Source organism: Prosopis cineraria, unplaced genomic scaffold (assembly GCF_029017545.1).
Source record: "Prosopis cineraria cultivar Desert tree isolate PC_DT_omini unplaced genomic scaffold, ASM2901754v1 PC8, whole genome shotgun sequence".
NCBI classification, from domain to species: domain Eukaryota; kingdom Viridiplantae; phylum Streptophyta; class Magnoliopsida; order Fabales; family Fabaceae; genus Prosopis; species Prosopis cineraria.
In genome coordinates this window covers 27,313,877-27,458,055 of record NW_026555339.1, presented here as the reverse complement: position 1 = coordinate 27,458,055, position 144,179 = coordinate 27,313,877, and the positions used below count along the sequence as shown (strand labels likewise).

The following is a 144,179-nucleotide window of genomic DNA, read 5'->3' as shown; positions in this document are numbered from 1 at the left end:
TTGCTACTTGCAACAAGTAATGCAATATTATATGGGCATCATGATTTTTATTAGAAATTTTTCCTTCATTGATTTGCACACATTGTGAAATGTTTGAGGCAATACCATCAAACAATTTCTCATCCTTTAAAACACCATAAAGTATGGATTTCTCCTTACTAGTCAGGAAGAAACATGCCCTTAGAAGCTTAGTTTTCTTACCATCACTTGTTGCCTTTAAATGAAGCTTCTTTCTTATCCTTATTTGCTACAGGTTTAATCGAGCTTTTGCATGATCTTTTTTCTTTCCTTCAATCTCTAAAAGAGTCCCAATTATATTGTCACATATATTCTTCTCTATGTGTATTACATCAAAATTATGACGTAAAGTATTATGCTTCTAATATAGTAACTCCCAAAATATAGATTTCTTTTTACATGGTCCATCCTTCCTTTTCTTTTCATTCTTCCCAAGGATAAATGAAATATTTTCTAGGTCTTCTAAAATTCTTGTTGCTTCTAATATTGGGGGTGGAGACCTATACTCGGTTTCTCCATTGAACGATGATGCATCTAATCTCCACTCTTGGTTTGGATCTAAAAAACTTGATGACCCATATAGCACATCTTCCAAATATGTTTTAAATAAGTTGAAGTTGTCCCATAATTAAAAGTAGGATAAGCAAATTTTCCTTTAGTGCTCTAACCAGATGACATTGCATATGTAGGGTAGTCACTCATAGTCTATAAAAGAGTTGCATGCATTTGAAAGGTTTGATTTTTGGAAACACCATAAGTTTTTACCCTAACATGCCACAATAGCTTTAGCTCATCAATTAATGGTTGTAGGTACATATCAATTGCATTTCTAAGAGATCATGGCTTAGGAATAAGCAAGGACATCATAAAATATTCAGGTTTCATGCAAAAGTTTAGAGAATAATTGTATATGGTTAGTACTACTGGCCAAGTACTATGAGATAAGCTCATAGTTCTAAATAGATTAAATCCATCACTAGCTAACCCAAGTCTTATATTACAAGGATCAAGAGAAAATTTTGGATGTTTGGCATCAAAGTCCTTCCATAATTAGCCATCAGCTGGATGCCTTAATTTACCATCTAATGAATGTCCTTCAACATGCCATCTTAAAGAATCAGCCATTTTTGAACACATGAGTAGCCTTTTCAATCTTGGGATTAAAGGAAAATGTCATAAAACTTTAGCTGAAGTTTTGCGAGCTTTCTTAGATTCCTCTATCTCAATATCTACCTTAGGATATTCAATCCATTGTGAAGCTCCACACAGATGACAAAATTCATCATCCTTATGTTCTTTCCAAAAGAGCATGAAATTATGGGGACATGTATCAATCTTTTTATAATCTAAACTCAAGTCCCTTATTATAGATTTTGTTTTATTAAAAGAGGTGAGAATATTCAAATCAAGGGGAGCCTCTTTTAATAACTCTAGAAGGGCAGCAAATGATGCATTACTCCATCCATATAGACATTTTAACAAATACATTTGGATGATAAATGATAAGGTGGAGAATCTCTTACAACCGAGATATAACTCTTGTTTCCCTTCCTCAACTAGTTTATAAAACTTTTTGCATCTTCATTAAGGCCTTCATAAAGTTCATATGCTTCTGCTACATTTCTAAATGTCTCAAACAATAGGCCATCTATGTCATCATGTGATTTACCTTCTCCACCAATGTCATTATCAAGATTCACACCACTTATCATTTCTCCATGATAAATCCAATCTATGTAACCTTTTATAAATCCCTTAGCTATTAAATGGTCAAACACTACATCTCTTTTTTTCTACCTACAGTTGCCACATGTAACACAAGGGCATAAAATTTCATTTTCTATCGAATTTCCATTATTACATGCAAAATCCAAAAGGTACTCAATACCTCTAATGTAATCAACACCATATTGAGGCTTATCAACTTATTAACCCAATCCTTCTCCAACATTATATGGTTTTAATGTAGTCCTCTAACTAATTCACTTTGCCTAATAAAATAAGGGTAACCCTTCAACTAAAGTTTTCATTATCACTATAAATGAAAACATTTCTTTTAATAAGAAAAGACCTACAAAATAAGAAAATGAAGATAATTATAGGACAAGAAGGGTTTGATGGAGGAAAGGGTATATAAAAAATAAAAAAATGAAGCCACAAAAAACTTAGACAATAAATAAATGATAGAATAGTGACTATATATCAATTGATTCAATTAAATCTTTCAAAAGCTCATATATTATGAAGAAATCATCATCTTATGTAAAAAAAATAACCAAAGGATAATTCATAAACTAGAGGCAAAAGAAAAAGAAAAGCAAATAGAGCATATAACTATTTATTTTGACATATATAAAAGAAAGGGAATACTAAAAAGATGTTGGTAAACAAAATTAAATGAGGAAATTTTTGGGCTCAAAATGTGGCCATCAATTAATGTAATGTGCAAGACCTTCACATTTCTTATTTATTTACACTAGGTCCACCTCACAACTCAAATAAAATAAAGATGACATGTAGGTTTGATTTATTTTAACAATTATTGGTAAGAACAAGATCTTTTTCAAGGCGACATCTAATATGAGTATGATTATCTTATCTTAAAATTCCTAGGATCATGATTCAAAAGTAGCATGATATAAAAAAAATTTAGGTGAGAGGTCAATGTAGCGGGACCATATATGAAGTGAAAAGGTGATGGGAATTAAACAATGATTTGCATATATTTAATTAGCTGTGGTGTTAATTATTGTATCATAAAATTTCCTCTATACCTATATGATAAGATGATAATGTGAAAATTATCTACAAATAAATAATGGAGGTGTACTATGATATTAAGGATCGGATTTACTACCTTACAAAACAAAAGAATCATAAGAACCTAATGGAAGCCTCTAAACCTTGGTGAATGAGTTCATATGAAACTAGTAGAATTATGGGCAGTAGCATATTATTATACTCATCATGTGAATAAGAAAGTGAAAAGAAGAAAAAGAAATTAAATAAGCTTATGAAACAGAGGGACACATAAGCTTTCAGTGATTTCCTCTTTTTCAAGTTCCTAACACTCTTATACATGTTCTTACTTTTTTCTTCATTCTATTCTCTCCAGCTTTTATATACTTGCCTAGTGTCTTCCTTCTATACCAGTAGCTCCCTTGACAATCTCATTTTCAAATGAAACGTATTTTCTTTTAAATGAAAATTTCATGTTATTTTGTATGGTCTTTTTTGGATTTGTTCAACTTAATAATAGGGTATCAAACTAGTTATTAATATTACCTAACAGGATATTCTAATTTAAAGAGGTAGCTTGAAAAATATCTACTAAATGATACTCTAATTTTCTGCACAATAAGAGTATACCTTCAACCTTCAAATGGTCAATCCATGGGTCAAAATAGGGTTTTCGGACAGGGTTTCAAACTCAACAATACATCAATAATTTTACATGAATTTGAGGGAGCTAAACACATATTTATGATGTATATGAAATTTCTAACTTGTGCATAGCATTAATTTGAAATAGAAGTAAGTAGAATCACAAACTAAAAGATAAAATTTTCACTCATGCTAGTTCGTTGGTTCAGTCAAGCAGTGAGTAACTTATTAGCACATAGATGAAGTAAAGATAGGTTAGATGGTGAAGAAGGAAAGATGACGTAGAGAATTTTGTGCAAACTTGGAAAGACAATGAAGGAAGAACAAACTTACAGGAGGAAGAAGGCAACACAGACACAACAATCATAAGGAGAAGTGACAGCAACCCATGGCAACCCCCACCACTAGAAGATGCTGCGACCTACAGAACCTATGACACCAAACCAGCATTTTAGAGAGCTTTAGGCTTGGGGTTTAGCTTCATCGATGGCAAGTAGCAACAAGAGAATTTCAAACAAGAGACGGAAGAATTTTGGCTTTGGACATGTGAGGTTTTGTGGAATTAATAGGCTCTTTTTTTTTTAAATTCAAATGCTCATATTTTAATATAAATTATAACTAAATAAATGATAAGAAATTTAAGAAGGGCACCAATATGAAAATCCTAGAGCCTTGTGCACCTAGATAAAAGCATTTAGGAAATTTTTTTTACCATAAAAAAAGGTAATAGGTTTTTTTTGGTTCTCTATTTAAAATATAATTTGTAATAGGTATTAAGTGTTGCCTATTTAATAATAGGCAATAGTTTTCACATGTTACTCCAAATGTATTGCATAAAGTGATAATCAAATGCTACGATCAAAAAATTATGCCTATTCTAATTATAGGAAACACTTTTGTGCCTATTGCAAATCTAACTGTTGCTACATCCATAAAATGTTATAGTAAGAGATTGTTTGTTTGTATGGTTTACCTAAGACTATTATGAGTGACAGGGATGTGAAGTTTCTTAGTCACTTCTGGCATATCCTATGGCATAAATTAGGGACTAAGTTACTTTTTTCCACTACTGCCTATCCACAAACTGATGGTCAAATTGAGTTAGTCAACAAAACTATAACTACACTGCTAAGAGTGATAATTTAGAAGAATTTGAAAAATTGGATGAATTATTTACCTCATATTGAATTTGCTTACAACAGGACTATTTATTCTTCTACTTCTTATTCTCTATTTGAAATTTTTTATGGTTTCAATCCATTGTCTCCTATTAATATTTTACCTTTGCCTTTTTTTGAGCGTGCTAACACTGATGGCAAGATAAAAGCTGAGTTTGAGCAGGACTTACATGCTAAGGTTAAATCAAATATAGAGTGAAAGAATGAGCAATATGCCAAGGAAGCTAATAAAGGCAGGAGATGTGTAATCTTTGAGCCCGAAAATTGGGTTTGGTTACATTTAAAGAAAAAGAGATTTCCTAATCAAATAAAATCTAAACTTCAAGCCCAACGAGATAGACCTTTTTAAGTTTTGGAAAAAATTAATGATAATGCTTACAAGATTTATTTTCCTAGCTGTTATGCTAATGTTAGTGCCACATTCAATATTTCTGATCTATCTTTATATGATTCTATAGATTCAAGGATGAATCCTTTCCAACTAGGAGGGAATGATAGACCCCATGGCACAGATGACATGAAATTAATGGCAATGAAGCTTGAGGATGGTAATCATGAGTATGGTGGCATGAAAGGAGCCTAAGACTTTCAATCCAATGTGCCTAAAGACCCTTTACAACATATTGGAGATCCAATGATAAGAGCCCAAACTAATACCATAAAGCAAGCTTTGTCCAGTCTTGTGAAAGAAGTTTAAGAGCTTAGAGAGCATTAAGGAACTCCTCTCAAGCTTAAAGGACAGCCTCTAAGCGTGTATAATGTGCTTAAAATTCAAATCCATGAAGAGTCAAACCCAAGAGGTGCAAACCCTAGCCCAATGCAAGAAACACTATAAGTGGAGCCTCTTGTAAACAAGGAGGCATAAAACCCTAGTGAATAAGTCAAGGGTGGCATTATTTTGCATCCTATATGATCCCTTAATTGTTTTTATTTTAGTGGTCTTTTGACTTGACTCCCTTTCTATTTTGAGTCTAGTTAAAGATGATGATTAATTATATTATTTTTTATTTTTAAGTTTTGTAATCCCATAATTTTAGAATCACATCTCCTAAATTATGTGGTTGAATATTTTTTCCTTTATTTTATATTATTTTCTTTCTCCTTTAGTATTAAGAAATTAGGGTTTTAATTTTAGGAAATAGTCTTCTTTATGAGCTTATATATATTAGGCATGCTCCCTTTTGTAAATAGAAGAGAAGTTGAATGAAATTATTCATTTTAGAGTTTATAACTCTTGTGAGCCTTAGTGCTTTATGGTGGCATCCCGTGTGAGAAACAGACATGATTAAGATCGTAATCAACTCTTGTGGTGTCTTTAAAGGTTAAGGTTCGTAGAGTTAGGTACTCTAGAAGATCTTATCATTGATCATTATCCCATTGTTTATTTCATATCTTTCTTTATTTTTGTCATAAATTTTGTCCTTCTTTTTGTTCTTGTGTTTTTGTTATGCTTCAGGGTTCTATCCTTAAACTAGCATGATTTTGCTTCTACGTTCTCTATCATATGCTGTCTATTGCATGAAACCATTTTAAACTAAGCATGTTTTATGAAATTGTGTGAATGTTGCATGAAAATGAACTTTGCTTAGATAAACAAGTGAAATGGTGTAATTTTATATATATAAGTACATATGCGTATAGTAGTGATTAGGAACCTATAAATGGTTCAAAAAGCATGATCATATGGGTAAGAGTTCACCCATATGGAGAGTAGAGAAAGATCATATGGCATTATTCTCCTTAATGCCCTGCAGGGTACAGTGTTAGAGAATTATATCTCCTTAATACCTTTTGAGGTGCAGTGTTAGAGATTATCTTCTTAGTGCCTATTGAGATGCGATGTTAGAGATTCAAACTCCTTAGTATTAATGTGATGCGGTGTTGGAGTCAATAACACCCCATTGTGTGTATTAAGGGAAACCATAATCTGAAAGTGTGATAAAACACCTTTGGTTGGGTGATTCTGCTACCAAAGGTGAGTTTAAGGCTAATAAGAGTGTATATTGGTCTGAGGTAAGCCTATGGCTTCAAGTCAAAGTAATTTAGAGGTTTGATTGGTAGTAATCATGCTAAATATGGAAAAGTGGTGAAAGGTGATAAATATAGTGGTAAAAATGGTAAAATTATTTATATAGATGAAATTTAAAGTGAATATATGATATATATTATGTTTAACTATATATCTACTATACTTTCATATAGTTGCATGTGATAGTCAATAGTAGAGATTTATTTTATTATTGATATTTTTATCTCACCCCATGGTTTCATTTTTATAGGTCTTAGTTGTGAGCCTGGCAAGGAAAAAGAGTCTAAATTGGCATAGTGGTGTTGTAGCTATGAAAACTTGGAGTTTGTATAATGAACTAGTTTAATGTGAATGTGTATATAAGTTGTTATAAGGATTGCATGCATAATTAAGGGGTGATTTGTAGAAAATTGTAGTGATTTTGTGAATCTTAGCCCATATGTGTGAATATATGATGAAATGATAAATTAGGGCTAAAATATAGTTGTAAATATGTTGTAAATGTGATAGTGGTGAGAATGAAGCAAATTTATGGTGAAATGGCCAAGCAAGCCAAATTATGCTAAGTTGTGAAATGTGAAAATGGGCCATTGAGTAGGCAATTTGTTATATATGTGTATATATGTGTTATAAGGTGGTCAATCAGGTGTAATAGGTCCTTTTGAACTTGGTTTAAGGCCTAATATGGTCTAATAAGGCAACGGGATCGATTTGAGCGCTTGGGTGGGCAAAATTTTTAGAAAAAGTAACTTTTTGCACCCATGCGTCTAAATTTTATTAGATCATTAGATCGTGTTCAAACTTATTTCATTAGTTAGTTTATGAGTTAAGCTACATATGGGTGGTTGAATCACTTTGAAAGGATGTTATATGTGAAAATAGAACACGCCAGAAGTTTGTTATTTATACTATCAAATGATAGTAGCAAATTAGACCTATGCATTATGACGTATGGTGTATTATGCCACGATGTATGACACAGAGAGGATAAGGGCATATAGCTCTGTACCACATGCCACGGCACATGTGTTGTCCACCACGACGCATTACCTATATTCTGACATGATTTTTTTTATTTAAAAGGCATATAACATTTGTTATGAGTACATATAATGTGTTTCCACTACGTATTGCTCGAATGTGTAATGATTTTGATGATTTTGCAAAACAAGTCTTAGGTCCAAGCTTTTCAAACAAAGTATTTGGTTACTATTTGGTATTTTAGAGTGGTGATTAGGTTAACCCTTCTTAATATCGACTGGATATTGGGAAAGGTTACAGATAGTCCTTACTACTTGGAATTGTTATTTATTTACTTTTAAGCTTAAGGAGAATAAGAAACTTAGAATTTTTCCATGTTTGTGGAAACTATAATTGATCTAATGATTTATACAAGTATGCTTATATGTAATCTTGTCTATTTGAGTATGATACTGTATATAGACTATATGATAAATTGTTGATAAATTTTAAAGGATGTGATTGTGTAGTTTAATAAGTTGTGTTAAACCTATCAGCCATGCTTGTGACTTGCTATGATGATGTGAGATACTATTTTTTTAAAAGCATGCTTGTTTGTATTATGATTGTTGGATATGCACGACTTGCATTAGTGATGGGCTGAGGAGATAATGATGTATATACATATATAATTAAGTGACCACATGGTTTACCTCTACTTCATGCAAAGTGTTTGGCCTTTTTTAGAGGCCAATTCCCTAATACTTACCTAGCTAGGTTTGTAAAAGGGAAACACGGGATAATGACACCTTCTAATTGGGTTCTTTAAGAAGGAGAGCTATAGTTTATGGCTTGGTCTCTATACCTTTGATCGGGTATATTTTAAACTTCAGAGATGCTTTAGTCAGTCCAACATGTGGGCCAAATTGTGGATAAGTTTATGATTCCAGTTAGCAATATAATGTTGGACGGAGCAATAAGAGGGGGTTACATGCCTTTCATATTATCACATGTTATATATAACTATTGTGAATAATGATAGAAATTATTATGCTCATAATAGAATAATATTGATAAAATTATATGTGTATCTAAAGTGTTATTTATGCGTGGTTGTTTGTTCACATATAGTAGAATTCTAAGTTACTGAAATGTTAGTGCTCACCCCTTTCTATAATATTTTTATATTAGCCTAAGTTTGAGGCTTAGCTTGAGTAACCCTAAGACCATTTATTTAGTATGAAGAATAATGTTATCAGCCAATTTAGGATTCATATTTATCATTATGATTTATTTTATATATTTAATTTTTTTGTTATGAGACCACGTTAAGTTGTTGATTTGAAAATAAATAATTGAGTAACTAATTGGAGTTATGACACGTGTGTCTAAGTTTGGCTAAACTCAAATTTTGTGAAATCAAATAATTATTTTCTAGTTCTTTTCTATCTATTATAGTAGGGCATTTGGTAGCTCTAAAATTTAATTTAACTTTTTTCTACTATGGTTACCTTTTAAAATAAAATTGTGAAAATTGGTTTTAAACTTTTTATACCATGTTAATTTTTAATTGGTTTAAACATTTTTATTACCATTATATTTGATTAATTGTATGGTTGGTAAATTAGGGTATTACAAAAATCATATTCAAATAATTCAAGCTAGATTTCAATTAACAACCAAATTATCTAAAAAAACTAGAACAAGAAATCATGAGGACGAGGATGAACACATCGAAAAAGATTTGTTGGATGTTATAAAATTTTCATGAGTATTTTAAAAGGAATTATTATAACCTAATTGATTACTATAACTCCCTCTTTAAATTTATTTATTTAGCCTCATTATTTTGTAACTAATTTTTAAATATGATTAAAGTAGTTTTATTGCCTAGTTTTTTTTTTTGAGGTCATTGCTTATAAAGACAGTACTTTTCACATGTTCAAGAAGAACCTTTGATTTTTCAGGCTTTCTCTCCTCTTCTATCATACTGCTTCATCTGTGTTGTTACTTAAATTTATTCTGTGAATTTTTGTTGTTCTATGTTTCTGCTTTTTGCAGGAAGAGTTTATTTAATCGTAGGGAGCTTCCGCGCGATCGATTCGGTGTGGCAAAATAGCTCTTAAGGATAGTGTCCTTAGGCACGACTCGGGCTATGATTTTACTCACTATTGCCAACAATCTTAAGAGCTACTTACACGTTGATCTTGTTTGATTATCTTGACATTCATCTTTTATGGGTAATTAGTTGTTTCCAGAGCATCAGCTCTAGACATACATTGATATGTAAGCATTTTCACAATGGCTTATAATAATCTACCAAGAGATGAGTTGCTAAAAGGATGTAATTCCCTTCTTAACATTACCGTTCAAGCTGCAAAAACACAAGCTAACAATTAAAAGTCTTTTAAGAAAGGTTGGGATCCCTAATTTGAGACATTTTAAAACCATTTCTAAAATACTTAAATTATAAAGTAGTACACAGTAGAAGCACTCGAATCATGTGGACAAAAACCTAAAAGAAAAATGACTCCAAACAACACAATTTAGGCAAAATATAAGCCATATACTGTGGCATATGGCATGTGGCACAGAGGTATTGGCGTTGGCTTTGTGTTATGCTACACACATATCAGATTTTACTATCAAAATAGCAATTCTAATGTGAAATTTAGACGTGCACCATTTTCACATTCGATGTCTAATTGGGGTGATTCAAGTTCCCATACAAAGCTTGTTTCAAAACCCAACCAATGGCACTAATTTCATTTAAATTTGACATCTCATTTAAAAGTTGGACACCCAAGTGCATTTTGATCATTTTAATTCAAATTCTTCCAGTTAAGCATTACCATTTGAAACCATAAGTCATTAGCTATTTCTAGGGCCTTGACTATGTCCAATGGGACAATTTACACCTAATTGACCATTCATATACACATTATCACACATATATCAATAAATTGCCCATTTCACATACATTTGGGCATGACTGTACTATTTCACATATTTTCACATGATTGGCCAAACTTTCTCATTCATCATACAATCATTCTATCCACATGAACTTGCAGCCAATTCCTAACCAACATCATTACCTTCACTTCAAACACATATATACACATATGATAGTGCTAGGATACAAATTTACACATGTAATTTCATTCATAAGATTATGCACAATAACATATTTCCTATGACAACTTATATACAATCACATAACTTATACAATACAAATTCATTACACCATTTTCTTGTAATAGGCAGTTAGAGAGATATATTCTCTAGTCTCGGTCCATATCTTTTCCTTTAGCACCACTAATATGAAAACCTGTAAAAATATAAATAACCATAGGTCAGATAACAATCTCAATAGCCAAAATAGTTAATTAAATGTTTATTAACACAAATAACCATATATAAGTAAATAAAACTAAAGTAATAATTATAATATAGAATATAGGCATAATCTTCACTTGTTAACAAATCTCTTCACGTAATCTCAACAATAGCATGATCATCTATTTACTAATCCTCCAAACTCCCAGACTTGAAGCCATAAACTCTAATGGATCAATCATGTATTGACCCAAGCACTCATTCAATGGTAGAAACACTCAACCAAATGTATTCTGTCCCACTTCTTGATTATGGTTTCCCCTTTTAGACACACTTGTAATAGGGGTGTCATTGGTTCCTAATTGCACCCTCACAAGCAATAGGGAGTTACCAAATTGTTTGGATGTCCAATGCTAACAGTCCTAATATAATGTTATATTAGATGTCTTATAATGCCAGCTCGATATAATTTGCTATACTGAATGTTCCATAGTGCCAGTCTGACCACATGGATTTATTTTCACACACACCCACATACACAAAGGGTGAACTTCCACCCCTTATGATCATGCTTTTCACATGCATACATTACTACTTATTATACTATATATATATATATATATATTTATCCATCTCATTTGAAAGCCATTCATAACTCATCAAGCATTTCCAAAATCCATTTAAATTCTAAAACCATGCATGTTGTAAAATATTTATTACAAAATTTCATAAATACCAAATCATCATTTGTATATTTACTCCTACACAATTATAATAATTAATAAATATAATAAGTTATATGGTTATCTTAACCCTTCTGTTCTTAATAAAGGTTACCCTTGGTACACTTCCTTCCACAAGTTAATTTTACTATTTAACATGTTACACACAATATCTTTACAATTAAGGACATTCAAAGTCAATTATCTCATTGACTAACAACATTACTTTCAACAATTAAATACCTATATGCTATCAACCTCCCTTATTTAAGTCCATTCACATATCCTATACCCAATTACCACTTATTGCAAGTACCAACATGCTCATTCCCAAATTTCACCTATTTTCTCTTTTTAAACTTAATCAATTTGAGCCTATAGTTTCAAAACTTTATTGTTAAAGTTCAAACAAATTGCAAAGCCCTAGTTTAGCTCCAAAGGGCCATTTTATTACTATAGGGTAAGAAATCAACTATTTAAAACTTCTGGATTCAATTTCTCAATAGTTTAAACTAAGAGAAAATAGTGTAGAATTGAAGGTTAAGGTAGTATGAGACTTACTTGACAAGTAAAAAGTCAGAAACGTCATCTTTGCTCCTAAAATTACTTGCCTTGGTAGAGGTCCTTCTCTTCTCCATTCTTCCATGCTCTTTTCCTCCTTTTCACCCATCTCTACAAGCTAATTCATGAGCATTTATGACATTTTTTGTGCCATGTACTATTGATGCACTTAGCATTAGCCCCTGCGCGTGACATAGTGAGAAAACTCCTCACCGTGCTTGCACATTCTGCTTCACAACGGCATTCTCCTACTCTAATTTATCCATGCAACATCCCAAAGGGTCAAAACCACATTCTAACCTTCAAAATCCTAAATAGATAAAATTACTAATTCACCCTTATTAGTAATTAATTCTAAAATTAGGAATTCGGGATGTTACAAATGAGATAAGTTATGTTCTCATAAAATATCTCTTATTTTATTACTCAACTGTGATGAAATATGGTTGCTTGAAAACACTACCATATACTACACCAGGCTTATGATGATAAAATAGCAAAAGTACTCATAGAGTGCTTTTAAATCAGATAGTAGATTATATAATATAAAATTGCATCATTTAGATCATTTTCTTATTTGTTTCCAACATGTGGTTTCATTATTCATTTATAATTGAACTCATCTTGACTCTTATAGTCTTATGCTTGGTCTTGTGATTATTAAAAAAAAACTTTTAATTTTAAGAATAAGTATCTCACCATTGCCACTATTAGTGTCATTGGTAGTGCTTGGACACGTTGATTTGTGTATTCCTTCATGTTCTTGCTTACTCCATCACTTGCTTTCTTCCCCAAATAATCATATTATAGCTTCTTACTATTAGTTACATATTTAGAGGATTGCTTTTGGATCTTATTGCATGCTAGAAACATTGTTTGATTGGAAACGACAAGTGTGAGGAATTGATGAACATTTTGTTCCTTGTTTATTATGTCATAATGTATATCTATGTCAGATATAGTTTAAAATATTGATTGAAATTATTATTTTCCATTTTGTAGCCTAAACATGTGTTAAACACATGGAAAATTTCCACTATATATATAATAACGTCTCTTGTTTTGATATTTGGAAAATTGATACATTGCATTTGGAAAATTGATACATTGCATTTGGAAAATTGATACCTAAATTACTCAATCAACATATTGCCGTTGTATTAGTAAGCACTAACTTTTGAATGGAATTAATATTTTAAGCTTATTATTATCCTAATTGATGTCTCTTAATGCATAATATAATATTTGTGTAACGGCCCTAGATATCCATGAAGATGAGGTCAAAGCTACTTAAGTGTAGGAATTATTTCTTATATAATGAGGCAATAAAAGATCATTAATTAGTAGCTGCAGACTTTTAATCTGATTTTGGACCATGGCTATGCTCAAATATTTATTATTTCATGTCCTATGAAGTTAATATTTGGGTTATAGTGATTAGCAAAAAGAAGGAGATGATGCATTGAAAAAAATTGTATAATGATGCTTCATTCATCTTTGAAATATTGCTGTCCATTATTTTGTGTGGTTGCTCTAAATAGATATGTAAATTTGATTCTACCATTGATATGAGTATTTTAACTTGAGAAATTCAAAATTTCAATGTATGTAACTGATTGTTTGAATGGAATTGATATGACTTCAATTCAAATATGTTTGCCATTAAATTTGTTGATATTATGTCACAGTGAATTCTCACAATAAAGTTAATTTGTTTGATTGGTGATGGCTATACAATATTTATTAGTTGAATGTATTACTACATTTGTTGAGATGAAATTGTTATATATATTAGTTGCCTAGCTTAATTATTTTAGTTAAGGCATGAGAATATATGTGAATTTAATTAATGGAGATTTGTTGAGTACATGAACATTAGTGTTGAAATATGTATATATACACATTGTTAATTTAATTGGGTTTTTTTTTTTTTGCTTTAATGTCAAATATGTGTGTGTATGTGTATGTGTTATTTACTTGCGCTGCTTTATGCATGCTATAGAGAATGATTGTTGATAATTCACATAATAATATCCATAATGTGGAACTATGTGCATGGATTAATATATTCATGGTGGATTTAAATTTTATGAGAAATTTTGATTTAATTAGAATGGGAGGAGAATATATGGAGGGATTCTAATTTAATTAGAATTATTATTAATAAGGTATGAAAATGTTTTTCATACATGTGGTTGAAATATTTAAAAGTATGGGGGGTATCTTGCAAAAACTATTACAAAAGGAGATATGTGTTATACTGAATTATTAGCCTCATTTTATAAACATCAAGATATTATTCTGTTGTAATTTAGAGAGAAAATTAATCAACTAGAGGATATTATTTACATAAGGGTGAAGTTTGTTAATTATGAAATTTTTGTGGCTTGAAACAAGCATTATGGTGATACAAAATTAATCATTTATCTAGTGCAGATAAATGTATTTTAAAATAGGTACATGGCCTATTATCTTAGCATAAATATTCATTATAGTGAATAATGGTTTTGATGGGCCCCATGGCACAGGTGACATAACATTAATGGCAACAAAGCCTGAGGATGGTAATCATGAGCATGGTGACATAGAAGGAGCCCAATACTTCCAATCCAACGTACCTAAAGACCCATTGCAACATATTGGAGGTCCAATGACAAGAGCCCGAACCAAAGCTATGAAGCAAGCCTTGTTCAGTCTTGTGCAAGAAGTTCAAGAGTTTGGAGAGCATTGGGGCACTCCCCTCAAGTCCAAAGGAGAGCATCTATATGTGTATAATGTATTTAAGATCCAAACTCATGAAGAGTCAAGCCCAAGAGATGCAGACCTTAGCCCAATGCAAGGAAGACTACAAGTTGAGCCTCTTGCATGCAAGGAGACATGAAACCCTAGTAAAGAAGTCAAGAGTGGCGTGATTTCAAATCCTTTATGATCCCTTGATTGTCTCCTAAATTATTTCCTATTTTAATGGTCCTTTGATTTGATTTTCTATTTTGAGTCTAGTCAAAGGTTAGAATTAATTATAATATTAATTTCTAAATTTTGTAATCCCATAATTTTAGGATCACATCTCCTAAATTATGTGGCTAAATATTTTATCATTATTTCTCCTTTTAGTATTAGGAAATTAGGGTTTTAATTTTAGGAAATATTTTTCTATAAGCCTATATAAATTAGGCATGCTCCCTATTGTAAACAACACAGAAGTTGAATGAAATTATTCATTTTAGAGTTTATAACTCTTGTGAGCCTTAGTGCTTTGTGGTGGTATCCCGTGTGAGAAACCGACGTGATCAAGAGCGTGATCAACTCTTGTGGTGTCTTCGAAGGTTGAGGTTCCTAGAGGCAGGTGCTCTAGAGGATCTTCTCCTTGATCATTATCCTATTGTTTACTTCATACCTTTCTTTATTTCCGTCATAAATTTCGTCCCTTTCTTTTTTTTGTTCTTGTGTTTTTGTTGTTTCAGGGTTCTGTCCCTAAACTAGCACGATTCTGCTTCCGCGTCCCTATCAGATTGGCATCAGAGCTTTGGTTGCTAGTTTTGGTTTAAATTCTTGTCCTTCCTTCTTCTTTTTCATCTTGAGTTATTTTTTTTTTGTGATCATCTCTTATCTACCCCATCTACTTCTATCTTTTGGTTTTTCTCTTCTTCATCTTTGTGACTTTTTATCTTATGTGAGTTTTCATTTTATTACCCTTCTAAAAAAAAAATACCTAGAAATTCGTGCAAAAAAAAGGCAAAAAAAAAGTGTTAGTGTGTTGAGAAAAAAAAAAGAGAAAAAAAAATCCGAAAATTCAAAAAAAAAATTTACAAAAAAATATATTGCTGTGAGTTATGACTGTAGAAAAAGGCTATTCTTGAACTCCAAGTCACCAAGAGGTTACTTAAAGAGAAAAGTCAACTTGGGTGATAAGAAAGTCTTTTACGTTGATCACTTTCTTATTTTTTTTTTTGGTAGCACTTTTCAAATTCTCTACTCTCTTATTTGCTATTTGTGCTACTCTCTTATTTTATTTAGTTTTTTTTACTTTTGTCTTTGAGTATTTGACTCTTTGACTTTTATTTCTTTCTTTCTTATTTTTTGTTGTCACGTGTGGTTTTTCCTTTAACAAGCTTAATTTTATTTGAAAATTTTGCTTTCCTATTTGTTTCAAAATTGCAAAAAAAAAAATCCTCTTTTCACCTTGTGCTTGTTTTCTAGTTTCCTTAATTTAGAAGATATTCACTTGATTGTTCCTTAGTTTCTTGATTTGTGGGTTTCACCATTGGATTCTATCCACAAGCTTAGTGAGTGGTAAAAGGCAAGTGTGTTTTTCATTATTAAAAAAAAAAAGAAAGCCATTACTTTTTTTTTTGTGAATCACGAGTGACTTTATCTTGAGAGTAAACACGTGAGTTTGTGTGTGTGAGGACCTATTTTTATCTTATATGGTTTCTAGTGCTTCTGTGAACATGAGTAACAAGGATGAATCCCCTAGTATTGATATGAACTCTGTTTTAGAACTTATCAAAACACAGTTGCAGCAGTTTCGCTTGGAACTTGATCATAGGTTCCATAAAGAGGATAAAGATGAGCCGGAGACTTCCTCTTCTAAAGGAAAGAAGCATAAGATCCCCAGCGATGATGAGGAGTATGAAGAACCCCCTTCTCCTAAGGGAAAGAAATCCTCAAAGCGTGGTGTTGACTTACCGGACCAAAAAGTAAAGTATCCTTCATTCAAGGGTAGTAACAATCCAGAAAAATACCTTGATTGGGAAATGAAGATGGACCAAATCTTCATGACTCTTGATTTGTCTGAGTCAAGGAAGGTAAAAACTGCTTCTTTGAATTTCACTGACTATGCTGTTTATTGGTGGCAAGATTTACAGTACAAAAGAAGCCAACTTGGGAAAAAGCCTATTAAAACGTGGGAGAAGCTTAAAAGGTACTTGAGAAAGGCTTATGTCCCCAGCTACTACTATACAGAGCTGAATAGAAAATTGAGAATGTTTTCTCAAGGATCTATGACAGTGGAGGAGTATGTGCATGAGTTGAATATCTTGAAGTTTCGTGCAAACATTCAAGAAAATGAACGTGAAGCAATGTCAAGAATTATGGATGGCTTGAGGCCAGAGTTGAGAGATAAGCTTGACTTGTACACTTTTGTGGACAAGGAAGAGCTCATACACAAGGCTATAAAGTTGGAGCAGAGAAATAAGAACAAACGTTCCAAGTCCTCTTGGAAAGACTCCAAGACAACTCCTAAATGGAAGGATTCCAAAGCCAAAGATACATCCCAGGCCAAGGAAGAAATAAAGACCAAGTATGAGGGTAAAACTTCTAACCCTAAACCTTCTTCTTATTCATCTAACACTTCTCCTATTAAGTGTTTCAAATGTCATGGTGTGGGCCACATGGCGAGAGATTGTAGCAATAAAAGGGTTATGATCTTGAGAGATGATGGTGGCTATGATAGTGTGCATGAAAGTGATAAAGATGATGCTGATAATGTTGATGATGATTCTACCTCCCATGAATCAAATGATGAGCTTGAATGCAATGGTGTAGTTGACTCTATCTTGGTGGCAAGAAGAGCTCTCAATATTCAACCAAAGGAGGATGATGAACATGAGCAACGCGAGCATATTTTTCACACTAGATGCTTCATCAAAGAGAAAGTGTGTAGCATGGTAATTGATGGTGGTAGTTGCACTAACGTCGCTAGCACTTTACTTGTAGATAAATTATCTTTACCTTTAATTCCACACCCTAAGCCCTACAAATTGCAATGGTTGAATGATTCTGCTGAAATTAGGGTTTCTAAGCAAGTGTTGATTACTTTCTCTGTTGGAGTTTATACTTGTGATGTATTATGTGATGTAGCCCCTATGCTTGCTGGACACTTGTTATTAGGTAGGCCTTGGCAGTTTGATAGTAAGGCTACTCATGATGGTTTTAGAAATTGTTACAAGGTGCCTTTTAAAGGCAAGACTGTTGTATTAAATCCTCTTAGACCCATCCAAGCCTATGAAGATCAACTAAAGATTACTCAAGATTACAAGCAAAGGAGAGATCTCCTTGATTGTGGCATGAGTGAGAGAGAAAAGAAAGAGAGTATTACTTTACTTGAAAATCAATCAAAAGAGAGGAAAAAGAGTGGTGAGAAGGTGAGAAAAGAAAAAAATAGAATGGTGGGAGTGAAGGAAAATAGTGAAAAAAAAATATTATTGTGTGGGAAAAGTAAGATTCAAGAGGCTTTGATGAGTGAGCAAGCTCTTATTGTAATTCCCAAGAATATTTATTTTTCTACTAATACTTTTGACCCCACTTTGCCTTCTAGTGTTGTCTCTTTGTTGCAGGATTATAGAGATCTATTCCCTGATGAAATTCCTGATGGACTTCCTCCCTTAAGAGGAATTGAGCATAGGATAGATTTCTTGCCTGGAGCTGCTATTCCAAACAAGCCTGCTTATAGGGCTAACCCTGAAGAGACTAAGGAGATCCAGCGCCAAGTAGAGGAATTGATGATGAAAGGCTTTGTGCGTGAGAGCCTTAGCCCTTGTGCTGTCCCTGTCATCTTGGTGCCAAAAAAAGACGGATCTTGGAGGATGTGTGTTGATTGTAGAGCAATCAACAAAATCACTGTAAAGTATCGTTACCCTATCCCTAGACTTGATGATATGCTTGATGAATTACATGGTGCTTCTATCTTTTCTAAAATTGATCTTAGAAGTGGTTATCATCAAATTCGTATGAAAGAGGGTGATGAATGGAAAACTGCCTTTAAAACTAAATTTGGATTATACGAATGGTTAGTTATGCCTTTTGGTTTGACTAATGCTCCTAGCACTTTTATGGCATTAATGAATCATGTTTTTAGAAAGTTTATAGGCAAGTTTGTTGTGGTTTACTTTGATGATATTTTGATTTATAGTAAATCTTTGACTGATCATATGAATCATCTTAAAAATGTGTTTGACATCTTGAGGGAATATAAATTATATGCTAATTTTCAAAAGTGTTTCTTTTGTATGGACTCTGTTATCTTTTTGGGATTTGTTGTTGGATCACAGGGAATTCGTGTAGATGAGGAGAAAGTTAAGGCTATTCGTGAATGGCCAACCCCTAAGAATGCAAGTGAAGTGAGAAGCTTCCATGGCTTAGCAAGCTTCTATAGGAGATTTGTTAGGGATTTCTCTAGCATTGCTGCCCCTCTTAATGAACTTGTTAAGAAGAATGCGACCTTTAAATGGGATAAAACACAAGAAAGGGCCTTCCAAACCCTAAAGGATAAATTGACTAATGCCCCTTTACTTGTTTTGCCTAATTTCTCTAAAGCATTTGAAATTCAATGTGATGCTTCTGGTATTGGTATAGGTGCTGTTTTAATGCAGGATTCTAAGCCCATAGCTTACTTCAGTGAAAAGCTTCACGGCGCAGCTTTGAATTATTCCACCTATGACAAAGAGCTTTATGCTCTAAAGAGGGCCTTAGAAACATGGCAACATTATTTATGGCCCAAGGAATTCATCATTCATTCTGATCATGAAAGTTTAAAATTTCTCAAGTCTCAAGGTAAGTTAAACAAGAGACATGCTCGCTGGATGGAATTTATTGAAACCTTTCCTTATGTGATTAAGCATAAGCAAGGTAAAGAAAATATCGTTGCTGATGCCTTATCTCGAAGGTATACATTACTTTCCTATGTGCATGCTCAATTGCTTGGTTTTGAGATTCTAAAAGATCTTTATAAAACTGATCCTGATTTTGAAAATATTTGGAAATCTTGTGAAAATCATGGATCTGGTGATTTCTTTAAATTTGATGGATTTCTTTTTAAGAAAAATAAATTATGCATTCCTATTTGTTCTATGCGTGAGTTGCTTACTAAGGAAGCACATAGTGGTGGTTTGATGGGACACTTTGGTGTAGATAAAACTTTGGCTATTTTGTCTGATCATTTCTTTTGGCCTCACATGCGGAAAGATGTCATATCTGTTTGTGATAAATGCATTAAATGTAGACAGGCAAAATCTAAGATCCAACCTCATGGACTTTACTCTCCTTTACCCGTCCCCTCTCACCCTTGGGAACATATCTCTATGGATTTTGTAATTGGATTGCCTAAATCTTCTGCAGGCAAAGATTCCATATTTGTTGTTGTTGATAGGTTCTCTAAGATGGCACACTTTATTGCTTGTGCTAAGACTAATGATGCTGTTAACATTGCTGACTTATTCTTTAAAGAGATTGTTCGTTTGCATGGTTTACCTAAGACTATTGTGAGTGACAGAGATGTGAAGTTTCTTAGTCATTTCTGGCGTACCCTATGGCATAAATTAGGGACTAAGTTACTTTTTTCCACTACTGCCCATCCACAAACTGATGGTCAAACTGAGGTAGTTAACAGAACTATGACTACATTATTAAGAGCAATAATTCAGAAGAATTTGAAGAATTGGGTGAATTGTTTACCTCATATTGAATTTGCTTACAACAGGGCTGTTCATTCTTCTACTTCTTATTCTCCATTTGAAATTGTTTATGGTTTCAATCCATTATCTCCTATTGATATTTTACCTTTGCCTTTCTCTGAGCATGCTAACACTGATGGCAAGGAAAAAGCTAAGTTTGTGCAGGACTTACATGCTAAGGTTAAAGCAAATATAGAGCGAAAGAATGAGCAATATGCCAAGCAAGCTAATAAAGGCAGGAGACGTGTGATCTTTGAGCCTGGAGATTGGGTTTGGTTACATTTAAGGAAAGAGAGATTTCCTAATCAAAGGAAGTCCAAACTTCAAGCTCGAGGAGATGGACCTTTTCAAGTTTTGGAAAGAATTAATGATAATGCTTACAAGATTGATTTGCCTAGCTCTTATGGCAATGTTAGTGCCACATTTAATGTTTCTGATTTATCTTTATATGATTCTGCAGATTCGAGGACGAATCCTTTCCAACTGGGAGGGAATGATGGGCCCCATGGCACAGGTGACATAACATTAATGGCAACGAAGCCTGAGGATGGTAATCATGAGCATGGTGACATAGAAGGAGCCCAATACTTCCAATCCAACGTACCTAAAGACCCATTGCAACATATTGGAGGTCCAATGACAAGAGCCCGAACCAAAGCTATGAAGCAAGCCTTGTTCAGTCTTGTGCAAGAAGTTCAAGAGCTTGGAGAGCATTGGGGCACTCCCCTCAAGTCCAAAGGAGAGCATCTATATGTGTATAATGTATTTAAGATCCAAACTCATGAAGAGTCAAGCCCAAGAGATGCAGACCTTAGCCCAATGCAAGGAAGACTACAAGTTGAGCCTCTTGCATGCAAGGAGACATGAAACCCTAGTAAAGAAGTCAAGAGTGGCGTGATTTCAAATCCTTTATGATCCCTTGATTGTCTCCTAAATTATTTCCTATTTTAATGGTCCTTTGATTTGATTTTCTATTTTGAGTCTAGTCAAAGGTTAGAATTAATTATAATATTAATTTCTAAATTTTGTAATCCCATAATTTTAGGATCACATCTCCTAAATTATGTGGCTAAATATTTTATCATTATTTCTCCTTTTAGTATTAGGAAATTAGGGTTTTAATTTTAGGAAATATTTTTCTATAAGCCTATATAAATTAGGCATGCTCCCTATTGTAAACAACACAGAAGTTGAATGAAATTATTCATTTTAGAGTTTATAACTCTTGTGAGCCTTAGTGCTTTGTGGTGGTATCCCGTGTGAGAAACCGACGTGATCAAGAGCGTGATCAACTCTTGTGGTGTCTTCGAAGGTTGAGGTTCCTAGAGGCAGGTGCTCTAGAGGATCTTCTCCTTGATCATTATCCTATTGTTTACTTCATACCTTTCTTTATTTCCGTCATAAATTTCGTCCCTTTCTTTTTTTTGTTCTTGTGTTTTTGTTGTTTCAGGGTTCTGTCCCTAAACTAGCACGATTCTGCTTCCGCGTCCCTATCAGGTTTGTTTATGTGTTATGGTTCCATGAGATAAATAAAATATTGAAAAGATGTTGTGAATTATGATATTGTGTATAGTGGATTCCCATTATATAAAATAGATAGATGTTGATTAAATTGTAAATTCATAGGTGAAAATCCACTAGAGCCAATCCACCTTTAGTAGAGATGAAAACAAATACAATGATAGGACCATAATAGAGTTAGAGTGCATTACTCTAGAATTGGACAATAATTGACACTTAGTGTTGATGAACATTCCCATGATGCTAACATGTTTTTTTTAAATGAAAATGGATGATTCTATTGCTCAATCTATATATGCTTGTGCAAATTTTAGAGAGTTTATTGTATTAATTAATGTTAATCCTATGATATAGTTATATTGCATGGAGATTGAGCATATCAAGTTCTCTCATAAGAGGATGAGACAAGTGAGTGTTTTGAGGGATACCATAAATGATGGCATCACATCTAATGAATTTTCATCGTATTAAAACAATACAATGATTGAATTTTATATTCAGATGAGGAAAAATCTATTAGTAGCTAAATAAAATATTATGTGAGCTAGAGTATATTACTCTGAAGTTAGTTAGTAATGATTCTAAGTAGTTGAGAAGCTTCTTAATGAAAAATACTATATTGAGAGTAAAACACATATTATGTTGATGATTTGTTTAATTGCCAAATGGTGATAGTCATTGAAAAGAGAACAATGGTCAAATGGTGATTGTCATTGTAAAGAGAACAATGGCATCGGTAGATATCATTTAAGATATAAGTAAGCATGCTAAAAGAGAGTTATTTCAATCGATTATGTGAGATTAAATGTAAATCTAACAAATCTATTAGCTAACCCTAGGGATGATTTTAATTATTAAAATATCAAGAGGAGTAGGACTTAAGTTTATTTGAAATTAACAGTGATAGAAACCCAATCTTTATGATTGGAGATCCCATAAAGAAGGTTCAATGGGTAAGAACAAGTCACTTGTGAGTTCTGCTAGCACTAAATTTTTTATCCCTTCCTATGCCTTGAGAAAGTGCTAAAATGCATTGATTAGAGGCTAAGCAAAAGCTCTTAATAATGTTCATGGTCCTTTTGGATGGTGTATTTATTGTAGATACACTTGATGAAATAACCTATATGAATGTGAAGTGAGGCCGCTCCTATGAGATCATGGCAAAATCTTAGAGTATTTGTTAAAACCAAGCACGTGCATGGTTGATAGCATGCAAAACCGTCCTTAACATCGAAAATTTTAGGGGTATAATCTGAGCAATAAGACCTCTAATACACAATCAACATTGATTTATTAGTCTAGGTTTAATTTAAGTCGAAAGACACTAAATTTAAAGCAATTATTTTTCATGTGAATAACTCGGATAATAGTGGTCCTTTTGACATACGTGGGGGATTGTTATGATTGTGTCAAGAAAAGGAAAGTTTTATATTGTTCAAATGAATGGAGGCCTTACTTTAGGGATAGCAAGATGTGAACTTGGGCTAGTAAATGGGTTTAGAGGAGAAATGAGCTCTCACATCTAATTGTGCACAAGTTAGACATGGGAATGGATAATTTTTCAAAATTTTAGAAACTATTTTGTAGAAATACAAAATTATTTGTATAAGATAGTTTTCTAAAAAATTTCCTTCCTTTTGAAATATGTGGGGGATTGTTGAATATTATAAAATTTTCATAGGTATTTCAAAAGGAATTATTATAATTTAATTGATTGTTATAACCCCTTACTTAAATCTATTTATTTAGCCTTATTATTTTTGTAATGGATTTTTAAATGTGATTAAGGTAGTTTTATTGCTCAGTTTTTTTAAGATCATTGCCTATAAAGGTAGTACTTGCCACAAGTTCAAGAAGAGCCTTTGAGTTTTCAAGCTTGCTCTCCTCTTTTATCATACCGCTTCATATGTGCTATTACCTGAGTTTGTTCTATGAATTTTTGTTGTTATGTGTCTCTGCTTTTTGCAAGAAGAGTCTATTTAATCCTGGAGAGCTGGTGTGGTGGAATAGCTCTTAAGGATAATGTCTTTACGCATGACTCATGCTATGATTTTACTTATTACTGCCAACAAGATTTACCCAAAAGCATGAATGCATCATATAAAGAAAAAATGATTATGGATGCATCAAGTAAACACATCAAATAAAGCAAAAATGATGATGATGATGAACACATAAGATAAATCAATTTTTAAAACCCATAATTTTTACAAGCATAAAGGAGATAAGATTAACCTAAAAGCATGAACCCAAATTGCAAAGGGAAGAGATACAATGCATTTCAACCTAAATCCACGAACCCAGATCATGCTTAAGCTCAATCTTCCTTCCCTTCCATACTTATGTCACTCTACATGCTTAAATAAAAAATGTTTTTCTCACCAAACTAAAGACAAATTTGATTAAAAATTGTTGTAATTTTATGGATGTGTGTGACAAAAGAAACCTTACATTACCCAAGATGAGGAAGCCTTAGTATATACATACTAAGATGAAAATTTGGGCAAGTGAGATGAATCAAGAAAAGAAGTGAAGGTGCTCATACATTGTATGTGAGTGAGATGTGATGTTGGGCTCTTTTATCGAAATATTTTGCAAACTTCAAAAATATTTTCAACGTTCAAACCTTTAGAGTTTTGAAGTAATTAATGATGAGTTACTTAAAACTCTAAACTTTCAAAATCTACAATATCCACGAATAAGTTTCTTAATATAAATTCATTGCTTAAGTGCTTAGAAACTCTAAAAGGTTTTAAAGGTGGTGTTTAATGGTGCCTAATATTCATGTACATCTATTGCCTATATAAGGCTTGCTTATGGAGTGTTTAGAACACACTACACTAGATCTTCTGAGCATTCTTCTTTCATCTCCTGAGTTCTTTCTAGTGTGTGTATTTTTGTTATTCTGGTACCTTATGTCTTGTAGAAAGGGTTTATTTAATCTTAGGCAGTTGTTGCATTCAACTTATGTGGTAGAATAACTCTAAAGGACAGTATCTTCGGGTATGACTCGAATCAAATTATCTATAAGGTGGTCCAATAATCTTAACAATTATATGGCACATTATGATCCTATTGTTCTTAAATGTGTTGCTGCTAGTATTAGCAGAGTTGATATATTCATTTTGACTATTGTTCCCCTTCTAAAGCCATTCTCAAATATATTAAAGATTGAGATGTTTGACGGCAATAAAGATGTAATATCTTATATTTTTTTAATATTTCAATTTAAGATATTAATATGGGAGATTAGGAATAAGTTAAGATTTTATTGGCCTAGTTTGGGATAGTTAAAATGGACTATTTATAACCCTCCCCTATTTTTGCTTGATATAGGAGAAGATTAACTAAATTACTACACCAATTATACCAAAAAATAATCAAGTACTTTATTTGAAAAGTTTGGGCTTAAGATTTGTTTTGTAAAATCATTAAACTCATATCAAATTAGAGTAACACATAGTAGAAAGAAAACAGTTGCATTCATAACATTCATCGCATACACTTAAAACAAAGAAACAAAGTCTGATTTTGGGTTATGTGTCATAATGGACATTACATACACCGCGACATGTGGCACAGAACCACACACCTTGTTCCTGTCTGTGTCATACACCGTGATGTGATACGTTATGTGTTGTGGTGCACAAGTCTGAATTTGCTTCTATCATTTGACAACACAAATGAAAAACTTCTGGCGTGCACCATTTTCAAATACGACGTTCGATGGGAGTGATTCAAGCACCCACATGTAGCTTATCTCATAAGCTAACTAATGAGATAGGTTTGGATATGATCTAATGTTCCAATCAAGATTTGGACACCTGGGTGCAAAAGGTTACTTTTTATCAAAATTTAACACACCCAAGCACTCAAATCGATCCTTTTGTCTCATTAGATCACAAAAGGCCTTGAACTAAGTCTAAAAGAACCTAACACATATAATTAACTACATTATACTGCATATATACCTATATATCACAAATTGGCCACTTAATGGAAAATTTTCATAAAACATAAACTTTCATAATTTGGCACAATTTAGCCCACTTGACCTTTTTCACCATAAAATCTCCACAAAATCACCACCACACATATTCACAACATACACACAACTAAATCTTAGCCCCTGATTTTCATTTCACCACATATTTACATATATGGGTTAAGATTTTACAAAATCACTACAATTTCTACCAATCACCACTTAATCATACATGCAATCCTTATGGAAACTTATTTACAAAATTTTCACTAAAGATTCAATTCATTAGACAAACTCAAACGTTTCACATAGCTTTAGAAACTATATAGTAGTCTAGACACTTTTCCTTTGCCTTCATCACTGCTATGTCGTGTAAAAAAATAACCATAAGGGTGAGATAAAAATCTCAATAACAAAATAATCACTACTATTGACTATCACATGTAACTATATGAAAGTAAATCATAATATATCTTTTAACAATATATATATTACATATTTCATTTCAAATCTCATCAGCATAACATATTTCACTACTTGTATAGCTTTTCACCATTTTTCTAATATAAGCATGATCACTACTGATTGAACCTCCAAATCACTCTGACTTAAAACCATAGGCTCATCTTAGACCAATATAAACTCCTATTGATCTTAAGCTTACCTTTAGTGGTAGAATCACCTAAGAAAATGTGTTCTATCTTATTTCTGGACTAGTTTTCCCTAATACACACAATGGGGTGTTGTTGACTCCAACACCATATCACACAAACACTAAGGAGTCCAAATCTTCAACACCGCACCTCAATAAGCACTAAGGAGATAATCTCCAATATTATACCTTGAAAGGCACTAAAGAGATAGAATTCTCTAACATTGCACCCCGTCAAGCACTAAGGAGAATATGCCATACGGTCTTATCACTACACTCCGCATGGGTGAACTCCTACCTCTATGATCACGCTTTCCGAACCATTCATAGGTTCCCATTCACCACTTTACTCATATATATACATATATATATATACATATATTTCCATTTCAAATTACACAATTTCATTACTTGTTTAACTAAAAATTCCTTTTTATCCAATAAACATTCAATGCTATAAAAGATTCTCAGTTCAAAACAATTTCACACACTACATAGTATACTCATACATGGTTATAATAAATAGTAAAACAGAAGAAGTTATTTAGCTATCTCAACTCTTCCCCATGGATTTTAACTACCACTATAGCTCATCACAAGCTTCCTTTCTCAACATACTCGCAAAATGCACCAATTTACACACAATTGACACAATCAATTAATTAGTCCAAATTGACCAAAACTACTTAATTATCAATTATAACCATAACTAGCGATTATTTTCTTTACACTTATCCATTTTAAGTTAGTTACCACACAATTACCACTTCTGTCACTTCAGATGATCTCATTTCTCTCAAACACAATTTTGACCTCAAATTCTCTCTAAATTAAGGCCAAATGGAGCATACGGGTTCAAAACTCTATTGTTCAGCTCTAAACTAGTCAAAAAGCTCTAATTTAACTCCTAAGAACCTTTTTATTACTATTAAGTGAGAATCAAACCCATTAAATTTCACTAATTCAATTTCTCTATAACTCATATTCAAAGAAATTTAGGTAGAATGGAAGGTAAGGGTTATATGTAGCTTACCCGATAAGTTACTAATCAAAAGTTCCTTCTAATGCTCTATAAATGCTTGCCATATCAGCTAAGCCCTTCTTCACTTCTCCCTTTCATGATTTCTAATTTTTTTCCTTTTAAAAATCATGAAATTTCATGACTTAAGAAAAGTAATACAAGGTTAAGTAATGCAACGAGGATATTTATGCACGAACCTAAATCAAGTACATTGTTTTGTGTTTTTGTCTTCATTTGTGCATGGATGAAATTATAAAACCCACGATCACATGCAGATGAAGCTCCAAAGACACATTATAAGGCCTGAAATCTATAGAAAAGCATAGAGGAAGAGTGAGGGTTTGAGAGGTCACTAGAGGCTTTCTTAAGGCAATAATTTCTTGCAATGTTAGGGCATTTTAGGCTACCAATCACTTAAGATAAGTTTCCACACAATTTCTCTTCCATGTGGGCTAATTTTTATGTTAGGGTTTCACTATTACTCAAATCCAAACCCTATGATGATTTTCAAACTTTGAATTGTTGTTAGATGAATTGATAGAGTTAATGAAAGTTATTATAGTTATTGCTATTTAAATTGTTGGGAATTAAATGAAGCTAATAGGAGCTTATAAATTCATTGGAATTAAAGTTATCCTTGTAGTTGGAATTAATGATATTTTAAAGTGGGTAATTGAGACTAGGAAGTTTTATATTTGTTGATTATTTAGTGATAATTATTGTTATGGATTTCAAAAGCCCTAAGTTGTGTCAATCTTTTTAAAGAAAAAACTAGAATGTAGAAGAGGGTATACCTTAGATCATTTTCATCCCATAGAAGCAAGCAATGGCAATCAAGATCAATTCATAGACCATAGCAAGTTAATGGAAGAGGAGAATTAGAGTGAGATTAAGAGTTTGAAGTGTTTATAATTTTAAATTTTTGACAAAGTGACAAAAGGAAAATGATGAAGGTTCAACCAAACATTTAAAGTAGCTCTCTAAGGAATGAATCCACCTACACCATCCTAATTTTTCTAGCTTGATTCAATTTAGTTCTTGCCCTTCAATTGACATATAAAGATGCCTAAATGACCTTTAGGACTAGGCACAAGTGATTAGACCAATTCACGAACACCTTGAGGACTTATGCTAATCTATGACTTAACTCTTGAATTTAACCCTACTCTTGCCTTGATCATGTTCAAGTACCTTAAACCAATCAAGGTCAAGTAATTAACTTGAGTTTGAGACCTAAATAAAATCTAATTGTCATGGATGAGCATAGCAAGATAAATCCATGATTCTATCTAAAGATAAATCTTGGTTTTAGTACTAGCACTTCATCTGTCATATTATAGCTTTGTATTTATCTTCATTTGAATGAAGTCTAAGAGCACTTCTTTGGTTTGATCAGTAAAATTCTTACATCCCCATACTTTTTGCTTTAAGACCAAGGATGTGTCCCAAACTCTTAGCAGTGAAATCCATGGGACATCCTATAATGTTTGCCTTGTATAGGTCTTCTTCTCTTTATCCCATCCAAAGCTAACATAGAAGGCTTTCACCATGTTTGCTAACTAGCTAAGATTGAGCTCTAATAAGCCTCTATAGTCACTTAAATATTCATCTATATCAAAGTTATGAGCTTTGATAAAAGAATCATATTTAGTATAGTGACCCGTTACCACTACTGTTGAGTAGAAGAATTGGGTGAAACTCATCAAATGCTCAGAGGTTAGAAGCTTGCCTTCTCAAATATTTGCCTCAGAAGTATCACTGGGAGGTACATTACTACTGTCCAAAGATAGTTCTCTACCAAGTCTGATTAGAGCCTCATCTTGTTGATCAGTTGAAGTAGGCTTGGATGTAGTTGTAGGCTCTTTCAATTTTCTTAGTGTCTTGATCCTTTTAGATGGTTGACCCGGTGATTTGCTACCTTCAACAATCATGGCCTTAGAGAACTTTCTTTTTCTGGTCACCACCTTACTTGGTTTCTTCCTAGTATCTTTCGTTCGAGTCATTTCAAAGTAAAAGGAAGAGATTTAGGTTGAAGATTAAGATGGAATTTGAGGGATATAAGGAATGAAGAAGCATTAAGAAGGTATGGCTATTAGAATTTGAGTGCTAAAATGGTCAGAAAGAATCAGGGAGGCAGTTAAGAGAAAGAAAAGGATTAATGGCTAGATATCTAAATGTTAGATCACACGTGAAATAAAAGGGCTGACTCACAAGATATATATAGGCAAGGCAGGATCATACGTGACGATCAATGTGTTCCATGCGTGGTTTTACTAGTTCTTTAGACTGAATGTTATTTCTTGCTTGTGCCTTGGCGTAATTCACACATGATTTAGCCATATATTTCAATTTTAGGTTTTATAATTTCAGTACTAGTAGAATCATGCATGGTCACAAGTGGTCTTCACACGAGAAGTGACCAAGTCAAAACAAAATGCTCTTGGGAGAACATTTTACGCAAGCAAAGCCTCCTTCTTCATGCTTGATATTGCATTACTTAGGAAGGATGATATCTTAAGTGCTATTTCACATAAGTGACTAGGAAGATCTCAGTGCCACATAAAAATTATTATAGAAAAATGCATTTTCACATAAGATATAGCATGTAAACTTGCAAGAAATGTACTAAAATAATGATAACCACTTTCTAAAGCAAATAATACCTAATCTCTTGACTTTTTCTTTTAAGATTCCTTCCAATTTAATTTAGAGGAGCCAAGATTCATGAATTAACCCTTGCAAAACAACTTAAAACTACTTTGAAACTTAAGTTAGTAGAAGATTCAAAAATATAATAGATTTATTTTAAATACTTACAAGTCTTTAGGACTTACCATTCCCAATGCCCTTCTTATAAAAGTGAATTATTTTTCAGCCAGAGGTTTGGTTAAAATGTCTACTAATTACTCAATAGTGGGTACAAATTCCAGCACAATATCCTTCTTTTGCACATGATCCCTTAGGAAATGGTGCCTTATATCAATATGCTTGGTTCTCAAATGTTGGATGGGATTTTTAACCAGATTGATGGTGCTACTGTTGTCACATCTAATTGGAATCTCCTTGAGATGAACCCCCAAATCTTCTAATTGTTGCTTTAACCATACAATTTGTGCACAACAACTTCCAACTACTAAGTATTCAGCTTCACAAGAAGATAAAGACATGCTATTCTCTTTCTTGTTGAACCATGATATTAGTGAGCCACCAAAGAGCTGACAAGTCCCACTTGTGCTCTTTCTATCTATCTTTTATATACCATGATTAGCATCTGAGTAGGTAATCAACTCAAGCTTTCCTCCTTTAGGGAACCAAAATCCCAGCCATAGTGTTCCATTCCAATATTTTAAAATCCTTTTCACAGTCTTTAAGTGAGACTCTCTTAGATCAATTTGAAATCTAACATACATACTAACACTGAACTTTATGTTAGGTTTACTGGCAGTTAAGTAAAGTAGTGATCCAATCATCTATCAAAATTTTGATTAATCTTCCTTCTTTCCTTTTTCATCCTTATCCATCTTGATTGATGCACTCATAGATATGTTGTTTGGATTTGAATTTTTGAATCCAAACTTCTTTAGTAGTTTATGAGTGTACTTGATTTGGCTTATGAAGATCCCATCTTTTATTTGCTTGATTTACAATCCAAGAAAGAAATTTAACTCTTCCATCATAGACATCTCGAATTCACCTTACATAATCTTAGCAAATTTCTCACAAAGAACTTCATTAGCAGCTCCAAAAATAATATCATCAACATAAATTTGAACTACAAGGATATTACCACCTTTAGTTCGATAGAATAGAGTTTTATCTACCATTCCTCTTTTGAATTTGTTATTCAATAAGAAGGTACTTATCGTATCATACCATGCTCTTAGTGCTTGCTTTGGTCCATACAATGCTTTTTTCAATTTGTAAACATGGTTAGGCATTGATGGATCCTTAAATCCTGGAGGTTATGCTACATAAACTTCTTTATTAATTAGTCCATTCAAGAAAGCACTTTTAACATCCATTTGATAAATTTTATAGTCCTTAATGCAGGAAAAAGAAAGTAAAAGTCTAATGGCCTCAAGTCTAGCAACAGGGGTAAAGGTTTCATCATAATCAATTTCTTTTTCTTGATTATAACCTTTAGCTACTAGCCTAGCTTTATGTCTTATCGCAATACCAGTTTTATCAAGCTTGTTTCTAAAGACCCATTTCGTTCCAATTACAGAATGATCACTTAGTCTAGGCACTAAGTTCCAAACTTGAATTCTCTCAAACTAGTTTAACTCTTCTTGCATTGTTATAAGCCAATATTCACTAGATAAGGCTTATTTAATGTCAAAAGGTTCAATATTAAAAAGAAATGCACTAAAATGGCATACTTCTCTAAGTGAACCTCTTGTTCTAACTTTATCACCAACTTCTCCAATGACTTGATCAATAAGATGTGGCTTGCTTTATCTCTAACTTTTTAGAAGATCATTTGTCTGTCTATTTTGATCGTTAGTCATGGTATCATTGTTAGTTTAATTTTTCTCCTTTTCATTCAGAGAGAGACCATTAAGAGGAAGATTTATGGTTTCCTCTTCCTTGTTCTCATCTTACAAGGATTCATCAAATCTAACATGAATTGACTCTTCAACAGATAAGGTTCTTTTATTAAAGACTCTAAAAGCTTTACTTTTATTAGAATAACCAAGAAATATAGCTTCATCACTTTTAGAATCAAACTTATCTAGATTACCCTTACCATTATTGAGTACAAAACACTTATAGCCAAATACGTGCAGATGTGAGATGTTAGGCTTTCTTCCCTTGTAGAGCTCATATGATGTTTTGTTAGGATTGGGTCAAATATATGCTCTATTTGTGATGTAGCAAGCTATACTCAGGGAATGTATCTAAAAGTATTTGGGAGTTTCTTTTCATTTAACATAGCCCTTGCTATTTCCTCTAAGGTTCTGTTCTTTCTTTCCACTACTCCATTTTGTTGAGGTGTTCCAGGAGCTGCGAATTCATGACTTATTCGCTATTCTTCACAAAACACAATGAAGTTCAAATTGTCAAATTCTTTACTATGGTCACTCTTTATCTTCATAATTTTTGAACTCTTTTCATTTTGTACCTTAGCTACAAATGCCACAAAGTAATCAAAAGGTTTGATCCTTGTGAGACATGAAGATAGTCCATGTGAACCTAGAATAATCATCAATAATAACAAAAGTATAGAGATTACCCCCTAAGCTTTTTACCCTTAAAGGACCAATTAAGTTTATATGAAGTAACTCAAGATGTCTTGAGGTGGATACCACATTTTGGCTATGAAATGTAATCTTAACTTGTTTTCCATCCAAACAAGCATCATATAGCTTATTAGCTTTAAATTTAATCTTAGGTAGTCCAACAACAAGATCTTTCTCTATAAGTTTGTCCAATTGCTTCATGTTGACATGAGCTAATCTCTTGTGCCATAACTAGCTTCATCATTCACTGAAATTAGGCATTTTGTATTTAATGAGTCATCATCATAGAGGTTGATTGGGTATGCATCATGAACTCTTTTCCCTTCTAAGATGGTTTTTCCTATTTGCTCATCTCCTAAAATACAACGCACAACATTAAATATAACCTCATAACCTTTGTCATTTAATTAACTTATGCTCAAGAGGTTATGTCCCAAACCATCAACTAAGTAAACATTATCAATGCATGGATAGTTGGAAGGGTTCTTACCAACCTTACCTATACCAAAAATTTTGCCCTTTTCATTATTTCTAAAAGTGACAGTCCCACCATCTTTGGTTTCTACTATATATAGAAATATAGAGCTATCACTAGTCATATGCTTGGAGTAGCCACTATCTAGATACCATTTTTGGTTTGTCGCTCTCCTTGTTACCTGCACAAAGATCATGTTTTCTTAGGTACCCAAATTTGTTTAGGTCTTGATGGGTTAGTAGACCCCTTTAGAACCTACTTCATATTTTTACTCAACCCTTACTTCCTATAAATACATAACTTAGACATGTGTCCTTTCTTATTGCAAGAAGAACAAGTGGATTTGGGTGAGTTAGTTATAGTTGCAAGTAAAAAAAGTTCCTATAATACTTTTGATTTTGATTAGGTTAATAGCCTATACCAACTTTATCAAAAATACTTCTTTGTTAGCTCAAAATTTTGTTTAGATTGTCTCTACCTCTAACAAATTTCGCAAGAGTATTTTTCAAATCCTCTTTTTCTGAATTGTAAAGAAAACAATCAACACACTGAGTTTCCTTTTCTAAAACAGAAACATTTTTTCTTCAAAGCTTCATTTTCAGTTTTAAAAATCATATTTTCTTTTTCAAAAATAGCAAGCTTCTTTTTGACTTGAGTAAAATTTTTCATAAGAAAAAATGATTCATTATGTAACTCTTTAAAAAAAATTTTAATTCCTCAAAAGTAAAATCAAATTCAAAGTATGAATCTGAATCTTTTACCTAATCAGGATTGCTTTAGGCCATCAAACAGAGGTCTGCCTCTTCTTCTTTTATGGATTGCTATCACCCTAAATTGAAGAGAGATATGCTTTGAACTTCTTATCATATTTATAGCTCTTACTCTCTTATTTTAAAGGATAGTTAGCCTCAACATGTCCTAGCATTTTGCATTTATAGCAGATAGTTTCCTTTTCTTTCTTTTTTGAGAACTTGCTACCAAATTTCTTCTTTCTAAAGAATTTTTCAAACTTCTTGATAAACATGGCCATTTCTTCATCTAAATCTTCACTATCACTGGTCTGAGGATCAGAATCTTCCTTTATCACTTTTAAAGCTAGTGATTTCTTTTGCTTTTTAGCATCATCTTTTAGCATAAATAGTCTTCTTTCATGCTCAGGAAGGCTTCCAAATAGTGCTGCCATAGATCTCATGGAATCACTTTTTGCTTCTTCAATGGCAGTAATTTTAAGTTGCCATTTAGCCGAAGGACCTCTCATAATTTTTTTGACTTGCTCCTTCTGAGTATAAGTCTTTCTAAGTGATACAAGTTCATTCATCATGTGTGTGTTCTCACTTACATTTCATTGGTACTTTCTTCAAGCTTCATGTTGAACAACTCATACTGATGAGTCAATGTGCTCATTTTGTTCTCTTTGACTCCTTCAGTGCCTTTATGAGCAATCTCTAAAGCATCTCACATTTCGTTTGCTGTTTTCTAGATTGCTGACATAGAAGTACTCTTACTGACTTAAGGCACTTGCAATGATTAATTTTACCTTGGAGTTGAACAGCATACGTTTCTCTTCTTTTTCTGTAAATTCACTTCTTTCTTTTCTTATAAGTTGACCTTTTACTATTTTATAAGGAATGTAAAGACCACTCTTAACAATCTTCCATAGATCAAGGTCTGAGGCCTCAAAAAACAATCTTATCTTGCTCTTCCAGAAGGTATAGATTTTACCATTAAATCTTAGTGGCCTATTAATCTCAACACCTTTTGGGTGAACACTGTCACTGAAACCAGCCATAGGATCCTCTTAGACTATTAAGTCTTTAATCAAGAGTGTCCAAGTTCTGATATCAATTGTAGGATAGGTTGGCACCTAGGGGGTAAATTAGGTGACACTTAAAAAATTTTAAAAATTTAAAAGAATGAAATGCTTTAATATAAAGGAAGAAGATGTGACATAAAAGATTTATACTAGTTCAGCCCCAAACTTGGCCTATGTCTAGTCCTCAAGATCACACTTGAGATTTCTAACTAAATTCACAAGCTTCAATGGGTGCTTGCCACCATAATTCAACTCACAAGACTTAATTTGTCTTGAATCAACTAACAAACCTTGCTACTATAAAGTCACCCTTACTAGTACATAATTAACTCCCAAAATTAAGGTAATCAAGGGAATAAGCCAAATGAATTACTAGCTTTGTAAAATTTTCATCAATAGGATCTTAAATTTTCAAAACTTAAAATGATATAAAATCATTTCATAAACTAAAATCAGAGCAAAACATATATAAGGAAGCATTGATATTATATAAGATAACATCAAATTGCGGTCAAAAGAGCAAAAATAAAGATTTTGCCAAAATACACTACAGCATAAAATTCATAAACTATAGGAACCCATGACAGTAACAAAAAGCTATCACAACAGACTTCCTGCTTGAATTTCCAACATGCACTAAATCTTCAACCAACATCCAATTGAGGTGATCTAGGTGTTCACAAAAAGCTCATTTAGTGAACTAAATAATGTCATTGGTCTCATTTACAAATTCTATCATATTAAAAATTTGGACACTCAAAACCAAAACTACTACTTTCTCACATTTCTCAACTTTTAAAGTGTCCAAAACCCAATCCAAGTGCCATTAGCCCATACAACCACCTAAACCATACTCAAGGGACTTAAGATGACCTGTGCAACATACCACAATACACATATATACCATAGATCATATTTTCACTTCTCAACCCCAAATTCATCAAAAGCAAAAAGGGAGGTCATCATCATTTAAATTATCCAATTACACATTTACAACCCTCAAAATAGCCTTAAACATACTTTTACAGCATTTTAGCCTTAAAGAAGCATGTTTAACTCCTACAAATTGACCAAGGGCATCAAAACACCAACTAACAATCGCATATAAATGCAATGGTGCAAGTAATCACATGGATATCCTAGTTGGCAATATCATGATAATTACATATTAGTCAAAAGTATTTGAAGCATTGCAGTAGAAAATCTAATTCCTAAACCTCATATGCTTTTCCCTTGTCTCGATTAGAGCTAGCCTTATAAAATGTTAAATGAGGGATGAGTACAACCACTCAGTAATAAGTTTCACCTAATTTATGTAGTTGCATATCAATAACAAACAGATACAATTTGGTAATAAACACACACATAAAGCATATATGACAACGTATTTCCTTAGCTACAATAATAACAATCATGTAACTGGGCTTCAAACACATAATCATATATATATATATATATATTAATAATGCATAACTTGGGGTCACAATAATATCAATCATACACCCTTAAACCGCACCGAACCACAATACTAACAACCATGTGGCCAAGACTAAATTCATGATCATATGCTAACCTTATATTTTTTTATTACCTCCAACATGAAATCGATGGTTATTCAATGGCTACATCCTTCATGAACTAACCCAGCCTTCTACTTGTGAGGAGCTACTGGGCTAGGGTTAACTCACTTACTTATGTAATCTGGTTTCCCTTAATACTAATAACGATGGGGTATTGTACCCCTAATCTAGCCTCCTCATGAACTAATAGAGACTAGTTAGGTTTGACTCCCTCATAGAATAAGTGGGATAGTCTTGAATCAATTGTGGGATAAGGACTACTTCCCAATTCCCATGGTCGATGCCAAGGCAAGCTTCCAATTCTAACGGTTGCTGCCAATACCATATGGGTTTAATCAACTACTCTTCTGCCTAGGCGAACTCTTACTAATGATCATGCTTTGCACGTATATCACATATGCATATGCATTCTAATCAACCATTCACATCATGAATCCACATATCCATACTCATACCCAATTCACTCCACACACCAACTAGCACATAATCACAATTTTTTATTCATCATCACTATTCACATGTAGATGAATATACATATAATTTGCAACAATAATACATCACCAACCATGCTAAATTTGCATTATGAGTTTAAAAAATATTAAACATGTTTCAAATCAACCATTTTAACAAATAATGAATTAATATTCAACTATGTAAGCTAGGTTTAACCCTCATTACCACTTGCTTTCGAGCTAAACTCAAGTTCTCTAGTGTTTCATGAGGTTAATCTATAATTATATTAACACCCATCACCAATAATCATTAAAATCACCACCTCCAACATCTAATTCCATAATTTAATAACCAAATTCTTAACTACAAGATCAACCTCACTTCTAATAAGTTCCTTAACTCCTATTAATTTCATTTAGCTCTCAACAACTTAAATAATCACTAATATATCATCTAACAACCCAAAATCATCATCAATGTCATAACTTACTCACTTCTAACTCTTAAATTTCAACACTTTAATAATCTAAAGCTCTTAATTATTGAGTTTAATCTCCATATTAGGTTTATTAATGTAACATCCTTGATTCTAAATTTGATTAATTAAGCTCAAATAGACTAATTAAGTGTATTAGTGAGGTGTGTGGCCAGAGAGGCTTAACGGGCATGTTTGGTCTCGACTTCAGCTCTAAACACGGGTCCGAAGGAGAATCGAGTCACCCAGGAATGGAAAAGGAAGAATTTTTGAAGAAAGTAATTCTGTGCCACGTGTTGCAGCTTGTGGACGAGCGACCGCAATGTATGTGTGACAACACGCCTGGAAGAGGCTCTCTATGCTATGTGTCGTGGCGCATTATGCGTTTGCCATAGTGCAAGATCAGATTTTTGCTATATTAAGTCACAAAACTAAAGTAAAAGAGAAGAGAAAAGTAAATGAGACTGAGAGAGAGACGAAAGAGCTAAGCTAGGGCTTAAAGAAATCAACTTATGGGAGTAAATTGGAGCTCATAAACACCAAAAATAAGCTTCCTTACTTAAATCTTTCTTTCTTCTTCTATTTTCTTGATAGTAGAAGTTAGGGTTTGATTGATAATGGTAATTTTTGATCTATAAAGGCTATAGGTCTGAACCCATTAACTTAAATCGAGTTAATGAAAGTAGATTGAGCTAAGTAAACTCAGTATTTATGATTTTATGATGATTGATAGTTGGAGGACATTAAATGTCTGAAATTCTCATAAATATGGTAGTTGGGAACAATGTGGTTCCATTAATGACCATTTAAGAGCTCAATGTTATTAATAAGGGTTAAAGGGAGCTAAGAAGTCTTATGGGTACTTTTACATGAGTCAAGAATAAATTTTGAGTATTAAGAAATGTTGAAGTGTTAGTAAAATAGCTCAAATATGGATATTGATGTTTTACATGGTAAATGCATGTAGAGTAACTACCATTAACACCATTCAAGCTTCTTGGAAGCTTTAGGAGTGAGTAATTAAGAAGTGAAACTTTTGACCTCTCAATGGTTTGAGGTAACCGGGAATATTCTAGTTTATGCTTTTATGTGTTTATTAGCTTATAGATTTATAATTGATTATTGAAATGTGAAAATTAAAATGAAATGCAAGTATAGCTTGATTTGTTAGAAAATCTACTAGATTGATTTTTGTGAGTTTTATGCCTTGTGATGTGAAATTCTTTGAGAACAATATTAGTGAATTTTCGTATTATGTTTATTGGGAGTTCAATGACTTTGTGATTTGAGAAGTAACATAAATTTTTGTTTATGAGAAGTTCAATGATGTTTAAAATAATGGAGTTCAATAATTTTGAAAGTGTGAAGTACAATGATTGTGAAATTGAGTTCAATGACTTATTTGGTTTGAAGTTCCATGAAAATAGGCTTAAGAAGTTCAATGATTTGTGTAATGATAGAATTTAATGAAATTGATAATGTGAAGTTCTATGAATTGTATAAAGTATGAATTATGGCATGAATATGCATTGCATGATCTTAAGAGGTAGGAGTTCACCTAAGAAGAGAAGTAGATGATAAAAATCCACGTGGTAGGGCCCCATTCAAGCAATGGTTTATCAGATTGATCATATTTATATTGTCCCACTTGTTCAATGAGAGACTATCCCACTGATTCAATGAGGGACTCAAACCTAGCTAACTATCCACTAGTTTAATGAGGAAGCTAGTCTAGGGTGTATGACACCCTATAGTATGAGAAATTAGGGAAAACATGTTCCAAAAGTAAGTTAGATGCGCCGTAATTGGGTAATTTCCTCACAAGTGTTTAGGTGAGGGAAGTCATAAAATATAAACTATCCCATTATGTTATAGCCCACGGTTTCATGTCAAAGGAATAAGGAGGATATAAAGGAGGTGTGATCATACATGTAGTGAGTAAGGGCCCATAGTTGCTATATTGTAACCCTAATAATAAAAATCATAAGTTGAGTCTTAATTACTTTCAATTACCTGTCAATGACTTGTGTGACCAACTCTTTTGATATGAAAATTGCTAAAAGCATTATTTTCCCAATTTGCTATTATGCTTGAAAATGCAGGTGTATATTTTTAAATGTTTTACTTGGTTTGAAGAATTATTTATGTGCCACTTGCATTTTAAACTAATTGAAATGCATTAATATGGGTTAGTCGGACCTTAGCTACTAAGTGTTGTACTCATCCCCTTATCTTTAATATTACAGGGAATAGCTCAAAAGGTGTAGATAGAGGAAATCACCTAGAGGCTTAGGATCAAGATCCTATTGTAGTAGGCCTCTTTATTTTGAGTATTTATATGTGTATGACAATTTCAATTGCAAAATTAGGAATTTTCATTTAATCCTTACTTGTATTATACAAATTGTAAATTGTAAGTGTATTTTGGGCCCTAAGGAGTGAGTTGATGATATATGTTATTTCTGATAGGGCCAAAATACTAATGCAAGTAAGAATAGAGCATATTATGAGATAATTATAAAGTACTTGATGAAAATTGTGGTAAACTTCTCCTTATATGTTTTTGAAATTAAGGGGTTGAGTAGTAAAAATTTGATCTGTAAGTATTTTATGTGATATGGTGCATTGTATGAGTTAGTTTTAATGATTTAAATGTGGTCAAATTGGTGTCAGTAGCAATTGGCTTTTGATAAATGGTTTGGACACTTGGTTTTGTGAAAATTGTTGTAAAAGTGTAAGTTTTGGAAAGTATGCCTAATTTTTTATTTAAAAAGAATTTGAGTTTGAAACCAATGCCATTAGTTAAAGCTCGGAAATAGCTTTTTATAGAAACCTATTTCACATTAATTGGACATCAAATGGAGATTTAGGGTGCGTTAAAAGTTTTCCCTAATGCCATCAAATTGACAACAGAAGTTACTATCAAAATTCATGCAATTACACCGCGATGCATGGTGCCATGAGCCGCAGTGCATGTCACAGAGGTGAACACGCCATGGCGCACACCTCAATAATTTTCCAGAAATTTCCTTATTTTAAATTCTTAAACAAATGCACTCACTTTTATAATGATCCCATGCATATTTATGAAACTCTGATTTATCTAATTGTATGACTTTGAAAATGATTTTAGTTTTGTAAACTTGGGATCCCTATTTTGCAAACTATTGAAACTTGGTATTATGTTAATCATTAAAATCCCATTTCCTATTTACTTGAGAGTTAGAGTAATTATGGGATTAGAAGGAGGAGGATATTACAATTAACTCCCATTAGCTTTAACTAATACTAACAAAATCTTTAATCAACTTCAATGGCAGTCACTTACCACAACCACTACCATTTATGGCATTTTAGGGCATAATTTCATCTATAATTGAGAGCCCACTCTCATGGATGCATAAAACCACTATATCTAGGTTTAGATAACTCAAACAACTCCCATTAGTCCCATTTAGACCAATGGATTTGGAACCATAACCCTCGATTTGAAAATCTTCATCTCCTAATCTCAAATCTCACTTCCAAAACATGTAGAGAGAAGAAGAGATAAGGAAGACATACCTATATGAAATCAAGCTCCAACCACCTCTAAAATGCCTAAAAGTTGATACTGTAGCAGAAAAATCACTCTCTCTATCACCCTTCCTCTATTTTATAGTCTTTTTCTTTATTTTTGCATTGTTAAAAAGACTAGTTCTGAAAATTATGCTGTAGCATAATGCATATTGTGTTAAAAAGTCAATTTTTTTCTACAATTTGAGTTTGGGAGACCTAATTCACGTTCAAACCCAATCTAAAAGCTAAAACCAAACTTAATAGTGGTCTCTAACTATTCTTAAATCTATTTATATTTAAACTTACAAATTTACCATTCATTAACTTAATTAATCAAGGGGATAATTTTTAGGATGTTACAGCCACAATCTAGCAAGTTGTTACAACCACTTGAAAAATTCCTTTTCAAGATTTCAGATGAATCAAAATAAACTTTCACAAAGAAACTCTTTTAAAGAGTAAATAAATTACAGTTGAAAGCTTATAAACTTGTGAGAGCTTTTTCACAATTCTTTTTAAAAATGGTGAATGAATGCAAGATATTTAAGCATAATTTGAAAGCTTTTTGAATGCTCAGATAAAGATAAGTTCATTCAAGAATCAAAATTTTTTTTATTCAGGCTTGAATTCAATCACATATATAGTTTTGATAATTGTCAGACCGTTAGAACAGTGTTTCTAGCCATCGGTGCAATTTATTATGTGTGACCTATTGAATCACGTGTGAAACTACACTCCACATGTTCCAGATATGTGTATATGATAAATCACGCGTGAACCTCATGATCTCTCATGCGTGGTTTTGCATATGAAAATATATAGTTAGTTCTGTGTGCAAAAATTCACGTGTGAACCGTCAACTCTCACGCGTGGTTTAGCTTGCAGAAAGCCAACACCAATTCTTTGTGATAACATTTTCGTGGAAACTACTTGTTATCATGCATGAAAATGCTTACAAAAAGTTAACTCCAATCTGTGTGACAGAACTCGTAGCACAAAATAGCACTTCACAATATACATAGGAACATAAGATGACAATTCAAGTGTGCATATTTAAAGGTAGCTCACGTGAATTAGAGCATAGAAGCTTTATAAAGGCATCACACAAACATAAGTGACAAACCACATGTGGATCAATCCTAATTCAAGCATGAAACATCAGTTAGTGTGCCTACCATAAAAATCATGTGTGGAATCATATTGAATTACGCGTGAATCATCAGACAATGAAAAGCACAACTTTTATGATCTAATGTAAGCAAGAATGATATAACTCATAAGCTTGAATATGCTAAGATGAGTCCTAAGAAGCAGAAAGGAGACTTATGAGCTAAGAATGATGCATTCATTTCAAGGATGATGATATGTGATTAAGCTCTTAAAGTTTTCACATTGAATCTAAGAGAATTAAATAACTTATCCCATAAATCTTCATCTTCTCTTGATTTTTCATACTCTTGAGGTTTCATCTTCGTCCTTGCTTCTTTATGTATCTTCACACATAGCAAACACATCTTCTCTTAGTTTTGTAATAATCAAAACACATGATCCAACATTCTCTCCCTTTTTAATGATGACAAAACCTTAAGATCAAGGTTCTTAGTTTTGTTCGATACAATGATCCCCTTAATCAAACATAGGAGTTTAAGAAATTTAAGTTCAAAATAATAAAAACAAAATTTTTCATTGAGAAATGACAAAATACAAAAAGTGTCAGAATAATTTATTAATGAATATGTAAAATCTTAAGATAAATCTTCCTAAGAACTATGAAATCTTATTACAACTCCCCCTTAAGCCTATCTCTATCTCTAGTATCTTCTCCCCTTTTGGCATTATTAAAAAGATGCAAGCCTTTCTGGGAGAGAATGAACACTATGTTTGAGAAGGGCTTTCAAGACTTCTCTATCAAATAGAAAATTTAGGTTGTAAGGTTGTATTAAAAGAACCATAGCCCATGTGGAAGACTCATTGAAATCTATAGGACGAATGGGATCCAATCCAGTCTCTGAGCCTTTAGTAGCTCGAATATCTTCAAGTAGAGGCTCTAAAACTTGTACAATCATAAATTAGAGTTGAAATTATTTAGAAGCATGGGATATCAGTCAGTTTGAAAATCATTTAGAAGAAAATGATAAAAATACATTTGACAAATCACAGGATCATCTACTATAACTTTCATATACCTATCGTGCCACAACCTCTATTGCATGGTGTGCCACAATGTATGAGCCTTATGCAGTCGTACATTACATAGGCACCAAGACATCAGAGTGCTATCACATAAACAACTATAAAAAATGAACATCTATCATACTTGATCCAACACCCGACATCCAAATGAGAGGTTTTAGTTAGTTTTAAAGAACTTACTAGTAAAATTAGATACTAGCATTTTTTCCACTTTTAAAATATAATAATTCATAATATTGAACACCCAATCACACATTAATACCGTTACACATTTAAATCACTAGGGTGTCCATAATAATCAAGTATCAATAACATAAAACACATCCTAGACTAAATCCCCAAATGAATAGGGGTAACCTATAATAGCACATTACATTAATATGTCTAGCACAATTACAATTAACAAAATAATCATCAACATACTTGTATCAGTAATTAGGCCCTTAATAGAAAAATATAGCTCACACAACTGCATTAAGGGCACTAATTACAACCAGACAAATAATAGTAATGTGTAAAAAGTGTAAGTAACCAAAATATTATTCTTAGTTGGCAATAGCACTATCAAATTACATATAATGATAAAAGAGAGACATATGTTAGGAATATCAATTTCCTAAGCCTCAAAAGTCTTTCCCTTATCCTAACTAGAACTAGTACCTATAAAATGTTAAGATAAGGGCGAATACAACTACTCAGTAACTAAAGAAAGCTCTAAATCACACACATGTAAGTTAAATCAATAAAGGCATGCAAAGTGGGCAAATTATAAAACCATATAAAAGCATAAAGTTCATTATCATATACACAGTATTAAGTCCATGATGCAATCAAATGCATGATCATCAACTCCTTATCTCCACTATATATTACTGATTAAATTTATGGGTTAACAATTGAATAAGATCAAGTCTGTATGACTAAACTAGCCTAAACTCTTTAAATATGAGGAGACACATGGCTAAAGATGCCTCGCTTAATCTCAAACTATATATTCCCTCAATTATTGAATCCATTAGGGTGTGGCAATATCCAGCACCACACCTAATCCAGGGTAATATAAAAGGGCAATAGGTTTAGGCCTCTATACTTACACCCAATTCAAGATGAGATTTAGGAAGATTTGACCCATGAAACCAAACATTAGGCCACCTTTATCATATTGTTTTCATCACTCAAACATTCTCACATTTCATAATTCTAGATCTACCTTCATTTCATTTTCCTCCTATTTTCTCTCATTCTATTCACTTCTAGCCATCATTTTCCTCTTCTCAATCAAGGTTTAAAGCTATTGAAGCCATTCAAGTGTTGGATCATATGTTTTGATGATTACAAAACTAAGAGAAGAGGTATATGTTATGTGCACAAATATAAAGAATCATAGATGAAGACAAAACCTCAACAGCATGAAAAATCAAGAGAAGATAAAGAACTTTAGAATAAGTCATTTAAATTCTCTTAGATTTAGTATGAAAACTTTGTGAGCTTAATCACTTTTCATAATCATTAAAATGAATTCATTATATGTCTCATTTATATGCATTAAGACTCATCTAAGTATATTCAAGCTTGCAAGTGATCTATCTAGTGAGTTAAAAATCATTGTGGTTGAATTCAATATGGGCTATAGAATCACACATTATTCTGCTTGGTTACTCACAAGAATCAATATGTTGGGCCCCTAACTGATAGATCATGTAAGACTCAAGAAGTGATTTACGCGTGATTTGTTACCTGTGTTATGTGATGTCTTAATCATTGCTTCTATAGGCAAAATCAAGCTTGATAGTCACTTGTATCCATGCAAGTTTTAGCAATTATATTTCATTACATTGTGTCAAAGGCCATTTCATGCGTGAGGACTAAGGGTAGCCACTCATGATTTGTCACTTGTTACTCAAAACACATTTTGCTATATTGATTCTTAAGTCGGCTCAAGCTAAGTTTTTTTTGCTCAAATGTATGATTCGTGATTCACACATTCATATTTTTGATCATGTAAAATTTTGCATTTCCATAAGTATTTTGTGTCTAGACTACTTTAAGTCTTAAATACCTATAATTTCATGCATGAGAAAAGTTATGATTCACACGTGATTCATCCTCTTAAAGGGACTGAGTCTAGTATCAGTAATTTCATGCATGATGGCTTACTACTTCCATATGAGTTTTGTTCACAAGAATTAGCTTTGGTATACTGCCAACTATTTCATGTGTGAGAGAGTAAAGAGGTTTCAATGAATGAGAAGTTATCCATGCATGATTTGCCATTAAGTCTCTCAAAAAAATTTTGTCTAAGTAAGTCTTAAGCCATTTCAAGCCTTTTCCATATTGTATACTTGCATGATTTATCACTCCTCATTCTAAGTCTTTTCAATCATGCAAATCTTACTTGAAAGCATATTAGTTCCACATGTGATTTGTCTTCTAGAATGGCTTAGTTTTGTAACTAGTCATTTCACGCGTAAGGCTTAAAATGTTCCATGCATGACCTATCTTCCCGAATAGTCTAAGTTTTGTAACCTGCCATTCCACAGGTGATAATGAGTTGGTCCCACATGTGATTTGTCACACAGAATTGGCTATGGAATTTGGCCAGCCAATTCATGTGTGAGAATCATAGGGTCACACACTTGTTTTCTCATACAGAATGGTTTGCATATTCATATCCTCCAAAACACCCGTGAGTAACCGTTCATGCTTGAATTTCACATATGCATGTCTGGAACTTCATTAGCTTCATTTCATGAGTGAATCATCTAGTTGTATGTAAGAAATGTCACCAATGGTTATATATACTGTTCCAACAGTTTGTCAACTTTCAAAACTATATATGTGATACAATTTAAGTCTAGAACAAGAATTTTGATCTTAGAGAAAACTATTTATCTTTTGAGCATTCTAAAAAGCTTTCAATTGTGCATAGAAGTCATTTATCATGCTTGATAAAGATTGTAAAAAGTTTCTAAGCTTTCAATTGTAATCTATTTACTCTTCAAGAGAGTTTTTTTGTGAAAGTTTTTATACTTCAGTTGAAATCTTGAAAAGGTGTTTTTCAAGTAATTTGTAAGAACTTGCTAGTTGTAGTAAGGTTTGTTATTGAATCAAGATGAGTTAAGCCTTGGGAGTTGTACTGTGGTAGCAAGAACCTATTAAAGCTTGTGAGTTTAGTTGAAAATCTCAAGTATAATCTTGAAGACTAGATGTATGCTAAGAGTTGGGCTAAACTAGAATAAATCACTTATGTAAAATCTCTTCATTTTGTGCATTAATCTTATTCACTCTTAATTTCTCTAGAAAAATTTAGTATCACCCAATTCACACTCTCTTGGATGCTAAACTATCTAACAGAGATAATCTAAATAAAATTTTAAGTCACAGAGAAGTGTTTTTAATAAAGCTAGTTTAGGCTATAAATCAAAGCAAAAACAAAAGTATTATAAGAATTTCTTTGTTCTTACAACTATGACTAATTCACCTATGTCTACTTGTTCTTATTTTAATAAGAAAGGACACATGACCAAGTCATGTATCCATAGGAAGTAATGGTTGAGTGAAAATATGAAGTGAATTCCAAAGTAGTCTATGAACCCATTAGGACCCAAGCAGATTTAGGTACCTAAGAAAACCTAACATTTATGCTAGTATTAAGGAGAGTCACACATGAAAATTGGTATCTAGATAGTGGTTACTCTAAACACATGACTAGTGATAACTCAACATTCTTATATATTGTAGAAACCAAAGATGGTAGGACTGTCACTTTTAGAAACAATGAGAAAGGAACAATTCTAGGTATAGGTAAGGTTGGTAAAAATTCTTCCAACTCTCAGTGCATAGATAATGTTTATCTAGTTAATAGTTTGGGACATAACCTTTTAAGAATAAGTCAATTATGTGACAAAGGTTATGAGGTTATATTTAATATTGTGCATTGCATTATGAGAGACGAGCAAACAAGAAAAACTATCTTAGAAGGAAAAAGAGTTCAAAATATGTATTCCATCAACCTTTGTGATGATGACTCTCTTAACACAAAGTGTTTAAATTTTGTGGATGATGAGAGCTAGTTATGGCACAAGAGATTAGCTCAAGTAAATATAAAGCAACTAGATAAGGTGGTAAAAAAAGATCTTATCATTAGGCTACTAAAGATTAAATTTAAATTTGACAAGTTATGTGATGCTTGTATAGAGGGTAAGCAAGTCAAGACAACATTCCATAGCAAGAATGTGGTTTCCACCTCAAGACCTCTTGAGCTTCTTCATATGGACTTAATTGGTCCTTCAAGGGTAAAAAACCTAGGGGTGATCTCTACACTTTTGATATTGTTGATGCTTATTCTAGGTTCACATGGACTATCTTCATGTCTTATAAGGATCAAACTTTTGACTATTGTGTAGCATTTATAGCCAAATTTTAAAATGGAAAGTTGAAAATTATGAAGACTAGAAGTGAACATGGTGGAGAATTTAACAATTTCAACTTCATTGAGTTTTGTTAAGAACAGGGAATAAGTCATGAATTCTCAGCTCCTATAACTCCTCAACAAAATAAAGTGGTAGAGAGAAAGAATAGAACCTTAGAGAAGATGGCAAGAGCTATACTAAATGAAAAGAAGTTGCCAAAGTATTTTTAGGCAAATGCTATGAACACAGCTTGCTACATCACAAATAAATCTTATATGCGATCCATTCTGAATAAAACACCTTATGAGCTCTACGAAAGAAGAAAGCATAACATCTCACATATGCATTTATTCAGCTGTAAGTGTTTTGTACTCAATAATAGTAAAGATAATATGGATAAGTTTGACTTTAAGAGTGATGAAGTTGTGTTTTTAGGTTATTCTAATAGAAGCAAAACTTTTAGAGTCTTTGACAAAAGAATCTTAACTATTGAAAAGTCAATACATGTTAGATTTGATTAATTCTTATCATATGAGAGCAAAGAAGAAGCAACTATTAATCTCCCTCTGGATAGTCTCTCACCAGATGAAAAGGAGGAAAATCAAACTAACAATGATACCATGACTAATGATTAAAATGAGCAAACAAATGATCTTCCAAAAAGTTGGAGATATAGTAAGTCTTATCCAATTGATCAAGTCATTGGAGAAGTTAGTGATAAAGTTAGAACTAGAGGTTCACTTAGAGAAGTATGCCATTTCAATGCATCTCTTTCTAATACTGAACCTTCTAACATAAAAGAAGCCTTATCTAATGAATATTGGCTTATAGCAATGCAAGAAGAGTTAAACTAGTTTGAGAGAATTCAAGTTTAGGACTTAGTGCCTAGACCTAATGATCATCCTGTAATAGGAACGAAATAGGTCTTCAAAAATAAACTTGATGAAACTGGTAATGTGGTAAGAAAAAAGCTAAGCTAGTAGCTAAAGGTTATAATTAAGAAGAAGATATTTATTATGATGAAACCTTTGCCCCTATTAATAGACTTGAGGCTATTAGGCTTTTATTTTCTTTTGTTTGCTTTAAAGATTTTAAGCTTTATCAAATAGATGTTAGAAATGCTTTCTTGAATGGACTAATTAATGAAAAAGTTTTTGTAGAATAACCTTTAAGTTTTGAAGATTCATCAATGCCAAATCATATCTACAAATTGAAGAAGGCTTTGTATGGACTCAAACAAGCCCCAAGAGCTTGGTATGATAGGTTAAGTACTTTCCTACCTAGTAAGAACTTTAAAAGTGGAATGGTGGATAAAATATTATTCTTCCAAATTAAAGGAGGTGATATTTTAGAAGTTCAAATATATGTTGATGATATTATTTTTGGAGCTACTAATTAGGTTCTTTGTAAGAAATTTGCTGAGATTATGCAAGGTGAAATTGAGATGTCTATGATGGGGGAGCTGTTCTTCTTAGGGCTATAAATCAAGCAAATGAGAAATGGTATCTTCATAAGTTAGACTAAATACACTCATGAGCTGTTAAAGAAGTTTAAGTTTGAGAATTCCAGTCCAAGCAACATTCCTATGAGTTCTTCAGTTAAAATGGACAAGGATGAAAAAGGAAAGAAGGTGGATCAAGCAAAATTCAAGCAAATGATTGGATCTTTATTGTATCTTACCACCAATAAACTAGACATAATGTTTAGTATCTATATATGTGCTAGATTTCAATCAGATCTAAGAGAGTCTCATTTAAAGCCTATGAAAGGGAGTTTCAAGTATCTAAATGGAACACCATAGCTGGGACTTTAGTTTTTTATAGGAGCAGAACCTGAGTTGATCACCTATTTAGATGCTAACCATGCTGGCTAAAAAACTGATAAAAAGAGCACAAACAAAACATGCCAATTCTTTAGAGGCTCACTTATCTCATGGTTCAGTAAGAAGCAAAATAGTGTATCCTTTTCTTCATATGAAGCTGAATATTTGGCTACTGGAAGTTGTTGTGCACATATCTTGTGGCTTAAGCAACAATTAAAAGATCTAAGAGTCATCTCAAGGAAATTATAATCGAATGTGATAACATAAACACTATCAATTTGGCTAAGAATCTAGTCCAACACTCAAGAATCAAGTACATTGATATAAGGCATCATTTTCTAAGGGATCATGTGCAAAAGAAGGACATTGTGCTAAAATTTATTCCAACCATCGAGCACTAGATAGATATATGTTAGATTTTATGTTTTCATGATTACAAAACTAAGAGAAGAGGTATTTGTTATATGTGCAGATATAAAGAACCATGAATGAAGACAAAACCTCAAGAGTATAAAGAATCAAGAGAAGATGAAGAGGCTTAGGTTAAGTTATTTAAATTCTCTTAGATTCAATGTAAAAACTATAAAAGCTTAATCACTTTTTATAATAATTAAAATGAATGCACCATATATCTCATTTATATACATTAAGACTCATATAAGTGTATTAAAGCTTGCAAACAATATCTTTCTTATGTGTTAAAATTCATAGAAGTTGTTTGCAGTGTGAGAAGTAAAATCACATGTGATTCTGCAGGTCACTCATGAGATTCTACAAGTTAGGCACGCTGACTACTAGATCACGCAAGAGTGAAGAAGTGATTAATGCGTGATTAATCACTTTTGTTGTGTGATGCCTTAAGCTTTTTTTCTGCATGCAGAATCACACTGAGAACTATTATTGTCCATGCAAGTTTTAACACCTATGTTTTAATACAATATTTCATAGTGTTGTTTCATGCATGAGTTAGATGTAGCCACACGTGATTTGTCACTTGTTGCACAATCACATTTTGCTTTGTTAAGTCTTAAGTCATCTCAAGCCAAGTTAGAATTATTCACTTGTATGATCATTGATTCACAAATCTATATCTCTTGATCATGTAAAATCTTGCTTGAGTCACATACAGTTCCATACATGAAAATGTACCTAAACAAATTTGTACATTATTCCTTGCTATTTCACTCGTGATAACTTTTAGGTTCCACGCGAGTTTTGATCACATTCACGTGAGAGAGAGAAGAGGTTCCACATATAATTTGTCACACAGAATTGATGATAGTTTCTTATATGCAAAACCACACATGAGAGCTAATGGTTCACTTATAAGATTTAGCACTTTGATATATGAGTATATTCATAAGTGCAAAACCACACGAGAAAGCAAAGTGACCCTATGCGAGTTTTAATACACAGAACTAAATACTTATTCAGAAGTGTAAAACTACACGTGAGAGTAAAGAGGTACCACACGAGTTTTAGCACACATAATTAAATGCTTATATAAAAGTGCAAAATCACGTGTGAGAGCAAAAAGGTACCACGCAAGTTTTAACACACAGAACTAGATGCTTATTTAGAAGTGCAAAAGCACGCATAAGAGGTCAAGGGGTTCACACGTGATTTATCACATATACATTTTTGGGACAATTCAAGTAAATTTTCACATATGATTCTACCAGTCACTTACAAGAAATTGCACCAGCAAATAGAATCACTATTCCAATGGTCTTTTTATTACCAAAACTACATATGTGATTCATTTTGAGCCATAACAAGAATTAATTATCCTTGAGCAAACTTATCATTATTTGAGCATTTAAAAAGCTTTCAAATCGTGCTCTCATAAGTTTATAAGCTTTCAATTATAATTTCATCTACTCTTTGAGAGAGTTTTTTCTGTAAAAGCTTATTTTATTTTCTCAAAAATCTTGAAAAGAAATTTTTCAAGTGTTAGTAACAACTTGTTAGATTGTAACGAGGTTTGTTGAGTGATTCAAGATAAGTTAAGCATTGAAAGTTGTACTGTAGTGTCAAGCACCCGTTGAAGCTTGTGAACTTAATTGAAAATCTTAAATGTAATCTTAAGAACTAGACGTAGGCTAAGTTTAAGGCTAAACTAGTATAAATTTTGAGTATCTCATTTTCTTCCTTCACACTTAAGTTCTTCACTCTTTAAAGTTTAAAAAGTTTTTAAGTGTCACCTAATTCATCCTCTGCAACATCTGGGAAAATTTAATTATGATTTATTAACATAATGAGTGTGATTAGTGAGTTAATGAGGTGTATGGCTAGAAGGGGCCTAATTAGTGTAATTAATTGTGATCTCAACCCTAGAAGTGGGTTTGGATCAATGGCAGGCCACCTGAGCATGGAAAAAGGAAGAAAAAGTGAAGGAATAACCTTTGTGTCTCATGTCGTAGCCTGTGGTCAATCCACGTGACACACAGAGGCAAATTTAAATGCAACGGGCCTCTCTGTGCTATACACCATGGCGGAGGGCAGTGTGCACTGTGGCACACAGCCAAAAATCTGACTTAGTCTGTTCGTGCTTTGCATGCAAGAACAGAAGAAAAGAGAAAAGAAAATGAAGAACACATTTAAGCTCTACTAGGGCACACACATTAGGGTCCTTGAAAGTAATTTTAAGCTTTCAAACATCCAAGGTAAGCAATCTATGCCTTCTTCTTCCTTTCTCTCCCACATTTATGAAGGTTTGAGTTATGGTTTAATTTGAAAAGTTGATTTTTGATCCATAGGAGCTATGGGTCCAAACTCATTGATTAAAATAGATGTATTGGGAGTGGTTTAAACCCCATATTGATGGTTTTGCGTGTGATTAGTTAGGTGGAGTAATAAATATCTAAAAATCAATATAAATGAGGTAGTTGGGAGAGTTTGATATCCATTAATGGTGGTTTGAATATTTATTAATGATAATGTACATTAATGAAACTTAATGAACCCATTGGGTATGAAGGGGTAATGATTTATAAAATTGGTAGAATAGATATGTGGACTTTGATATTGGTAAATTCTCAAAAATAAGATAATGATGGTATCCTTATGTTATGAATATAGTGAGATTTGATTTGGCACTATTTAAGCTTATGAGAAGCTTTAAAAGTTAGTATTATAAGGGGTAAACTTTTGACCTCTCAAAGGTTTGAGGTAACTAAGAAAAACCTAATTTTATATAGTTGAATATTAATTTGTTATTGGTTGAAAATGGATTAATTTGAATTATGATTTATATTTCAAATTATAGATGAAATTTTGGCAAATCATGAACTTGTGAATGGTTTAATAAATGAAAACATCTTATATGCTATCCAATTGTGATTTATGAATTTATCTTGGCATGTTATTGTGAGTAAAAAAAAATTGTGATGTGTCATGTGGAATATTTAGGGTAATTGAGTATGAGTATGAGTTTATATGACATGATGTGTTTGATTGGAATGCATAATTATGTGAGTTGTGCATAGCATGATTATTGGCGGGAGTTTGCCTAGGGAGAGGAGTAGATGGCTAAATCCATGTGGTACTGGCAGTGATCATTAGAATCGAGAATTTACCTTTGTACCAACCGTTAGAATCAAGAAGTAGCTTATGTCCCATTTTGATTTTGGACTTTCCTACTTATTCTACGAGAGATTCAAACCTAACTAGTCTCCATCGATTCATGAGGCTAGATTAAGTTTACAACACCCTGTGGTTGTTAATATTAAGGGAAACCGGATTACATAAGTAAGAGAGTTAACCCTAGCCTTGTAGCTCCTCACAAGTGAAAGGCTGGGTTAGTCTGCGAAGGACATAGCCATGTGATAGCCACCAGTTTCATGTCAGAGGTAATAGGAGAGTATAAGGTTGGCATTTAATCATGCATTTAAATTTGACCACATAGTTGTTAGTATTGTGATCCGGTAAGTGTTAGGGGCATATGGTTAGTATTATTGCGACCCTAGTATGTGCATTAACATTGTGTGGATATGAATATGTGCCTTGGGGCTGGTTACATGGTTATTAGTATTGTGAACTGTGGCCAAGCCCATTATATGTGTTGTATTTGTGTATTTTTTGCCTATTTAATTTGCATCTATTTACAATTGATATGTAACTGTATAGATTAAGTAAAACTTAGTTATTGAGTGGTTGTACTCACCCCTTAATTCTCAATATTTTGAAGGCCTAGCTCATCAAATCTAGTTCAAGGAAAGCATTTTGAGGTGTAAGATTGTGGTGAAATCCTACTTTCAAACCTCTTTACTATATTTTTGTGCATTATTGTTGTATAATTGCCAACTAGGATCACATGTCATTATTTTATACTACTTGCATCACTATAGTATACAAATTTATATTTTATGCTATAGATTAGTGAGTTTTGGTTGTAAACCCATAGATAGGGCTAAAATGCTTGTACAAGTAGAAACATATGTATTTTGAATGATTTGAAATGAAAATGATGGTTTTATGCATGATTTTCCTCCTCCTTGTATTTTGTAAAAATTAGGGTTGAGTGGTGAATTTGAGATATATGTGTTTTTAATTGTGTATGGTGTGTTGCACAGGTCTGCTAGAGTTTATTAAGTGTAGTCGGATGGTTGGTGTAGGCTTCTGGCATTTGTAGTTAAGTTAGGACACCATAGTTGTGAAATTTTGATAAAAAAGTGGTAAAATGGGTTTTGCTGTTCAACTTTTTATAGAAAATGAATTTGAATGTGAAACATATGCCATTACCTAGAACTAGGAGAAAGCTCTGTGTCGACATTAAAACCACCTCAATCAGACATTGGATAGAGATTTAGGACGAATTTGAAGTTCCCACTACTATCAAATGACACATTGGCGAGTGAGCCGCAACAAGTATGTCTTAAGCCACGGCGCATTGGTCATTTTCTGCACAAAACACAGATTTTAGTTTTAAAACTTAATGATTTAGGTCCCACGTGATTTTCAACCTTTCGCATTGTTTTAAAACCTTGATTTGAGCATAACAAGTGTTTGTTAAAGATTATAAATGTTGAAATTTTGAGATCCCAATGTAATTTTCAAAACTTGGTAATGCTTTAAGGGTTTAGTCCCTAATTACCTTGATAATCAAGTTAACTATAGTTTTGTAAGGGAGACCTTACACCATCCCTCTTGGGTGCCAGCTTATTCTAACAATATATTCACTAAATCTCTGGCTAAAGAACAATTTACTTTTATTAGAAGAGAATTGGGAATGATAAATCTCAATAAGTTATAATGAGTTTTAAGGTTTAATTCTTTTTTATTTTAAATCTTTTACTAACTTAAGCTTTAGAGTGCTTATAAATTTTTTTGCAAGGTTTACATAATGAATCTTGGCTTCTGAACTAAATTAGGATGATTTTTAAAGGACAAAATCAGAAGATCATATATTATCTTTATATGAGAGTTGCTTATTTGTGTTCTAGGACATTTCAAGTGTGATTACATGCCAAATCACACATGAAATACTTTATTGTGTTTTTGCTTTTGTAAGGCATGACAAATCACACATGAGATCCAATAGATTTCTTATGTGAAATGTCACATAGAAAGCTACTTTGCTTGAGTCATGACAAATCACACACCAAAATCCACTAAAACTCCAACATTTGAGGAGTTATATGATGATATAGCGAATATGAGTGTTACCAAACTTGTTCTTAAACTCACCAAGAATGTTGGAAGGCCAGCCACACCCTCTTCCATTCCCATGCCTATGACCTCTCCTACTCTCTCTTCTACCTAGTTAGTAACTAAGACCTTCCAAAGAAAGAATCCATACCTAAACACAAGTACACTAAACCTTCCCTTCGCCCTAAACACCTAATTGTTAAGGAAACAATAGTTGAAGAATCTGAGGATCTAGCCACTAAAGGGCAACTTCAATAGCAAGGGGAAGAGAATTTAACCACTAAAGGTTAAACTACAAAACAACTTTAAGGAGGTCAACCTAAAGATGACCCAAAAGCTACCTTGGATCCCATCCCTCTTATAGATGAAAACAATTTTTCCACATGGGCTATGGTTCTTTCAACACAACCTTACAATATGGTACATGCAAGAAATGTCAGCAATAACTATAAACACTGTTCCAACGTTTTGTCAACTGCCAAACCTATATATGTGATACAATTCAAGTTTAGAATAAGAATTCTAATATTTAAGTAAACCATTTATCTTTTGAGCATTTTAAAAAGCTTGCAATTGTGTATTAAAGTTTAGCATTCATTTATCATTCTTGATAAAGATTGTGAAAAAGCTCTCACAAGTTTCTAAACTTTCAATTGTAATCTATCTACTCTTCAACAGAGTTTTTTTTAGAAGTTTTATACTTTAGTTGAAATCTTGAAAAAGGTGTTTTTAAAGTATTTTGTAACAACTTGCTAGTTATGGCAAGGTTTGTTGTTGAATCAAGATAAGTTAAGTATTGGGAGTTGTACCATGCTAGCAAGCACCCATTGAAGCTTGTGAGTTTAGTTGAAAATCTCAAGTATAATTTTGAAGACTGGACATAGGCCAAGAGTTGAGTTGAATTAGGATAAATTACTTGTGTTAAAACTCTTTATTTTGTGCATCAATTTTCTTCACTTCTAATTTCTCTAAAAAAATTTAGTATCACCTAATTCACCCTCTCTTAGGTGCCAGCCTATCCAACATATAGCATAAGAGAGAGGAAGGTAAATTCAATTTTAAGTATATTGGATGACAATTAATTGGATATTTTGGCCTTGAAGATTGGTAAGATGTTGGCTTCTCAATTGAGTTAAGTTCAAAATGTGAGCAATGTAAGTGCTTCATTTTAAGCTCTAGTTCCATACTCATGTACTTTTTGTGATTCTCCCCTGCATGTTGAGTCTAATTTTCCTATTAAGGAACATATATTGTTGGAGTCCTTTGTTGAATCATAGTAGGATACGCCATTGAAGGCATTAGTTGGTGCCTATTCCATGGAAGTCAGTAATGATTTCTAAAAGGAATTGAGAATGACACAACTAGAAGATGAGTGTCTTCTAAAAATCAAAGAAGAAATTGAAGCAAATCAGGCCATTGATTTTAGTTTTAATGATGATGGGTTTGTAGTCTATCGGAACAAAATTTCTGTGCTTGATGACATAGATTTGAGGAAGGTCATCTTAAGTGAAGCTCAATGTAGCAAATACACGATTTATCTAGGAGCTATGAAAATGTTTTAAGATTTGAGGTGATATTGGTAGTGGCCTGGTATAAAGAGAGATGTGACTAAGTTGCAACTTGGTGTTTGACCTGTCAAAAGGTTAAGATAGAGCATTAAAGACAAGTAGGAATGTTGTAACTATTAGATATCCCTAAGTGAAAATGAGATAGTATTTCCATAGATTTCATATTTAGTTTACCGAGAACTTAATCGAGACATGATGCCATTTGGGTTGTTGCCAAATAGACTTACAAAATTGGCTTATTTCCTAGCTAATCGGATCAATGATTCTTCGGAAAAGTTGGCAAAGATCTATATCTAAGAAGTCATGAGCTTGCATGGTGTGCCAATGAGTATAATTTCTAATAGAGATATGAGGTTTACTTTTAAGTTCTGGGGAGCTTTGCAACAAGCCATAAGTACTAAGTTGAAATTTATTACAGCATATCATCCATAGACAGATAGACAGATGGAACAAATCATATAGACCCTAGAGGATATGTTGAGAGCCTGCCGTCACACCTGAAAATGTGACGCGCGAATGACGCACGAAAGCGAAGATTCCGGCCTTCGGAGTGAAAACTGGAGGAATAAGAGTCGCCATCAAAATTTTGAGGCAAATATTGGGAAACCATTTAAAAGAGGTAAGAATGGTCTACAAAATAAAAAAAAAGTTCAGAAGTTGATTGAATATGGGAAAGGTGTTAGGCACCCCACAACACCTATTCGTGAGAACAGTTGCCTAAAGTTTGTTTTGCTAAATTAACATGGCCTCAAAGTTATTTTAATTATCCCTTTCTTATTCATGTGTTTAAAAAAATGATAATAATTAAGTGAGAAATATTTATTTATTTATAAGGGAAGACTTGACTCAAAATCAGACTCTAAGGCCTACATACCTTACGGTGAGGATCAAAATCCACATAGTTTGGGATTATAAGTTATTGGTGAAAATATTTTTTTAAGAGAGATTAATTAGAAATAATTTACCATTTTGCAAATGAAATAATTTTTTAAAATTTTGATATGTGTGTTTTAAATTACAAAAATTAATTTTATTTCAATTATTTTCTCAATTTTTAAATTTTTGGAATACAAAAAAGGTAAAGGGTAATTATTTTTTTATGTTTTATAATTGAAAATTTAACTACTATACCTATAGAGCCTTATTGGCTCATACAATAATACAATTATTCTATATATTTATGGAGATTCCAAACTTTCACAAGATAAAAGAATTAAATTTATTTAAATATATTTTTATTAATTTACTATATTTATTATGCATGTAGTGTGTGTGTGTGTGTGTGTGTGTGTGTGTTTGTTTATATATATATATATATATATATTATATGAAATCCTAATCGTTATACCTACAGAGCTTTATTAACTCACATGATAATGCAATTATTTTAGAGGTCTATAAAGATTCAAAAATCTCACATGACTTAAAGATCTCATTAGTGAATGTGATTATAATTTAATATACATTAATTTAATTTTATAAAAAAAACATTTATTATTTTACTTACAAAAATAATTTATTATTTAATATATATAAATTAATAATCGCAACATCTGCGAGGACTTATTATCCCACACGATGATATGATTAATTTAAGTTTCTATGAAGATTCTTGAAATCTTACATAAGACTTAAATATTTTATTAATTTAAATCATAAGAGAATTAATTTTAATGATGGGCCTTTGGAACCTATATTATCATATACAAAATTGACTCTCATACCTGTGAAATCTTATTGATTTTCATGATATAAGATTATTTTAAAGTTAAATACTTGCAGAGATTCTTAAAATCTCACACAGCAAATAAATAAACATGAATATGTTATCTTATCATTGTTATAATCATTGTGATTATTATATCTTCGATTTAATTACCTATTCAACAAACAAAATCCTTTGGTAATTGTTGGTTGCTTCTTCTATCTTTTAGCCAATTATTATTCATAAAACTGCCCCATGACAAGATTATACTTACAAGGGATTATTACAAGGCATTGTTCCAAATAAAACATCAGTTACTTGTGTTGATTCAAAAACCAAAATTGAATTAACATCAATTTAAATTCAAGATAAATGGGATCATAATGAGAATCAAAGGTCAAAATTTGGTACATAAACATGTGCGTATAGTGCTACAAATTTCATTTTGTTGACTCATAATTTGAAACAACATAAAGTGAAGGCATTAATAAGATTTAAGTGTAATCATAAATAGTTAGAGAGATTAAAATTTGATAAAAGGGAACATTCCACAATCTAAATTAAACATATGGCTATCAAAGAAAGAAAACTTCGTTGGAATAAATACACACGTTTTTACGTACCTATGTTCAACAAACTCATGCTCAAGATAATTTGGAGTGAAATTTAAATAAGATAGGGTGAAAATGAAGGTTATATAATCAAAACATTGAGACCCTTCACAATTAATAACTATTAAACCATAAGATAAACATCTTAGGAGCTTCAATATAATCAAACTCTTAAAATAGAATTTCATCAACTAAACAATAAAACTCGAATGACATACATGAGTAGATCTAATATCTTTCTCAAAGCATTTAATTTACACATTCAGTCCAACATAAAAGCTAAACGAAACACATGTAGAAAATTTCCTCAAGAGATACAGAATTGTAATTAGAAACTTCTTTTAAAACTAATCCAATTTTATAGAGTAAAATACGAAATGGATCATGGAAGTGAAAAAGATTGATTCCAAACCTATTGCAGCAATGGAAATAAGCAACTTCAACTGACTCTTCTAGTTCTTTGTTCTTCCTCTTTGCTTTGTTTCCTCTGTCCTATTCATTCTTCATTCCCATTCTAGTAAATCTCTCTCAATCTCTCACTGTCACCCCCTTTTAGTTCTCTCTCCCAAAAATTCGATCCTCTCAAGCTCTCGGTCTCCCTTTAGGAATCCTCTCAGACTCTCTCTCATTGTCTCAACACTTCAGTCCCTGTTCAAACTCTTTCACTCAAAGCCCCTTTCAGTTACTTCTCCAAAAATTCCCTAAAACTCTCTCTTAATCTTCAGTTCTTTCCCTTTTTCATATCTTTCTCAGACTCTCCCAAAAACCCGATCCCCTCAAGCTCTTGATCTCCTTTTAGTACTTGATCCTCTCAAGCTATTGGTTCCCTCTCCTAAAAATCCAATGTGCTCAAGTTCTTAATCTCTCCTAGAAATTCCACTCAATCTCCTCCAGAAAATCCTCCCCTTCCTTTTGATTTCAGGCTTAGATCTTTTATAGATAAAGAATGCAATTCATAATTCTCTAAAACCTTAACAGGTTTGGCTTCAAAGGCTTAAGTGGGGGATGGAAAACTGATTGCATGCATCTACATTTCTGCTTTATTTTTCACTCATGCCAAGTAAAGCAGATGGCAAAAGGAAATTAGGGTCCATACTCATGTTTTGCTCTCTCTCTCTCTCTGTGTTTCTCTGCTCTTTTGTCTCTGGCCAAAGGTAGTGCTTTGTTTTTGCCCTCTGCTTGCTTTCTTTGTTTGCATCTAGCCTTTTTGAAATGGTCGAAAGCCTATTGTGTCCATGCATATGTTCTCTTGCTAACTTTTTCTTTGTGTTTTCATGTATGCCCTCTGCTCATGTGTTCTAATGAATTAGGTTAAGCAACTAATAGGTTAAACCTAGCGTTTAACCCTTCAATTATTATTATTATTATTTTTAAACTATAACCTTTTTTAATTATATTTGTTAATTTCAAGAATTATAATAAGAGAAAGAAAAGAAAACTTGATTTTGAATTAAACAAGGATATCTTTTTTTTATATAGAAAACAACAAGATTTAAAGAAAGAATTTTTTAAAAAAAAGTTAACTCTCAAAAGTTGATTCTCCTAATCTTTAAACTGTTGAGATAATTTAAGAGAGCCTTTTTTTTAAAGATTTGAGCAAGATTTTTTTAATTTTATTAGATGATTATTATTATTATTATTATTATCATTATTTTGAAAATATAATCCTAAAAAGGATTAAATTTTATTTTTGTATTTTTATATTTTTTTAAGTTGAATTTAAAAAATGTCCGAACAAAATACAGTGTTCACACTTGTGTATTGGAGTTGAAAGGTAGCTAGGACAACCATCTCCCTTTGGCTAAATTTGTTTACAATAATAATTACCACTCCAATATTCAAATGGCACTGTATAAGGCATTGTATAGAAGAAAGTATAGATTGCCTCTATGTTAGACAAAATTGAGTGAGAGGAGTATATTGGGACCAGATATTGTGGATCAGTCGACCATAAGATTGAGTTGATTAGGCAAAAGTTGTTAATAGCTTAGAGCAAATAAGAGTTATGCAAATAGGTATAGAAGGCCATTAGAGTTTCTAATAGAAAACCGTGAGTTTTTTAGGGTTACACCAGTGACAGGAATCAGGAGGTCAATTAGAGCCAAGAAGTTAACTCCTCGATTCATTGGTCATTTTAAGATTTTAGAGAGAATTGGACCAGTAGCTTATATAATTGCTTTGCCACCTCAGTTATCTGGTGTGCATGAAGTGTTTCACATATCACAACTCAAGAAGTACTAAACAAATCCTTGTCATGTGATAGAACCAGAGGAGATTGAGGTCCAGGAGAATTTGACCTATAAGGCTGAGCTAGAAAGGATTGGAAATGTGAAAGAAAAAAATTGAGGAATAAAACCATTTGGTTGGTGAAGGCTTTCTAGTGAAACATAGCTCTTGGTGATGCTACTTGGGACATAGAGGATAAAATGAGACAACAATATCCTCATCTATTTCTCTAGGTATGTATTCAAGTGTTTTTATGAATTTTTAGGATAAAATTCTTAAAAGGAAGGGAGAATTGTAACATTCTGATTTTCTAATCCTGTGATTAGTTGTTAATCAGGGGTAAAGTAGTAATTAGTAAATGATTAGAGATTTGGATGATTAATTGATAATTTGAGTCTTTGGGATGTTAAATAAGCAGATAGGGGAGGAAGAATCATGTTTTGGGTTGAAATAAGTGCATGTGTTGAGGATTCTTCTCACTGTGCCAAGTGCCATAGCAACCAGAAAATGACCTCTTAAGTCGTGAAATTTCATAAGAGTTTAGAAGGGAGAGAAGAGAAAACATAAAAAGGAGAAGAGAAGAAGGCCTTAGCTACTAGGGCAAGCATTTTTAAGGTATTGGAAGGCATCTCTGATAAGTAACTTATAATGTAAGCTTTGTATAACCCTTACCTTTGATTTTACTATAATTTCTTTATAAATGAGTTGTAGAGAAATGGAATTGGTGAAATTTTAGGAGTTTGTTTCTTACCCAATAATAATGAAAAGGTTCTCGAGAGTTAAATTAGATCTTTACAATTGGTTTAGAGTTGAACAATAAAACTTTAAACTTGTAAGGTCAATTGGACCTTAATTCATAGGAAAATTAGGGGTAGAAGTGATGAGAAAGTGAGATGGGATAGTTTGAGGCGATATAAAGAGGTAATTAAGTGGTAATGAACCTAGAATGGACAAATGGAGAGGAATGAATGGCTATTTATAGCCATAGTCGATAATTGTGTGCTTTTGGTCAATTTGAACTAATTGACTAATAATGCCAATTTTGTGTAAATTAGCATATCTCATGAGTATGTTATGGAGAAAAGCTTGTAGAGAGCTTTTACAGTCATTGAAATCCATGGGTAACCTTTTTAGTAACAAAAGGGTTGAGGTAACCGAATAACTTCCTTTGTTTGACTAGTTATTGTAACGATATGTGAGTATGCTATATAGTACAAGAAATCATTTTAAACTGAGTATGTTTTATATCATTGTATATTTATTGCATGAAAAGGAACTTTGGTTAAACAAGTAAACAAAATGGTGTAATTTGATATAGAAATGTATATATATATATATATGAGATTAGTGGTAATTGGAAACCTATAATTGGTTTGAAAGGCATGATCATAGAAGTAAGAGTTCTCTTCTGTGGAGTTGTAATGATAAGACTATATGGCATCATTCTGCTTAGTGTTTAATGGGGTGCAGTGTTAGATAATTATATCTCCTTAACGCCTTTCAAGGTGTGGTGTTGGAGATTATTTCCTTAGTGCCTATTGAGGTGTGGTATTGGAGATTTGGGCTCTTTAGTATTAAATTCAATGAAAATATGGTAGAAATAAAGTGTAGAGCTATACAATACTTATTCGACAAGTCACGAGTTAAAGCAAACTCCCAAGCTCCTATAAATCAATGCCTTAATAGAGCAAAACACCTTCTCCTCTGCAAACACATTTCCTATTTCTTTCCTTTCTGATTTCATGAGTTTTGACTTAGTCTTTAAGTAAAATCTGTGTAATAAACCGCAATGCATGCAACTCCCCCTGCGACACATGGCACAATGAGGTTAATTTCACTTATGCTCGCGTGTTTCATCCTAAATTGTTGTTCCACCCTCCAACCCTATTAACATAACAACCAACCAATACCATATATTAATCCAACACTCAAACCATAATCAATTCACTAATTTACCCTTGATTAGAAACTAATTTCTTAGATAGAAATTTAGGATGTTACACTTTAAGTCTAGCTTGTTCTTCACCCTCATGGCCTCTTTTTCTTCCTTAAGCTTGTCCTCAATATTTTGGATGGTATTGACGACCTTTATTCTTTTATGGGAAAACCTTCCCTCTTCAAGCTTAGGAATCCATAGAACATCAAGCCTTATTAGAGAATATGAGCTTTTGGCCATGTCACCTACAAAACAAAGAGAACTACCTTTCCTTTAATCAAGTAAAGCCATCCAAAAAGTCAAATCATCATCATAAGATGCATTAGGAGAGGCATTACTAGCATGAAAGCATTAATTAATTCTAAGACAAACATCACATCTATAATTACCAATATAAAAACAAGGGACATATGGTGCAATAATGGATGATAAACCAATATCATAATGTATCAAGGAAAAAGCACACCTCTCACAATCATCATCTAAGAATGTATCAATTGCATTTACTCCTAAAAGTGAATAGTCCTTAAATGGGTGTTTCATTACTTCATAAATGTTACAATTTACATGTTCATCACCACATCTAAGCACTAATGACCCTTTTTCTATGTCAATTAAGGTGCAAGCTATTCTTATGAAAGGTCTACCCAAGATAAGAATGTCATCCTTACTACCTTGTTTAGACATATCCAATACATAAAAATCAACCAGAAAAGCAATTCTTTCACATAAACAACTAAGTCTTCAATAATACCATGTGATTTTCTCAAAGTTTTATCCACTAGTTGGCATATCATTAGGGTCTTATGCATGCAATCAAGCTTTAAAGAAGTGTATATGGACAAAGGCATGACATTGATAGCTATCCTAATATTAATCAAAGCACTACAAAACACAGTATTTCAGCTGCACACTTGATTGATAATTAAGGTTTTATTATTACACGAATAGAAGAGGGTAATTGAACCTTTGTATTAAGTGTAAACTTTATCTTGTTGGTGTAATAATCCTTGAGAAATTTTGCATACTATGAAAAAATTTTCACAATATCAAGAAGAGGAATATTCACATGAATTTTATTGAAGAAATATATTACCTCTTTGTGACGAACCCTTTTTAGTTGATGTTTGATCACTTGAAATTGAGGAAATGGAAGTTTCCTCATAATTTCTTGCTCTTTCTTGGCCTCATATTCCTTTTTCTCCTATTGCACCAATTTTGAAATTTTTATTTTACCATCTCCCTTACATTTTTGTGGTGGTTTCTCCATCTCATCATCCCTACATAAATGCACTAGAAGAAGCTTGTAAAGACAAGTCATTATGCAAAGAATTATCATGCATAGCACTTCCCCCTCTTTTTTTTCCTTCTCATCATTTTCACCTACTTCCTTACCACTTCTTAAAGTAATAACATTAATAGGAGCTTTTGGGTTATCAATCGTGTTACTTGGAAGTATAGGTACTTGTGCATTAAATAAACTAACATGATTAGAAAACATGCTCATTTGAGGAGTTAAAGCATTAACTTTGTTATTCAAATTATCATAGGCTCCCTTAAACATGTAATTCATCTCTATCGTTTACTTAGCTAGGTATTTCACCTTATTAGAAGTACTAGAAGAAGGAGATTCAATGGGAATTTGCCTATTGGGGTTGGAGTTAAAGTTGAAGGAATTACCTCTTTATTAATAGTAATTAGAATTACCACCTTGAAATTGAGGTTGAAAGTAAAGCAGAAGCTTAGAAATTAATTAGAACCTAAAATTATGAGTTTGAAAACTTAAAAATAAATTTTGTATAGAAAGTGTTACATGCGCCATGATGTATCTTCTCTATGCCATGCACTGCTGCGTGAGGTGCCATACACCGCAGCACATTGCATGAAATTTGACAGCATTAATGCTGTCATTTGATAACATGAGGAACAAACTTTCGACGTGTCCCAGATCTTCGTTCGATATCTGATTGAGATAGTTTTAGTGTTGACACAAAGCTTTCTTCTAACTTTAGCTAAAGGCACTAGTTTCACACTCAAACTCATTTTATATAAAAAGTTGGACACCAAAACCTATTTTGACCACTTTTTCACAAAATCTCACAAATAGGGTGTCCCAACTCAACCACACGTGCCAATAGCTCACACCAACCATCCGACCACACTCAATAGACTCTTGCGAACTCGTGTAATGCACCACACACAATTAAAAATGCTTATCTCATAAAATCACCACTCAACCTCGATTTTTACAAAACATAAAGGGGGAGAAAATGTTGCATAAAATCAATGGTTTCATTCCAAATTTCTCAAAATATATATGTTTCTACTTACACAAGTATTTTTACCCTATCCACGGGTTCACAACCAAAACTCATTGACCTAAGGCTTAAAATACACTAGTTATACATAAAATTATGCAAGTAGTGCATAAAGCAAGTCAGTTACTCTTAGTTGGCAATTACATTAACAAATACACATGAAAGTAATAAAAGAGAGGCATATAGAGGATTACTCCATAAATCCTAGGCCTCTGTATGTTTTCCTGACTCAAATTCGATAAGCTATGTCCTAAAAATATTAAAAATTGAGGGGTGAGTACAATTACTCGTAACCAAATTTCACTTAATCCATATAGTTGCATATCAATTGTAAATAGGTGCAATTAGGCAAATAAGCAAAAATAACACCTAACACTCAACTACGGTTTACAAAACTAGCAACCATATGATCGGACTTGCTACAAAACACTTTATCATGTTATTTAGCAAAAAAGTAACACAGGGTTGCAAAACTAACAACCATGTGCCCTTAACAGATGCCGAACCACAAAACTAATAACTATGTGGCTGGACTTATGTGTATGATCATATGCCAACCTTATATCCTCCTGTTACCTTCGACACGAAACCAGTAGCTATCAGATGGCTACATCCTTCATGGACTAACCTAACCTTTCACTTGTGAGGAGCTACCAAGCCAGGGTTAACTCACTTACTTATGTAATCTGGTTTTCCCCAATATTAACAATTATGAGGTGTCGTACCCTAATCTAGCCTCCTCATGAACTAGTAAAGACTAGTTAGGTTTGAGTCCCTCTTAGAACAAGTGGGATAGTCCTGAATCAACCATGGGACAAGGGCTACCTCTCGATTCTAATGGTCAGTGCCAAGGCTAGTTCCCGATTCCAACGGTTATCACCAATACCATATGGATTTTAACCAATCTACTCCTATTCCTAGGCAAACTCCTGCCAATAATCCTGCTATGCACATTTCTCACATAATCTGCATTTTAACAATCAATTCATAATACATGAACTCACATAATTTAATACTCCATATTTCAACACATAATATATTCTCCACCTATAGTAATAAATCATAATCAATTTCATAAAAAACCAAGGGTGGCAAAATCAAGGTTTTCTTTTCAAACACCATTTCACAAATCCAACATTTTGCCAATATGTATCATTAATTTAACTCGTAATTCACATTTCACAAACATAATTAACATTCAACCATAAAAATTAAGTTTCCCCTGGTTACCTTAAAGCTTTAAGAGGTCAAAGGCTTACCCCTCGCTATACCAACTTCTTAAAGCTTCATCAAGCTCGAATGGTGCCAAAAATAAACCTTTCTATATCCATACCACAAGAATTTTATCATTGTCTAACTCTTGAAGCTTTATCAACATATAACTCCACACACTCTATTTTTATCAACTCATAATCACTACCCATTCATACCCAATGGGCTCATTAAATTTCATTAATGCACATTACCATTAACAATACCTCAAATTATCATTAATGCATATAAACCTCTCTCAACTACTATATTTATAATAATTTTCAGATAATAAATGCTTTCAGAGATCAACCACTTTCAAAATCATCAATGTGGTATTCCAATACATTAAAAAACTCCCATTATACTTATTTTAACCAATAAAATTGGACCCATACTCCTATGGACCAAAAATCCATCTCCCAAGTCAAACCCTACTATAAATCATCATAAATGAGGGAGAAAAAGGAAGAAGGCACCATAAATTTATCTCAAGTATTTGGGAGCTTCAAAATGCCAACAATGAAAGCCAATGCCATGCCCTAACAAAGCCTAAATTGAGCTCTTCATTTTCCTCTCCTCCTCTTCTTCTATTTTTACACACAGAATGCAACTGATATATCAAAATTTTGGCCACCGCAACATAAAGGAGCTCGTTATTCAAATTTATCTCTGTGCACCACGGCGGACCAACCATACGCTACGACGTGTGGCACAGAGAATAATTCTTCACTTTTTCTTCCTTTTTGCTTGCCTAGGTGGCCTGCCATCGATCTGGACCCACTTTTAAGGCTAAAGTCATAACAATTATACCAAGTTAAGCCCCTCTAACCATACACCTCATTAACCCACTAATTACCCTCATTAGGTTAATAAACCATGGCTAAATTTTCCTGGATGTTACATGTACTAGTGAAGATAGTACAAGAAGGTTGGGAAAGGAAGTGAAAAAAGATTAGCTTCACCTGGTAGTGAATGTATACTTATATTTAAAGAATTTTGGTTGCCAACTAGGATGTATATGTGCATATGTATGTGTATATATAGTTGTTGAGTTATGATAACTTTCTTGTACATTTAATATTGCATCTTGCCGAGTGTATCATAATGATGAATACGTGGGTAAGCCTAGATGCTATTTAAATAGGTATATGTTATGTTGTATAACTTGTTCCACTAGTAATGAATATGAATTGTTGTGTGATAATGTGTATTTATATAAAACTTAACTAAATAGTAAGGCTCGGCCCTATTTGTGTAAGTCAAATGAATTGTGATTCCTGACCATATGGTGAGGCTTAGCCCTATATGTGGAAGTCAGATGGTTGAAAGTGAAACAAGTGTATTTGTGTTTGTGTGGTTAAGTGTTATGCCTCATATAAGACCACAAGTGTAAAATATGGCATTGAAAGGTGAAATTGTGATTATGAGTGATATTTGTAATATGATATGTCAATCAAGTGTATTTAGTCCCTTTAAACTTGGTTCAAGACCTAAAATGGTCCAATGAGATAAGGTGTGAGAATTGAACACTTAGAGTGCTCAATTTTGAAAGAAAAGTAGCTTTTTATACTTGGGTATACAATTTAAGATTGGACCATTGAATTGTGTCTAAACTTATCTCATTACAAAGATTATGTTATAAGCTTCATATGGGTACTTAAATCACTTCAATTGGACATCGGATATGAAAATAGCACGCAACAAAAGTTCATATCAAATATCTGTTATGACAACAAAATCTTATACATGCGCCGTGGCCTATGGTGTCAATACTGCGACGCATGGTGTTAATGCTATAGCATGACACAGAACCAGAGCACATTGCTCTACACCATATGTCGCTATGCATGGCCTATTTTTGAGAAAAAATGATTGCCTAATTTTCTTATTAAGTGGGTATGCATCTGTGCTTCCTTGAGCCCTTTTTACTAAACATATTTTTTACGAAGTTGGAATCCCTCCTTTTAAAAACAAATTAACGGCTATATCTTTGTTATTGTACTATAATTATAAGTTAAGTTATGGATGTGTAAGTAAAACTTAGGGTGAAAAACGGGACTTTACAATTGTTATGGATTGATTGTAAATATTTTCATTGTTTAAATTAACATTTAAATTTTTTGAATTTGACATGTGAGGTTTACAACTTCTGCAAACATTTAGAATAATCTCATTCTATATAAATTAATAAGATTCATCACATGTGAGGATCAACATATATATATATTATACGTGGATTTCAATGGCCTATTATTTGAATTAACAACTTTATTATTATATTGTATCAAATGTAATTTAAATCAACAAAAGACTTTTAAATGTTATTTTGTGAGATTTATAAATCTTCAAATATGCTCGAATTAATTGTATTATTGTGTGGGGCAATAAGTTTTCACAGATATTTGTAGTTATTAAAATGTATATAGTAAAAAAATGAATGAATGAATTTATAAATAATATAATAAATATTTTTAAATAAACATATAAAATTAAAATTAAATTACAATGTGTTTCAAATAAATATTAGATCCTTTTGTTGCATGAGATTTTTAAATCTCTATAGATATTTAGGATAATAGTAATACCATGTAAGTTAACGAGGCTATACTAGTATAAACAATTATTAATTTCCTTTATAAAAAATATATAGATGCCTAAAGAAATAAATAAATAAATATTATTTGATTTAGTTGTCACGTGAGATTTTTTAATCTCCACAAATCTTTAGAATGATTATATTACTGTAGGACTTGGTAAGACTTTGTTGGTATAAGGGTCAAGATAAACTTTTAGGGGAAAAAATAAGAACAATTATTTCAAACTCTTTTGCTATAATCAAGGTTGTGTCATGAGTTTAAATAAATTTCTTATGGAAATATAAACTCGTAAAAGTTTACCTGTATTAATGAATAACCATTAAAATTATATGATTAAATAATTAAAATATAAAATATAATCATAATTAGATTTAAACATATTTCCAATTTAAATCATTGAAATTATATCTATCTACATGAATAGATCATCATACTCAATATAAAATTTTTAAAATAGGACAACTTATTTTTAGTATTTCTTATTTTCATTAATATTAGTTTTTACTTTTTAACTTTTATTTTTCTTTGAAGCGGTCCCTACCATTTCTATGACCAAGTTCTACATAATATATACTTAATACACTTAACTCAGTAAAAGTCAACAAGTCTAACGAGTTTAATAGAGTATTTATCTAATGTGAGTTTAGGAGTAAGCTAACATAATTTTGTAAGCTTGAAATGTAAAAATGATAAACTTAAAGAGTAAACTCTGCAAGCAATTAGAGTGATCCCAAGTTGTGTAAATTAATAAGATTTCTCATACATCAATATCAACTTGTATTATACATGGAATCAAATAAATAAATTTATAAATAATCTATAATAAACATTTTTAAATAAACATATAAAATTAAAATTAAATTATAATGTGTTTCAAATAAATATTAGATCCTTTTGTTGCATGAAATTTTTGAATCTTTATAGATTTCATGATAATAGTAATACCATATTAGTTAATAATGCTCTATAGGTATAAACAATGATTAATATTCTTTATAAAAAAAATATATAGATGCTTAAAGAATAATAAATAAATAAATATTATTTGATTTGGTTGTTTCATTAAAGACATGGCTAAGTGTAACATCCTAAATTTCAATCCAAGAAACTAGTTGCTAATTAAGGGTAACTTAGTAATTAGTGAATTGATTGTGATTTGGGTATTATGTTGATGTTTTGCCCTGTTTGAATGTGATATTGATAGGATCGAAGTGTAGAACAACAATTCGAGGCATAATGCCCAAGCACAAGTGAGATTGACCTTACTGTGTCATGCGTCGTGATGAAAGCTGTGCGCACCACAGCGCATTTTGCAAGAATCACTTAAAGCTGATGTGATCAGCTCATGGAATCAAAAAAGGACGTGTAGAAAATGCATCTAGAGAGGAAGAGGAGGTTAGCTCTATTAGGACAAGCAATATTTGGAGCTTAGGAGTTCGATTCGGTTAATGATTGTCGAGTAAGTATTGCACAATCCTGAGCTTCATTTCTACCCTATTTTCATTGAATTTAATTAGTTAAGAGATCAAATCATGAAGTTCTAAGGTGTTGGAAACTAAAAGAAAGGTCTAAAAAGGGCTATCGTATACAGAACTAAGTTTTTGTGACTAGTATGGAGTCGAATAGTTGAGCTTTGACAGTTTAAGCTCAAAATAGCCTAAAAGTTAGGTTGAAATTGAGAAAATTGGGTGAAAAAATGGGATAGGATATTGTTATGGTCATTTAAATAGCCTATAAGCCCAATGACTATAGATAGTAGATGGATGAATTCAAAGAGGTCTAGTTGAATCATTTTAGGTGTTAAGGGATTCGGTATAGTCGAATCAGTGCCTATGTCAAGTGTTGGGAATTGACTGTGGGACACTGTATTGTGTAGATTGAACACCTATGACATTTAGGAATCTACACGCTTCGGAGTCAATAGTGATTGGTAACCCTTGATAGCAAGGGTTAAAGGTAACTGGAGTAACCCTTTTATTTGTTTGTTTGTGAGTTATTTACAAGTATTTTTATATAACTATATGCATTGTGTTGTGAAATGATAGAGTAGCAGCATTGTGAAAGAATATGCATGCGGATGTATGAGTATTGATTGAAATGAAGTTGAGGTGCTATGTGCACTGACATGCATTGCATCAACAAGTATACCCTGGATTATGGTGGGAGATGTGGCCCTACCATGAGGAGATCCATGAAGTCTTGATGATCCAAAGCATAGAGCTTGACTCCGCCAAGACGGACCTAGAAGAATCCTGATAATCCAGAGCATAAAGCTTGACTCCGCCACAACGGACCTAAGATATGGAATGATCCACGAGGTTATCCTAAACTAGGGTAGGGGGCTGTAGTCCTACTCTATATAAGGCTAGGAAGTCCTGATGATTCAGAGTGTAGAGTTTAACTCTACTCCACCATGACAAACTTAGGAGATCAACCATATGCTAAGAGGATTACTTAGTCTAAGCAGTGGTATGATAGGCCCTGTTCCATGTGACTGGAAGTTCTGGTCTAAGCACAGAGATTACTCTACTAGGTAGAACCAGGAATGCATTAGCATGAACATGATGAGATTGATGAGAATGAATTCTTGTATATGCATATGATATTGCTTTTACTGAAACACATGCTACTTTATCTATTGTTTATGATTTTGCTTACTAACCAATAATGGGATTACCTTTAAGTTACTAGGACTTATGTCTCACTCTATTACTTTTGAACACAGGTGAAGAGAAGGTCAAGAAAGGAAGTGAGGAAAGAGCCGCCTTATTTGGTAGTGGTATCACTACCATATATATAATGAATGTATAAAGTTGTATATGGAGTTTGAGTTATCAACTAGGATGCATGAGTGACTGTGTATATGAATTGTGTTGTAAAACTTTGCTTGTATATGTATATGATGTTGCATCTTACTGAGGGTACCCTAGTGAAGGGTATATGGGTAGGTCTAGATGCCCTTCAAGAAAGTATATGATATTTTGTAATTTGTTCCACTTATATGTGTGTATTGAATATGAATTGATTGTGAATTGTGTGAATATGTAAGAACTTGACATAAATGGTGAGGCGAAGCCCCATCTAGAAGAGTTAAGTATATTATTATTCCTAACCATATGGTAAGGCAAAGCCCCATATGTAAAAGTCAGAGGGTTAAAAGTGGAATAAGTCTATTTGTATATGTGATTGTGTATTCCTCATATAAGCCCACAAGTATATAATGTGGCATTGAGAGGTTAATTTGGGTAAATGATGTGATATATGTGATTAGTGGTGTCAATCTATATATGTGGTCTTTTTGGACTTAGTTCAAAGCCCGAAATGGTCTAATAGACAAGAAATGAGAATTGAGCACTTAAGGTGCAAGTTTTTGAAAGAAAAGTGACTTTTTACAGCCAAACATCTAATTTTAGATCGAATCATTAGATCGAGTCCAAACTTATTCCATTCACTAGTATATGTTGTAAGCTTTATGTGGGCACTTTAATTACTCCAATCAAATGTCATATGTGGAAATGACGTGCGGCAAAAATTCATCTTTCGAGCTATCATATAACAGCATAAATTGTCATATGCGTCGTGATGCATAGTATGCCATGTCGCGGCACATGGCACAGAGTATATTGATCTGTACCACATGCTACAGCGTATGGCCCTTTTCAAGGTAAAGATGTTATGCCTTTTTGAGTCTTGAATTGTAAATTGCACTTCTACTAGCCCTATTAATTGCAAATTTACAATCAACCATGTATCTATTTAGTTTACATAAATGAGTTTATTTATAGTTGAGGATTATAAATGATCTGTTAGACTTATAAATTTTTTCATTGGAGGTTGCTTGTGATTTGTTTCCTTCTTGCTTCATGTTTCCTTAGATATCTAAGCTTTTCTGAAGTTCTTCGGTGGATGAGGCAATGGAACAGTGCTTTACGATAGAGACTTCCTCTTTTGTACAGCCATAGCTAAAAATATTAAATACTTCTGACAAAAGTGGTTGAAGCTTATACATTTTGGTACAACAAAAAGCAAGCTCGGTGACTCAATCAAAGATAAGAAAACTGAATAACTTTAAGGAAATAATTGTATCTAAATATCATTTGGTAAAGATATAGAGTGAACACAATTGATTTCAGATGAAAAGAAGGATTGAAAGATAAGTTCTGGTGACCTTTGGAATTGATACAAAAAATAGACCATAAAAATTCATAATAGTATCAGTGTTACAGTGTCCTAGCACTGGTGTTACAGTGATAAGCAGACTCAGAAAGAAGGTCATAGCTCAAGTGTTATTTTGGTAGTGTCAGTATAGTCCAATATGTAAAAAATGAAGATTTTTAATAATTTTGAGTGAATAAGGATATTTTTGAAAAGATTACACAGTACTAGTGTTAGAAGGAAATAACACCGAAGTAACATGATCAATCAAACCTCTTCGTAAGAGAAAAGAAGGGACAATACTGGTGTTGAAGTGTTAGCACAGATGTTCAGAAACTTTTACAAAAGTTAGTACAGGTGCTAACGAAGTAACATAGGTGTTGTCTTAATTTAAATAAGAATATGGAAAGAATAAAACCGATGTTAAATAAATAGTAGCAGTGCAAGAAAAAAGGTTCAAATAAGAGAGAATCAATTGTACAGGTTTAAAGGGATAACAACGGTGTTAGAATAAGTAGGACCGCTATTATATGAAACATGAATCAATAGAATAGTAAAGATAATTAAAGTAGCACCAGTATTAAAACTTCCAATACCGGCGCTAATAATACTTAGAAACACTTTAGAACAAGACAACTTCAAGCACAAAGATTATAGTTAAGTCAAATACATAACTAACAAGATAGCATACCTTCTGTTATGTATAAACTTACACTTCGTCAGATTTGATTAACGTTAAGCCAATTAACTTAGGTTCAAATTAAAAAAATCCTAAAATGCACAAAACTTCTCTTTATTTTGTAATCATCAAAACCAGCGTTCAACACTCCAACCACCAAAACCCATAAAGTTATAAATACTAGGTTCAAGTACATAAACAACTCCCATTAACTTTATTTCAATTAATGGGTTTGGACCCATAGCTCCATAAGTCTAAAAAATTAACTTCCTTAGCAAACCCTAATTACCAAACTCAAGAAAAATGGAAGACAAAAGAAGATTAATGCTTAGAAACTCACCTCTAGTGCTTATAAGCTTCAAAACACTCCCAATGCTTCAAAATCCCAAGCCTTAGCAGAGCTCCTTTAGTCTTCTCCTTCTCTCTTATTCAAACTCTTTCTCTTTTCTCTTATTTTTGTATTAGACTCGTATTTGATAAACTAAAATTCTAATTGCGCCTTATGGCATGTGGCACAATTGGGCCATGAGCCGTCTCGCATTCTACTTGCACCACAGCGTGTGGCACAGAGTGCCACAACCTTGCTAAAGGACTATTGCATTGCTGTAGATGTTGTCCATATTGTGATGGAAGGCATAGGGAGTCCCTCCCTCTTTAGTCCATCATTTTGTGCCATATAAGATGATGTCCATGCCGCAGCATGTGACATAGATCCATGCTTCACTATTTTTCTCCCTCTTTGGGGATATTTGGCCTAAACTCGATTTCATATCTAATCCTCAGGCTATACACAAGCTTAAATGTCCATTAATTCCCTTTAACCATCCTCTAAATTCTAATTAGTCAAATTTTATTATTCTTTAATTAAATAGGCGGTTTATAATTTTTTTAGAATTGAGATACCTTTTTAATTGATTTTTTATTTTTTGGAAGGGTGTGTGGTGTAAGGTAATTAATAAGCTGGAGCTTACAATATGAAAGGCTGTCTTGGGCACATCACTCAGTATTTTTGTAATTTCATAATGAACATTAATTACATTTTTTAGTCTTTTGTTCTTACATAATGATTTCAGAATCCTTTAGTCGTTTCTTTTAGTTTTTTTTTTGCAAATATGATGCTACAAAGATCTTTAATTGTGATTTTCCCTTTTTATTTACCATAATATATTTATTATTTTAAAAAATGTCTCTTCAAACCGTCACTGTTGTTGGCCACTAGACCTTTATTACTTGCTCTAGATGTAACACTCTATTTTCACAACCATAATTATTAAAATCTACCATGGTAATTAAAGCAAAAATTATCTTTTAAAATGCCTACGTAGAGAAGGGTAGGGGTGAGCAAAACCAAATTGTAACCAAAAATCAAACCAAATTTTATCTATTTGATTCAGTCTATTCGGTTTTTCAATTTGATTCAGTTCTCTTTTAAGAAAAATTTTGGTTGATTGGTTAAATTTGGTCTGGAAATTCTTAAACCAAATAAATCGAACCGACCAAATTATATATATATATATATATTTTTTTTTTCTTTCATATTTTTTAAAATATGAATAAATTCTCATCTAGGTGAGTAAAAAACATCTTTCTACCACTTATAATAGTAGTATTTTTTTTGTTTAATGTAATGTTTTAATTTTTTATTTCTATAATTTAGTTTTTAATGCAACAATATTGAGTTTTATTAATTTTCTCATGAATTATAATATAAGATTGCTATTTTTTATTGGACCTTCGACATCAAGGAAAAAATTGAACAATTATACTCTATAAACCCAAATCAAAGCTTATGAATTGAATAGATTGATCAAATTGAACCATTATAATTCAATTTGATTTTAATTTGGTTTGATAATATATTTCAATTTGATTCGATTTAAATTTTTTATATAATTCGGTTGATCAATTTTAGAGAAATTGGAATCGAACTGACTGAATGCTCATCCCCTAGAAAAGGGTCTATCACAATAAAAAGACCAAAAATTATATTTTGAAAAATAAAATGAATATCAAGCGTGGATACACAGTCCACGAAGGTAAATATCATATTCGTTGTGGCAAGAAGCCATAAAATATAGGTGTAAACATAAAACTCACAAATAACAGGCATGGATCATATATACAAAATCACATTCTCCCTTCCACATGTGTTGGTCAACACACGAGACTAACATCTTCCATGTACCTAGCTAGCTAGGTGTGCCATTATGCGCTAAGGGCTAATGAAACTATTGTTAGCAACTAGTATTCTATATTCAGTCCTACAAAACATTTTTGGCATGTATGGAGTCTGAAAGTCCTTGTAATTGAAATTGTCTTTTAATTTGTAAGGTATAAATGATCTTTTCATTAGTAATTTATACAGTCTTTACATATATAATACTTTTAAGAAAATAAAATATCATGAGAATAATTGCATAAATAAATAAATACAAATAATAAATAAGATATTTATATATTTTAAATCAATTTAATCATTAGGTATATTAAGAAAATTTATTTTGAATAAGAAAAAAATAAAATAAGAGAAAATCATCACTTTTAATTATTGAGGAATGCTATTTACTTATCTAATATGCCACTAAATTCTAAATTTTCTACTCACAACTTTGGTCAACTTTCCCTTCTTCTAAAGACCCTAACAAAAATATATACATATAAATTTTTTTAATAGACTTCCCGTAAAATTAAATAAATTCTCCGCCACTTAAATAAGTCAATGTTCACCTTTTACCATCATTTATATCTCCAAGTTCCACTTTTTTTTTGAAAAAAAACTAAACCAGTTATTTAATTAGATCAAAATCTTCTTTTAGATATTTTTACAATCTCCTAACATGCATAAACTTCCAAATCAAGTTCATAAACCTTCAATATGTTGCCCAACCATTCTAACTTCCATATTATACTTTTCAAATCAACTTCCCATCAAGAATTAATTTTAAACTCAAAGAAATCATATTTAAATTCTTCCCTTTATAGTAACCAATACATACATGAATTCACCTATAAAAATGCCCTTAAAGTTAAGTTCTAGCTTTGGTTATATCCTATCTAATCTTCCATCAAAAACCAATTTAAGTTCAAGCAAATTGATTCTCTACCTACCCTCCTCCTCTTAAAGACTCAAGTACAATTATCTACCAATATGTACTCTTATAAATAAAAGCTTAATTCCAACTTGATTAAATCCCAAATATACTCTTATTCATGCATATCAAACAAGAATAGAAAATTTCCAATTTGCAACAACCCAAATAACACATACCGAGGACCATCATAAAAAGAAGAAGAAAGAAAGGTTTCAATCATGCTCAAAACCACATCAAACCAGAGGAAGGGAAAATGAAAGAATAAGCTTAGGCAATAGGACAAAGATGGCTCGAATAAGGAAGGCAAAAGCCTATGGCTGCAGTGCTACTGCAACAAACAAAGAGGGAAGAAGAAAGGAAGACTAAAGGTAAGATATAAGGGGAAAATCGACCACTCAAACAAACTTCTTACTGTTCAACTTGTCACCAGCAACAAGTTGAATGGTAAGAGAAAAAATGGAGAAGGAAGACTGAAGAAGACAGATGTGGGTTTTCTCACAAGTTCACTCTCTCTCAATTGAATCAAGAAGGATAAACACGACGGAAAGAAATAGAAAGTGACAAAAATATTTGATGTGGATTTGGTGTTTGTTTTCTTTTAAAAGGCATAACAGTAATTTCAAGAAGCTGAAATAGAAATTAAAATGCTTCTTGAGGCAATAGGAAGTTTCGAATCCAAAACCTCATGATAGTATGTAGGCAAAGCTCCATTGGACATCTAATATAATCATGTAGGTCTGTTCCAACATAGAAAATAAAAATACGTTTTATCTTATCATAAATTTTTAATTAATTTAATTTTAATTTTTTTTGGGTTATTATGTTGGTGGCAGGATTTTGTGCCCTTTTTTAATTTTTTTTAATTAACATAAGAATATTTTAATCATTTATTTATATTATTTAATAAATAAAATATTCAGCTTGGTCTTTCAATTTGCATTGATTCTTAGATATAATTTATCTCTTAAGGAGGTCTCTTTCATTGTTTCTTAAAAACAAGGGACAAGAGACTAACTTGTTTAAAAGTTTACAAATAAAAGGACTAATTTAAAGAGAAAAAGAGTCAAAAATAGAAGAAATATTAATTAAAGAGAATGATAGTTTGGTATCAAAATACTAAATTAATGACAATTAAGTTTGTGACTAAATTTTTCATAAAATGAATTGTAAATATCAATTTAAATAGTAACAAACAAAAATTTTTATTTTAACTTAATAGTTACATTTAATATTTAAATACTAATTTATAATTAAAAATTTTAAATTTATAATTATTTACATCGATATTTTTAATTAAAATTTTTAAAAAATAATGTCTAAAACTCGATCATCGTTAATTTATTATTTTCGAACTTGTCATTCTCCCAATTGAATATTACCACATCATTAATGGCATTATGGTAATTCGATGAAACACAATCCCCAAAACACCTTGCTCGGCTAGCCTCGTCAGCTTGCCCTCCCTCCTTCGTCGCCGTTCTTCTTCTTCTTCTTCTTCTTCTTCCACATCCCTGTCCGTCGGACCTCCACGTTCCACTGCGTCCACCATCCTCCTCTGTCGGACTCTTCTTTCATCCACACCGTCGTCACAGTGCCGCCGCAAACTGTCATCTTTCTCGCGTCGACGGTCGCCGCATCGACCTCCATGCACTCAGCTTCAACTTTTCTGTCTCAATTTTTTTCCTGATATTTTTATTTATAGGGTTTACTGAAATGGAGCAGAGGTTGGCTAATGCTTTTCATTTGACATTAAATGAAAAGAAGTTCATTGAAACGGCTTTGCTTTCGGAGCTTCGAGTCGATGGTCGCCGTCCCTTCGACTACCGTAAGCTCACTATCAAGTTTGGCAGGCAATTAAATTTCTTTCCCCTTGCACACTCTACTCTGTTCAAAGCTGGTCATATGCCCCCCCTTCTTTCCTTGCTTCTAAATGTTTTTGTGGTGTAATGCAGAGAGGATGGTGCATCTGAGGTGCAACTAGGGCAGACCCATGTGATGGCTTTCGTAACAGCTCAGCTTGTTCAGCCTTACAGAGACAGGCCTAATGAAGGCACACTTTTGATCTACACAGAGTTCTCTCCCATGGCTGATCCTTCATATGAACCAGGTCGTCCTGGAGAATTTGCTGTTGAGTTGGGGCGAATTATAGACCGTGGTTTAAGGTGATTTTGGTTTTCGTAGGTTCTCACCTTTTGGTGTTCAATATATCTAGTGTAATCTCATTTAGAAATTGTGCAAGGAGGATTTGATTTGTTTCAGATGGTAGTCTTGTTAATGAATAAGATGGTGTTTCGTTCAATTTTTGCTGATGTGGAAGCTTATGTGGAGAAATGAACTCCTTTTCTGTTTAAATTATAAATCATTGTCTGTTCTTATTCGTTTACATAAATTTATTTGAAGATTCAAAGTGAATCTGCAGGGAAAGCAGAGCTGTAGACACTGAATCACTGTGTGTTCTTTCTGGAAAGCTGGTGTGGGCCATTCGAATTGATATCCATATATTAGACAATGGAGGGTGAGCTGTGTTTTAATTTTGTTTGTATGTTGTCGGCATTGTTTCTCCCCTTTTTCTTATTTTACATGTTAGCAGTTTAACTGAATCAGCTCAACTGAGTTTATTTCCAACTGTTTGGAGTTGCTAATGCTAATATGTACAATTCTTTTGTTGGGAATAGAAACCTTGTTGATGCTGCCAACATTGCTGCTTTGTCTGCTCTCTTGACATTTCGGAGGCCTGAATGCACATTAGGAGGAGAGGATGGTCAGCAAGTTGTTGTGCATCCACCTGAGGTTGGCTTTATTTTAAGAGTAAACATTTGCTGGTTGGAAAATTTAACAGCCTTCCTTTTTTCTTATTTGTCATTTTAATGGGAAATATCATTAAAAAAAAAAAATTCTTAGCTTGTGGGGAAGTTTCACCATGGAAGTGCATTATGATCTTGCGGCAATCCATGACTCTTAAGTATTGTTTAGTGAGGTTCCATTTGTTTTGTTTTTCTTTTTTTGGCCAACTCGTTTGATTTTGCAGTTTGAAGTACACCTTGTATAAACCTTGACTAATTTTTTTGGCTACTCTTTCTTATGGCGAGCTCTTATATCGTCCTGATTCATTCACAGTGGAAACGAAAAGCTTAAGGATGTAGTACCAATGGCACGCGTGAAGAAAATGAGAGGAGAAATATGGTGGAAGAGAAGAGAGGGTGGTAGATATAGAAGAAAGGAGACAGAACTAGTAGAACTTTAGAAATGATAATGCTTATGCCTAACTTGTAAGCACCTTACATGGATTCCGAAGGATGAATTTAAAAAATTCAAAATAGTAGGGAAACATTGACGAAATATTTCAATCCTTTTGTCCACTTAAATTTATAAATTCCTAATAAATTAATAAAAGAAAACATAATTTAAATAAACCAAAAAGCACAAACTGTGTTAGTTTAAATCCTACTCAATTCTTAATCAAAGTTATCAAATTCTTATTTAAAATCCTATTTCCTATACTTATCTATAATTCCTAACTCACTTACCAATAATTAATAGTATATTTTTTATTTTAGTTTGATCCTCCATTACTTGATGGAGTTGGATTCCAATAAAATATAGCATGTTTGCTTAAGGAGGCTAATGTTTTATGAATAATTACCAATTATATCCCCTCTTTTGATGCTTTTGCTGTATTTATGAGAATTAATTGACAGGTTCGGGAGCCACTTCCTTTGATTGTACATCATCTTCCAATCGCCGTGACCTTTGGATTTTTCAGTAATGACAACATTATGGTATAATATTTTTTCCCAGTTATGTATGCATCTCTCAAGGCTCATTTAATGGACAATTTATATCTACTTTTAAATTGTGCTTTCTAGGTGATAGACCCAACCCACCATGAAGAGTCTGTGATAACTGGCCGAATGACTGCTACACTAAATGCTAATGGTGATGTTTGTGCGGTTCAAAAGGCTGGAGGGGAAGGAATCTTTCAACGGGTGATCATGCATTGTTTGCAACTTGCTCATGTGAAAGCTGGTGATATTACAACCAAGATAAAAAGTGCTGTAAGTTTTCTATGTTTGGCACATGAGTTCTTAGCTCTTGAGTTGGCATTGAAGTCATAACCATTGTTCTGTTAAATACTTAAATGCTGAATCCCAATGGTGTCAAATTTTTATGAAAGCTCATGAAATTTTTGCAATTTTAATCCAACATTTGTGATCTTCAATACAGATATAATGAGAGAGCTCTGCTCTAAAGTATCTAATAGAACCAAGCTTCCATATCTCACGGTCACATCATATAACCTTGAGGTTTATTTGCGTATTTGGATTAGCAAATTTTATGTTTTAGAATTTCCATGCTAAATTTTGGAGGATTGATTTGTTGAAGTTGGAGTTGGATATTGGGTTGTGTTAGATAGAGTTACTTTTGAGGTGTCCAACTAAAAGATTTTGTGATGTTGTTCGTAAGAACATATTGCTAGAATTTCTTTCCTAAATTCTCATTGGATGTCGAGTCTGAGGCTGTTAACAAACTTTTCGATAGTTATCCAAGAGGGCTTAGACACATTATTCCTGATAAGGAGGTCATCTTATTGGGACGCATACTCAGATGCCATGGAAGTTTGCCTAAGGTTTAAGTAGTTGATTGTATAGTTTGCTCTTATTGTTGGTTGGAACATACTTCTCTTTAGTTTCAGCTTCATCTTAGCTCAAGTGCGTATAGGAGATTGACCTAGGTGTTCTAAGTTCTCTTGAACATTTTGCCAATATTTCTTGGCGGTTCCTATAAGCTTCATTATTGTGAAGCGAATACGCTGCATGTCACTCATGTTATACCAATCAAAGTGGTCATCCATAATAGCTAACTAATTAAGAAGGCCCTTGGATTTAGTCTACCATAAAAATTGGGTGCTTCTACCATGACCCTCCTTGTGGCATCATCATGATATTCATGTTGAAAGGTTTGTCGGTTATGTCTATAGGGTGAGGTTCTATATCGATTCCTTGGTGGCGATTCATATCGCTGAGCTCATCCTTGTATTGTTCATCCCAAGGGACTTTTACTTCCTCAAAGGGTTGGGGATTAGTTACACTGTGAGGTGGTATAGTGTTGGGGTTGCTAGGACTTGTGAAGGATTGATGAGTGATCGTAATTGCGAGTCTTGTATCAACATTCCTAGTGTGTGTTTGACCCCTATCATTAGGGTTGTTCATTAATCCTTCTACATACTTTCCATTTGTTCTTCTATTTATTTCTTGAAAGGCATCCTATAGTTGCTGATTTTTTGCATTGAGAGCCGTGCTGAAGTGCCACAAGAGTTCGGTCTTTGCCGTCAAGCCTTTTAGCAAAGTTAGTGAATATCTTGGTATGGTCCTTAGTGGAAAGTTGATGGGTGTATTTATTTAGGTCTATTTGAGATCAAGGAAGTCAAGTCGGGGTGCAATGGAATTATGTTCTTGTTCAAGGAAGGCTTGATTGTTGTAAAGGTCACAAATGGTCATGCAAGAGTAAGAGTAGACTAACATGCAAATTTAAGGTGGTTTTTCCCTAAAGGATAAAGGCCTCCCAAGTTGCCCTTATCAAAAAGTTCTTTACCTTCTTTAATAAGTCTAATCTTATGGGAACTTAAAAGCTTTTCAAGAATCACTCATTAAATAAGTAACAACTTGAGTAAAGTTTTTACTATGATCTCAGAGGGTTTAAAAACTCTTTAGAAAAACCATTACAAACTTCAACTAATCTAGGATAAAAGTTGGCTTGGATATGAGGCCGAAGGGGTGTGAGGAATATGTGTGATCCTATAATGTGGAGTAGGTGTAAATCAATAAAGAGTAATGAAAATATAAAGTTACTAAATGGAGAACAAAATAAAGGAATTGCTCACATACATGTATCTTCTTTTTTCCTCTTTTTTTTTTTTTTTTGGCTGTTTGCTTTTCCCTCTTTCTTTGTCCTTTTTTTGCACTAAACCAAATTTGGATTACAAAATAGTTAGATAAAAGATTCTAAAAATAGATAAAATATTTAGATTAAACCTCCAAAAATGCTAAAAGTCGTAGTAAAGAAATACAGGTTAATTGGGCCTTACTAGCGTGACTTGAGGAGGTTGATAAATAAGAATATTTACTTCAATGGTCTCGTGAGGTGATTTGTAGCTTTGAGAAGATCTAGGGTGAAAAGAAAACGGCATGAAATGGGGCTGGAAAACATCAAGAATTCAGTCTGGACGAATTGGGAGTGATAGGCATGTGAAGCACGTGCTGAGAGTGGAATTTATAAGCAGGGAGGGGAGGTGGAACTTGGTTTTTGAAACAATTAATGTGAAACAGGAAAGAAGAGAGGAGAAGAGGGAAAAGAGGAAGAGAAAATTGTATAATTCTTATTTAAATGCCAAAACTGAATACAAATGAGAAACCCTGGGGCTATTTCTAGAGACCTAGAAATAATAAAAATAATAATAAATTTAGATCTAAATCAAATCATAATTTAAAAGATGACAATAAGGTATCTAGCTAGTCTAGATATCTTTTTTTTTATTTGAGATAACACAAAGATAAAATAAATTCAAGATGCTAAAGAAATAATATTAAACCCCAGATACCAAATAAAATCTTAATAAACCTTAAATCAAGTCTTAATAAATTGTAACTCCAATCAAATATAATTTCCATCGATAACCCTTGATATCTTTCTCATTAATTGCATAATACAAGATTGCCGTTTTGCTCTGTTTTTGGTCATGGTACCGGAGCAATGTTTATTGTTGTGAAGGATGAACACATTAAAATGCTTGGAGCAATGGATGCCTCCTCTAGTTCCACAAGCTCAAGGAGGGCAAGCCTAGCTTCGTAGATGTCAACTATCCTACGCGTGAAGCATGGGTCAACGTTTACCCATTGTCTCAACGAGAATGATTACCTCCAATGGAGCCAAAACATGTTGATGTTTGTGCATGGAAGAAAAGAAAAATTCCTAACAAGCAAAGTGGCATAGCAAAGTGCAGATGACAAAGCTTATGATTCTTGGGTTTTCAGCTACAATCTCATGATGGCTTGGCTCATCCAATCAATGACCATTGATATCAATGAGATGTTTTTCCTCTATGCAACAACAAAGCGAATTTGTGATGGGGCCAAATGCTTCTTGAGTATGGAGAACACCACTGCTTTGTTTCAGATTCGAGGAGTCTTGTGTGAGCTTTAATAGGGTGACCTGATCATGACCCAAAATTTTAACACACTAATGAAATATTGGCAAAAACTTGATATGTTTAATCCTCGTGATTGGAAGCGCGCACATGATGTGACACTATAGACATATTGTTGAGCGTGAACATGCCTATGAATTTCTGTTGGGTCTCAATTCCATATGGAAATCCGTCCACTTCCATTGCTCGAGGTAGTCTTCAAAATCATAAAGTGGGAAGAAAGTTGCAAGCCATTGACTCAACTCACACCACCTCATCAATCATCTGAGAGTTTAGCCTTGGTGGCTAGAAATAGTCAAAGTACTGACTCAAGGGGTAAGAAGCAAGGAAAAGGGTTGTGTGATCACTGTAATCAGAGTGGCCACACTCGTGATAATTGTTGGAAGTTCCATAGTTAGCCATTCTCCTCTAAATTTAAGTAGAAAAATGATGCTGAAGGTTTTTCAGCAACTAGTGAAGAGAAGGCAGCTGTACAGCAAGGAATATATAGCAAAGATGACATTGAATTATTGTGAAAGATGCTTCAGAAGTATGACTTTCAAGATCAAACAAGTAATGCAGTTTGGATTGCAAATGGCAAATTTGGTTAATACAGGTATATATCCTAGAGCTCTTTCTGTGAAGGTTGAAAATCCAAATATTTGGGTTGTTGACTTGGGGGCAAATGGCCATATGACTGGTAACAGATTTAGTTGACAGTGGTCTCAAATCTCAATGTTATTGTTGCTAATGGCCAGTCTAACTGGTCCATGGAATTGGTTTGGTCACTATAAATAAGTATATTGTACTGCAGAGTGTGTTATATGTTCCAGCTCTTAATGTTTTTTTTCTGTTAGTAGACATGTAAAAAAAGCAACTTCTGATGTTAGGTTCTCTTTTGGATATGTTTCTAGGATTTAGGCTCGGAAGAGGATTGGCAATGCTGAGGAGGTTGATGGGTTGTATTTCCTTGAAGGACAGAAAATAAAGAGTTTTTCTCATTTTTCTTCACTTGATGATGTAATTCTAAGGCATTATAGGTTAGGGCATCCTGGTAGTCAACATTTGAAATATTTGTCACCAAATTCAATGAATAAAAATTCTTTATTCTTTCACTGTGAATGTTGCCAATTGTCCAAACATACATGAGCCTTGTATCCTTCTCATCCTCATCAACTTAGACAACCATTCACTGTTATACACTTATTTATGGGGGCACTTCCAAAATTAAAACCATGTCTGGGGCATGTTGGTTTACAACCTTCATTGATGACCATCATAGAATTACTTGGGTTTTTCTCCTCAAAGACAAATCAAATGTTGTTCCAACCTTCATCAACTCCCATAAGTTCATTCAAAATCAATTTCAAACAAACATCAAGATCTTTTAGAGTGATAATAGCCAAGAATAAATCAGTTCTTCCTTAAAACGATTCCTTAATTCAAATGGCATTCACCATCAAACATGTGTCAATATCCCATGATAAAGTGGTGTGGCTGAATGGAAAAGTAGGCACCTTTTTGAAGTAGCTAGCAAAATAATGTTTACTAGAAATGTTCCTAATAATTTTTGGGGCGATGCTATCCTTATTGCTGCATTTCTTGTGAACATAGTACCTTCTAAAACTTTAAACTTCACTTGTCCTATCACAATACTTGCTGAAACTTACCCAATGCATATCATATCCACCTTTCCACAAAAAATATTTGGCTGCACAGCCTTTGTTCATAATGACCATGAGGGAAAATTTGATTCTCTCGCCTTTAAGTGCATTTTCCTGGGCTATAGTTCGTCTTGAAAGGGTTACATGTGCTATTCACTTCGGTTACAAAAATGCTTTGCTTCCATGAATGTTACCTTTTTTAAGAACCACCCTTTCTAGTCCAAAATGCCCATTCAGGGGGAGAGTATACATGAGGAATGGAGATCTTTAGATGAACTAATACCTAACCCTAGCCCTGATCTTGAGCCAAAACCAATTTGAGTGAAATGAACCCAGAAAGTTCCCTAGACGGATCTGAACCAGTCTTGGAAAGACCTGAACCGGATGCAGAAATGTCCCATAACATCCCTGAAACTGAACCAGAACCTTCCCAGATCAGACCATACCTGCACTGAAATGATTGCAATGGTGACAAAGGGAATAAGGGTAACAAAAAAGGTTGCTGGTAAAGCTAAATCATGTCTGAAACAGTATGTAAAACGTACCAAGAATGGGGAGCAGGTGCAGCAGAAAGAAGAGAATCAGTTAGAGGACAAGGAAGAGGAAGAAGAACCCATTCAATCTTCTCAGCAAAGTCAAGAATCAGACTTGGATTCAGATTCTTAGGAGTTGGATAAGCCAATTGCCTTAAGAAAAGGGGTAAGATCATGCCCCCTTCATCCTATTAATAATTTTGTCTCTTACGACTAGTAGTTTTCCAAGTTATAGTTGTTTGTTGCAATTGTTAGAAGGGAAAATATTTGTCTCCTTCCAAGAAGCTATTAAACATCCGAAGTGGAGAGAGGCTATTCAAGAGGTTTTAGATGCACTTGAGAAGAATAAAACCCGGAAGATGTGTGATTTGCCTCCTGGAAAATCAATGTAGGGTGCAAATGGGTGTTCACGATCAAGCATAACTGAGGTAGTAGCACAAACAAATACAAGGTGAGACTGGTGGCAAGGGGATTCACTTAGACCTGTGGCATGGATTATCAAGAGACTTTTGTTCCAGTGGCAAAGTTTAACACTATCAAGATTCTACTATCACTAGCTGCAAACGTGGATTGGCCTCTGTATCAGCTAGATATAAAAAATGCTTTCTTGAATGGGGAACTAAGTGAAGAATGGGGAGATACCTGCTGGATTGCAACTTGAGGTAATGCCAATGAGGTACTTAGACTTCACAAGTCATTGCATGGACTTAAACAGTCACCTAAGGTATGGTTCGACCTATTTGTTGGGGGTTGTGGAAAGGGTTGGATACTTGCAGTGTCAGAAAGACCACACAATGTTTGGCATGGAGGCAAAAGGAAAATTTTGATTTTGATAGTGTATGTGGATGACATCATAATAATTGGGAATGATAAAAGGGTTACTAATGACCCTAAGAGAATGCTAGCTATGAAATTTGAAGTTAAGGATCTAGACATTGAGATACTTGCCTGGAATGGAGGTTGCAAGAACAAGAAAAGGGCATACTCTTGTTGATGCAAAAAAGGTACAAAAGGCTAGTAAGGAAAATGATATCTATCCCATACTTGCCCTAATATAAGCTTCCCAGAGGGCATAGCAAGTCAATTCTCGAGTAACCCATTGGAGAAACACATGCAGCTGCTTTATAGAATACTATGGTATCAAAGAAAATGACCCTGGGTAAAGGATTGTTCTTTGCTAAAGGGAATGATTGAAAAGTTGAAATATATATCAATGCAGATTATGATGATCAACTACTGGTTATTGAACTTATGCATGGGGAAACTTGGTCATTTGGAGAAGTAAAAAACAATCATTAGTGTCTAGAAGCAGTGCAGAGTCAGAGTAGTGTGCCATGGCACATGGTACATGTGAAGGCGTATGGATAACAGGGGTGTTGGCAAATTGTTGTCAAACCAATCATTGAAACTTTGACGTGATAACATGGCTTCTTTGGGAATTGCCAAGAATCCTATATACCATGACAGAACCAAACACGCTTGAAGGAAAACTAGATTCAGGGTTGGTGCAATTGCAGTATATTCCCACAAGGGGGGACAAGGAGCTAACATCCTGACTAAGGAATTGAACAGCAAACTGGGAATAATCAACATTTATTCTCCAGCTTGAGGGGGTTTTGGAGGATAAATGTTTTGTTTGTTTATTTATTTATTATTATTGTTATTATTATTATTATTATTATTAATCTTTTACCTGCTATAATTTTTAGTTACTGCTGCTTTTAAAGACAGGGTTATTTTAGTCATGAGGTTTATTTTATTTATTAAGAATAATATCCTATTTAGTGGGCTAACCTAGGGTTAGAATTGTATAAGAATAATCCTAGATTGCTTTTATCATTAATTGCATAATATAAGACTGCCGTTCTGCTCTGTTTTAGCTCATCTTTATTATAAATGGAACTGGTGTAGGTTGATTCATACAACACAGAAAGGACCCTTCGGAAGATTAAGCGTCACTCTGCTGATGCCTTAGGTGTTAGTGGTTCTGCTTTTAAGTTAGAGGAAAAACAAAGCCAGTCAGATGCTAAGGAGTATGGTGGTTGTTTAGACCAATTGAAGCCAAAGGACGAGGGAAGTTTCATGGAATGTGATGCCACATCATCAAAAGTACAAAGTAACATCAAGGATGGAGTCTCACAAGATTTCATTGGGGGTCCCTCAAGCTGGTATGATGTCATCCTTCTAAAAAATAAATAGCTTCCTTTCTTTTTAGTTTTAAATAAATATTAATAATTGCGGCAGATTCATTCCAAGCGTTGTCCATTTTAATGCTAAACTTGTCCTTTCATACATGCAGAGAGAATTTAACAAAAAAATTTACGTATCTGTAGTTCAAGAAGTTGCAGTTTTTCCCACTAAATTAAAAAATGAAAGAAAAACAGTTTATAATATCATCTTCAGAAATAGCATATCTAGTTCACTTGGAGGTCATGTCATTCTGACTTCAGTCTATTTCAAGAAGATGAAAAAACGTATGGTTGTGTTATGCTTTGTATAACCAAATTTCCTTTGTTCAGGGATCCCTACTCTGTAGGAGTCAATTTTGATGATCTTAGAGCTTCTTTGGCATCACGTGGTAATAACTTTTCTCTATATGCTTGTAACATTGTATTTTGCTTTTCCTTCAGCCATTGTGATTTCAGCTTGTTTTATACGTATATTTCATAAAATAATATTACTTGATCTTCTAATTATTGGGTAGCTTTGTTTGCTTAGCTTTTTTGGTTTTAGGAGTGTCGTGGTTTTTCAAGAATGGTTTGTTATAGAATGCTGTCTGGGAATGGTTGTTGTCTATATATATATATATATATTGATTTCTTATAATTACATATTACATAAGAGTAATCGAATGATATGTTTTATATAGGATAATATATTGATATGATGTCATGTTGATGAATAGTAAAATGACAAGGGAACAAAATTCACTTGTTCTTTTATTGTATAGCATTGAGATATTGGTAATTACAGTAACATTAGCAATAAAAAAATAAAACAAAATGTTACACATATTTAATATTTTATTTATTAAAAATTATCAAATTGACATTGTTTTGGTTAAAAAGTCCCAAAATGTAGCACTCAAACATCTTTTCAGTCACAGGACAAATAAGACAGGAAAAGCAAACTATTGAATGGTGTGGTTTATTGGCTATTTGCTGAATGTCTTTCAATAGAACCAAACTGGTTCGTGTGTTGTGTTTTGTTTAAACCATACATTAAATAGTCATATTACTCTAGGCTACCTTAGCTAGCTCAGGTGGGAAGGGTGATGGGGTATGAGTAAATATCTACGCTTGGTTTGGATGGAGGAAAATGTATCTTGAAAATCAGGAGAAGAGAAAACTAGGAGGAAAAATTTCCAAAAATAATAATTTTTTTTACTACTATTTTTAGGAGTTGTCTGTCTAAGTGTTGATTCCTCTCTATCCAGATGAAAAAGGGTTCAAATCTTATTTGATGTGAAAAGAGAAAAAACGAGAGTTACTGTGGGAATATTATGTCATTATTGTGAATAATTAGCATTTATTAGGATCATTAATTAGGCTTGATTAGTATTTATTAGCTTTTATCTCTCTTGATGTATATATATAGGACCAGTTTGTACATCAGAAATGAAATGAGATAATACAATTTCTCCTCTCTGAAAGTTCCACATGGTATTAGAGCATCAGGCTCAAAATTTCAAATTAAATTAGTTCTGGACTGGCTACAAAGAGGCCGCCTGAACAGTACGTGACGGCGTTTGTGTGGATAATGGTGGAGCGAGTTTTGAATCTCACCGCCACCCTAGACGTACTCAGGAGGCTCCAAAAGGCGAAACCCAGGATGGTGATGGCGAACGGCAATGTGTGTAGACCACACACGTCACCCCTGCTCACTGCGTCAGCAAGCTTCTGGCGGCGCGTGGAGGCTCCGTTTAGGACGCGATCTTCTCGGACAGCAACAACACTCTCCGGCTAGATCCAACACAATCCGGTGTATGGGCACATCGTCTTCGAGCCATATCAGGTCGTATGGTGTTGTTAGTGCTCTGTTTTGTTGGGTTTTGAGTTATATTGGGTTGTGGCTTCTATTTTCAGTCTACTAGAAAGTTTTACCCTCATTTGAAGTGCTAGGAATGGTGATGTGGCTACTTTTATGTAGTGTTGTGCTTAATTCCAGATCTGCACCTATGGCATTTGTGGCAAAAAGAGGGTCTTTTCTTCAGGCTTTAAAGACGACTCGAAGTGCAGTGGTTTGGATCGTGGATTCCGGGGCATCTGATCATATGATTAATTGTCATCAATTGTTCACCACCTACACCCCATGTGCTGGAAATATTAAAGTGAAAATTGTAGACGGCTCCTTAGCACCAATGGCAGGAAAAGGGAGTATCCATATATCAGATTCTATTATTTAGGAATCTGTCCTTCACGTGCCAAAACTTGACTATAATTTACTTTCAATCAGTTAGCTGACCAGGCACTCAAATTGTTTTGCTAAATTTCTCCTGTCACATTGTGTGTTTCAGGATCTATCATCTGGTGCGACAATCGGCAATGCCAAAGAATATGAGGGGCTCTACTATTTAGAGATCGTCACTCGAGTGGATAACCCACCTATTATTGGTAATTCTACATCTACCTCTAAAGTTCATGATTTCATGTTATGGCATAAGAGAATGGGTCACCCTAATTTTCATTACCTTCAGCGGTTGTTTCCAACCTTATGTCCGACCTTGAATCATAGTGAAATCTAGTGTGAGGTATGTGAACTTGCCAAACACCATCGAACTTCCTTTCCTAGAGCCAAATACACACCTATCGAACCTTTCACAATCATCCACAGTAATTTATGGGGACCATCTCACATTTCAAACCATACTCAAACAAAATGGTTCATCTCTTTCATTGATGACCATACTCTTGTTTGCTGGGTTTACCTTTTGAAAAACAAGTCTGAGGCTGCATCCACATTCATGAGCTTTTTCACCATGATCAAAAACCAATTCAACACTAGCATTTGAGTTTTACACACTGATAATGGCACTGAATACTTCAACCAATCTTTAAGTAATTTTCTCCAACTGCATGGGATTGTCCATACTAGTACGTGTGCCTATACACCCTAACAAAATGGGGTCGCAGAAAGAAAAAATAGACATATCCTTGAAGTTGCAAGAACACTCATGTTCACTTGCAACGTGCCAAAGTTTTATTGGGGAGATGCCATTTTAACCACAACTTATCTCATCAACCAAATGTCCAGTCGAATATTAGCCTTCGAAACTCCTCTCCATAAATTGCAGTGTTTTTCCTACATCCCACATTGAAACCAAACTTCCACTTCGTGTGTTTGGGTGCACAACCTTTGTTTATATCCACCAAAGCAGTAAACTTGAACCTCGAGCTATCAAGTGTATCTTCTTTGGCTATTCTCCTACTCAAAGAGGATATAAATGCTTTGATCCTGTTTCTAAATGCATCCGTGTAAGCCTCAATGTTACTTTCCATGAAGAACCTCCTTTTTATTCCAATTCCTCAATTCAAGGGGAGAATACAGTTGAATCTCAGACTTGGGAACTAGAACCTAATGCTGAATATATACTTCTTGAGTCCATGTCCCTTTACCAAAACCATCACCTTTACCTCTGTCCAACATCCCACCTTCACCAAACTCTTCTTTTATGCCAAAGTTTGAGGAAAACAAGAAAACAGATGAAGATGTGGAAAGACCACAAAAAGGGGAGTTGTTAGTTTACACTTAAAAGAAGAAAACAAAAGATAGTAAGCAACTTGTACCTGAGGCATCAAGAGAGTCAGAACCAGAGGTAGTCCTTGAAGCTGACATACCAAGGATTGATCCATCTAGTAAGCCAGATGACTCAGAACAAAGAAGTGAATCTACTGATCTTGATCTACCCATTGCCCTTTGGAAACAAGCTCGGTCTTGTACTTTGCATCCGATTTAGAAGCATGTGTCCTACAAGGCTCTCTCACCTAGTTACCGAGCCTTCATCACTAATTTGGATAAAGTTGTTATTCCTAACAACATCTAAGAGACATTGGAAATACCAGAATGGAAAAATGCAGTTATGGAGGAAATGAGAGCTTTGGAGAAAAATGAAACATGGGAGATTGTTGAAAGACCTAGAGGTAAGAAATTGGTTAGTTGCAAGTGGGTCTTTACCCCAAAGTATAAGGCTGATAACACACTTAACAAGTTGAAAGCATGGTTAGTAGCAAGAGGTTTCACCCACACTTATGGCATAGACTACAAAGAGACGTTTGCGCTAGTGGCAAAAATGAACACTATAAGAATTCTAGTGTCAGTGGCAGCCAACCTTGAATGGCATCTTCATCAACTAGATATCAAAAATGCTTTTCTAAATGGAGAATTGAAGGAAGAAGTCTACATGACTTTACCTCCTGGTTTTGATGGAGGCAGAAATGACAAAGTATGCCTTTTGAAAAAATCACTATATGGCTTGAAACAGTCACCTAGGGCATGGTTTGACAGATTCTCAAAGGTCCTGAAGTTAGAAGGCTACAAGCAAGGATTGCCAGATCATATGATGTTTGTTAAGGTTGAGGGAGCTAGGAAGTACATCCTTATTGTGTACGTTGATGATACAATCCTTACAGGAGATCATGTTGATGAAATAGCAAGGATAAAAACTGTCCTTGGTAAGGAATTTGGAGTTAAAGATCTTGGAACTTGAAATATTTTCTCAAGATGGAAGTTGCTAAGTCAAAATGAGGAATATATGTATCTCAGAGGAAGTATATATTTGATCTTCTCGGGGAAACTGGCATGTTGGGTTGTAAACCTGAGGAAACTCCTATTGTGGTCTTGAAAAAGAAGAAGCCACCTAAGAAAAGTGGCACTGAGGAGTTAGAAGGAGAAGACAACTCTGATAATGAAGTTGAAGAAGAAGACAAGGAGAAAGAAGAAACCATTGATAAAGACAGATATCAGAAATTGGTTGGGAAACTGATTTATTTATCCCGTACAGGGCCAGATATTGCTTTTGCTGTCAGTGTAGTAAGTCAATACATGTGTGATCTAAGGAAGAGACACCTGGAAGCTGTATATAGGATTCTCAGATACCTTAACGGCACACTTGGTAAAGGGTTGTTATTCAAGAAGCATGATCAAAGGACAATTGAGATTTACACCGATGCAGATTGGGGGGGGCCTATGGAGACAGGAGATCCACCTCTGGCTATTGTTCATTTGTGTGGGGAAACTTAGTAACTTGAAAAAGTCAAAAGCAAAGAGTTGTATCCAGAAGCAGTGCTGAATTAGAATTGAGAGCATTAGCTCAAGGAATTACAAAAGAACTATGGATAAGGAGGGTTATGGAAGAAATACAAGTCAGAGTTGATCCACCAATGAAATTGTATTGTGATAATAAGGCTGCTCTAAGCGTGGCATTGAATCTTGTACAGCATGAGAGATCTAAACATGTTGAAGTGGATAGACATTTTATCAGAGAGAAAGTAGGAGGCATTGTATGTCTGACATACCTACCTACAAAGTTACAAGTTGCGGATGTACTAACCAAGGGACTATCCTAGCCTGCATTTGAGAGCTGTATAAGCAAGTTGGACATGATTAGCATCTATGATCCAACTTGAGGAGGAGTGTGGGAATGTTATGTCATTATTATGAATAATGAGCATTTATTAGGATCATTAATTAGGCTTTATTAGTATTTATTAGCTTTTATCTCTCTTGATGTATATATATATAGGACCAATTTGTACACTAGAAATGAAATGAGATAATACAATTTCTCCTCTCTGAAAATTCCAGTTACCAATCTAGGCACCAATAGCAAGGGCTTGAGCATCCCTTGAAGTATAAGAGGCAATAACCACTTCTGCTGATGTGTTGCTTCATACTTGGTTCCTAGGCATGCACCTCGGATGGATTTGACTATGACTCGATGAAACTATTGTTAAAAATTGATTCTCTTGTATTACTTGTCAAGATAGTGTTATTATCATCAGCTTGTATACATGCGCAGACACACTTGTACATAGCATTTTCTTGTAAATATAATCATCATAAAAATGCATAACCTTGCTAGATCTTTTCTAAAATGAGCAGGACAGTCGACTTCTAGCAAACAAGAAGATTCGAACAGTGAAATAGTGTCTTCCGATGTTAAGCTAGAGGAACAACCACAAGATAATAAATCAGATTCTTCAACAGTAAACACAACCTCAACTACCGTGAAGAAGATTGAAGGCATGACTCTGAAAGATGCAGTGAAGCCCAAGAACAAGAGAAGAAAGAAGAAAGATTTCTCTAGTCACGAACGTTAGATGATCTGTTTTCAGTTTGCATATTATCTCTTACCATGTAGTCCGAATTGTTTGCTTGGAAATTCTTAAAATTTTTTGGGAAGAAAACTCTGCAGGCTGCATAAAAAATTAATGGATAATGATGACTCTAGATTATTTTTTTTCAAAGTAAAGCTTCATACTGAAAAATGTGGCCAAATATTTAATTGGGGGATAGTGAACTTTAGTCTTTTTTGTTTCAATTATTGATTTGGTTTTCTCATGTTGAACATGACTCATCCTTGATCAAATTTGGCTTTGTTATTGAAGTACGGAAATAGATGAGCAACTTTAAATTGTAGAGTCCATAAACTCAACTTTTCTAACTAGGCTGATGTGTTATTTGATTGGACACTAAGTTGATAAGGTGTTGGCAACTTTTGGATGATAGAGTTGCATGACAAGGCGTGGCTTGTTTTGACAGTAGTTATAATCTTCAGTCATAAGTTTTTAGACCTTTTTGAGCATAATAGTGATGTCTGTTTGACTTGAAACTAAACAAAAGTAGGTGTTCAATGGTGATAGTGACAAAGTGACTTATATCATCTCACTTTTTCACGTCAAACTTAATACTCTTAGTCGCTCCTTATTAGATTTGAGACTTTGTTTTGATGCCAAATTGGCTTCGGAGAACACTCACTTTGATTTTATAACACACACATCATTTCTTGATTTTATACAAAGACTGGCTTTATTTATAGTAGTTCCCAAATGCCATGTTCTAGAGAATTCATTTTAAAGTAATTAAAAGGGAGGTTTGAGGGAGTTTATCAACTTAATGAGGAGTTATAAGGGCAAGCTTAATGAAAGGTTATAGGGATTAAAAGTACTTAATAGGGACTTATGGAGATTATAAACAATTAGGATAGTTTAAGGATACGAGAGTTATGGAGATAATGAGGTTATAGAAATGGAGCATTCAATTCATTGAGGCAATGTTTCACATGTCAAGCAAAATATTAATAAATTCATATATATTGAATAATATATACTTAAAATAGAATGGAAACAATAATCTATAATTATAAAAATGATTATTAAATTCAAAGAAAGGTATTATATAGAAATAAAATTATATTTATTAATACTTCAAAATCTTCATTGAACATGTATTTACTAATTTTATAATTTATACCTTTAGAATATATATATATATATATATATATGCTTAAATATCTTGACTGTTTGTCCAATATTTTTCATTTTTCAAGGCTTATTTTAGTACAAATATGCATAAACCATAGCTTAAAAATATGAAGTACAATTTTATAAAAATAAAAATTTAAAAGTATTTGATTGGTTTAACCGGCTTACCCATTGGTTCTACTTGTTTTGATCAATTCTTACCTTCCCTAATTTTCTTGCATCACCAAACTAGACATGTGATTTGTTCCTTGTTGAATTGGTTAGTATAGTCCAATTCTGAGCTGTATTTTATTTTAAAAATTTTTTTGGGGGTGATGGAATAGCATTTGTAATTTCTTCTAAAACATAAGGGAAAGAAAATTGCATATGAACTCTCTGGAATCTCTTCTATCAGGACAAGGAGCAAACCCTTTTAAGAGGGAAGCTTCTAAAATTGGTTCTAGGAGTGGTAGAGTTAATAATATGAATCAGATTATGTGAGTTGGCCCGAATAACCTATTATAAAGGTTGAGTTGGATTGTAATAAAGTGATCCAAATAAAAATATATAGTTTTGACTTGAACCAGAAAATCCATAAACCAAATGAGTTAACCCTAATAGGTGAAGGTTAACTCATTTAACCCACTAATTCACTATTGAACACAACTCACAGTGCATGCTTTAGCTGATTGAGGCTTTTTTTATTTGTATAAAAAATTATATTTTTACTTGCTTTAGCTGATTGATATACCTATTATGTTGCTGTTATTTGTTTTTCAATTTGATTTAAGATTTAATTTCTCTCAAGAATTTGATTTGATTTCCACAGCAATAGCAATTGGGTGATTAACACCTTGCATTTCCTGAAGAAGATGATGATAAGCACCACCATTTCTATTCAAGTGATGAGCTGCAAAGATAAATTAGACCTATTGGTGCTATCTAAAACGCCCATGTTTATTTTGGGTCAAACACATGGTTTTTTAACAGTCAAAATTAACAATCGTTAACATTTTGAGGTAAGATTGCAATGTTTTTGGGAGATGAAAGGGTAAAATTGCATCAAATTAGAGTTTAGGGCACCAGATATCTTTGAACAAATAATTGAAGGGTAAAATTGTGCTTTACGATAATTGCAAGAAATCCCAAAGACCCATAAAAAAACATTTTGTTTTTTGGACAGAGACCCATAAAAACCATTTTAAAAAAAAGATGATATACAAATTTATAAGTTGTATAGTTATGTTTGATTATGGCCATGAGCGTATGTTGGAAAAACTATGGAATTCAAAATTGGAGACATCGTTTAAGATGATATATGATATACACAAGAAAACTCCATTCTTTGGACCTTTGTTCCATTACACCTAAATCTATATAATAATTATAAATTTAATAACTTCACCTAAACTATTATACAAACATCATTTGAGTCATTAGGTGGAGTTATATAAATAAACTATTCGTCCAATATGAAAGGAGAAACTTTCCTTTTTTTTGTTTTTGTTTTTTTTTGTAGTTCAAGTAAAATAAAGAGTGGCACTCGATCTCCAAACCAAACACAAATTTTGACTTCTTTCACACAGCATTCATAATTCACGTGCCTATTAGCCTTGTAAGTTTCAAGTAAGTCCTCATTTGCTACCTTGACATTGTCTTCGCTAGCTTTATCAACCTCGTTAACACTTCCACGATTATCTATCCGATATATATTTCCTTTCACAACAGATTTTAAACAATATATTCTTCTGGTTTCCAAATAATACCAAATTCACTAATAATATGTTTGGACTGATGGGAATTTAAATTGGATCAAATCCCTTATTTGGATACACAATCCAAATCCATTTTTTTATTATAATTTCTTTGTAATTTCAAATTTCTTATACATCATAATTATTTAAAATTTCAATCACTTCAAATATCTTGTTTTTTCATGCTTTTACTATTGATGTTTCCATGATATTTTTTTTGAAACTGCCGAAATAAATAATTTTAAATATTTAAGTGTAAGATTTAAATTGTGAGATTTTAAATATGGAATTTAAATCCAAATCTACTTTAAAAAAATTGAACTCATCTGTAAAATCAATTCCTCAATCAAAGTTTTATAATGATATAATATTATTTGAATCATATTTTAATTTCATGTGGGTTCAAGTTCAAAAGGACCCTACAAGCTTCTAAAGAGGTGGAAGTTGATGCCTGTAAACACCATGTGACCTAAAGGGAAGGGGGGGGGGGGGAATGGAGGAAATGACCCTCAAATGTGAACGTTTCAAGCATATGGAAAGAATGGCCACTTCAGCCTGCTTCTTTTTAAAACGAAAAAAAAAAAAAAAAACAGAAAGGCAAAAGACACCCTTGAATACCAAAAAGACAGGCAAACATCGCCGGAAAATTCTGATCATTTTCTTTTTTCATTAGTGTAGACTTGCGTACTTTCAACGAAGCTCCACAATCTCCAACATCTAGTAGATTTGGTTTGCCATAGAGTTGGAAATTAAGGTAAACTCTTGAAAGACTAGGACCTAAAAAGGCTGACCTTTTTATGTTAGGATCAACTCTTTTAAGCTCAAAATTCAATTATACCCCTAAATCAGTAATCAGGCCTTAGCTATATTTAGACTTAAATACACTGGCCTATACCTGTTTTCCTAACTCTAATCCACAACGCCTAGATCTTCAACATGTTTATTTCCAGCATCCATTAATCTACAACACCTTTACTTTAGTATATTTTTTGGTCCATTTTCATTTTAATTCTTCATAATTTCTGTTATAATATTAGCTACATCTCTATTCTCTACTCATATATCTTCAATTTCTCTTCAACTTTATTTCCTTTTGTCTTTTTTATTTTTGAGCACTTGCATTCTAAAAAATTACAGGACTCTAGAACTCACCATTTGATTGAGAAGTCAAAGTTTGATTCATCACACAAATAAAGGAATAGTGCTTTTTCACATGCCTCACGATAAAAACCACAAACAATAAACGTGCGATCATAGTCCATTTTAAGCTCTAAAAGTACCAAATTAGCCATAAACAAATCAAAGTTCTCAAAAAACACAGATAAAATTGCAAGCTCCTGCTTCTCTCTATTGACCAGTAACTATAATGCCTTTGCTCAAAAATTTATAAATATCATACAAGAAGTCAACATAGAAAAATTATTCCAACATGAAAATTGAATTACAAAAGAATTCGCAATGCATCAACTAGAGTTACACGAAAGGGATTGCTTTACAATATAACTTATGCGTCCTGCATACAATATAAGAAAATAATTAACCTCCCACACAATGAAGTCAGGCAGGCTTGTATATGCCGTGTTGCACACCAACTTTATCCAAAATGTTGTATGATACTATGATCTACATCTATGATTTTGCTGCCTGACAGAAGTCCCCTACAGTGAGAAACATGTGCTTCCCCAGAACCACTTCTACAGCAGGTTGATTTTCAATTGATCCAACCATTTTCTACAGCCATAAGACACAGAAATGAGTGCATTTTCACTTGCAGAAAAGCGGAAATGCATTTTATTGCTCCAAATTAAGGCCATATTTTTTCTTTTATCAGAAAAACACAACTATTGGTCTTTATAATTTTAACGTGTTTTGGAATAAGTTTTAGTTTTTTTCTTTTTTTTCATCACTTCAACCCTTTAGATTATCCTGTCTACAATGTTAGTCCTTATACTTTTAAATATGCCCAAAAAATGATTTGCTAGCACTAACAATGTTAAATATGCTGATTTGTCACTGGTGTCATTAATTTGTGCTAAGGTGGAATCATGATTCAACAGATTAAAACATGCAATATAAAATAGAACAGGATAGACAACGCTGTTAATGTGCTTCCACCACAGCATGAATTACTATTGTTGGTTGCATGTCAAAATATTTAATACTGTTAGTACCATCTCATCGTCTTTTTGGGCATATTACAAAATAAAATGACTAATGTTGTAGATGAGATAAATGAAAGGGCTTTGGGGCAATGAAAAAAATTATAGGGACCTCCATCAAAACACATTAAAACTATAGGGACTACAGTTATATTCTCCCCTTTTTATTTCGAGAAAACTACATGAAATTTGGTGCTAGCAATTAATCCAGATTTGAGTAATTGTCAAACTCTAAATGAATAAGGTAGCTCTGAATGTTAAGGTCCCATTAAAAATTTTGTACGTGAATATTCAAATTAAAATTTAGTTACAATTAACTACAAGTCTGCTTCCTAATTCAACAATCTTAATAGCCAACATTGAGCAGCCATGGCATGGCCTAACAATGAAAAATTCTTACTAGTATTTGTAGAATTCATCCTAAGTCAAGGTTCAAGGTTTTTTGTTATATTTTAACTAGGTACTTATTTTAAACAAACCTTTCCACTTCCTTCTTGAAACTCGATCTTTAAATTTGAATGGTCTCTTGATAAAAGATATGTTTGCAGATTATCCCCAAATTTTGCTTCACCTGTAACCATTTAAAAGTACAAAAAGGAAGTCAGAGGCTCAGAGAGAAACCAGGATAAAAGGGGAATGACAGACAGAGAATGTAAACCTGCAAAAAGTGAGACAATGGCTTCTGAATTAAACATCAGAGCTGGTCTTGCCAAGGTGATACCAAATGACATATTGGAAATCCCATGGAACTTCTCTTCGCCCAGAACCACCTGCAAGGTGTACAAAGAACTTCAAAATTGCATGGTTTGAACTTAAGTCACATATAAAGAGCCTGTTTGTTTTGTTTTGCTTTGTTTTTTTCTTTTGGTGTTTTTTGTTTTTGTTTTAATTTTTAAAAACTGTTTGACGGTTGCCGGCGGTTAATGATGGTGGCTTGTAATAGTGATTGGTTAAAGAGACTATGGTTTTTAATAATCAAAATGAATATATTTTGAAAACAAGAAAAATAAAACGAAAATAGTTTTAAGATGTTTCTGTTATTTTTTGCTCTTAAAAACAAAAAATGAGAACAGTTTTGGGAAAAATTAAATTCAAAATACTTATCCAAATGTGTTTTTTATTTTTATTTTTGTTTTTAAAGACAAAAACTGTTTTTAAAAACAGAAAACAAACAACTGCAAAGTTGTTTATGTTTTTCTAGGTTTTTTTTTCTTTTAAAAAAACTCGACACATCGCAAGTTTATCTGCAGCTTCCCCTATCCCCTTCTTGTTACTTCCATGTTTCCATGCCAAGTATCATAGTGTCACAGATTCAAACTCGGGACTTCACTAGTGAGAGTAACAAACTCTGACCAGCAAATCCCAAGTTCAATGACTCATGCTAAGGATCAATTAGCATATAAGTTCAACCAGGGTTTTTTATCATGGTTACAAATGGCCCGTTTGGTTCACTGAATGGAAGGGAATGTAATAGAATGGAATGGAATGATGATTACATGTATTTGTTTGGTATGTTTATAGGATGAATATATTTTTTATAAGAAAAAATATCAAAAGAATTATGAAATGACCTTTCTACCCCTAATCACCCAAAAAAAAAAAAATTCCTCATCTTCCTTTTTCTTCCTTCTTTTCCAGCAACACCTTCCTGCTTCTTCCTTCCTTTCCCGGTGGAACGCAACATCAACTTCCTTCTTTACCACCACAAATCACACACGACAAAATAAAACCCAAAAACCCATAATATGAAAAATCAAGTTGAAGATGATGAAGACTGCTTGATTTTAATCTAAAAGGTCTGGAAAACCCAAAAACCCACAGCATATGAGATCTCCTCAATGGCATCAGGCATCGTGGTAGGAGACGAAGGTAGTAGAAGAGGTAGGAGACAAAGACTATGAGAGAGAAGGCCATTGATGGAGGAGGGTAGAGGTGGGATGCCGGTGGTGGTTGGGATGCTGTTAATAGAGGAGGGTGGGTCAAAGGATGAGGGCAAGCGGGTAGGGGTATTTTGGTACAAAGGTGGATTCAGGGTAGTGGGAATGAGGATTACATAGGTCTAGTAATGTAATCCCTAATACACAATTTGATGTAATCCCTTTTACAAAATGTAATCCCCTTTATATTGCAGCAGACCAACCAAACAGCATGAATGTAAGGAGTGCATTAGGATTACATGTAATCCTCCTCCAATACATCGAGCCAAACGGCCCATAACAATATATAAAGTCATCCATAGCTAAAAAAATGTGGCATGCTGGAATAAGGAAAGTCCTCAATAATTTTCTATTCACAAGGGGCAGTAAGCTATGTAAAGTTCACAGGGATTTTCCGAATAGGAAACAAAATCAGATAAAATAAAATATTAACTTCAATGATCCCATCTAATCATATCCCAATATCTAAGGAGTAAATCCCTTGAATTTAAATATATTAAATACATTAAATATTGCTTTAACTATTCTCACCAAAATTTGTATAAAATCCAGTTTGACAAGAATTTTATATGTTTACACCGTTCATCCACAAAACCACTTTCTTTGTTGGGTCTATTATAAGTATGGCTCTTGAAACATGAACCACCACTGTTCAATATTTTTCCACCCGTGCCACTGCTGTGGCAAGTACCCAGTGCCCAACCATTTAACAACCATAGCTAAGAAAAAGAACGTCATTATTTACATTGTAGCATCATTACAAGAAACTAGAAATAGCATAAAACAGTCATGGCAGAAAAAGCACAAGGTGCCATTTGCACCTCTACCAATATTATGATGAGAAATTCAACCATAATCAAGAAGCTAGAGGATCCTATTCTTCTATCAAATAGCCCCCTCGATATGGCAGAAAAAAGCACAACGTTCCAGTTACATTTCTACATCATGGATGTCAATAAAATCATATTAAATTAAAAACCCTCAAATTTTATTCCTAACATTAAGCAACTTACAGCATGTGAAGGCATCGTAGAATAAACAAGCAATGGAGAACCAATAGCGTCTCTGATATAGGATTCCTGTAACATTATGATAAAAACAAGGGTCAGTTAAAATTAAGCACAAGTGCACAACAGATCAAATAATGATATGCGAACATTATATGCTAGCCAATATGTAGCACAAGTAAAGCCATTGCTGTCTGTACACAACAAAATAAATCTTCAGGACTCCACATTCTATTTTATCTTCTGTAAATTTATAGGTACAATGGTTTACAGCTTTTTTAGGAATTCACTCTACTTTACTTTTGCAATCTAATTTTTGAATCTCCCATTAAAAACTCTACTTATTGAATGTTAAGGAATTAAACATGAATTCACAACTGTCAAAATGTGCAATGAAACTCCCAGTAATTTTTCATTTTACTTATCTGAATAGATATGTTTTTTTAATCCATTGTTGGCCATTTGTATAAACTGTATGAATGAAACAATTTGATACATAAATTTATTTACTTTTTTCTAGTTTACTCGATTTGCATGTTTAATATCAGGACTTAGGTGGATCCACAGGTTTAGAACTTATGAGCAGTCTTCCTTTTTGGCTCAAAGAATTGTTTACCCGTTGTTTTTTTCAAAAATGTGCAATACAAAGTTGAAAAGTCATATAGTCTTTCTAATGAGTTACTGATCTCTCAAATCTACCTGTGAGTGCAAAACTCTTTGAGAAACTGATTTATCTTCATCCAACGATTCAAAATAAACCTCCACCATGTCTGTTGGTTCCAGAGAAGCTTTCTTTCGTAACTTCTGTATTCTGTTAACAATCTGCATGGAAAAATTTCAGACAACGAATGCATGCCTTCAATTAAATTTTAGGCCTTATTGCCATAAATACATTTATTCATGTATTTTGTGAAAACAGAATAAATTTCTTCGAGGACATGAGAATTGCATGAAGCAAAATCAATAAATCTTTCATGCTCCTTTCACTTGAAAAATCACAAATAGAAAACACCAAGAAATGCCAATCTTTCACAACAAAAAGGACGATTAAGCTACTCATAATTTCAACATTTATCAAGTAATCAGCACCACAATACAAACGTAATAGTGCATCCCAAAGCTTCTCCTAATTGTTAGTTGCACCCATAAAGCGAACCACAAATTATTTTGAACTATCAAAGGACACATCAATACCTCTAAAAAATTGAACCCACCACAATTTTGATTTACAAAAGCACAAATCAACGGGCTAGCATGAGTAACGCTATTTGCCATGTTTGCATCATCCACCACAGAAAATGTTATTGATGGCTTACTATTTCATACCCCACAAGTAATCATATACCATTAACGAATATAAAACAAGAGAATTCCTTTGAAAGTCCTTGATGGAGGGATACTTGCGTTAGACATATTTATAAGAGTTTGGTTGTATGGATTAAGATACAAGCAATATGGTCTGTGTAAAGAAAGATAGACAAGTACTAGCTTAACAAACTGAAATAATTTAGTTTGACTAGGAGAGAAAGGGCAGTATGAATTAAGATAATAAATCAATCCCTTCAAACCATGTGTTCAGATTCATGCATGGTCTCCTCTAGCTTTGGCTTTTAATGTACACCTATAAACTTGGATTAATGCAGGCCAACAAGAAGTAAATTCAAAATGTCCATAAATTTGCAAAAAAACTTGTCAAAAAAATGGCATGAAGCCAATGGTTTGAAGATGAAGCTACTACAGTAGACAGCCATGGTATGCATGATACCTCACGTGCAGCACCAGCCTCAAACAATGACTCATCAGGACGCAAATCCAGTATCACTAGAACATCACCTAGAACAAAGACAGCAGTGTTGGTCAAGGATAAATCAACATTATATTTGACAGACCATTACATCTAGCAACCAGCCCAGGTTCACAAACACGGCTTTCTTAGATGCAAGAAAAAACCATCAATAATCAGTGAATATTAAATATGCTAACCATCCCCTGCTGCATCAATCTCCTTCTCTGTCATACCATCAGGGCGTTTAAAATCACAGAGAACCTGTATAAAAGGGGGGGGGACATAACAACCAGTTTAATGGTCTCCATCCACTTTAGATCAAACTCATTATATGGCCACAAAAAGAAAAACCAAAACTCATGATTCCTTGCATGCTTCTAGACTAAAAAGTTTACATGCCTAAAATTCTCGAATCAACATGCAATGCTCAATGTGCAGTGCACAGTTTGAAACCTAAAGGAAATGTTTCAACAGAAATTATTCAAATTTAGCTGAGATCATTCACAAATTCCGTATACCTAGTAATGCTCTTCATATTCTCAAACCAAATTATTTTGAAAGTCATAATTTCCCTTTCACTAGCATTACAATAAACAATAGTAGACCAATTTAAATGGCTGTACTGAAGGAAAATGGGTGTCATGACTAGTTCAACAAGATTGGCACCTTAACATCAGTCTGCTTCAAACAGTGATTTGCAATCATGACTTCCCCATTATTCTCAAAAGCCAAAATATTTTCGTGGGACATTGCTTTAATCTCTTTGGCAACAACACCCATAGATTTTCCCAGTCTCTTGCCTAATACACTGCACAGTAAAAGCATATTAATGATATAATGACTAAGGAAATGATCTCAAAGAAAATGGGCTTGCAAAGAAGAAATAAGAAATGCTTACCTGAAATCAGGTTCAGCCCGTAAAGATGCATACTTCAAAGTATCATTACATGGTACAAGTGATCGTACGTTTAATTCCTCCAAAACATACTACAACACATGAAAAATGAATACATTTCAAAATCTAATTTAATTTAGTCCGAAGCCAGAAGCATTTAGAATGAAGTGAACAGTATAAGCATTGCTAAAAGTTTAGCTGCTAGAATGGTGTGACTGGGATAACTAATGTGCCTAGTGTCAAACACTAGTATGCTCATACTAGTCCCATCTTTACACTAGACCTCATTTTAACACTAGAAATAAACACATTTTACAACTATAAACGAACACAGAAGGCGCCTAATCATGCAAGTTAGTAATACAATCCCTGCCCTCTTCCTCTCAATAAGAGGTAACAACAAAGTACCAAAGCAATAGCATTATCTCCCTTGATCAGCACCAATGTTCTTTAATATATTGGGGGAAGCAATTGTCACCACTATATACCTTATCAAGAGAATGCCATCTAAAACCATAGAATACCATATACTATTAACTATCCCCTCAAAGGTCTGTGGCTGCAACTCTATTGTTCAATTTTACCATGGGGGCAAACTTGACCCATAAACCATCAATTGCATCTCTTTTGGGTACAATATCAAAATGGGCTACAAATGCTGTCCTCTTTCCGCAAAAAGACCTTCATTGCAATGGACATCACCTCCTTTGAAAACCAACCATATTTACGCCAGAACAACAGACAACCTGTTGAGAAGACGCTGAATGAAGAGGGCTCCCAAAATCACAGCTCAATGGCTTATATTTAATTATTTACAGCTTTATTACATTAAGTTTTTATCTTATCAGATTATTGTGGAATCATATATCAATTATATTAATTGTATACATTTGTAAATAATAGATTTTAATAGGGTAGATCTGAATCACCTATTATTTGCTATGCTTTTGGTTATTTCTTTTTCTTTATATCCCTGATGTTTCGGCCCCAAATAAATGGCCAGATTGTTTCGTGCTTTTATATATATATATATATATATATATATTCCCCCCCCCCCAAGTGGATGAATAACACAATCGCAGAATTATTCTCCTTTTCTCCTACATGGTCAAGGAGATTCATCAAACTCTATAACTGAAACATAAATGGAAGCTCCATCACATTCAAAACCAGAACACCATGTGCCGTCTAATAATGAAAGTGTGTGTAGCTCTCGCATTGTCTTTGCTAGCTTAGAGACATAATCCATTCTTATCATGCCCGAGAAACTCAATGGAGATAATTACTGTGAGTAGGCATAATCAATTAAGCCAGCTCTTGAAGGAAATCAATTAGGGAGGAAAGAGTTGTGTATATGGTAGAGTTGAAGGCTCTCATTGAAGCTGAAGATGATGAATTGCCAGCAATTGACCTGGAGATGAAGAGCATCCTCAAAGGGTTCCTAGAAGAGTGTAGGCCTATGATGGGACTACCTCCAAGGAGAATGCATGACCACACAATAATAATCAAAGAAGGAGTTCAACCAACCAACACCCAACCTTATTGCTATGGGTATGCTCAAAAGGAAAAGATCAAAAATTTGTGAAAGCGATGTTGATGGCAAGGATCATACAGCCAAGTACAAGCCCTTACTCAAGTCTAGTGTTGCTGGTTAAGAAAATTGATAGGAGCTGGAGATTTTGCGTCAACTACAGGGCTCTTAACAACATAACAATGCCTGACAAATATCCCATCCTAGCCATTGAAGAATTGCCAGATGAATCGAAGGTACAACCATCTTCACCAAATTGGACTTAAAAGTCAAGCTACCACCAAATTCAAATCAAAGGATACAAGCCAAAGTCTACATTCTGCGTGCATGACAGGCACTGAGCTCAAGGTTATGCCCTTCAGTTTGACAAATGCTCCTTCAACTTTCAATCTCTTATGAATGACATATTTAGAGAATTTTTGAGAAAGTTTATTTCAGTATTTTTTTTTTTAATAATATACTTGTGTATAGTAGAGATAGGGAATCACAGAAAGAGCATCTGTGAAAGGTATTGGGGTTGCTAAGACAGCATAAATTAGTGGTGAATCCCAAGAAGTGTGTGGGGGGACAGACTCGAGCATTTGGGGCAAATTATTTCTGTTGGGAGAATGAAAGCTGATCCTCCTAAGATCTTAGCCATGGTGCAATGGCTAGAACCCAAAAATGTGAAGGCTCTCAAAGGACTCCTTGGGTTAATAGGATATTATAGAAAGTTTGTGAAGGGATAAGGAAGAATTGTAACACCCTTGACCCAGTAGCTAAAAAAAAAAAAAGATTCTTTTCAATGGGATGAGAAGGCTTAGAAGGCAATCAAAGAACTCAAAACAGCAATGACTACTCTTCTTGTACTGTGCTTGCTATGCTAGACTTTGAACAACCATTTGAGATAGAAGCCAATGCCTTTAGTAAGGGAGTTGAAGTTGTGCTGATGCAAAGAGGGTGCCCCATTGCTTATTTCAACTAGAAGCTGTCAAAAAGGCAACAACAAAGCTCAGTCTATGAGAGAGCTCATGGCCATGGTGCTAGATATGAAGAAGCGGCAGCATTACATATCCAATCAACCATTTGTTATAAAAACATAGCAAAGAGCCCTAAAATACTTGTTGAAATAGAGAATCATAGCCCCTGACAAGAAGAAATGGGTATCCAAACTAATGGGGTACAAATTCTATATACACTACAAGACTAGAAAAGAGAATAGGGTAGTGGACACACTCTCCAGGAGCATATTGAGCTTGAAATGAGAGCTGTATCACTATGGCAGTACGAAGGAATGGCAGAGCTTGAATCTGAATTTTTAAAGGATAATAATTTGAGAGCCTTAATGCAATGGTTGATAAAAGGGAAAGAAGTGCCAAAAGGGTATACTATACAAAAGCGAGCTCTTTGCTTTGAAGGGAGATTAGTGCTACCTTGAATTTCTCCAAAAACTAGGGAACTCCAAAAGGAATTTCATGATTCATTAAACGGAGGACATTTAGGCTACTTGAAGACCTACAAGCGACTCTCTACAAATAGTCCATTGGAACAAAATGAAGAAAGATGTCTAGGACTATGTGGCGCAATGTGAAATATGCCACAAGAAGAAATATGAAGCCTTGAATCTAGCTAGGCTTTTGTTGAAAGTAGGCCCATTGGCCCATAGACTTTGGGTTGTTGAATCCTAGCTTTGATGATTACAAAATAAGAAAGGTTCGTGTTTGACAAGTTTAATAGTCAAGAAATAATGGCTTGAAAGGAAATTAATCAACTTGGATTTAAATTTCTGTTTCTCGTATATCTTTCTCTTAGAACTCATTATTCCTGAATATCTACCTTATTCCCAAATAGGCAAGAAACACATAAAGTCTTCTTCAATCCTCATACATTGTGTTTCTCGCTAAAGATTAAATATTTGACTTAATCTTAATCTCTTAAGGACCTCTTGTTTTGCTTAGAAGGTGTCTCAAGTGTTCTTAGAATCAAAATTTCAACATTTGAGTGCCTTTATTGTTTTTTGGCTCAATGGTCCTTATTCCGAAAATAGCTTATTCCTAAGTTAACCTTCCTTATTCTCAAGTATCATCTCTTTTACTTATTCAGGAATAGCCTATTTCTGAATAGCTATCCTTATTCCGGAATAGCGTTTTGATCTATGGCTCTTCTTATTCCCAAATAAAATTTTCAGATCAACGCCTCGTAATTCTCTTCCAATACATGTTCTCTACTCCGAAATAATCTCTTAGCTTTTTCATTCAGATTGTTCTTCGCTATTCTAGAATAGCCTCATTTGTTCCAAAATAAATGGACATACTCTTACTCTATTTTACGCAAGAAAAACAAGGGTTCTTCGTAATCGCTTTTGAATCCTTTCTTTCACATTCCGAGTGCTTTAATGATAATATAATCCTTCAAGAATCATACTAAACACATTCTTAGGATAAGTTGAGCTTAGATTGATATTATTCACAAAATCCTTATTCCTAAATAGCTTTACTCTTCCGAAATAGTATCTCACATACCTTGTCAGAACATTTAATGAAAAGTGGTGTTACTTTGCTTACATGCCATAACAGAGAAAGCTTCGCTGAAAAGCGCTGTTCCATTGTCTTAGTTTAGCAATTGCTCAGACATCTCAGAGAAAAGAAGCCGTTGACTCTAACGGCTATATCCATGAGTGTAACAAATCCTTTACGAGCTTTAACTATAAATGCAAATATTTATGAAGACGAAGGAGACACAAACGAATACAAGCAAACTCAAGTCATTCATATTTATTGTTCACCAACTTTCTGAATTATAATTATTTCCAGTGAGCTTCATTGATTATATATCAACTCTAAGCGAGAGTATTCAACAATTGTTGTTCACTTTTGAACACACTTTGTTTGCCTCTGTTTTTCTGACTCATAACAGAGCAACTTAGACTCAGGGAGTTGAAGTGAGTTATCTCATTACTTTTGAAAGAGGGAGTAATTCAGACTTTAGTTGAAGTTTGGGATTGTACTAAGGCTATGAAGAGCCCAGATTAATCTTGATAAAATTAGTGGAAAAATCTCAAGTAAAAGTTGAGGACTGGATATACGCTCAAGTGGTTGGAGCTGAACCAGGATAAATATTTGTGTAAGCTTATCTTCCTTTATCTTCTCTGTGTTTGATGATATCTCTCTAAACTCTTCTTATTTTAATTATCATTTGCCAAATGTTTATAAAGCCCAATTCACCCCCCTCTTGGGTGGACTTTCATGGGCCCATCAATCTACTAAACCTAACCCTAGATCTAATTACTAGTAGTTAGCAGATTATTAGGGATTAGAATAAATCAACTTATTATTATGTTTTATTCTTTTAGATTTTATTCCTTGTATTTTGAGGAGATACACTTTGATCACATCATATCTCTTCTCTCCTATATGTATTGCTACCTATGATGAGAAACATACAGAATTTCAGTCACAAACTCACATAGTATCAGAGCTGTGGCACTTGTGGTGTACAAAGCAGCACTGAGTGGTGGCCCTAGAGTACTTGCTGCTGACAGGGAGTCCGCCAAAACCTCCACTAAGAAAGTCGGAGATCACAGCATGTCTCCTCGAGGCACAGCCAACAATGATTCAGTCTCAGATTTCTTCTCTTAATGGGAACAATTATTTACAATTGTCAAGAAGTATCCTTATGTTTGTGCGTGGACGAAACAAGGAACACTACCTCACTAGCAACCCAAAAGCACCAGCTGTTGGTGATCCCAAGTATGAAACTTGGTGTGTAGAAAACAATATGGTGATGACATGGCTGGTTCATTCTATGAATCTAGAAATTAGTGAAAATTACTTGCTTGCAAATTTTGCACAAGAAATTTGGGAATCAGCCTGGCGGACATACTCTATCAAAGAAAATACAATAGCCATTTATCAAGCAAACTTGTACTTCTTTCCCTCCTACTTCTTATACTCCCATCAAACCTTTTTCTTCAATCCACAGTGATGTTTGGGGTCCTTCTAAGATTGAAACTAATTCTAAGCTGAGGTGGTTTATCACTTTTATTAATGATCATACTCTTTTAACATGGCTTTTTTAATAAAAGATAAATCTGAAGTTTTTGCTATTTTTAAGAACTTCTATATCTTTGTTCAAAATCAATTTCAAACTTCTATAAATGTCCTTCGTAGTGACAATGGAATTGAATATATCAATTCAAATTTCCGGAACTTTGTTGTTGAAAAAGGAATCCACCAGCAAACATCTATAAATGTCCTTCGTAGTGAACTTTATTAGGCTTGCAACTATCAGAACAATTAACAACAGAATCCCAAATAGATAACCAAAGCACAAAAAGCAAAACAAAAGCTACTTATAACATTATGCATATACCTCTCTCAGCTTTCCAGCTATGTCCTCGAGAAAATCAGCATCAGGATGGACAATCACCATTTCCCTGTGGTAAACAGGAGTATGTTTAAGGTCCTTGCTTAAAATAGAGATATTCTGTGTGTTTGGGGGGAGGCAGTGGGGCCACAGCAAGTGCTACAGAAAAACATCTATGTAACTGTGGAAGGTGACATACCTCAGTGGTGTTTTAAGAGGCTTGTTATGACGCTCACGGATGTTCCGAGCAAGATCAATTATAATCATCATCCTTGAAACACTTTGTTCAATTCGTTCCTCCCTCTATGACATGATCATGCAGAAATATAGAGGTCATGCAATTTATTGCATGATTTCTATGTAATAAAGACAGCTAAAGCCAGAACAGAAAAGCTGCGGAACCCAAATAGTAGGGTTCTTCTCTTGTCAGCTTCCAAGAGAATCAATGCTCCACAAATGATCCAATTAAACCGTTCATTTCTACCATTGTTCACAAAACCAGACCAAACTAACTAGTTCAACCAATAAACTAGAATCAGCTTTTTTATGTAGATAACATTTTTTATAAAATTAAAATTAGAAAAATACTAATTTTGGTTCAATTTTTTCTCGTAACTAGACTTGGAATAAGTTAACTCATGGAACATACCTTTCCTTCTTCTTGAGGAAAACCGCAATAATGTATACTTTCCTCTGATCCACTGCAGACTTTACGCATATTTTGATAAAGTACCTCAGTGAAGAAGGGCGTAAATGGAGCCATTACTTTACAGGCCAACAAAAGAACCTGGCATAATTCACATGATTTTAAATTGATTGTTCAACTGGCTTATGAAATTATCACTTGAAGGATCTAAATGCCCAGAAATTATTGAGTGCATAACAGAAAGTGCCTAGACTATTGGTAGACATGATAAAGATAAACGATACCACAGACATACATTGTAAAGAGTCGAGAGTGCTGTCTGGCAGTCATCTTCTCCAGTACGACCTTTTAGTCTCTTGCGGTTGAACCGCACATAAATATTTGTAAGGTTGTCAAGAAACTTAAGCAGATATGGAACCACCTACAAGAATTTTTCAATAAGATGGTAATGCTTTAGTGAATTTAAAGCATAACACGATAAACATATTTCACATCTAGAGAAAAGAACTGCAGCAAATTAATAAACAGTGGGAACAGATCACACACATACATGAAGAACAATTTTGCTCATGGCAACTAGAGATTAATGAAAATGACCAAGCAAGACCTAGTTACTGAAAGCTCTTCAATGGACCAAATATAATTCATTTGAAGTCCAGAATTAATTGCATAAAGATTAGAGTTAAGGGTCATTTTTGTCCCTCATCTTTACCCAAAAGGTTACTGAGGAGCCCAAACTCAACATAGGTCAATTTTATTCGTCAACTTTAAAGATTCTCTCCCTCATCACCTTATCATTTTCTCACCATTAATTGACTGTTAGTCGGCCCTACATTATATTTTATTGTAAAATATTTGAGGTGATAGTGTCCACTAACTTTTTGAACAAAAGTTGAGAGGCAAAAATGACTCCTAACCTGATAAAAAATATTTTAAAAATTGTGGGACCTGCTGATGACTAATGGATGTTAAATGTTTTTAACATCAGGGTCATGAAGGAAGGAATATTTAACTTTAAAGGACAGAATTAACCCATTAGGGTCCCTAATGACCCTTTAGGTAAAATTGAGGGGCAAAAATGAATCTTAACCCTAAAGATTATAAGCTATTCACTAGCCAAATTTACTTCAAGTTCTGAAGTAATAACATGCAGAAATATCGTGTACGAAGTACCTATAACATACATTTTAAAATGGTTTCCACAGTAAGTTACAGTTCAAATACATCCCAATCCAATTCCATAGCAAAACCTAGTTTGCCAATGCTTTGCTAACAATGGTTTCAAAATGTCCAGCAAAGAAAAAAAAGCCCAAGCATCATTTCAGGCTTTGTTCATTCTCAGTCTTTCTGTTTTTTAAGCATTTTGAATGCACTTCGCAATCATCTGATCATCTGATTATGTTATTTATTTATTTATTTTTACTTGTCTTTACCCCAAAAATTAACATTCATGAATTATCAAGAAACCATGAGCTGTCCACATTTAGTCTCGACTTCATTGCCCACGTTTAAAATCTTTTCAAGTAGGCACTCAAACAATGCACCATCGCATGCTTAACAAATGGCAAGCACATCAAACTCAACACTTTTTCTCATATTGACAGCATGTAAAAGAAAAGCAGCAGCAATGAAATGGATAACCATGACATATCTTCAACATCTAAATAAATAAAATCCATTATTATTTTATATCACAACGCATGTGGCAGAAATAAAGAAGAGTAGATTGCAGAAACACAACTAACCGTGTAAAGTCTGTAACCATCCATTTCTTGGCGGACAAAATGAACAAGGCTCTGCGTGGCTGAGTTGATCCATTGATCAAGAACATTAGATGACTTCTGAAGTGTAGACTGATCAATGGGAACAAAAGGTGCCAGCCCCTCTATTTCAAGTCTCTTCGTATTTTGAACGAGGAACCTGTATGCATTATACCAAGGTAGGAAAACATCTCTAACCTGGAACAGCTCAACAGAATACAAATAAAAAGGCCAATGATAAGCAGAATCAAATAAAACGAATTCAATATGAATAAAATTAAATGGAAGACAACAAAGAAAGTTAATGAAAATCAATTAACAGCTGGATAATACTGACAACTCCATAAACCCCTTCCTTCTTGAAACGCAGAGTCTCAGCACGTACAACAGGAGAGTTTATAAGGTACAGTCGCAATGCATCCTGGACGAGCAATGAGAAAACATGATAAAGCACATAAGATTAAAAAAAACATAACAAAGAAGTTGCTTTCCCATCACTTAAAAAGAAGGCAAAATAAGAATCTTGATGTTACATGTAATATCACAAATAATTAAACTAAAAATAAATTATTAAAGTATTGTTTTTGGGTTGGGAGTGGGGAACAAAAAAGCGATCATGACTATCTTACTGCTCCATAATCATTAATGACTTCCATTGGTGAGGGATAGTTTTTCAAGCTTTTACTCATTTTTTTCCCATCTTCAGCAAGGACAAGTCCATTGCAAATCAAATTCCTAAAGGCAGGCTTCCCAAATAAAGCAGTAGCCAGCACCATAAGGGTATAAAACCTGCACAATGAAATGAAGAAAATGAAAATAGACAAATGATTTCACTTAAGAAATAAGGGTACCATGCAGGGGGCAAAGCACTACAGAACCTGGGAAAGTTCAGCCATGGAATGCCTCATTACAGACATCAAAAGATAAAAATGTGTGAAAGATGAAATACGTTTGACCATTCATGCTCAACAGCATGAAAAATATGCAACCCGTTACACAAGCAGGGATAAACAATTCTATTATTGGCAATAACAGATTATTGTCTGAAGATGCTTCCTGTAATGTGCCAAGTAACAAGTAAATGGCAGAACCTATAGTAGAGCTCAGAAAGCCAACACAATGAAGTCTTGAAATCAAGGGCTTCTTTAGGTATAAATGAAACAAGATTGAAATTCCATTTAAGGGGGAAAAAAGAAAAAGATTCACAACACAACAATAACAAACAGAACAGGCCCCTATTAATTAATTAAAAAACAAGAATACATGAAATAACGAAACTGACCATCCACGGGTTTGATCTAGTCCTTCAGCCACAAAGTGTCCAGGAAAGTTCTTCTCAAACAGCTCTACATTTTCAAAAGGATAATGGATATATGCATATGGCATGGACCCACTCTCAAACCAGCAGTCAAAAACCTGAAAATTAAAACAACTGGTCTGTAACAAGCAACTGAACAATAACAAAGAACAGTGCATCAAATTGGATATAAGATATTGGATGTCTCTATCATTGACATGCAATTTATAATGCTAAATTTATACAGTTTTATTAGGATTTGGTTGAAAATTGTGAAAGGACAATTTCATTAGCATCACCAAATATATTACATTTGAAAACTGAAAAAGAAAACCACAAAATCACAAGAAAATAGTACAGCATCACAACTAATAAACCATAAATTAGCATTCTTAGTTTCTCACATCATCAACCCGTCGAAGCACGCCATATTCTTGACCACGTTTAGATGGAATAGTAATATGATCAATGTTGTGCCGATGAAGATCAAAGATCTGCAATAATCATTAAAACAATACAGTTAATATTAAAAATTTATAAAACAATATGATGGGTACCTAAGTGGGATAGGGAACCCTATCCCAAAAGCTAGTTGTTGAGGTGGGAGAATCAACCCACTCAAAAAACCTATTTAGCATCCCATACTACTCAATGTAAAATTTAGTATCTCATACTATCAAGTCTCTATCAATTGGCCCTTCATAGAAAGCCAACATCCTAGTAGTTGCACCCCGTGGCACTTAACTCAGCCTCCTACTAGTTAGAACACTCCGTGGGTAGCTCTCTCCAAAACTGCCAACAACATGTCTTTAATACCAATTGATGAGTACCTAAGTAGGATGAGGAAACTTAACCTAAAAACTAGTTGTTGAAGTGGAAAAACCAACCCACTTAAAAAGCCCATTGAGCATTCCATACTACTCATGTGGGACTTGGTGTTCCATACTATTAAGTCTCCATCACAATATATATAAGAAAGTAGTCATTGTACATCTAAACAAGAAAACATGTAACTTATGTGAAGATAAAATTCTTTCACAAGAATAAACCCTAACATGCGAACCAAATTAGAAAAAAAAAAAAAAAACTCACAATAACAAGAACATTGCTGTCTCAAAGAAGTAGAGAACAATTCTAACCTTTACACCAGAAAGCTTTTCAAGTTTTGCAACAGAATCCATGACAACCTTTTCTTCTTCATCCTCACTCATCCATATCGGAAGAGGGGTCCCCCAAAATCTACTGCGACTAATTGCCCAATCTCTTGCATTTTCCAGCCAATTGTGAAACCGCTTTTCCTGTATTAAGGAGGAATATTATAAACACTCACAAAATCAATACTTCTACTATATAATTCAGTTCAATCAGTTGCAATAGAAGATATTGCCCTATTTGTCACCAAAAAAAAAGACATCATTCTATTTAATGTATTTAAGTATATAATCCATGCCATGAGAGACACAACATATATTTACATTGGTTGTTGATGGCCTAACAAAACCCTCCTCCTTAATCAAGACTTGGGACCAGCTATGAATATATACAGATTTTATTTATGTATGTAATAAATTACGAATTATTATGGACCAATTGAATGATACTATATGATGCAATCTTATTTTATGATAAAAGAATTATATACAAAAGAGAAGAGATACAAATAAGGAAAGGATTCCTCCAAGGCAAGAGGTCTAATGGCAAAAATAACAACAAATAACAACAACAAGCGTTATCCCAATAGGTGGTATCTAACACCAAAAATAACATAGGCAATTCTTCCACATGGTTTCCAGTATGTGAGAGTAGAAGTTTGAAACAATGATCTTCTGCAAAGCTTCCAAATTCCTTTGCATATTTAAAAGTGACGCCCCCTTGAAAAAGCTATGAGCAAAATACCACTGAACAATCCCAAACTAACTTCTTTACCAAAAGGCCTAAATATGGGATAAAACACTTAATTATGAGCATTCCCTTTTAGCCAAACATTCCAAACCATGACAGACAAATGCCACACATTGCCGCAAAGTTCTAACTTCCTCAGTTCCACCTATTAAATCCCTATAACTATGGGAATTTGTAGGATCTGGACATTTATTTCCCTCTAGCTTGACCCAGGCGATCTGACATGAATCGACCATTTAATGCTAACAAATATAGCAGATTCCTTCCCCCTCCGTCTTTCTGCAGCCTTCATGTAAATGCTTATTATTCCCAATGGCTCTTTACCCTTTTTAGAGAGTCAACCTTGCTCTCCGATACTAGAACAGGCATAATTTTGAATAATTCAGGCGGGGGGAAAAATCATATTCCCTTTTTGACATATTTATCTAATTATCTAATTTACCTAGTTATCTAATCATCTAATTATAATGAATAACTGAAAAGAAAGTCTTTTTCCTCTCTCTGAAATGTATATTGTAATATCAGAAATGATGCAGATGTTAACAAGACTGTTAGGAATAGTTATAAACAAAAGCCTATGAATAGTTAAGGCTAGCATGTATTTCAATTTCCATCGTTAATGTGAACAAGACTTCAGTTCAATTCTCTTTTGTCTCGTACCCTCTCTGTTTCTTATCACTCTGCACGCATAATAGTTTAAATTTTTTTCAATTTGTTATAATACATCATTTGTTATATTATAACAATAAATAAAAGAAAAAGCCCTCTCCATGATAAACCTGAAACAAAGGGGAAACATTATAAAAACATCATTTGTTGAGCAAGAGGCTTCACCTTTACAAAATCTGGAACCCAATAAGTCTGCTTGTTATTTTCCAACAATTTCTCTTTCAACTTCTCCACTTGAACAAACCTTGTATGAACAGAAATAAAGTTTCAACACTGAAGCGGGCATACCAAATTATTATCCAAAAATAAACAAGATTAGCTAAGTCAACATTAGAAAATTAAAAAAAAATTATTAGAAAGGGAGAATTACAGCAGATGAGATCAGGCAGCCTCATAAAAGAGAATGTTCACCAGCAACAAGAAGCCTTATGCCACTAAGTGAAGTCAACCAACTACATAGATAATATGACACCAGTGTACTCTATCAATAATCAACTCTTAATATATCATTCATCAACAAGTCTTGTTCGATAACTTCCTTTCCTTAAGTATCTTCTTTGTCTTCCTCTACCTCTCTTGCTTGAGCTAAAGACATGCTCAACCCACCTCACTGGCACCTCCATCGGACTTCTTTGCACATGTCTAAACCACTTCAAACAATTTTCTACCATTTCCTAGATAGGTGCCATGCCAACTATTCTTCCTATACCTTTATTACTCTAGAAAAATTGTGGATAGACCTAATTATGCAGGGGCAAACTCTCAAGTCCTTTACCTATCTTACTCCTTCACAAAAACTCAAGTCACTATTATACTAACAAAAGCATGAGTAATAATTATTGAAGAATTTGGATGCAAGTTGGCATTAATAAACATATTTCCATCTTTTTTCTCTCAAGGGGGTCATGGTGAACACCTGGCAATAATTAACATATTTCCATCTTTTTTTCTCTCAGGGGGGTCATGGTGAACGCTTGGCGATTCCCGACATTTGAGTTGATTTCTAATTTTTTTTTTTTTGGGTAACATGTTTGTGAGTCAATTTCATCACATAAGGAAATTCAACATCTCTCCAACCGTTTTTCCTTTCATAGAGTAGTAAGCTATTCTATTTAATTAAGCATTTGATTGCTGCCCATTTTAACCTTTATCTCAGAAGTAGAGGATTTTGTTATATTTTTGCAGCTCTTTGTATTACGTGGTGAAATTCATTCTTTTTTCTTTCTTTCTTTCTTTTTTTTCATTGGGAGTGGTGGAATTAAAGGGGGAAGCACTAATGGCTAAAGGTTACTTGCATGCCACTAGGCTACAAAGCCATTGTAAAAATCATTCCATTACATTCAAGTATTTTCATATTTCAGACTATGATGCTCAAAATCAAAAGGAATAAAATTAATGATATGTTGCAGATTCAACAGCAAATGAAATTATTGCAAGCAAAGATGACTGCTATAGCTCTGCAAATAAGTGAGGAAAAGGAAATTTTGATGAAACATGCTTACCAGCTGGGAACAGCTCTGTAAATTAGAGGTGTTCCAGATCTCCAGCAGAATGGATAAGAATGTGTAAAGGTACCCAACTTAATCAGCCTACCATTTGCCTAAAATTATGAAACAAGAATAAAAATAAGTACCCTAATAAGCAAAGCTGTAAGAAAAACAACACTGACTCTCAATGCTTTAAAACCAACACCCATCACATAGTGTCAAACTCTGCAATTGCTAAAAGCTGGAGGGAATTATAACAATAATTCATAAATAGTCTTCCATAGTGAATCTTCCCAAATCCCAAGCATTCATGAAGGGAAAAGCTTAAATAAAGCAAAGAATCAATGAAGAGAGCTGCAGCCAAATATGCATGCCTTCACATCACAGTTCATCCACTAATTTTTTAAATCTTCTTCAGAGTTAACACTCTAAAATCATATATTTCCTCCTTTAAAATCACTGCAACTGGCCATTTATGCAATTTTGATCTGATTGATCTCCTTTAATTTTGAATTAGATTAAGAGATATTTACTTGTTAGGAAATAGTTCCAAATTTGAGTTTCCTTTCAATTTACAACAACAACAACAATAACAACAAGCCTTATCTCACTAGGTGGGGTTGACTATATAGATTATATGACACTATTGTGCTCTATCATTTATTAAGTTTTTAGAAATATTGTTAATTAAAAGGGAAATTTGAGTTTCCTTTTAATCTACATAAGGGAAATATATTTCAGCATGTAAGCTTCGCTCAGCCTCATGAAGATTTACAAGTTAAGATGTCGGACAGGTTTTTGACTACTCCTTGACACTCCTCAGGCACAATGAAGCAGAGGTTAGGAACAATAAAAACACCACAAAAGATAATATCAAAAACTACAGTGACCCAAAAATCTTGAAAGTAATGTGCTTCATCAACATGTGCGCCTGCTTTTGTTATTAGATTTTGATATTTTTCACTTGCCTCAACAATGTGGCAGGGATATCAGGAGTGCCATATTCGACAGTGATATGGGTTTTATTATAGTTTTCTTTATAAACCATTAGCAGTATAATACAGGACCAATAGCAAACATAACAAAAGAGCGAATGTATACAAGTAAGGGAAGAGAGGAAGCGACAACTAGCAAGCCAAAAGTGTTGCTTGATTAGTAACTAATTACATTGGCTACACAAATTCTAATTACCAAAAGCTTTTAAAAAATTCCCAGAGGACGCATTACATAATGCAAAATAATGGTAAGAAAATTTAATATACATGAGAATAAAATCAATTTTAAAATATTAATTACTAACTATTGGAATAAGACATTATAAGATAAGGCACATCAAAAAATGACAAATCCTAATCTTATTTAAAAATTTATTTTCTACATTTGTCTATAATTCCTAATTTATAAAAGAATCAATAGCCACAAAAGCACTTTCTTAGGACATGTCGCCAAAGAAGGTGCTTCAACAGTTCCAAATCCGTCGTGTGTTTTCGTGATGCCCTGTAGCCAACATATATAATACACTGTTAGGGCATTTTTGTACATCATTGGTTTTGTCCTCAATTTGAGGCAATTTATGTTGGTTAGCTTTGGACATGTGCAAAGAAACCCCCTAGCTATGCTGCTGAGATTTACCCAAGAGATGTAGGAGATCAATAAGAATACAACAACAACAACAACAACAAGCCTTTATCCCACTAGGTGGGGTCAGCTACATGGATTGCAAGACGCCATTGTGCTCTATCAATAAGAATATTCAATGAAATTATCTAACAACATCTCTTTGTGAATGATAAGCACCATGATATAATGCAACCTGTGTAGCCAATCTCAATTAATGGGTGAAGGCTTGTTGTTTGTTAGGTTCAAGGGTTTTGGTAGGATAGAATGAACATGGCCTTTCAGACTTGGGCAATTTATAGTTACATTTTTGGTAAGGGTAGATATAGTAGTGAGAAATCCAGCATAATAACCTGTAGTATATGTGATTTAACTAGAAGAGAGAGTTCTAATTGTGAACGCCAGATATCATTTGAAGATGACCAGCTCATATATGCAATTGGCATAAGGCTGCCCATTCAACTACATTTCAAAGAACAAGGGTAATCTAGGGTGTTCCTACTATATAAGGGGATAAGAGAGCATTTTTCTTTTCTGGTCAATGGATAAGAGAGCTTTGTTGTCAATATCTTAGCTCCCAGTTTTTTTTTTTTTTGTTCCTTTCATTTTATCTTCCAACATGCCAATTATTTCCGTTATTTCTTCTTCCTTGCTCATTCCACTCAAACTAAATTTTGAAGCTGAACAAGAATGGATATGTTAAATGAATCCCCATATTCATCAGAATAAGTTAGTTCCATCACTAGTAGCAGACTATTTGGAATGAAAACATATCATTCAATGTGTTATGAAATAACCTAAACCAATATCACAAATTTGAAAGCAGCATACATAATTCAAAAATAGAATTATAGGCCATAACAAGTTTAGATGCACAAAACAATTTTTTACTTCATATAATTAATAAGTTTTCATGTATAGAACACACCTTCACAGCTTCAACAATATCCTTATCAGCATCTTTGATATAGCGGCCACTGAAGTCAGTAATTTTGGAAGTAAAGCAACCATCATCATCAACAGCAACGGTTAGGTTCTCCTATAGAGACAAACGTGAGTGTAATGGTACAAAGGTTATATAAAAACTTAAAAAAAAAAAATAACAGAAGAAATTATGTTAAGACGACCTTAACTACTTGAAAAAAGGACATGACAGATAAATAGAGAATGGAGAATGAAACAACATGGAACAATCATCACTAGGTACAAGGAAAGAGAATAATTCAAGAAAAGGCAACAAGATAACCACAAGCATGATGAGTGATAGGTTGGTTCAGGTTATCAAAAGCATTATGAAAAATCACAAAGGGATTAATATTGAACAGATAGGAAACTGAAGTTTAGACAGTGAATTAAAGGCAAAACTATTGTAGAATAAAATATTGTTTTACATTAATGGAAGGTTAATTAGTAGGCAAAGACAAGGCTTTAAACTCAATCTAGTGGCTTGTCTGGGTGGTGTGAAAAGCATATTCAGTAGGAAGGTTTAAGCACGATGGGTTCTAGGCGATGGAAAATGGAAGCCTCCTGCTAGGAGTAGGAAAACATAGGATTTAATTAGATTAATTTTATGGTTTATTAGTTATCTTTATTTTAAATTCTTAGGATTTACATTATTTTATCAATAAATTTAGCTTGAATTAGGAATTATAGATATCCCACTACCATATCTTTCTATCTTACCTAGGATTATCTCATTGAGGATTAGGAGATTTTTAATTTTTTATTATTATTTTAAATAATTGTACTTAGGGCTCTATAAATGCCCTTAGGTTTTTTCACTTGGTAGAATAAGGGATGGTGTTGCATTCCTTTCTTTTCTCCTTAACTATTAGACCTCTTTGATGATGAATTAAATACGGTTTGGTATCCATTTGCAGTCTCTCCCTCAAACTTCTCTCTAGTTTCTCCTCCCCCTTCCCTTGCTGTTTTACATCACAAGGGCATATTGAAACAAGGAGCAATTACAGATTTGCTGGGTGAATTCCTAATGATGTCTGCCAAATATTGACAGGGTAGCGATAGCATACAAAATTAGTGAAAACAAAATAGTATCTGAAACAAAACAAAATCTACAGTTTGAATGCATCAAACAGCCAAGTAGATAGAATTTCATTGAAGCTCATGGAATTGGACATTGAGTCTGAAGAAAAGGGGGAAACCAAGACAACCCTTAAAGCCCCTATAAATATCTAGACTTCCAAATTTATAACAGCCACTCAAAAACTCCTAAACGACATCAATAAAAGCCAACAATAGCCAAATGAACAGATGTCCTCAAAAAGTTAAATAAATAATAAATAAACTCCACAAATACCACCAAAATGAACAATGACACACCACAGCCATAAATTTACAATCTCAGTTCAAACACCAAACAGCATAGAACCATAACTCTTTCATTCAACAGTTCCAGTGAAAATAGACAAAGGCTTTCATAGATTTTATGTGCATCAGAATACAAACCTTACTAAGAATTTTATTATCCATGCAAACACGGAAATCGTCTTCACCAAAAGCAGGAGCGCAATGGACAATGCCAGTACCACTGTCATCAGTAACATAACCGTCTGCAACAACTTTAAAAGCAGTACCAGCTAACTCCATGAAGTAATTGAATAGTGGTTCATACCTGCAGAATATGTACTAGAGAATTTAAATACTCAACAAGATCCAATTTGCAATGATGTCATTTCATAAGTATCAAAAGAGAAAATATAAGATCATTAATTTGAAGGTCAATCTATATGACTATAGAGATATGGATAGATTAGGCATCGGAATATGTAATGAATTAGAAGGAAAAAAAGCTATTTAAATACATCAAAAAATTGACTCCAACACCTGCCCAAAAAAAAAAAAAAGAACCTGACAAATGCATGAGCGCAAGTAAACTGTCAGGAGGTTAGTTCAAAAACAAAAGAAAAATGCTGATGGAAGACTGCTCACTTCTTTCCTACTAGTGAAGCCCCTGAGAATTTCTCAAGCACTTCAAAAAAATCCAAAAAATTTTCTGTCTTTCCACTTGATGACCCGTTGGGCTTTGCTATTGCTTTTTTGGAGCCACCAATTGATCCGTTAGTGACAGCTTCTTTGGGTTTCTCCATAGGGAGTGAAATCAGACGTGATTCAGCAACAATATAAACTTTACCCGAAAATTTATTGCGAACCTGAATTATGTTGATCCAAAAACTAGTTGTCAATTAGCAAAGCACGTCAGAGAGAACAAGAAAGGTAAAGGATTGTGCAAGCAATATATCTATGATGCATGTAACATAGACAATAATAGTCAATGACAAAATAACTCAATGAAAATAAGCAGCAACACAACTTACAACTCAAATAAATTATACCATAAAGTACAATGACCATGTTTTGATCTTTCTTAATCATTCTAAATGTTTCATCCAATAACACGAATAACTTCTCTTCTAGTCTTCCCCTCTATAAATTATACTATAAAGTACAATGACCATGTTTTGATTTTTTTCCTCTCCTGCCCCTGGCTATCTCTTGTCTCTTATCACCAATCACAAACTGGACAGGGCCAATTATTTGCAATGGTCCAATCTTTCTTGACGTTCATCTGTGGTTGTGGTCAAGAAGGGTATATTGACTGTGCTTCCACCCAAACCCTCTGATGCTAAGTATGCTGCCCGGTGTAATGAAAATAACCACGTTATGTCTTGGTTGGTCAATTCAAAGAGCCTCAACACAAGGAAGAACTTTAAGCTACATAAAAATGCACATGATATTTGGGAGGTGGCAAGGGAGCTCTATTCTTCTGCTACTAACATGAATCTCTTATTTGAGATAAAAGGATGCCTCCATGAGCTCAAACAAGGTACTTCATCCGTTACTGTCTATTAAAACACACTAAACCAATTGTGGTAGTAGGTTGATCTCTATAAGGTTCATCTCTGATCCTATTTTGAGGATGGCAAATATAAGAAAAAGTTGATTGAAACAAAAAATGCGTATAAATTTTCACTTGGCTAAAACCCAAAGTCTGAAGAGGCTCAGAGTAGAATTCTAAGTCTTCCCCAACTTCCCTCTATTCCCGAGGTCTTCTCCATCATTAAATGTTAGGAAAGTCACAAATGCTTCACTACTGGATTCCTTCTCTTGGCCGTGAGTTTTCTACAATGGTAGCAGCCCATGGTGATAACCATTCAAAACAAGGTGGTCATCCTAGGCACTCCAGGGATACCTGGTCACAAATGACAAGACGAGAGTGAAAAGAAAGCAAGGTTTATGCTGTACAAGGTGACAATGAGGCTGCCCTTGATTTTCACCAGCTTAAGGAGCAAGTTGATCATCTTCAAACACTTCGTACTCACATTGACATGGAGAAGGCTCTAAAAGGGAGCAACGCTGCAGGTTAGGGAGCTACAAAATCAAGTAAAATTTTGATGCATGCCCCTCAGGACATCACTGTTTTGACATGTGGATAGTCAATTCGGGTGCCATGGACCACATCACAAGTGAAATCTCTCTTCTTACTAGCCTCAAACCCTATACAGAGAAATGGGCAGTCAAAATTGCATATGCCTCTTCTGTTGATATTGCGAGTTGTATCCAAAAAAAAAAAAGATATTGTGAGTATAGGCACCATTGTTTGTCTTTTTATGTTATCCTGGAAAATGTTCTTCATGACCCAAAATTTTCTTGTAATTTACTTTCTGTCGGAAAGCTTATCAATCACAGTAACGTGGATGTTAATTTTTGCTCCCATGGCTGTCTTTTTCAGGTTATGAGGTCAGGAAGGACGCTTGGCTGGTGTGAAAGGAACGGCAACCTTTATTCCTTTCAAATTCAGCAACATGCTACCAAGTCTGCTCTCTCTATCCACACTTATCCAAGCCCTGTTATGTTTCTTTTGTTTGAGTCAACCTCGTATCAGTATGGATTATTTTAAGAAGTTGTATCCAAGGTTCATGAATAAATATTTATCTCCTTTCACTTGTGAGATTAGCATTCATTGGCCAAACACATTTGAAACTCTTACCCTTCTTGCTCTTGTACACCCTCACACCCATTCAATCTTATTCATAGTTATGTCTGGGGTCTTTCTCATCTCTCAAGGACAAACGAGTCTCATTGGTTTGTCACATTCATTGATGATCACACACGATTCTACCTTCTCAAAACCAAATCTGAAGTTCCTACAATTTTCCAGCAATTGCACACCATGTTTGAAACTCAATTCCACACAAAAATTCAAACTCTACATACTGACAATGCCAAAGAATATTTTAGTTCAACCTTTAACTGTAAACTAACAAAAAGCATTACCTGGTGTAATCATGTGCCTAATTCTATCAGGCATCTTTCTCTGTATTCATTTATGTTAAAGTACTCCACCATTCAAGTCCAAACTTGGGCTTGGGACATCAATCATTTATTTGTCATCTACTTGTTTCAGTAGGAAGTTGTGTTTGTGGATAACTAGCTTGTGAAAGTTAATAAGAAACAGTTGATGGATTACAAGAAACCAAATAATCTATCTCAAACAAAGTCAACTGACCTTCACATAGGTAAAGCTAGCATTGACGCAAAGAGCAAGATTACTTGGAAGAGTCCATGGAGTTGTTGTCCAAGCTACAAATGATGCATTGTGTGGATCACCAATCACCGGAAATGCCACCATCATTTCAGGATCAGGTACATCCTGGATAAATAAAAAAATATACATACAACAAGAATTAAAAGAAATATACATCATCTGATAAAACAAAGAGATGAATTGAATCAATATATATAGAATTGTCAAAAGATGGAGTTGTTGACATGTCCCCCTATCATAATCATAAAGTAAACTAGTTTGAAGCCTAGACAAAGCATACAGCCACTATAACTTTATGTGAAAAAAGATTAATAATTAAAAAAATTTGAAAACACTTGATGATGATGCATCAAACGCCAAAGAACTACCTAGAAAAATTCAAGCTATTAGCTAGGGGGATGATATTATTGCATCTCTAATGAAGAGAAATAACTGCCCATAATATGTCATCTTAAAAGAGGGTACAGAGACAAATTTTAGCCACCATCAGTGATAATGAAATGGCAATATCTTCACTAAATTAGTAATATTTAAAACAGAACTAAAAAATATACATTAATAGCTTACAAGAGAAATAATTCAATATACATGATAAAAATATGCAAAAGTATGAAATAGCAAACCTTGTAATTCTGACCAGCCTCAAAATTAGATAGTGGAGTTTTGCAACCAGTGCTATAGGGCATGACCTGAGAGAGTAACAGAAATGCAGCACTTCAACTTAGCTGGTGAATATGAAAAGAGCAAAAATACAACAGAAAAATTTTATTAAAAGATCTTAAGTGGTCATCTCATAACCAGGAAGGCTAGAAACAAAATATAACATAGAACTTCCAATTCATCATAAGCATGAGAAATTAGAAAAAGGAACAAATTACTATCACCTCCCATATTTTAAGTTTTCATAAGCATTTGGTTATTGGAACAACATTGAATTTGGCTACTGGGAGTTTCTAGAAAATGCAGACAAGATAACCTCAAAGAACCATCACGTTAATAGAGGTAGAGGTTTCTTTTTAGTTGGAAAGAAAGTGAGTGCAGGTTCGGTGAGAGGTAAATGATTTACTCTAAAACAATAATGATCATACTAACCCATTAAACAATGCTACTCTTGACTAAAACCTCCAAGAAAATCCAAATGAATGTTGTATTCATTGTACTGGTGTAATGCAAAGCACTCTACCACTTAGTTGCATTTGGCAAAATGTTATGCAAAAAGAAATAAAGTAGCAACTTAGCAATAACTTTGAAATGCATTGCGCTCAATCTCAAAGGTATATCGGCATACAATCCTACTCCTGACAGGGAATTGCAATTTAGTTAAATTAGACTTGCAATTCAGCAACTTAAGCTATGCAGTAATACATCTCGCTAGTGCATTAAAATACTGAACATCATCAAATGTACAGGATATAAAACTTTGTCGCTTATTGAATTCTTTTTTCATAAATTTGTAATTGTAATGAACATCCTTAGGATCTTCAATTAAAAACGTAAAGCACTTGTTACTTAACCACTCTCAACAGATATATTTCTAGACCTGATCAATATTGTTCCTATCCCCCAACACCAGAAAGTTGTCAGCTCCCTAACTTCAAATGTGCATTTATGCCAGCCCAGAGCTCACAGATTGCCAGTGCGCAAAGCACTCAAAATGCAAACAAAGAGCCAACTATGAACTTAATTTAAAGAGAAAGAATCCCACAGAAATCATCACTACCCCATGTATACATGTGCCACACAAAACGAGACCTCACCTTGAAGCTTTTATAGACAAGGCCCTTCTCGAAGAGCTGGGCAAAGACCCACCAAACGGACTCCATGAATTTGAGGTCCATTGTCTTGTAATCGTTTCTGAAATCAATCCATCGCCCGGTGCGCGTAATGACCTTCTCCCACTCCTCAACATAACGGGTTACAATACTCCTACACTCCTCATTGTACTTATCAATTCCCATTTTCAACACATCTTCTCTCTTCTTAATCCCTAGCTTCTTGTCAATCTCATTCTCCACAGGCAAACCGTGACAGTCCCAGCCAAAGCGTCGGGTGACATGATGACCCGTCATGGTCTGGTATCGAGTGACAATGTCCTTGATGGTGCCAGCAAGTATGTGGCCGTAGTGAGGGAGGCCCGTCGCAAAGGGCGGGCCGTCATAGAAAATGTATTCAGGATTGTTTGCGGAGCGAGCTAATTGGGTCTCGAATGCATTGATTTCAGACCACAGCTCAAGTATCTCCTCCTCTTGTTTGGGGAAGGAAAAGTCTTTACCTTCGCACACGTCGTCCATCGCAGGCTCGAAGTCGTCCTCGCAGAGCTACTACGAACCTGCGGACTCTTCGTTGACACTGTGTGCTTCAGAAGAACGCTAAGCCGCCACCAAAGTCCAACTTCTTTCTGAGCGGAAAGCGCAGTCGGGGTGATTTAGCTTAAACCTGGAAAAGCGTTGTCGTTGGAACAAACATGACAAAACGTTGTTTCGTTTATTAAAAAAAATTGAAAAAGAAAAAAGAAAAAAGAAAAGAAAACAACATACAGTTTTTTTTCTCTATGTAATTTTTTAATTCTTTCTTATTTTCATGTTCTTACTTGGGCTCTGAATATCACATTTTATTATATTGAAAACCTCAACAATATAAAGTCATGGAAGCTCATATGTCTACACTCCAAAAGATTACAAATGAATAAACAAATAAAAGAAACAGAATATAAGAAACTAGAAAATGCTTCATACGATGCACGTAATTAGTGAGAAATTTGCCTATTTATTTCTTCTTCTTTTTTATCTTTGGACACTAAGTGAGTGAGTGAATATCTTTGTGACAAGTTATGGCTTATAGAATGTAACTCTCATGTTGTACTTAATGTATGGTTTATTTTTGGTAAGCCATAACACACTATAATTGTTTTAATTTTTTTCATTAAACAAACTTTACCTTAGATTGAATAAAATAATATTACAATAGTTGAATAAAAATAATATAGCAGATCATTGTGGTTGTTGCTTGTGCCTTGGGGGAACTTTTCTAGGATAAGAGCATTTACATTAAAACTAGGAATGTTCACAGGACGAGACGGGATTGAGACACCCCCGTCCTTTACCTGTTCTGAAAAAAAGATTAGGATTGAATTTTAATCTCGTGTCCTACCTCGTATCAAAAGTCGACCCATCCCGTTGGGAGTCGAGACGGGACTGGGACAAGGTCAAGACGTCTCGTCGTTCTGATAAATGAGATAATATCGAAGAAAAATATGAATAATAACGTTCATTAAAATTTTAAATCATATAGTTTATTAAGTTTAAAATCAAAACAACAAAAGTATATAAATCACAACAATTTAAAGTCAATTATTGAATCATATTAATCATAACTACACATTATAATAGCAAATATAAGTGATCTTTATGCTATAAAATTAGCAATAACAGGCAAGTCAAGCACAACATCAAATCATTATTCTTCTACTTTAGTGGATATATACTAAGCTAATTACTCTTCTAAAAATAAAGCAAGAAATATGTTATAAATAAAAATTATTAAATAGACAGATATAAGAATAAATTATATTAATATAATTAATATATTATAAAGAAAGATATCACCATATTTACTTCATATCATTAAAATTATCAATATAAAAAAATTTTAGTTTTAAATAAGAATTGCAAGTATTAAAATTATAATTGATATAATTAATATAAGTATAAATTATATCAATATAATTAATATATTTTAAAATAATAATATATATAATATTCGGGACGGGACGCGATGTCCTGATGGTAATCTTGTGTCCCGTCCCATCCTGAGCCCCTTTCCCGTCTCTCCCATAAAGTCCCGTCTCGATTATTTTTGGATTGGGACAAGACCCATCACGATATGATCGAGATGATACCGAGCTAATCGGGACAAGTCCAAACTAAATACCTCTAATTAAAACATAAAATTTAGAGGCCCTTGATATGATATATGATGAAGTAATTAAAAGAAAAAAAGAAACGAAAGTCATATATGTGAAACTCACAAAATAATAAATGTCATCCTTGTATCTCTTTTTCTTTAATTCAAACAAAAAACATAATTTAATTAGTCTTAATCATTCTTAGGGGAGAAAAAAGAAAACTCTTGATTAGTAAATCATAATATTAAACCATGTTGTGAGTCCTAAAAAAGCATAATTGATTAAATTGTTGATTTTCACTAAATATACCTTACATTATCCCATTACTCCATCATTGTCTTGTGTATTATCCAACTCTAACATGGTCACCATGCCATTGAAAGGCCAGGCAAAGTCACAATTAGCCAGCTTTGTAAAATAGAATTGTTAGGTATATTGTGTTAATATTTCAAAAAATAATTAAACAAAATATTTGAGTAGACCACCATAAATTTATATAATAATTAGTTCTTGAATTTACTTAGCTCAGATTCAACAACTCCAATACTGCACAAATGATAGAAAATGATATGAGATTTATATGAAAGTGGACTAGTTACCTAATGCACAATTAATAATTATATAAAATGTAGCGATTTATATGAAACTAATTTGAGATAAACAAATGAAGCTTATAAAATATAAAGCTTAAACACTAATTCATTGTGCCAACTTATTTTTATACAACACAAAATTGAATCAAATAAAACCTAAATGTAATTTATACTTATTTGAAGAGCTTATAATCTATTGAATTTTATAGGAGACATTAAAGTGCATAGCTTCCCCTTAAATATTTTTACTTTCATGAAAAGCTTGAAATTACACCTTTATGGCTTATAAATTTTTAAGCTAAAAACTTTGGTCACATAGCTTTGCAAGAGACTACGTGGCTTTTGTTATTCATGATTCTCATTAGGAAAGGCCTTTTTAAAATAAAGGGTTAATGAATAATCTAGATCTTGAATATTACGCAAACAGTACCCTGAATTTTGAACTTTTAAAATGTGTAAAGTAGACATTAAATTTTTAAATTCATAACAAATTAAATCTCATCGTTAATTCACCATTGATGCCATTACTGTTTACTTAGTGAGGCCTAGTCAAAATGTTGATGTGGCGGTCCCTTACTAATGTGTTATTTTCAATTAGCACTACAGACCCTAAATTACTATGCGAGTAGCATCCTAGACTCTGAACTTTGAAATTTAAAGCAAATTATCCCTATCATTTATGTGTAGAACACTGACTATTACGTAGACCAAATTAGCTTTAACATAGTTCATCACGGTGAATGCATTATTGGCCACGATAAATGACCCATAATTTTGTGAAATGACCTTTTTTAACCTTTTTATAATGTTTTCCAAACGATTGATATCTCATACTTTCATATACTCTATAACTCTGATTTAGTCTTATTTTGAATAATGTTTATTTATTTAATGGTGAAAACTTAAGATTCCATTTGAAAAGAAATTTAATTGTTAAAGGATTTTATAGATAATGGATACGAAAGCTGACAATTTTATCAACAGATTTCAAACCCAAATTAATCGATTAATTAAAATCTTAAACTTCTTTTTTAAGGGTAATATTCCCTTGTCTATCTACAAAGAAGATATTTCTTTATAAAACAAGAGAGGCTATTCTCTTGTGTAAGATACTCATTCATGTAGTGAGATACTTGTAGTAGTTCACAAGTATCATAATTAAACTTGTGATTTGTACTATACTAGCAATCACCTATTAAAACTTGTGTTCATAATGGAGAAATTTCAAAAGTGTTATGAGGACTATGTAACATCCTGAAAATTTAAACCTAATTAATGAAGCTTAATGAGGGTAATTAGTGAACTGATGAGGTATGTGGCTAGAGAGGTCTCATAAGTGTATTTGATTTTTATTTTAGCCCTAAACGCAGATCCAACATATGGTCGGGCCACCCAAGCATCAAAAGTAGAGAAAAAGTGAAGAAAAGTCCTCTGTGCCAAATGCTGCAGCTCGAGCAATATCCGCCATAATATACAAAGGCAATGAACTTGAACTGGGCCTCTTTATGCCACACGTTGCGGCAGGTGGCGAGAGACTACGTGCACCATGGCACACAACCAAAAATTTGCATTTATTCATGTTTGTATGCAAAATCAGAAGAGAAAATAGATAGAAAACAAAAGGCACGCCCATTGCTCTTCAATATTTTCAATATTTTCAAGGCCTAACTCATTAGGTCTAGATCAGGGAAAGCCTACTAAGGTTTAGGATTTTGATATAAATTCTATTTGTAGGCCTCTTTGCTTTTTTTTTTTTATGTGTTAATGTTGATAATTTGTCAACTAGGAATTATATGATTGTTTTGAGCTACTTGCATTATTATTGTGTATAACTTGTGTATTTTGTGCCCAGAGTTAGTAAGTTTTAGTTGTAAACCTTGTATAGGGCCAAAATACTTGTGTAAATTGTAAAGTCCTAACTCAATCCAAACTTTACCATTCCTAATCACATAATCAATAATATAATCACAAATTAAAATCAAAGTAATAGCCCTTTATTTGTTTTCAAATCATGGGATCCTGACTTCTTAAAATATATATTTAAATAAAAAGGCTAGCAGAAGTGCAATACAATTCTATGACTTAAAAAGGCACAATATTTTTCTCTCAGAAAAGTGCCATAGTGGTACAGAGCAACATGCTCTATTTCTGTTTGTACCATGTGCTGCAGCACGACACACCATGCGTCACGGCACATATGACATCAACTTCTATTGTCATATGGTAGCTTAGAAAATGAACTTTCACCATGCGTCATTTCCACATCTAACGTCCAATTGGAGTGATTCAAGCGCTTACACGAAGCTTACGACATATACTAACTAATGGAATAAGTTTGAACTTAATTTGAAGATCCAATCTAAAATTTGTCAACTGGGTGAAAAAAGTCACTTTTTTTTAAAAAAACTTACACCCTAAGTGCTCAATTCTCATTTCTTATCCCATTAGACCACTTCGAGCCTTAAACTAAGCTTGAAAGTACCACATACACCTAATTGGCACTTTTAATCACACATATCACATTATATACTCATTTTGACATCTCAGTGCCACATTATACACTTGTAGACTTATATAAGGAATAATACATACAATGCACATATAAATAAACTTGTTCCACTTTCAACCCTCTAACTCTTTCATATAAGGCTCCACCTCACCATATGGTTAAAAATCTCAATGTACTCGATTCTTTCAAATGGGGTTTTACCTCACCATTTGTGTCAAATTCTCACATATATACACATGTCATAACCAATTTCACATTCAACACATAATTATCACATCAATTTACATATACACAAGTGGAATAAGTTACATATAACATGCACTCGCATGATTGGCATCTAAGCCTACTCTCATAACCTTCACTAGGGCACCCTTAGCAAGATGCAATATCATATATATATACAAGTAAGGTTTCACAACACAATTTATATACATACTCACTTATGCATCCTAGTTGGCAACTCAACTTTAACAACATATTATATATTCATTTTACTTAAAGATAGTCATACCACTACTAAGTAAAGCTACTCTTTTCTCGATTCCTTTTCTAGCCATCTCGTGCTTTCTTCACCTGTAATTAAAAATAACGGAGTGAGACATACATCCTAGTAATTTGGAGGTTACCGGTTACTAAGCAAAATCATACTTCCTAACCTTATCAGAGTAGGACCACGACCCCTTAAGTCTAGGGTAACCTCGTGGATCATTCCATATCCTAGATTCATCATGGCAGAGTCAAGCTCTACGCTTTGGATCATCAGGATTCTTCTCCTAGGTCTATCTTAGCAGAGTCAAGCTCTATACTTTGGATCATCAGGACTTCCTGGACCTCCTCATGATAGGGTCTCATCCCCTTACTATAATTCACAATATACTCGCGGATGTGATGCATGTCAATACACATGCCATCTTAAATTTATTTCTATCAATACTCACACATTCGTGTACATATTCTTTACAATATTGCTACTCTATTAGTTTACAACATAATGCACGTAGTTATATAAAAGTACTTGTAAATAATTTCACAAACAAACAAGTAAAAGGGTTACTCCAATTACCTTTAACCTTTGCCACTAAGGGTTACCAATCACACTAAGCTCCCAGAGGTGTAGATTCTCATGAGCAATGCCACATATGCTCAATCTATACAACACAGTGTCCCTTAGTCAATTCTCAACACTTCACATAAGTATTGATTTGGCTAAACCAAATCCCTTAACATATAAAATAATTCAATTAAACCATTCCAAATTCATTTATCCATTCTCTATAGTCATCAGTCTTATAGGCCATTCAAATGACCATAACAACCTTTTAACTCATTATTTAACCAAAATTTTACCATTAACCTAACTTTTTAGGCTTATCTGAGCCTGAATCCTCAAAACTTAACCATTCAACTCTATATTAGTCACAAAATCTTAGTTTCATATTCGATAGCCCATTTTAAACTAGGGGTGTTTATTTTACCTGCAAACCCATGAACCCGCCCATACCCACCCAACCCATTTTTAAATGGGTCAACCCATACCCATTCTCAAAAGAAGTTAAACAAGTATGGGCGAGTATATACCCGTAAGTGAATAAATGAGCGGGTAATGGGTACAGCCTCGGGTGGCCCATACCTGCCCATTTATATTTATTATTTTTTTAAAAAAACTTCTCTATAGATCAGTAGAGATGGGCTATGGCTAATTGGCTGTCACACGGTCTACACTTTGCAGAAATTCAAAGACCCAACTGCCAAGCCCAAAACTATGAGTGTCTGATAGTGTTCGTGTGTTTGGATTCCCTCATCCCTGCATCTTGTGTGGCAGACCTAAATGTTTAGAATAGTGTGCGCGCGCGCCCACCCTAGCCTTTCGTGACTTATGAGGGGCAGAGCTATAGCTGCCTGAGTAGTGCATCCTGAACCTTGTGCTTTCATCTTTGCCCGAAACCAGTCGCCCCTGCCGCCTTCAACTTTTACTCTATTCACAGGTTATGCTTACCATGATTAGTGTTCTATTTCTTATAAGTCGATCAAGATAGCGAGTGACCAAACCATTCCCTTATTCAGCCATCACTGAGTTTTCAGCTTCAGCTTCAGCTTTAAATTCTATCGCCTCCATCGTTGACCTCATTTGTAGTAGACACAACACGCAGGCACATAGCGTCATACTTTCATTGCATGTAGTTGAACAACTCCTTCCACTATCACACGCACCAATTACTTTCTTCTCATCCTAAAATCTAAGGTTATTGCTCTTGCTCACTCCCTTCACAATTTTCTGCACAGTCCTGTCTTTTATCAAGTTTCTGTACAATCCCAAAAGCATTCTGTAACTAAGTAATTAATAACTAATTAGCAATTTGTTTGCATATGTTTTGATTCAATTTTTTTAAGAAAATGGGTGTTGTAGGTAAACGGGTGGCCCAGACCTGCCCATACTTGTTTATACTCATTTAAAAATAGGTACAAATAGGTATAAACAGGTATAGGTGGGTAGCCACTCGTTTACTCATAAACGGGCAGGTAATGGGTTCGGCCACGGGTGGCCCATACCTGCCCATTTACACCCCTATTTTAAATCTTTCTTTTAGATTCTAACACCTCAAAACCTCATGATTTGATTTCTAAAATGATGTAATTCAATGAAAATGGGGTAGAAATGAAGCTTAGGGTTGTATGATACTTACCCAACAAGTCACTAATCGAAGTAAAATCCTGAGCTCCAGATATTGGTTGCCCTAACAGAGCTAACCTTCTCTTCCTCTCTAGATGCATTTTTTACACTTCCTCTTCTTATTATACAAGCTCTTCACATCAGTTTTAAGTGATTCCTGCACAATGCAATGTGGCGCATGTAGCTTCCACTGCAGCTCATGGCACGATGAGGTCAATCTCACTTGTGCTCACACGTTAAGCCTTAGATTTTCATTCAACTCTTCAATCCTATTAATACAATATCCAAACAACACAAAATATCAACTCAACCTCCTAACCACAACCAATCCACTAATTATTAATCTACCTTTAATTAGCAACTAGTTCTTGGAATTGAAATTCAAGATGTTACACAAGTAGTATATAGTGTATTTTGGGATGTTTTGGAATAAATATGGATGATTTGTGCAAGGATTTTCCTTCCCCTTGTGTTTTATGAAATTAGGAGTCAAGTGGTGAATTTGTGTTATATGTGTTTTTATATTGTTGTGTATGTTGCACGAGTCCTATATGGTCTATTTATTATGATCAAATGATTTGTGTAGACTTTTGGCACTTGTGGGGTGAGTTGGGACACCCTTGTATTGTGAATTTGTGAAAAAGGAGTGAAAACGGATTTGGGTGTCTAACTCTTAATAAAAAATGAATTTGAGTTTGAAACTTATGCCATTAGGTAAAGATAGGAGAAAGTTCTGTGTAGACACCAAAATCATCAATCGAATGTTGGACGGAGATTTAGGACGCATCAGAAGTTCGCTCCTAATGCTATCATATGACATTAGAAGTTTAATATCAAGAATCATGCAATGTGCTATGGCGCGTAAAGTCTCGTGTTGAGGTGCATGGCATAGTGACATGTATACCGTAGCACAAGAACCTTGAACCACGTTGCATGTGCCATTTTTGCACTATTTTTATTGGTTTGAATTTTTATGCAAATGATTCAATTTTTCTTAATTCCCAGGCTTCTGTATTGTTTTAAAATTCTAATTTAGGGACTATTGAAAAGAGTATAGGAGTATTTTGAATATTGAAAACCTTAGGTTCCCATTGCGATTGTCCAAAAATTGTTTCTTCCACTTGTAATTGTGAAAACTTAGTAATTCTTATTGGGTTTTGACCCTTTGATTACCTCAGGAATTGATGATTAACTATAAGTAGGTAAGTAGATCTTATAGACTAGATGTAGGCCAAGTAGTTGAGCTTAACTAGGATAAATCCTTTGTGCATTATCTTTATCCCTAATCTCTTTATATTCAACTCACTCTATTATTACCCTCTTTTGGTTCTAGATTTATAACAATCTTTTACTTTACCTCTTGAATTGTTTATTGATAAATAACTTTTGTCTTCCTTATTTAATCTAGTTTTCAAGACTTAAGAATTTCTTGTAAAAGCTTTTCAAGCCATACAAACAGAAGTATTTGTGATTTGTTCAAACTTGTTCTGTTTGACTTTTTATTGCACCTTCTTTTAGTTAAACTTTTCAAAATTTTTTTGTTTAGTTTAAAAACTTTCTTGACACCACTTTACCTCCTCTTAGGTTTTATTTCCTAACCTTGTATTTGGTATTACAACAGGTCACTTGTTGAAAGAACTTAATAATCTCATGTGAATATGGGAAATTTAGAATGTAACTTTATGTTGAATCCATTGATCTTGACTTATAGGATGTTTTTGAAAACTAATTTTAAAAGCAAACCCAAGAGAGATTTATCTACCAAAGAAAAGTTTCTATTAGAGCAATCGAGAAATTGCATTGTACTTTTACAAAATCTGACTTTGCAAAAATAAAGCACCATTCAAGTGCAAAGGATATTTAAAAAAAGCTAGAAGATATGTATCTATGCACTGAAAAGATTGAGAGCAAGATGAACACTCCAACCATTAAGCAAGAGCAAGAATCAAAATTCATTAGTAGCTCAACTAGTAAAGGAGATGCAAAAGAAAATGGAGATTCTAATTGTGAAACATCACATTTCCAAAAGCATGAAGAGGGACTCAAAAATCTCAACCTTGAGCAATTGAGCTTCACAAAAACTGAGAATGAGGAGTCATTCTTGAGCATTCTAGATATGGCTAAATCAAGTAAGTAAGACGACTCTAAGGTAATTCACTGCTATTATTCTCACATGTATATTTGTGAAAAACCTCACACAACTTCTTTCAAATGTAAAGCCAACTCTGCTATTAATACAATAAAATGTTTTAATTCTAGAGTTCCTAAGTCTAACTCTAAGAGCTTTGAATAGAGAAATTATAGAAAAAGGAACTCGTCCAAAATAAATTTTTAGAATAGAAAATATAATCATAATGCATGTCATTATATCATTTGCTATTATTGTGGTAGAAGTGATCACATTTATCATGATTGTTATTATAGAAGGAATCTTTATAAAAGAAGTACCACTCAGTGGATTCCTAATGAACAAAGTGATAGAACTCATTTATTACACACTTTTCTTTGTTAATTAGGACCATTAATCATGTGTTATTAGCTCAAAGTGCACATACATTATATTAGAATTGAAAATTTGCCTAAGTGTCTAGGTTTTATGTATTAGGGTATTTTGATCCAAAAAATAAAATTTTAGAAAAATGTATAAGAAAAATTGACAAAATGTATTTCAAGTACAGAAGAAGAGTTGTAAAATTAGTTTTTACAAATTTATTTTAGTTTAGAAGTAATTAAATAAAAGTCAACACTTTTTATTGACTTCTCAAATGTGTTCATTTGACTTAGTTTTAGCCTTGCTTGTGCTTGTAAATTTTGGACATCTTTGTACAACCATTACTTGAACATTTTTAATAATTTCTATTTTCTAAATTTGAATGTAATGATGCACTTTAACTAGATTTTATAATGTCATATTTTATTAAATTGAATTATGTGTATTTTTGTGACATGGGTGAGATGTGCACATGTGTATAAATTGGGCAAACATGTGAAGGAGGTAAATCTGATCATATGTGGCTTGTTAGATGTAACATCCTAAATTTTAATTCCCTAATTAACTAAACTTATCATAATTAAGTAAATTGATGTGGTATGTGGTTGGGGAGGTTTAATGACTAATTTTAGGTTGTGTTTCAGCCCCAATTATGGGTTCGGTGTAGAGTTGGGCTAATTGGACATTTAAAAGAGAAGGAAACAAGGAAGAAGTGTTGTTGTGCCATATGTTGTGGTGTGATATAGGTTTACTACAATGTAAAGGCAAATATTAAAGTATAAAGGGACCTCTTTGTGCCATGCGCCATGGCGGGTGCAACATGTGCCGTGGTGCACAACCTATTTTTTGCAAATTTAACCCACAAACTAAGGCAAAAATAGAAAGGAGAGAAAGGAGAAAATGAGGGAAGTGTGTCATGTTCAGTTAGGGTTTGTTTTTAGATGATATTGAGAGTATTTTGAAGCTAAAACCACTAAAGGGAAGTGCCATAAAATCCATTTCTTCCATTCTCTTCCGCATTAATGAAGTTTTTTGTTAGGGTTTGATTGTAGGAGATGATTTTCAGTCCATATAGATTATAGGTCTGAATCTATTGACTTAAATGGAGTTAATGGGAGTAGATTTGAGTATCTAAACCTAGAAGTAATGAGTTTTGAGATTTTTGGTTGTTGGACCCTATTAATATGCAAAATTAGCATTAATGAGGGTTGTTGGAGAAGTAGTATGGCATTAATGGGAGTTTAATGACTCAATCATGTTGTTGGGGACTAAAAGAAGTTCCTAAACCTAATGGGTAAGCCCAAATGGTGAAATTAATGTTATTAGGAAAATGAAAAAGTGAAAGTGTGAGTTGATAGTGTGCTCTTGACAATGTTAATGAAGGTTAACTTGATAAATTATAGATTAAGCTCTTGGACACTAATTTGGTTTGAGAATTCAAGCTTAGAAGCTATAATATTAAGGGGTAAACCCTTTATCTCTCAAAGGTTTGAGGTAATCGGGGGAATCTTACTTTTAGGTAGTTCTATGTTAATCGCAACATGATGTAAACTACATGTTTAAATTGTGAATTGTGACTTGTTAATTTGTGAAACATGCAATGAAGCTTTATGTTTATAATAATTTCTTCAAAATGGATTGTAAAGTTGCAAAAGTGGTTTTGAAACAAATTCCAATTGAGATGTGATGTGAAATTGAGTAATTAATGATGTGTTTGATAAAGAGGAATGTGTTGAGTTTGAAAATAGTGGATTTATGTGAAAAATGTGGACATAAGTATTGATACTCACTTGGGTAGCGCACGATCATGAGCCTAACATGTTGATTTTGATAATGTATAAATGAGAATGTGAAAATGAGTGAGCATTATTCATGACATGATTAGTGGGTGAGAGTTCGCCTAAGGATTGGGAGTAGAGGAAATCCATATCATATTTTAGCTACCCTCCAGTGCACGAAGGTATAGCCTTATCCTATAGTTTATCGAGGGACTATCCCATAATTTGTCGAGGGACTAGAACCTAGCTATTTCTTCCAGTTTATTAAGGAAATTAGCTTAGGTCATACGACACCCTAGAAATTCAAGAGTGGAGAAACTGTGGTTCGAGAGTAAGCCATGTGATCTTTGGTCAAGTCACACCTTACAATTGGTGAGCTTGAGTAGTCTAGTCACACTGATAGAGCCCTATTTAGTATTATAGCCCACGATTTCAGTCAGAGGAAATAAGAAGGGTATAAAGGTAGTGGATTATTACCTATGTAAATCTATGACATGTCACATGATTGAGTTGTGGCATGTCGAGTTAATAAAATGGGTCATGGTCATATGCCTGAGTGTCTTGTGGCTATGTATTAAGTGATAAAATAGAAATGAATTGATTGAATTAGTAAGTGTTATGATGTATGTGAACTAAGTGTGGTGGCATGTTTTATAAAGTTTATACTCATACTATGTGCTTTGTTTTAATTGATATATATAATTGCATAGGATAGGTTTTACATGGATTACAAAGTGGCTAGATTCACCCCTTTCATTCAACATTTTACAGGCTCTAACTCTGGTGCTAGAGAGAAAAAGCTCCTGAAGCTTAGAAATCTGTGCATTCCTTTTTCTATGCCTTTTATATTCACTATTTTGTATAATAGAATGTTATTGCCAATTCTAGGTTGCATATTGTTACATTCACACTATTTTGTTGTTGCAAATATCTGCATTGTATTTTGGGCCCTGAGCATTTATGTATGATAAGTTATATATGTTGATAAGGCCAAAATATTAATGCAAGTGTAAAATTTTTTTTGAAGACGATATGATTGATTTTTGATGCAATGCAATGGATTTACCTCCCTTTTTTATTTTTGGTATTAAAGAGGTTGACGACTGATTTTGTGTTATACTGGTAATTGTGTGTATGTGACATGTTGTACTTGTAGTCCTAAGTTTAATGAAGGGATTTTCGTAGATACCTAGATCATATCATTTGGATGTCGAATAGAGATTTAGGACACGTTAAAAGTTGCCAAATTTTGTTGTCATCAAACATGCAACATGCCGTGGCATATTGGCACTTGAACTGCGGTACGTGGCACAGAGAGCAACACGCCATGGTGCAGTATGCACAAGCCATGGCGCATTGCTCTGTTTTTCAACAAATTTGATGTTTTTCTAACTATTTTTAATTTCTTTCACTCTCTGAGGTATCATATGTTTTCATAACTTGTTTTTACTATGATATTAGAGTTTATGAATAGTTTAAACTCACTGTGATCATGAAAACTTGGGATCCCTTGATTTGAAATTAAAACGTGGTAACCTGCTTGAAGGATTAATCCTTGGATTACCATGGATTTGATATGTTAATGGTGTTTAGTAGAGGAGATATTTCATTATAGTTGTCACTGGATAGAGTAGATCTAATTAAATTGTTGATGATGTATGGGATTAAGTTGACATACTTTGGAATTATCTATAAACCAATAAGAACATGTTATCTTGCAAGTTTCTTCAATATGACTTGGATTCACTTGTATTTTCATTTCATTTTCTTTTATTTCAATTAGTTAAGGAGCTAAAGTAATACCTTTTACATATCATTTTCCATAAGTTTTGAGATCAAATACTTTCCCATTCCATTCTCTCACTTCCTTTTACTTGTTCTTCTATTGTTCTTCACCTTCTTCAATTTGTCCATCATCATTTCTCTACCAGTTCTCACACAAACCATCACAAAACACACATCATTCTCTTCCTCTCTATCATTTCGTCCATCTTCTTACATTCTCCTCAACTTGCAAGTTTTCAATTCCTCACTTCAATGGCTTGAGAGTTTAGTTAAAGCAAGAAGATTAAGAGGACCATGGAGATGAAAAAGAGAGGCTAGGCATCTTGGATGAATTTTAGAGAAAGGAAGATAAAGGATGAATCATGAGTTCTATATTGCTAATCTTCCCTAAATTCCTAGCTCTTCTCTTTTAACTTGATAATTAGATACCTTAGTTAAGGATTTGATTATCATAACCTTGTAATTCTAATTTGAATTTAGTCTTTGTAGAAAGAGAAGATGTTTGTGACATTGAATTCTCTCTCATTTGCTTTAGTTTGATTAAGTTACTTAATGCTTCATATATAATCTTGTGTTCATCATTTAGTGAATTGCTTGCTTTGATTTTACATAACCTTGTGGAGTTGATGCTTGGCACTTGAGTAGCTTTATATAGTCTTGTAGTTGCTCATATTTTGTTCTTGGCCGTGGCATATGAAGGAAGAGTTTTAATTATTATACTTGATCAATATTTGCACCAATTAGTGAAATGAACTAAGGACTTTAATTTAAGACATTAGTTATCATTAATGATTACTATATATATACTTGGACTTTCTTTCTCAATTATAAGGATGACACCTTTTGTGCTTTTAGTACTTTCGCCAAAAAGTTCTAAAATGAGAAAAGTGTTTCCATCATGTCCATTAGGTTTAATCATATAGGAGAATTTGAAAATGGTAACTTAATGGATTTCTGTGATAAAAACGGAATTAATAACAATTTTTCTGCACCAAGAACACCACAACAAAATAGAGTGGTATAAAGGAAGAATAGAGTGCTCACTGAAATGACAAGAGCTATGCTTTGCGACAATGGAGTATCACAAATATTCTAGGCTGGTGCTATGAACATGACTTGTTACATCATTAACAAAGCCTACATAAAGCCTAAACTAAATAAGACTCCATACAAGCTCTACAAAAGAAGAAAACCAAACATATCTCATCTTCATGTATTTGGTAGAAAAGTCTACATCCATAATAATAATAAGGAAAATCTAAGTAAATTTGATCTCAAATTAAATGTGGGTATCTTCTTTGAATATTCTAGTAGAAGCAAAGCCTATGAAGTTTTCAACCTCAAAACCAAGACAATTGAAGAATCAGTATATGGTATTTAATGAACACTCTATGGAGAAGAAGTATAAGTTTGATATTGAAGAAGTTACTGAGAAGCTAGAAAATCTTCAAATCAAGAAAGAGAGCTCATCAAAAAAATTTGAAGAAAAGTTAGAAACTCCACTTGAAGAAGAAAATGAAGTTAAGGAAGCTCTTCAGCCCATTGCTTGAAGAAGTAACAAAGATCATCCTCTAGAATAAATCATTGGAGATGTTAGCAAACCAATCCATACCAAA

The 144,179-nt window shown here is 33.5% G+C and overlaps 2 protein-coding genes across 9 annotated transcripts; one reads left to right on the top strand and one right to left on the bottom strand.

The window, feature by feature from the left end:
* Window positions 1-79,075: 79,075 nt before the first annotated feature.
* Window positions 79,076-95,653, top strand: LOC129317567 (exosome complex component RRP45A-like). 8 transcript variants are annotated; one of them, XR_008594977.1, is made up of 10 exons: window positions 79,079-79,484; window positions 79,587-79,796; window positions 80,054-80,149; window positions 80,310-80,424; window positions 81,333-81,413; window positions 81,501-81,689; window positions 88,926-89,182; window positions 89,534-89,592; window positions 91,531-91,627; window positions 95,115-95,255. XR_008594977.1 is itself a non-coding variant. In XM_054961880.1 (9 exons), the coding sequence occupies exons 1-9, from the start codon at window positions 79,348-79,350 to the stop codon at window positions 90,713-90,715; spliced, it is 1,176 nt and encodes a 391-aa protein (XP_054817855.1). In that variant the 5' UTR covers window positions 79,079-79,347; the 3' UTR covers window positions 90,716-91,524. The 8 variants fall into 8 exon arrangements, 4 of the variants coding, with proteins under 4 accessions (XP_054817855.1, XP_054817856.1, XP_054817854.1 ...); XR_008594979.1 differs by lacking the exons at window positions 91,531-91,627; window positions 95,115-95,255 and adding exons at window positions 90,684-91,028; window positions 91,182-91,524; XR_008594978.1 differs by lacking the exons at window positions 91,531-91,627; window positions 95,115-95,255 and adding exons at window positions 90,684-91,028; window positions 91,164-91,524.
* Window positions 95,654-99,551: 3,898 nt separating this feature from the next.
* LOC129317815 (isoleucine--tRNA ligase, cytoplasmic-like) lies at window positions 99,552-129,271 on the bottom strand. The gene is made up of 27 exons (XM_054962205.1): window positions 128,590-129,271; window positions 127,456-127,521; window positions 126,794-126,937; window positions 124,216-124,436; window positions 123,733-123,898; window positions 122,195-122,305; window positions 119,665-119,762; window positions 118,328-118,406; window positions 116,731-116,889; window positions 115,996-116,085; window positions 115,577-115,710; window positions 114,924-115,083; window positions 114,632-114,715; window positions 114,280-114,492; window positions 112,830-112,955; window positions 112,538-112,675; window positions 112,088-112,191; window positions 111,895-111,958; window positions 106,017-106,105; window positions 105,785-105,926; window positions 105,316-105,379; window positions 105,098-105,165; window positions 104,032-104,154; window positions 103,339-103,404; window positions 101,047-101,158; window positions 100,868-100,959; window positions 99,552-99,960 (listed from the first exon to the last, which is right to left on the bottom strand). The coding sequence occupies exons 1-27, from the start codon at window positions 129,121-129,123 to the stop codon at window positions 99,859-99,861; spliced, it is 3,549 nt and encodes a 1,182-aa protein (XP_054818180.1). The 5' UTR covers window positions 129,124-129,271; the 3' UTR covers window positions 99,552-99,858.
* Between the last annotated feature and the right edge of the window lie 14,908 nt (window positions 129,272-144,179).

What these genes read in the sequence shown, in the direction of transcription:
- LOC129317815 (XM_054962205.1), bottom strand. Translation starts at nt 129,123, where the DNA reads ATGGACGACGTGTGCGAAGGTAAAGACTTTTCCTTCCCCAAACAAGAG. An exon ending in CCTCTTAAAACACCACTGAG is followed by an intron (nt 111,959 to 112,087) that starts GTATGTCACCTT and finishes TGTTTACCACAG; the next exon opens with GGAAATGGTGATTGTCCATC. An exon ending in CATTGTCTCACTTTTTGCAG is followed by an intron (nt 100,960 to 101,046) that starts GTTTACATTCTC and finishes AAATGGTTACAG; the next exon opens with GTGAAGCAAAATTTGGGGAT.
- LOC129317567 (XM_054961877.1), top strand. Translation starts at nt 79,348, where the DNA reads ATGGAGCAGAGGTTGGCTAATGCTTTTCATTTGACATTAAATGAAAAG. An exon ending in TTGTTGTGCATCCACCTGAG is followed by an intron (nt 80,425 to 81,332) that starts GTTGGCTTTATT and finishes ATTAATTGACAG; the next exon opens with GTTCGGGAGCCACTTCCTTT. An exon ending in ATTGGGGGTCCCTCAAGCTG is followed by an intron (nt 89,183 to 89,533) that starts GTATGATGTCAT and finishes TCCTTTGTTCAG; the next exon opens with GGATCCCTACTCTGTAGGAG.